This window comes from Salmo salar, chromosome ssa06, assembly GCF_905237065.1.
Source record: "Salmo salar chromosome ssa06, Ssal_v3.1, whole genome shotgun sequence".
Taxonomy (NCBI): domain Eukaryota; kingdom Metazoa; phylum Chordata; class Actinopteri; order Salmoniformes; family Salmonidae; genus Salmo; species Salmo salar.
In genome coordinates this window covers 12,786,958-12,891,032 of record NC_059447.1, presented here as the reverse complement: position 1 = coordinate 12,891,032, position 104,075 = coordinate 12,786,958, and the positions used below count along the sequence as shown (strand labels likewise).

At 43.0% G+C, this 104,075-nt stretch overlaps 2 protein-coding genes across 4 annotated transcripts; one reads left to right on the top strand and one right to left on the bottom strand.

The window, feature by feature from the left end:
• Positions 1–597: 597 nt before the first annotated feature.
• Positions 598–43,230, bottom strand: LOC106593064 (sodium-dependent neutral amino acid transporter B(0)AT2). 3 transcript variants are annotated; one of them, XR_006770148.1, is made up of 13 exons: positions 42,935–43,230; positions 37,363–37,603; positions 32,736–32,893; positions 29,372–29,498; positions 26,845–27,020; positions 23,260–23,370; positions 22,726–22,967; positions 20,532–20,712; positions 18,831–19,032; positions 17,862–18,021; positions 8,029–8,191; positions 2,469–6,303; positions 598–2,428 (listed from the first exon to the last, which is right to left on the bottom strand). XR_006770148.1 is itself a non-coding variant. In XM_045719786.1 (12 exons), exons 2-12 carry the CDS (start codon positions 37,601–37,603, stop codon positions 5,968–5,970), a joined length of 2,097 nt encoding a protein of 698 aa, XP_045575742.1. In that variant the 5' UTR covers positions 42,935–43,230; the 3' UTR covers positions 598–5,967. The 3 variants fall into 3 exon arrangements, 1 of the variants encoding a protein (XP_045575742.1); XR_006770149.1 differs by having other exon boundaries at positions 598–4,569; positions 4,664–6,303; XM_045719786.1 differs by having other exon boundaries at positions 598–6,303.
• Positions 43,231–51,409: 8,179 nt separating this feature from the next.
• On the top strand, positions 51,410–85,200 carry LOC106606273 (epidermal growth factor receptor kinase substrate 8-like protein 1). The gene is made up of 14 exons (XM_045719789.1): positions 51,410–51,593; positions 60,112–60,361; positions 60,763–60,895; positions 61,440–61,528; positions 62,683–62,757; positions 63,792–63,940; positions 66,195–66,339; positions 66,449–66,504; positions 69,150–69,258; positions 70,460–70,600; positions 72,081–72,213; positions 76,795–76,960; positions 77,519–77,651; positions 84,667–85,200. Exons 2-14 carry the CDS (start codon positions 60,173–60,175, stop codon positions 84,751–84,753), a joined length of 1,605 nt encoding a protein of 534 aa, XP_045575745.1. The 5' UTR covers positions 51,410–51,593; positions 60,112–60,172; the 3' UTR covers positions 84,754–85,200.
• Positions 85,201–104,075: the final 18,875 nt, after the last annotated feature.

Genomic DNA, 104,075 nt, shown 5'->3' with positions numbered 1-104,075 from the left:
GAACAAGAGTAGACCTACACTTCAGGAGAAAGGAGGTGTTATTGGGAAGGGTATTAGGAGCGGCCAGGGGTAGCCTGCCTAATTGGATCCTAGTCAGCAGCAGTTTAAGGGAAGTTCCACAGGTTTTCGGTTGGACCTTTTTAGCTTCAGCCTATCCACACCTTATGTAGCCTATCATTGTTTGGACTTTTAAATATATGATATTTCTGTTTTGCACAAATCGGAAAATTAAGTATGTATATTATATTCTACTCTCTTGTTCTATTCTAAAGCCGATTGCCTCTTTAAAATCCAATACACTGTAAAACTCCATCATAACCTCAGAGGCTGCTCATCCACTGGACCACTGCTTTAGAATAGAACACAGTAAAATATAATAGATATTTCTTCTACCTATCTCAATCCCCTTTATCTACCTATCTCAATCCCCTTTCTTAACATATCTCAAGGCCATGATCAGTTATGCAGATCCTTATTGGAAATGTGTTAGCGCTGGGATAGAACAAAAGCCTGCTCACCCAGTAGTTCCCCATCACCGGACTTGGAGAGCCCTGCCCTAGGAGGAACAGAAGCCAAAGACAAACACAGAACAGTAAATCACCTGTTCAAAAGTATACTTTATTTGGTATATACAGTACAATCCTCTCATTTGACAACAACACATACATACTTGAGGTAAGACATCTTTCAAAACAACTCATATATATATATATATATTCTGACAGACAGACAGACACACAGAAACACACGCTCAGTTTTACACTGACATTGATTCAGTCAGAGGCATACATACATACATAATCACAGTTCCTAGGGAGCTAACAAGGCCAAGGTGGTGTCCATGCAAACCCATCCTCAACATGGATCAAGCTAAGCTGAAATTGCAGCATAATAGCACAAGCTTCTTCACAATATACAGTAAAACACTGCATGCAAACCTCTTTGGCGTTGGTAAGATTGTGCTGTAATAAACTCACACACAAAAACAAACACAAAGCTGCCTTGATTGTCTGGGGTGTGGAGTCTATGCCAATGGGGCCTCTCACTGTCTCAACAGGGTAGTGTTTACTATGCAGCAAACAGAAGGAAACTGACTGAAACAGGGACGGATACCAGAACAATAACAAACAATTGTTTTTAGTTACAAAACGTTTTGCTACGCTGTGCCCTAATGACTACAACCCAGTCTTCCTGCAGTTCAACTATCTCAGGGTGTGTCCTTGACCCTCAGGCCTTAGTGAACCCTGGACTGTGTATCTGTCTTTCAGTCTCCCTCACTTTTTATCATCCATTCCCATAGAGCAGGGATGGGCAACTCCATTCCCCTGGAGCAGGGATGGGCAACTCCATTCCCCTGGAGCAGGGATGGGCAACTCCATTCCCCTGGAGCAGGGATGGGCAACTCCATTCCCCTGGAGCAGGGATGGGCAACTCCATTCCCCTGGAGCAGGGATGGGCAACTCCATTCCCCTGGAGCAGGGATGGGCAACTCCATTCCCCTGGAGCAGGGATGGGCAACTCCATTCCCCTGGAGCAGGGATGGGCAACTCTATCCCCTGGAGCAGGGATGGGCAACTCCATTCCCCTGGAGCAGGGATGGGTAACTCCATTCCCCTGGAGCATGAATGGGCAACTCCATTCCCCTGGAGCAGGGATGGGCAACTCTATTCCCCTGGAGCAGGGATGGGCAACTCTATTCCCCTGGAGCAGGGATGGGCAACTCCATTCACCTGGAGCAGTTATGGGCAACTCTATTCCCCTGGAGCAGGGATGGGCAACTCCATTCCCCTGGAGTAGGGATGGGAAACTCCAATCAATCAGGCCCTCGAGGACTGGAGTTGCCCATCCCTGACCTGGAGTGTGTTTGACTGCGGGACTGCAAGTGTACCAATCCTTCTAGTACAGTAATGTTTCCGGCCACACTTGACACCATAGGCGTCGCCTTGTTATACCATATTAACTACCAATGAAATAAGCTTTGTAATTACCATGTAATAACAGGATCGTAAACAAGTTTTGGAATTGTCACTACTTTTGGATGCCCTTTTTCAAATGAATTAGAATTTGTATTTTTTTCAAATACTAATTTCAAACACTATTTAAATGGAAAAGCAGTGGAAGAGGACTGTAATTGGGTACATGTCTGGTATTAAATCATTACATTTGTTAATTCATTACAGTTACCAATAAGGCCTAAGTCACGTTCTGTTGCCATGATGATGTTTGTACAATCATTGAGAAGTCTACGTCCCAGTTGTAACTGTGGAGGGTTCTGTTCTCTCTGCAGTCTCCATTGCAGCTACTAGCTTTGCTTTGATGGGCATAGCTGTGCAGAGCACTCAGAAATCCCAGTTTATATCTAATGACATGAATGGGCAGAGCTGGGTGGTAAACTCACCAGGCAGGATCAATGAGTTAGCCAGTTGACCTGGGTAAACTCAACACTGAGAAATACAGTAACAGTTGACCTGGGTAAACTCAACACTGAGAAATACAGTAACAGTTGACCTGGGTAAACTCAACACTGAGAAATACAGTAACAGTTGATTGTCTTGATCAAGGGTGCATAAATTCAGGCCCTCGACATCCACAGTCCTGCTAGGTTAGTGTTTCTCCCTGGTACTTATGATCAACTAATGATTGGCTGACGTGTGCACACACCTAGTTTCCCAGCGACAAATCAATCTCTGGTTACAAGGCAAGGATGAAAAAAGAGTCATTTTCACACTACGGAGTCGATCCGAGCAGAGCTGAATTGGCCTGGAAAGGACAACGTGATAAGAAAAGTCCAGAACAGTATGGTTAGGATCAGAACGACAGCGTGACTAGGTTAAAGGAGTAGAACCAGAACAGTATGGTTAGGATCAGAACGACAGCGTGACTAGGTTAAAGGAGTAGAACCAGAACAGTATGGTTAGGATCAGAACGACGGTGTGACTAGGTTAAAGGAGTAGAACCAGAACAGTATGGTTTGGATCAGAACGACAGTGTGACTAGGTTAAAGGAGTAGAACCAGAACAGTATGGTTAGGATCAGAACGACAGCGTGACTAGGTTAAAGGAGTAGAACCAGAACAGTATGGTTAGGATCAGAACGACGGCGTGACTAGGTTAAAGGAGTAGAACCAGAACAGTATGGTTAGGATCAGAACGACAGCGTGACTAGGTTAAAGGAGTAGAACCAGAACAGTATGGTTAGGATCAGAACGGCGGTGTGACTAGGTTAAAGGAGTAGAACCAGAACAGTATGGTTAGGATCAGAACGACGGCGTGACTAGGTTAAAGGAGTAGAACCAGAACAGTATGGTTAGGATCAGAACGACGGCGTGACTAGGTTAAAGGAGTAGAACCAGAACAGTATGGTTAGGATCAGAACGACAGCGTGACTAGGTTAAAGGAGTAGAACCAGAACAGTATGGTTAGGATCAGAACGACAGCGTGACTAGGTTAAAGGAGTAGAACCAGAACAGTATGGTTAGGATCAGAACGACGGCGTGACTAGGTTAAAGGAGTAGAACCAGAACAGTATGGTTAGGATCAGAACGACGGCGTGACTAGGTTAAAGGAGTAGAACCAGAACAGTATGGTTAGGATCAGAACGACGGCGTGACTAGGTTAAAGGAGTAGAACCAGAACAGTATGGTTAGGATCAGAACGACAGTGTGACTAGGTTAAAGGAGTAGAACCAGAACAGTATGGTTAGGATCAGAACGACGGCGTGACTAGGTTAAAGGAGTAGAACCAGAACAGTATGGTTAGGATCAGAACGACAGCGTGACTAGGTTAAAGGAGTAGAACCAGAACAGTATGGTTAGGATCAGAACGACAGTGTGACTAGGTTAAAGGAGTAGAACCAGAACAGTATGGTTAGGATCAGAACGACAGCGTGACTAGGTTAAAGGAGTAGAACCAGAACAGTATGGTTAGGATCAGAACGACGGTGTGACTAGGTTAAAGGAGTAGTCTGCTTTGAGGACTGAGACTTTGCACCATGATCTCTAGAGCATAAGGGAGGTAGTTGCAGCTCATTGAAAGTAAGAGTCAAAAATGCAATTCCTGTTTCAAGTAAGTGTTTCTTATGAACTGGATATACACTATGTCCAAAATATATTATTAGACACTTAGCTCACTGGTTCTGCCCGGTGACCTGCCCCCTGATGGAGCCTCCCTAGCTCACTGGTTCTGCCTGGTGACCTGCCCCCTGATGGAGCCTCCCTAGCTCACTGGTTCTGCCTGGTGACCTGCCCCCTGATGGAGCCTCCCTAGCTCACTGGTTCTGCCTGGTGACCTGCCCCCTGATGGAGCCTCCCTAGCTCACTGGTTCTGCCTGGTGACCTGCCCCCTGATGGAGCCTCCCTAGCTCACTGGTTCTGCCTGGTGACCTGCCCCCTGATGGAGCCTCCCTAGCTCACTGGTTCTGCCCGGTGACCTGCCCCCTGATGGAGCCTCCCTAGCTCACTGGTTCTGCCTGGTGACCTGCCCCCTGATGGAGCCTCCCTAGCTCACTGGTTCTGCCCGGTGACCTGCCCCCTGATGGGGCCTCTCTAGCTCACTGGTTCTGCCTGGTGACCTGCCCCCTGATGGAGCCTCCCTAGCTCACTGGTTCTGCCCGGTGACCTGCCCCCTGATGGGGCCTCTCTAGCTCACTGGTTCTGCCTGGTGACCTGCTCACTGATGGGGCCTCTGACAGACAGACAGACACGTTGGGTCAGAGGCAACAATCAGCATCAGGAGATGATGTGAATGTTAAGTTCCCTTTCAGCCAGTTCACTACTATTAACACTACTAACACACAGCTATGGGGATTGTGCTGTTTCTCACTACCATCACATACTACTTAGTAAAACCTCAGACACAAGGCATGTTATTTTCTAAACATCCTTTAGAAGTTACTTTGGCAGGATCTTTGTTTATGGGCGGTCACTGGTCATACCGAGTACCACTGCACAACTTCCCCAATCTTTGCCCCAAATTCAGCTCCTTACTTTCCTGAACTAAGTTTAGCACCCTAATAAAAAAACTGCATATCAGAATATATCAAATATATATTTTGTGGCTCTCTGGATCAGAGCCTCTACTTGTCTTACAAGAGTATTACTATGCAATATACAAGCTGGACTTTAAAGTCCTTCGCTTCCCTCAATACTCCTCACCTTCATAAGTGTCTTTGGAGCAGAATCAAGTCAAACTACAAGAAACCCAAGAATACAAGTCATACATATCATTTACCTGTGAGCAGCTAGTTGAAACTCTCATCACAGTTCAAGGAATAGGATCCTGGGTGTGTTAATACAGCACTTGAACCATAAGGCACTTCTTACAGTACTTAGCAGTACAATGATAGGTTACTTATAATTGGCCACTTACGATAGATTTTTTAAATAGTCAATTTAACTAGGCAAGTCAGTTAAGAACACATTCTTATTTACAATGACGGCCTAGGAACAGTGGGTTAACTGCCTTGTTCAGGGGCAGAACGACAGATTTTTACCTTGTCAGCTCGGGGATTCAATCCAGCAACCTTTCAGTTACTGGCCCAACACTCTAACCACTATGATAGGTCAATTATGATGTCACTTATGATAGGTGACTTACGATAGGTGACTTATGATAGGTCCCTTATGATAGGTCAATTATGATAAGTCACTTATGATAGGTCACTTATGATAGGTCAATTTTGATAAGTCACTTACGACAGGTCACTTATGATAGGTGACTTATGATAGGTGACTGATAGGTGTGCGTTGGCACTAAGGATACAGGTTATTCCATTGTGCTAAGGGTAGGTTTCTTTGGTAATATGGATGAACGGTCATATACATAGTAATACATTATTAATATTCATTATCAATTAAAAGTCTGGGGACTTTTTCAGTCAAGAGATGCTCTCTCTCTCACTCTCTCCAATGTGAGGCACTTTCCCACTGCCACTCTCCTCTCTTCGTCCCTCGATTCTCAAACCCCTCTCTCACATCGTATCCTCTTCCTCCTCCTCCACGTCTTCCTGTTGTGGGAGGAGTCTGTAGTGGTCGAGGCCCAGTGGTAGGAAGCTAGCCCTGGGTCGGCCATCATCCTCCACCGAAGGGGTATGCTGGGAGTTGGAGTCCAGGGCGTCGCTGGAGTTGCACTTGGTGTACCTCTCTCGGTCTATCTCCTGGCCCGCAAGCTCCCCCTCGGGGCCCATGCCACGGTTCTTCAGCCAGGAGTGGAAGTAGCCAACAGGGACAGGCAGGGTGGCAGCCAGGATCAGCATGGCCAACATAGCAAGGGCCCAGCCTGGGTACTCCAGAGTTGTCTCCGATGCCTGGAGAGGAAGACATACATTCTAAGGGTTCCAAAAGGGTTCTTCGGCTGTCCCCATAGGAGAACCCTTTCTGGTTCCAGATAGAACCCTTTTTGGTTCTAGGTAGAACTCTTTAAGGTTCCATGTAGAACCCTCTGTGTTAAGGGTTCTACATGGAACTCAAAAGGGTTCTTCTAGAGGCAAAAGAAACGCACACCTATTTTGGTGCTGGCCAAACAATTTATTTGAACAATTTTTAATAATATAAATTTGAACAATTTATAATAATTAATAACCTAATAACCAACATTTCGACAGACAAGCTGTCTTCATCAGGGTATAATGACAAACACTGCAGGGTGACATGATCTTTTTCAAGGACAGTCTCGCAAAAAGAAGCATTCTTGTGTTCTAACTACCCGCTATTCAAAGTGCTCTGAACAAATGAAGGGAATCGTTCACAAACATTGGCACATTCTAAGATCCGATGACAGTATCGGTAATGTGTTTTCGGACCTTCCCTTGGTCATATTCTCGCGGGGCAGAAACCTCAGAGATCAATTGGTAAACTCTGATTTACCACCCCAAGATATCCCTGCACAACGTCTATTTGCGCCCCTACTGGATGGAAAGTACAAATGTAATGGCACTTATAAATGTAGATCAAACAGGGAAACAGATCCCAACTTAAGGTGTTATCACGCGCTCCACTAAGGCAGTTATTTATCTTAGAACTTGTCCTTGTGGTAAAAATGTGGGTAAAACAAAGCGTGAATTAAAAGTATGAATCTCGGAGCATCGCAGCACCATTAGGTTCAAAAACTCGACTTACCCAGTTACAGACCATTTTTTGGAAGCAAGCCACTCGATTTCGTCCCTACGTTATATTGGCATCGAAAATGTCACCCTCCCTAGGAGAGGGGGTGACCTCGACAATTTATTGTTAAAACGATAGGCTTTAATTTAAAGACCCTTGCTCCTTTCGGTCTCAATGTAGACTTTGATCTGAAGCCATTCTTGTGATTATTGTGATTTTGCTGTTGTAAATGTTTGTATGCTTATGTAGCCAGATTGCATCTATGATCATATGCTATCCATTCATGTTTTTGGTATGTTATTTTTATATCTGAGAATTAACCAATGATATCAGGCCACACCCGGCTATGATTACAGACACCTGTGTGTGTCCTTTAACACTATATAAACTAGTCACCCTGCAGTGCTTGTCATTATACCCTGATGAAGACAGCTTGTCTGTCAAAACGTTGGTTATTAGGTTATTCAATTATTGCTTCTGAGCTCCTACAGTGTGCGGCACTCAAAAGGGTTCTACCTGGAACCAAAAAGGGTTTTTCAAAGGGTTCTCCAATGGGACAGTCAAATAACCCTTTTAGGCTCTAGATAGCACCTTGTATAGGGGGATGAGAGCAAAAGAGAGAGAGAAAAGAAAGAGAGAATAGAAAGAAAGAAAGAAAGAAAGAAAGAAAGAAAGAAAGAAAGAAAGAAAGAAAGAAAGAAAGAAAGAAAGAAAGAAAGAAAGAAAGAAAGAAAGAAAGAAAGAAAGAAAGAAAGAAAGAAAGAAAGGAGGTATAAGAAGAGAGTGAAAAAAGAAGAGTGTAATCAAGCAATTGAGAGAATAATGTACTTCAAGGAAGTTAGGAAGGTCAAAAGGAAGGAAGGAAAGGAAGCCCTTTCCCTTTAGCCAGCCAGGAACAGGGACCAGGGCCATTGTATGGGGTATCTCACCGTGGTGTGGTTCCAGGCTGTGTAGGTCGGTCGTTTGAAGACCATTCGCAGTAGACTTGCCGCCAGCAGGCCCACCATAGCAAACAGACACACGTACTTCCACAGGTACTTATACAGCACCGGGGGGCGCCATTTCAGCATGATCTCAATGTCATCCAAGAAGCTAGGGAGGAGAGGAGATGCTAGATGTGTCCTCATCACAGATGCTGAATCTCAAACCAACCCCTATAGCCTCTAGCCCGCTAGACTCTTGTGGAGATGTTAGAGGATTAGATAGCTGTCCACAATATGGCAACAATTCCACCCAGCCTATCAGAGGCTTGATTGTATTTCAGATATCTCTGAACCTGATTTAGCTTTGAGACATTTTGCAGATGTCTTCAATACTATTGTGGATATTCATGTTCCCTTCGGAAAATGAAGGGTTAAAGGTAAATCGAATGCCTGGTACACTCCGGAAGTTGCAGAAGTCATTCATAAAACAGTTGATGCTTGGGTCGAGGCCAGGAACACATGATTAGGCCTGGACTGGGAAGTTTTTAAGCAACTGAGGAATCATTGTCTAAGACAAATCAAAAAGGCTAAATCTGATCACTATGTAAGTTGTCCTCGATAGGGCTGAGCTCTGATGCCTGTTCATGGTTTCGTGATTATCTTAGTGACAGAACTCAGGCCATCATAATTGCTGGGGTTAAGTCTGAATATCTTGAAGTACTTAAAGGTGTACCACAGGGGTTGATTTTGGGACATGTTCTCTTCACTAGTTATATAAACACCATTGGTCAATCTGTAAAAATAAAATGTAAACTTCATCTATATGTGGATGATAAGAATTTGTTCTTAACGGACTTGCCTAGTTAAATAAAGGTTAACAAAAATGTTTTATTCTTTTTAATTATGTATGCTAATGCCCCAACTGTTAATCTATCAGTGTTAAAACTACAGTCAGATTTTATAGCTATGCAGGAATACCTTGCTAATTTAAAACTTGTGCTTAATATGGGCAAAACTAAATACATCTTGTTTCCAAACTCTCGTATGAATGTTTCAGATGAACTACATGTTCACTCATTAGATCGAACGTGCTGGCCAATATGAAGGAAAAGCAGCCAACAAGTGCTCAGCATATGTGGGAACTCCTTTCAGACTGTTGGAAAAGCATTCCTCATGAAGCTGGTTGAGAGAATGCCAAGAGTGTGCAAAGCTGTCATCAAGGCAAAGGGTGGCTACTTTGAAGAATCTCAAATATGAAATATATTTTGATTTGTTTAACCTGTTAGGGCTAGGGGGCAGTATTTGCACGGCTGGATAAAAAAATGTACCCGATTTAATCTGGTTACTAATCCTACCCAGTAACTAGAATATGCATATACTTATTATATATGGATAGAAAACACCCTAAAGTTTCTAAAACTGTTTGAATGGTGTCTGTGAGTATAACAGAACTCATTTGGCAGGCAAAACCCTGAGACAGATTCTGACAGGAAGTGGATACCTGATGTGTTGTATTACCTTTAAACCTATGCCATTGAAAAACACAGGGGCTGAGGAATATTTTGGCACTTCCTATTGCTTCCACTAGATGTCACCAGCCTTTACAAAGTGTTTTGAGTCTTCTGGAGGGAGATCTGACCGAACAAGAGCCATGGAACGATGATGGCCCATTAGACACCTGGCGCGCGAGTTCATGTTGGGTACCCTCGTTCCAATACGTTATAAAAGAGAATGCACTCGTCCACCTTGAATATTATTCATGTTCTGGTTAAAAAAGGCCCTAATGATTTATGCTATACAACGTTTGACATGTTTGAACGAACGTAAATATATTTTTTCCCCTCGTTCATGAAGTGAAGTCCGGCGGGCTTAGATCATGTGCTAACAAGACGGAGATTTTTGGACATAAATGATGAGCTTTTTTGAACAAAACTACATTCGTTATGGACCTGTGATACCTGGAAGTGACATCTGATGAAGAGAATCAAAGGTAATGGATTATTTACATAGTATTTTCGATTTTAGATCTCCCCAACATGGCGGCTAGTCTGTATCGCAACGCGTATTTTTCTGGGCGCAGTGCTCAGATTATTGCAAAGTGTGATTTCCCAGTAAGGTTATTTTTAAATCTGGCAAGTTGATTGCGTTCAAGAGATGTAAATCTATAATTCTTTAAATGACAATATAATATTTTACGAATGTTTTCTAATTTTAATTATTTAATTTGTGGTGCTGACTTGAATGCCGGTTATTGGAGGGAAACGATTTCCTGAACATCAACGCCACAGTAAAACGCTGTTTTTGGATATAAATATGAACTTGATAGAACTAAAAATGCATGCATTGTCTAACATAATGTCCTAGGAGTGTCATCTGTTGGAGATTGTAAAAGGTTAGTGCATCATTTTAGCTGATTTTATGGTTTTGGTGACGCCTGTCTTTGAATTGGCACAACATTACACACAACTCTTGTAAATGTACTGTCCTAACATACTCTAAATTTATGCTTTCGCCGTAAAACCTTTTTGAAATCGTAAAACGTGGTTAGATTAAGGAGATGTTTATCTTTCAAAGGGTGTAAAATAGTTGTATGTTTGAAAAATTTGAATTTTGACATTTATTTGGATTCAAATTTGCCGCTCTTGAAATGCACCTGCTGTTGATGGAGTGCACCACGGGTGGGACGCTTGCGTCCCACCTAGCCCATAGAGGTTAACTCTTTTTTGGTTACTACATGATTCCATATGTGTTATTTCATAATTTTGATGTCGTCACTATTATTCTACAATGTAGAAAATAGTAAAATAAAGAAAAAACCTTGAATGAGTAGGTATGTCCCAACTTTGACTGGTACTGTATATATATATATATATACACTGCTCAAAAAAATAAAGGGAACACTTAAACAACACAATGTAACTCCAAGTCAATCACACTTCTGTGAAATCAAACTGTCCACTTAGGAAGCAACACTGATTGACAATACATTTCACATGCTGTTGTGCAAATGGAATAGACAACAGGTGGAAATTATAGGCAATTAGCAAGACACCCCCAATAAAGGAGTGGTTCTGCAGGTGGGGAACACAGACCACTTCTCAGTTCCTATGCTTCCTGGCTGATGTTTTGGTCACTTTTGAATGCTGGCGGTGCTTTCACTCTAGTGGTAGCATGAGACGGAGTCTACAACCCACACAAGTGGCATAGGTAGTGCAGCTCATCCAGGATGGCACATCAATGCGAGCTGTGGCAAGAAGGTTTGCTGTGTCTGTCAGCGTAGTGTCTAGAGCATGGAGGCGCTACCAGGAGACAGGCCAGTACATCAGGAGACGTGGAGGAGGCCGTAGGAGGGCAACAACCCAGCAGCAGGACCGCTACCTCCGCCTTTGTGCAAGGAGGAGCAGGAGAAGCACTGCCAGAGCCCTGCAAAATGACCTCCAGCAGGCCACAAATGTGCATGTGTCTGCTCAATTGGTCAGAAACAGACTCCATGAAGGTGGTATGAGGGCCCAACGTCCACAGGTGGGGGTTGTGCTTACAGCCCAACACCGTGCAGGACGTTTGGCATTTGCCAGAGAACACCAAGATTGGCAAATTCGCCACTGGTGCCCTGTGCTCTTCACAGATGAAAACAGGTTCACACTGAGCACATGTGACAGACGTGACAGAGTCTGGAGACGCCGTGGAGAACGTTCTGCTGCCTGCAACATCCTCCAGCATGACCGGTTTGGCGGTGGGTCAGTCATGGTGTGGGGTGGCATTTCTTTGGGGGGCCGCACAGCCCTCCATGTGCTCGCCAGAGGTAGCCTGACTGCCATTAGGTACCGAGATGAGATCCTCAGACCCCTTGTGAGACCATATGCTGGTGCGGTTGGCCCTGGGTTACTCCTAATGCAAGACAATGCTAGACCTCATGTGGCTGGAGTGTGTCAGCAGTACTTGCAAGAGGAAGGCATTGATGCTATGGACTGGCCCGCCCGTTCCCCAGACCTGAATCCAATTGAGCACATCTGGGACATCATGTCTCGCTCCATCCACCAACGCCACGTTGCACCACAGACTGTCCAGGAGTTGGCGGATGCTTTAGTCCAGGTCTGGGAGGAGATCCCTCAGGAGACCATCCGCCACCTCATCAGGAGCATGCCCAGGCATTGTAGGGAGGTCATACAGGCACGTGGAGGCCATACACACTACTGAGCCTCATTTTGACTTGTTTTAAGGACATTACATCAAAGTTGGATCAGCCTGTAGTGTGGTTTTCCACTTTAATTTTGAGTGTTATTCCCAATCCAGACCTCCATGGGTTGATAAATTGGATTTACATTGATTATTTTTGTGTGATTTTGTTGTCAGCACATTCAACTATGTAAAGAAAAATGTATTTAATAAGATTATTTCTTTCATTCAGATCTAGGATGTGTTGTTTAAGTGTTCCCTTTATTATTTTGAGCAGTATATATTACGATGTTGTATTATGTTGGGCACATTTGTAAAAGAGACATAGGTCTCAATATGTCTTCCCTACTAAAAGAAAGTTTCAATAGAAAAATAAATACAAAAGGTTGAAAATCTACAGGTTAGGACAAGAGAATTCTAACATCCCATAAGTCGTTGCATAAAAGCAGAAATATCTAAACAATGGGACTAGCAATGCGAGAGAAAATGAAAGGAAGTGGATGTTAGCATTGCAGAAAGTTTCAGCTAACTACTCAGCAAGTACATAACCGTTTTTCTCTCATTCTATTCATTTAAATGTGTTTAAAATGGCAGCCACTACAGCCACTTTATTACTTAATGTCTTGACCGCTGGTCACATTTACAATACTAATCCTGTAGAATCAGCAATGGAATTATTACATTGTCCTAACCTGTGTATTTTTGACCTACATCAGAGGTCAGGCTAAAGCTACCACCTATCCAATCCTCTCAGATCTACACAAGTGCCTAGGGCCCAGGGCTATGGGGTTGATATGGGATTGGAAAGGTAGAGTGGAAGTAAAGTTAAGACAGTCCCCCTTTCGACAACAAAGTCGTTATAACATAGTGTGTTAAACTTTATACCATAATCACATTGGAAAACATGACAATTCAATGTGTAATTGCACAAACTACCACTAGGGGTCAGAGTTGTAAGTACTATGTAACAATCTGTTCCTACACTGTACAACACCATACATACACAGAAATCATTTCCATCTTATGGTATGAAAGTCCCGCCTACTTTCTGGATCATGTCCCAATCCGTTTTTGAATGGCCTTCAAGATTATATTATCAAATTCATCAAAACGCAGTCATTTAAAATGTATGTAATCTAATATTTGTATGATGGGTTAATTTACATCTACCCAGTGCCATCCATGAAGGTTTTCAATTACAAAAAAGAAAACGCAATCAAAAACCTTCATGAAAGGCAACAGTTAGAAGTAAATTAAACCATGAATAGAAATATCATTTTACATACACTAAGTATACCAAACATTAGGAACACTTTCCTGTTGAGTTTACACCCCCTTTTGCCCTCAGAACAGCCTCATTTCATTGGGGCATGGAGTCTACAAGGTGTCAAAAACATTCCACAGGAATGCTGGCCAATGTTGACTCCAATGCTTCCTACAGTTGTGTCAAGTTGGCTGGATGTCCTTTGGGTGGTAGACCATTCTTTATACATCTGGGAAACTGTTGAGCTTGAAAAAACCCAGCAGCGTTTCAGTTCTTGACACACTCAAACCGGTGTCTATTACATCTATTGCCATACCCCGTTCAAAGGCACTTACAGTAAATATTTTATCTTGCCCAGTCACCCTCTGAATGGAACACATACACAATTCAGGTCTCAATTGTATCAAGGCTTAAACAGCCTTTTGTAACCTGTCTCCTCCTCTACACTGATTGAAGTGGATTTAACAACATTTTAGTCATTTAGCAGACACTCTTATCCAGAGCGCCTTACAGTAGTGAATGCATACATTTCCTACATTTTTTTATTTTTCCCCCCCGTACTGGTCCCCCATGGGAATCAAACCCACAACCCTGGCGTTGCAAACACCATGCTCTACCAACTGACATGTAGTCAGAGACGTGTAGTCGAGACGTGTAGTCCACTTGTCATTCCAATCTCCTTTGCATTAGCGTAGCCTCTTCTGTAGCCTGTCAACTATGTGTCTGTCTATCCCTGTTCTCTCCCCTCTGCACAGGCCATATAAACGCTTCACACCGCGTGGCCGCTGCCACTCTAACCTGGTGGTCCCAGCGCGCACGACCCACGTGGAGTTCCAGGTCTCCGGCAGCCTCTGGAACTGCCGGTCTGCGGCCAACAAGGCAGAGTTCATCTCAGCCTATGCTACCCTCCAGTCGCTCGACTTCTTGGCGCTGACGGAAACATGGATTACCACAGATAACACTGCTACTCCTACTGCTCTCTCCTCGTCTGCCCACGTTTCTCGCACACCCCGAGAGCTTTTGGTCAGCGGGGTGGTGGCACTGGGATCCTCATCTCTCCCAAGTGGACATTCTCTCTTTCTCCCCTGACCCATCTGTCTATCGCCTCCTTTGAATTCCATGCTGTCACAGTTACCAGCCCTTTCAAGCTTAACATCCTTATCATTTATCGCCCTCCAGGTTCCCTTGGAGAGTTCATCAATGAGCTTGACGCCTTGATAAGTTCCTTTCCTGAGAATGGCTCACCTCTCACAGTTCTGGGTGACTTTAACCTCCCCACGTCTACCTTTGACTCATTCCTCTCTGCCTCCTTCTTTCCACTCCTCTCCTCTTTTGACCTCACCCTCTCACCTTCCCCCCCTACTCACAAGGCAGGCAATACGCTTGACCTCATCTTTACTAGATGCTGTTCTTCCACTAATCTCATTGCAACTCCCCTCCAAGTCTCCGACCACTACCTTGTATCCTTTTCCCTCTCGCTCTCATCCAACACTTCTCACTCTGCCCCTACTCGGATGGTATTGCGCCGTCCCAACCTTCGCTCTCTCTTTCCCGCTACTCTCTCCTCTTCCATCCTATCATCTCTTCCCTCTGCTCAAACCTTCTCCAACCTATCTCCTGATTCTGCCTCCTCAACCCTCCTCTCCTCCCTTTCTGCATCCTTTGACTCTCTATGTCCCCTATCCTCCAGGCCGGCTCGGTCCTCCCCTCCTGCTCCGTGGCTCGACGACTCATTGCGAGCTCACAGAACAGGGCTCCGGGCAGCCGAGCGGAAATGGAGGAAAACTCGCCTCCCTGCGGACCTGGCATCCTTTCACTCCCTCCTCTCTACATTTTCCTCTTCTGTCTCTGCTGCTAAAGCCACTTTCTACCACTCTAAATTCCAAGCATCTGCCTCTTACCCTAGGAAGCTCTTTGCCACCTTCTCCTCCCTCCTGAATCCTCCTCCCCCCCCCCTCTCTGCGGATGACTTCGTCAACCATTTTGAAAAGAAGGTTGACGACATCCGATCCTCGTTGGCTAAGTCAAACGACACCGCTGGTCCTGCTCACACTGCCCTACCCTGTGCTTTGACCTCTTTCTCCCCTCTCTCTCCAGATGAAATCTCGCGTCTTGTGACGGCCGGCCGCCCAACAACCTGCCCGCTTGACCCTATCCCCTCCTCTCTTCTCCAGACCATTTCCGGAGACCTTCTCCCTTACCTCACTTCGCTCATCAACTCATCCTTGACCGCTGGCTACGTCCCTTCCGTCTTCAAGAGAGCAAGAGTTGCACCCCTTCTGAAAAAACCTACACTCGATCCCTCCGATGTCAACAACTACAGACTAGTATCCCTTCTTTCTTTTCTCTCCAAAACTCTTGAACGTGCCGTCCTTGGCCAGCTCTCCTGCTATCTCTCTCAGAATGACCTTCTTGATCCAAATCAGTCAGGTTTCAAGACTGGTCATTCAACTGAGACTGCTCTTCTCTGTATCACGGAGGCTCTCCGCACTGCTAAAGCTAACTCTCGCTCCTCTGCTCTCATCCTTCTAGACCTATCTGCTGCCTTTGATACTGTGAACCATCAGATCCTCCTCTCCACCCTCTCCGAGTTGGGCATCTCCGGCGTGGCCCACGCTTGGATTGCGTCCTACCTGACAGGTCGCTCCTACCAGGTGGCGTGGCGAGAATCTGTCTCCGCACCACGTGCTCTCACCACTGGTGTCCCCCAGGGCTCTGTTCTAGGCCCTCTCCTATTCTCGCTATACACCAAGTCACTTGGCTCTGTCATATCCTCACATGGTCTCTCCTATCATTGCTATGCAGACGACACACAATTAATCTTCTCCTTTCCCCCTTCTGATAACCAGGTGGCGAATCGCATCTCTGCATGTCTGGCAGACATATCAGTGTGGATAACGGATCACCACCTCAAGCTGAACTTCGGCAAGACGGAGCTGCTCTTCCTCCCGGGGAAGGACTGCCCGTTCCATGATCTCGACATCACGGTTGACAACTCCCTTGTGTCCTCCTCCCAGAGTGCTAAGAACCTTGGCGTGACCCTGGACAACACCCTGTCGTTCTCCACTAACATCAAGGCGGTGACCCGATCCTGTAGGTTCATGCTCTACAACATTCGCAGAGTACGACCCTGCCTCACACAGGAAGCGCCGCAGGTCCTAATCCAGGCACTTGTCATCTCCCGTCTGGATTACTGCAACTCGCTGTTGGCTGGGCTCCCTGCCTGTGCCATTAAACCCCTACAACTCATCCAGAATGCCGCAGCCCGTCTGGTGTTCAACCTTCCCAAGTTCTCTCACGTCACCCCGCTCCTCCGCTCTCTCCACTGGCTTCCAGTTGAAGCTCGCATCCGCTACAAGACCATGGTGCTTGCCTACGGAGCTGTGAGGGGAACGGCACCTCCGTACCTTCAGGCTCTGATCAGGCCCTACACCCAAACAAGGGCACTGCGTTCATCCACCTCTGGCCTGCTCGCCTCCCTACCTCTGAGGAAGCACAGTTCCCGCTCAGCCCAGTCAAAACTGTTCGCTGCTCTGGCACCCCAATGGTGGAACAAGCTCCCTCACGACGCCAGGACAGCGGAGTCAATCACCACCTTCCGGAGACACCTGAAACCCCACCTCTTTAAGGAATACCTAGGATAGGATAAAGTAATCCTTCTAACCCCCCCCTAAAAGATTTAGATGCACTATTGTAAAGTGGTTGTTCCACTGGATATCATAAGGTGAATGCACCAATTTGTAAGTCGCTCTGGATAAGAGCGTCTGCTAAATAACTTAAATGTAATTGTAACTGAGCCACACGGGAACAAGTGACATCAATAAGGGATTATAGCTTTCACCTGGATTCACCTGGTCAGTCTGTCATGTAAAGAGCAGGTATTGTTGTTTTGCACACTCAGTGTATATCTTAAATGGCTGCATTTTGATGAATTTGATTTTATAATCTTGAAGCCCAATTCAAAAACAGTGTGGGACATGATCCAGGAAGTAGGCAGGATCATACAGTATTACGGAGGGACATCGCAAATATTTGTTGTAATTATTGTTGTTGTTGTAATTAATTCAATGTGACATAGAAAAGAAAACATGAATAAATTATTCATAGAAAGGAGTACTGTACATCACTGGTATTATACTAATACATTGGTATTATACGAATACATTGGTATTATACGAATACATTGGTATTATACATTGGTATTATACTAATACACTGGTATTATACTAATACATTGGTATTATACGAATACATTGGTATTATACTAATACATTGGTATTATAGGAATACATTGGTATTGTACTAATACATTGGTATTATACTAATACATTGGTATTATACTAATACACTGGTATTATACTAATACATTGGTATTGGTAAACACATTTGGAGGTCTTACCGGTCAGCTCCGTACACCCAGGCCACAGCGAATGTCTCAAAGACCACCACGATGATCAGGGGCAAGGTGGCAGAGTAGTCATCGAACATCGTCACAAAGTAGTTCCCCGAGCGCTGGGTAAACAAAAGTCCGATCACAAAGCCCAGAGCACAGCTGCACACTGAACCATAATGACAAAGAACACAGCTATTTAGTGACTCACTGAACCATAATGACAAAGAACACAGCTATTTAGTGACACACTGAATCATAATGACAAAGAACACGGCTATTTAGTGACACACTGAATCATAATGACAAAGAACACAGCTATTTAGTGACTCACTGAACCATAATGACAAAGAACACAGCTATTTAGTGACTCACTGAACCATAATGACAAAGAACACAGCTATTTAGTGACTCACTGAACCATAATGACAAAGAATACAGCTATTTAGTGACTCACTGAATCATAATGACAAAGAACACAGCTATTTAGTGACACAATGAACCATAATGACAAAGAACACAGCTATTTAGTGACACACTGAACCATAATGACAAAGAACACAGCTATTTAGTGACACACTGAATCATAATGACAAAGAACACAGCTATTTAGTGACACACTGAACCATAATGACAAAGAACACAGCTATTTAGTGACTCACTGAACCATAATGACAAAGAACACAGCTATTTAGTGACTCACTGAATCATAATGACAAAGAACACAGCTATTTAGTGACTCACTGAACCATAATGACAAAGAACACAGCTATTTAGTGACGCACTGAACCATAATGACAGAAAACACAGCTATTTAGTGTCGCACAGACTAAATGTTTCAAAGACAGACAAAGAGCACAACTACAAACTAAAACACCAAAAATTCTAACAAGTACATTGAGTGTGTGTGCGCACGTGTGTGTACGCGGGTGCATTTGTGTATTGGTGCATTGGTGTGTGAGAATATGTGTGTATTACCAGTGAGCATGGTCCGGTGGCGTCCCAGCAGGCTGAAGTTGTCCATGAGGGGGGTGAGGATCCCCTGCATGGTGCCGAACATGGTGCTCATGCCCAGGTTGAGCAGCATGAGGAAGAAGAGCGTGGACCAGAAGGGGCTGGCAGGGAACTGGGCCATGGCCTCTGTGAAGGCAATGAACGCCAGGCCCGTCCCTTCCACACCCTGGGGGTTAGAGAGAGAGGGACAAGAGGGACAAACACTTTATTTTATGTGGAGTATGTTGATATTTGTAACCTGTATTCTATGTGGAGTATGTTGATATTTGTAACCTGTATTCTATGTGGAGCATGTTGATATTTGTAACCTGTATTCTATGTGGAATATGATGATATTTGTAACCTGTATTCTATGTGGAATATGTTGATATTTGTAACCTGTATTCTATGAGGAATATGTTGATATTTGTAACCTGTATTCTATGTGGAATATGATGATATTTGTAACCTGTATTCTATGTGGAATATGTTGATATTTGTAACCTGTATTCCATGTGGAATATGTTGATATTTGTAAACTGTATTCTATGTGGAATATGTTGATATTTGTAACCTGTATTCTATGTGGAATATGATGATATTTGTAACCTGTATTCTATGTGGAATATGATGATATTTGTAACCTGTATTCCATGTGGAATATGTTGATATTTGTAACCTGTATTCCATGTGGAATATGTTGATATTTGTAAACTGTATTCTATGTGGAATATGTTGATATTTGTAACCTGTATTCTATGTGGAATATGTTGATATTTGTAACCTGTATTCTATGTGGAATATGTTGATATTTGTAAACTGTATTCTATATGGAGTATGTTGATATTTGCAACCTGCCTTTCTCAATAAAGTATTGAAATTAAGAGGGTTTGAGCGAGATATGGGTTAGAGAGGGGTTAGATATGGGTTAGAGAATTTGCTAGAGATGGGTTAGAGAGGGGTTAGAGATGGGTTAGATATGGGTTAGAGAATTTGTTAGAGATGGGTTTGAAAATGGGTTATAGAGGGGTTAGATATGGGTTATAGAGGGGTTTGATATGGGTTAGAGAGGGGTTAGAGACGGGTTAGAGAGGGGTTAGAGAGGGGGTTAAAAATGGAATAGAGAAAGGGAGGGAGGGACGGAGGGAGGGAGGGGAGAACATGGGAGGGAGGGAGAATGGGGGAACGAGGGAACAAACAAAGGAGAGAACGAGGGAGGGAGAGAACGTGGGAGAGAGAACGCGGGAGGGAGGGAGGGAGAGAACGAGGGAGGGAACACGGGATGGGGGATAGCGAACAAGGGAGGGGGGGACGAGGGAGGGAGGGAGAGAAATTGGGAGAGCTGGAGGGAGGGGGGATGAGGGAGAGAACGAGGGAGGGAGAGAACAAGGGAGGGAGGGAGGGAGGGAGAGAATGAGGGAAGGGGCAAGGTGTTAACAGGAGGTTGTAAGGGGTGAAGAAAGAGAGGGAATACAAGGCAGGGGAAACAGTTAGAGGGAGGTAAAGACAGCTCCTTATAAATAACTTTGTGCCTACATTACAAAGGACTCCTTTCTCCATTATTTATGAAGATAGGATTTGAACCACAAACCCCCTAAAACCTAATCTAACCCTCACCTTGCTCATCTCCTCATCCAGGTCACAGTCTGTGACCACAAACCCCCTAAAACCTAATCTAACCCTCACCTTGCTCATCTCCTCATCCAGGTCACAGTCGGTGATGTTTGTTCCCACCTGGGAGCCGTAGTGATGGTACCACTCTCTGTAGTCAGGTATGGTGACGGAGGCAGGATCAGACATGTTGAACCACGGCCACCAGTGATGGTTGCTTCCATGTGTGGCCATGTCGTTTAACAGGCCCACATTTCTGAAGGGTGGGAGGTGACGTAGCCTGAGCTTAGAATTATAAGGTTCCTTCTGTAAAAAGTTGATTCTGAGATAATTGGCTTTAAAGTTACCAACCCTTATTGTTTTGAATTGTGTGAGCAATTTCTATCTCATATCCTTATTTACTTAACAACATGAATTGGGGTATTTAGAGTACTATATAGGTAGAGAACATTGAACAGAACAAGAAAATGTCCAGAACTCAATTTGGGCAAAATTGCAGATAGAACATGATAATTCCAAGCTCTCCATATCGCAATTCCCTTCAGGTACACCGCTAATACTTTATTTGAAGGTATGCTTACACTCTTAGAAAAAAAAGGTTCCAAAAAGGTTATTCAGATGGACCCATAGGAGAACCTTTTTGGTTCCAGGTAGAACCCCTTTTTTGGTCCCAGGTAGAACCCTTTTTGGTTCCATGTAGAACCTTCTGTAAAAACTGGAACCAAAAGGGTTCTACCTGCAACCAAAAATACTTCTTCAAAGGGTTCTCCTATGTGGACAGTTGAAGAAGAACCCTTTAAGGTTCTAAATAGCACCTTTCTTTCTAAGAGTGTACATATAGACATGTCTTGGATATGTTTCCATAATATTGACATGCTTTATAAAGGGATAGTTCATCCGAAATAACAAAATTACATTTTGCTTTCATTAACCTGTAAGCAGTCTATGGACAACGCAAGACAGCAATCCATGCTTTGGTTTAGTTTAACTGGCCAATGGTCTCCAAATGGCATTTTTATTAGCATTTTTCACACTTTATATCCAAATCCTGTTAAAGTAACTTCATTGAGCTACACCAGCGTTTCCCAACATCGTTCCTCCAACAGTACACATTTTTTGAAGTTTAATTATATATTTTTTTTGTCCGGGGCTAAAACAAAAATGTGTGTTGTTTGGGGTACTGGAGGACTGGAGTTGGGAAACACAATCAATTGTCGACAGTTTAGATGATCTGGACACGAAGCGTGAAAAATGTTAATACAGGAGACATAGACTTGCATTGGTTTTGTGGCACAAATGCTAAAAAGTTAGCATTTGGAGACAGTGACCAGGCAAACAAAACCAAAGCATGAATAGCTGTCTTACCCCATCCATAGACTGCTTACAGATGAACCTTCTACTGCAGTGGGCTAAATCAGGGTCATACAAAATGTTTGTATGTAGTCTTAAACAAATTTACTTTGAAACCAAAGTATACACGTCACACACATGGTTATGGGCTTTAACAAGAAGACACCTGTACCATGTCAGATATAGAGTTGAAATGTATTCAGTTTTGAGTTTGCGTCCCAATATTACACTTTATATACATTACAGAAGACAGAAATATAACAAAACCGTTGACATAGAAACACCAGATTTTCTGCAGGTTTAAAAAAATCATGTTTATAAATTATGAAATTATGAAAAATATAAATAACAGTCCACCCATGAGGCCACTTGGTCATTTGACTGCAGGAAAGTCTATGGAAAGCGATGGGATTTTGTAAATTGGGTGAACTATCCCTTTAAAGGAAAGGAGATTCAACACTATTGAGACACAAGCAAACACATTTTAAAAAAGAGGGCCTTATTTCACTGAAGGGAGTTATCCCTTTAAACTGGGCTGAAACCTTCCCCAGCACGAGTCAAGGAGTGTAACATCAACAGAACCATGAGATGTGCAGCAGACATTACACATACCTTCTCAGTTCCATGGTCTACAAACAGTCTCTCTCTCTCTCTTTCTTTCACTGTCTCTATCTCTCAATTCAATTCAATTCAATTTGCTTTATTGGCATGACGTAACAATATACATATTGCCAAAGCTTATTTTGGATATTTACAATATAAAAAATAAAAATGAGAATCAAAATTGTCAACGGACAACAGTAACAACAATCTCTCTAACGCTTTCTCTCTCTCTCTCTCTTTCACTGTCTCTCTCTCTCTCTCTCTCTCACTCACTCACAAACACACACCCACAATCCCCCCTTGACTCCATACTTACTGGGTGATGCAGTTCAGGACAATGTTCTTGGCCCTGAAGCCCAGCACTACGAACACCACCAGTGATGCGAGCACTGAGGTCATGAAGTTGATGCAGGAGACCATGAGAGCATCACGGTGACAGTTGTTGTGGATGGGGTTGTAGGAAGAGTAGGCAATCACAGAGCCGTAGCCCAGGCCCAGGGCAAAGAACACCTGTGTGGCTGCCTGCCGCCACACCTGCACCTCAGCCCAAATGTCTATCTGAGACAGAGAGAGAGAGACAGAGAGACACAGAGAGAGAGAGAGAGAGAGAGAGAGAGAGACAAAAGAGAGAGAGAGAGAGATAGAGCGTGACAGCATAAGACTAAATTCTATTCTATTTATATTCTGTCAATTCAGGAAGTGAATAGAAATTCCGGTCCTCTCTGGTCCTCTTCTCCAGAGTGCTTAATTCTTGTTTTTAAGCATCTTTGTACATCTTTGAGATTCTACTTGTAATTAAAAGCGCAAAATCAATTAAATATATTATTATTATTGTTATTATTGTACTTACTTTAGGGTAGAACATGTAGGCGATTCCCTCCATGGCTCCATCCAGCATCAAGCCTCTGATGAGGAAAATGAACAGCACAGCATAGGGGAAGACTGAGGAGAAATACATCACCTATGGAGAAGAGAATTACAATTCGAATTAGGAATCATCAGTCCTTTTAATGTAGATTGTAAAATATGTCTATGGATTTGGGAGAGGTTGTATTTCTCCAGCCCCATTCCTAAGCTGTATACCAGGACAGGTGGTGGGGTTGCCGTTTTGTTGTTTTTCCCAATTCCAGAATGTATCTTTAACTTTACCTATAGGTAGATATAGGGCTGGGTTCATGGACACTGTCACGGCTGTTGTCGGTGAATGAGGACCAAAACGCAGCAGGTACGTGAATGCTCATCTTGATTTTTAATTAATCTCAAAAATGAACATACAAAATAACAAAACACGAAAAACGAACACTCGACAAATAAACAGTCTGGTAAGGCACAAGGCTATACACAGAATAATCACCCACAAATAACACATACAAACACACCCTAATATATGGGACTCTCAATCAAAGGCAGATAGACAACACCTGCCTTCAACTGAGAGTCCCAACCCCAATCAACCAAACATAGAAACACACACACTAGACTAACCATAGAATTAACTAAACATAAACCAAAACCCGGAAATACTAAATCAAACACCCTTTACACAAACACAACACCCCGAACCACATAAAACAAATACCCTCTGCCACGTCCTGACCAAACTACAAAAACAATTAACCTTATACTGGCCAGGACGTGACAGTACCCCCCCCTTAAAGGTGCTACCCCAGAAGCACCTTAAAAAATAACCCCAAGCAACACCAAAAAAAAAATCCCCTTTTCTAAAGGGAGGGAAGGGAGGGTGGCTGCCGTCAACGACGGCACTGTGCTACACCCCCCCTCCCCAACCCACCTATTTCTGGAGGTGGCTCTGGTTCCGGCCGTTCCAGGCTGTCGGGCCACTCTGGCATCGCCGAGGGGCAGTCGGGCCAGTCTGGCATCGCCGGGGGGCAGTCGGGGCAGTCTGGCATCGCCGGGGGGCAGTCGGGGCAGTCTGGCAATTCGGGACAGTCTGGGCAGTCTGGCAATTCGGGACAGTCTGGGCAGTCTGGCAATTCGGGACAGTCTGGGCAGTCTGGCAATTCGGGACAGTCTGGGCAGTCTGGCAATTCGGGACAGTCTGGGCAGTCTGGCAATTCGGGACAGTCTGGGCAGTCTGGCCACTCGGGACAGTTCAGGGCAGTCTGGCCACTCCGGCAGTTCAGGGCAGTCTGGCCACTCCGGCAGTTCAGGGCAGTCTGGCCACTCCGGCAGTTCAGGGCAGTCTGGCCACTCCGGCAGTTCAGGGCAGTCTGGCCACTCCGGCAGTTCAGGGCAGTCTGGCCACTCCGGCAGTTCAGGGCAGTCTGGCCACTCCGGCAGTTCAGGGCAGTCTGGCCACTCCGGCAGTTCAGCGCAGTCTGGCCACTCCGGCAGTTCAGCGCAGTCTGGCCACTCCGGCAGTTCAGCGCAGTCTGGCCACTCCGGCAGTTCAGCGCAGTCTGGCCACTCCGGCAGTTCAGCGCAGTCTGGCCACTCCGGCAGTTCAGCGCAGTCTGACCTCTGACGACTGTTGACTGGCGGGCAGCTCTGACGATGACTGTTGACTGGCGGGCAGCTCTGACGATGACTGTTGACTGGCGGGCAGCTCTGACGATGACTGTTGACTGGCGGGCAGCTCTGACGATGACTGTTGACTGGCGGGCAGCTCTGACGATGACTGTTGACTGGCGGGCAGCTCTGACGATGACTGTTGACTGGCGGGCAGCTCTGACGATGACTGTTGACTGGCGGGCAGCTCTGACGATGACTGTTGACTGGCGGGCAGCTCTGACGATGACTGTTGACTGGCGGGCAGCTCTGATGATGACTGTTGACTGGCGGGCAGCTCTGATGAAGACTGTTGACTGGCGAGGCTGGGTTGACGCACTTGTAGCCTGGTGCGTGGTGCTGGTACTGGGCTTACCAGATTATGTACACACACCTCCAGGCTAGTGCGGGGAACGGGAACAGGACGAGTCGGAAAGGGTTGACGCACTTCCGGGTCCGCACGAGAGACAGGAGCTGGAAACCCAGGGCTATGGAGGCGCACAGTCGGTCTCGATCTTACCTCCTGCACAACCCGTCTTGGCTGGATGGAACTAGTAGCCCTGTACGAGCGGGGTGCCCGTACAGGGCAGACTGGGCTGTGCAGGGGCCTGATGGTAGCCGTGCGTAGAGCGGGAGTTGGGTAGCCTGGTCCTCGGAGGCGTACCGGCGACCAGATGCGCTGCGCAGGCATCCTCCTACCAGGCTGGATGCCCGCTCTAGCACGGCACCTGCGAGGGGCTGGAATAACGCGCACCGGACTGTGCGTGCGTATGGGTGAGATAGTGCGCTCCTCAGCGAAACATAGCGCTCTCCACCCCATACGCTCCTCCATATAACCACGGGTAGCTGGCTTCCGGCTCTTCTTACGCCTAGCCAAACTACCCGTGTGCCCCCCCAAAAAATTCTCTTGGGGGTGCCTCTCGTGCTTCTCCTTCAGCGCGTACTTGGCCTCGTACCACCGCCTCTCCGCCTTGGCTGCCTCAATTTCCCACTGCGGGCGTCGATAATCCCCAGCCTGGTGCCAAGGTCCGGCCCCGTCCAGAACTTCCTCCCAGGTCCATTTCTCCCTCCAGTCCAACTCGAATTCCCTCTGCTCCTTCTTCTGCTGCTTGGTCCTTGAGTGGTGGGTGATTCTGTCACGGCTGTTGTCGGTGAATGAGGACCAAAACGCAGCAGGTACGTGAATGCTCATCTTGATTTTTAATTAATCTCAAAAATGAACGTACAAAATAACAAAACACGAAAAACGAACACTCGACAAATAAACAGTCTGGTAAGGCACAAGGCTATACACAGAATAATCACCCACAAATAACACATACAAACACACCCTAATATATGGGACTCTCAATCAAAGGCAGATAGACAACACCTGCCTTCAACTGAGAGTCCCAATCCCAATCAACCAAACATAGAAACACACACACTAGACTAACCATAGAATTAACTAAACATAAACCAAAACCCGGAAATACTAAATCAAACACCCTTTACACAAACACAACACCCCGAACCACATAAAACAAATACCCTCTGCCACGTCCTGACCAAACTACAAAAACAATTAACCTTATACTGGCCAGGACGTGACAGACACAGACTAAGTACCATAATATATTGGATTAAATCAATATTTATCAAAAGACATTCTACATTCTCTTTTAAAAACTATACATGAAAAAAAACATTTAACAAGACAAGGTCAACGAAGGAGGACATTAACATTGAACAATTTAAAAGTAACATTTGCCAAAAACAGAATTCAGACGCTTTCTTTCACAGCTAGCGTGTTAACTACTAGCCTACCATAATCATGGTTAGTGGTTGCCGGGGGCGACACTACTGAGGGTCAAGGCAGGTGGTGACCAGTTATACTGTTTGTAACATGCTATATGTTGTAAAAAAGATGAACTGAGAGTGTCCTTACCTTGGCAGAGGACTTGATGCCATTGATCATGGCTAGACAGACGATGGCCCAGGCAGCCAGCAGACAGCCCGTCATGATGGGGTTAAACTCACCAGACTCATCGATGGAGTCTGTGATGTCTAGAGCCTTCCGGAACCAGAAGTATGAGGTTGGGGAGCTACCTGAGCATTCCTTTACTGACAGACAGAGAGAGAGAGAAAGACAGAGAGGAGGGAGGAAGTGAGAGATAGAGAGAGAGGGGGAGTGAAAGAGAGTGAGTGAGAGGGAGAGCGATTTATAGTTTACATACACAAACCCTGCTCTTGTAGAATACATGTTTAGATGTGTAATGTGTCCATTACACATCTAAACACAAATAAGGAGAAGCATGATATTAACCGCACACGCACACACGACACACCACACACACAGTCTTGTACAACTAACCTTGTGGGGACAAAATACTATACTACACACTAGAGGTCGACCGATTATGATTTTTTTCACCGCCGATACCGATACCGATTATTGGAGGGCCCGAAAGGCCGATACCGATTAATCGGCCGATTTTTTGATTTATTTATTTGTAATAATGACAATTACAACAATACTGAATGAACACTTATTTTAACTTAATAGAATACATCAATAAAATCAATTTAGCCTCAAATAAATAATGAAACATGTTCAATTTGGTTTAAATAATGCAAAAACAAAGTGTTGGAGAAGAAAGTAAAAGTGCAATATGTGCCACGTAAGAAAGCTAACGTTTAAGTGCCTTGCTCAGAACATGAGAACATATGAAAGCTGGTGGTTCCTTTTAACATGAGTCTTCAATATTCCCAGGTAAGAAGTTTTAGGTTGTTGTTATTATAGGAATTATAGGACTATTTCTCTCTATATGATTTGTATTTCATATACCTTTGACTATTGGATGTTCTTATTGGCACTTTGGTATTGCCAGTGTAACAGTATAACTTCCGTCCCTCTCCTCGCTCCTACCTGGGCTCGAACCAGGAACACATTGACAACAGCCACCCTCGAAGCAGCGTTACCTATGCAGACCAAGTCTCAGAGCGAGTGACGTTTGAAACGCTATTAGCGCGCACCCCGCTAACTAGCTAGCCATTTCACATCAGTTACACCAGCCTAATCTTGGGAGTTGATAGGCTTGAAGTCATAAACAGCGCAATGTTTGAATCATTGCGAAGAGCTGCTGGCAAAACGCACAAAAGTGCTGTTTGAATGAATGCTTACGAGCCTGCTGGTGCCTACCACCGCTCATTCAGACTGCTCTATCAAATCATAGACTTAATTATAATATAATAAACACACAGAAATACGAGTCTTAGGTCATTAATATGGTCGAATCTGGAAACTATCATCTCAAAAACAAAAGTTTTTTCTTTCAGTGAAATACGGAACCGTTCCGTATTTTATCTAACGGGCGGCATCCCGAAGTCTAAATATTCCTGTTACATTGCACAACCTTCAATGTTATGTCATAATTACGTAAAATTCTGGCAAATTAGTTCACAACGAGCCAGGCGGTCCAAACTGTTGCATATACCCTGACTCTGCGTGCAATGAACGCAAAATGACACAATTTCACCTAGTTAATATTGCCTGCTAACCTGGATTTCTTTTAGCTAAATATGCAGGTTGAAAAATATATACTTCTGTGTAATGATTTTAAGAAAGGCATTGATGTTTATGGTTAGGTACAGTCGTGCAACGATTGTGCTTTTTTCGCAAATGTGCTTTTGTTAAATCATCCCCCATTTGGCGAAGTTGGCAGTCTTTGTTAGGAATAAATAGTCTTCACACTGCATATACCGTGACTCTGTTGCAAGAGGTGACACATTTTCCCTAGTTAAAAGAAATTCATGTTAGCAGGCAATATTAACTAAATATGCAGGTTTAAAAATATATACTTGTGTATTGATTTTAAGAAAGACATTGATGTTTATGGTTAGGTACACGTTGGAGCAACGACTGTCCTTTTTTCGCGAATGCGCACCGCATCAATTATATGCAACGCAGGACAGGCTAGATAAACTAGTAATATCATCAACCATGTGTAGTTAACTAGTGATTATGATTGATTGATTGATTGTTTTTTATAAGATAAGTTTAATGCTAGATAGCAACCTACCATGGCTTCTTACTGCATTCGCGTAACAGGCAGGCTCCTCGTGCAGTGCAATGTAAAGCAGGTGGTTAGAGCGTTGGACTAGTTAACCGTAAGGTTGCAAGATTGAATCCCCGAGCTGACAAGGTAAAAATCTGTCGTTCTGCCCCTGAACAAGGCAGTTAACCCACCGTTCCTAGGCCGTCATTGAAAATAAGAATGTGTTCTTAACTGACTTGCCTAGTTAAATAAAGGTGTAAAAATAAAAAAATGATTTTTTTTTTTTCTCGTCAAATCGGTGTCCAAAAATACCGATTACCGATTGTTATGAAAACGTGAAATTGGCCCTAATTAATCGGCCATTCCGATTAATCGGTTGACCTCTACTACTACTACACACACACAGCTAGTGAATACCAGTGTTATTGGTGGTCATGTTGATGGGACACTGCTCCCAGGGTAGAGGATACTGGAAGGAGTTTCCCATGTAGAAGAGACTCCATGCGATGATGACATTATAGTAGAGAGCCACAAAGAAACACACCTGAGGAAGGAAGACAAGGGTTAATGCAGTATTTAACATGCTAGCTGCACCTGTAGACTTCCAGTCATTGCAAATCAAATCAAACTTTATTTGTCACATGCGCCAAACACAACAAGTACCGTGAAATGCTTACTTACAAGCCCTTAACCAACAGCGCAGTTCAAGAAGAGTTAAGAAAATATTTACCAAATAAACTAAAGTAAAAAATAATAAAAAGTAACACAATAAAATAACAATAATGAGGCTATATACAGGGGGTACCGGTACCGAGTCAGTGTGCGGGGGTACAGGTTAGTTGAGGTAATTTATACATGTAGGTAGGTGTGAAGTGACTATGCATATAATAAAACTGCAAGTAGTAGCATTTAGCAGCGCTAACACTAGTTAACAATGGCTCGCAAAACTAAATTAAACTTCCTTCAAACTGCATGCAGGGATATCAAATCACAAAGTTCTCTGACTCTGGGTAAGTAATTGCTAAAATATCACACTATCCCTTTAAATATTGTTATAGCAGCTCCCTGACACCAGCACTGACAGAATGAGTATGAATAGGGTGTCAGTGTTAAGCAATAGGGTGACCCTGGGCCAATTGTGCACCGCCCCATGGGTATCCCGGTCGCGGCCGGCTGTGACAGAGCCTGTACTCGAACCCAGAATCTCTAGTGGCACAGCTAGCACTGTGATGCTGTGCCTTAGAGCACTGCGCCACTCAGGAGGCCCTAGGGTGTCAGTGTTAACCAATAGGGTGTCAGTGCATAAGTCATACCAACACAGAGGAGAGAGGAGTGTGCAACTACTTCTCACACATTACAAAGAGATCGTTCCCCTAACCACACACACACACAGACAGACACACACACACACACACACAAACCTCTAGCCTTCTCGAGCCACACAGGTGTACGAGTCAGTTTGTTTTGTACCTCTGTTTACCAGACATGAGGTGACTAAAAAGTTAATTCAGACATACGTTGATAATGGAGTGATCTCTCACTCTAACTATGCTGTTTATATGACCTCCTGCATGGTTAAACCAAGTTGACTGATTCTGACTGCTAGACTACACCAGTCTACTTCTGCAAGCTGTTCTGCTGTTCTTCTTTGCCTCAGGGCTTAAGGTCAGGTTCCAAAGACGTCCATAGTCATTGGTGCAGGACCTGTTAACAACACTAGGAGCCATATTCACACTGTTGACTGATATTATGCATATTTATGCATATTCAAATATGCATTCTACATGCATGGAGCTGTTTTTAAATTACCTGGAACTCTAGTCACCAGGTTTATTGTGTCAGGTCCTGGTCTATTTTTTTTCCTTCACCACAGATCTATAGCCTCAACATTAGGCCTGAACCGTCACCCTAGTGACAATGTTTGGCTCCCAAAACATTTTTGTCAGGCCAGAGTACAGCCTATGCTCCAGTGTTTCTAATTCCTGAGAACGTTCCTTTTGAAAACATTCTAGGAAGAGTCTAGCAACATTGTGACAAATCAAGGGGCATGGAAGGAGGTTCCTTGTATGTTGAATAATGACACGAAGTCAAAATGTTCCTTCAGCCATCGTCCGAATGTTTCTCATGACAAGCAGAAGAAATAAATAACATTTTCTTGCACCGCAACCAAACACCAGAATGGTAACCTGATGAAAGCAGTCCCAACCAAACACCAGAATGGTAACCAGATGAAAGTAGTCCCAACCAAACACCAGAATGGTAACCAGATGAAAGTAGTCCCAACCAAACACCAGAATGGTAACCAGATGAAAGCAGTCCCAACCAAACACCAGAATGGTAACCAGATGAAAGTAGTCCCAACCAAACACCAGAATGGTAACCAGATGAAAGTAGTCCCAACCAAACACCAGAATGGTAACCAGATGAAAGTAGTCCCAACCAAACACAAGGATGGTAACCAGATGAAAGTAGTCCCAACCAAACACCAGAATGGTAACCAGATGAAAGCAGTCCCAACCAAACACCAGAATGGTAACCAGATGAAAGCTGTCCCAACCAAACACCAGAATGGTAACCAGATGAAAGTAGTCCCAACCAAACACCAGAATGGTAACCAGATGAAAGTAGTCCCAACCAAACACCAGAATGGTAACCAGATGAAAGCTGTCCCAACCAAACACCAGAATGTTAACCAGATGAAAGCAGTCCCAACCAAACACCAGAATGGTAACCAGATGAAAGTAGTCCCAACCAAACACCAGAATGGTAACCAGATGAAAGTAGTCCCAACCAAACACCAGAATGGTAACCAGATGAAAGCAGTCCCAACCAAACACCAGAATGGTAACCAGATGAAAGTAGTCCCAACCAAACACCAGAATGGTAACCAGATGAAAGTAGTCCCAACCAAACACCAGAATGGTAACCAGATGAAAGTAGTCCCCACCAAACACCAGAATGGTAACCAGATGAAAGTAGTCCCAACCAAACACCAGAATGGTAACCAGATGAAAGTAGTCCCAACCAAACACCAGAATGGTAACCAGATGAAAGTAGTCCCAACCAAACACCAGAATGGTAACCAGATGAAAGTAGTCCCAACCAAACACCAGAATGGTAACCAGATGAAAGTAGTCCCAACCAAACACCAGAATGGTAACCAGATGAAAGCAGTCCCAACCAAACACAAGGATGGTAACCAGATGAAAGTAGTCCCAACCAAACACCAGAATGGTAACCAGATGAAAGTAGTCCCAACCAAACACCAGAATGGTAACCAGATGAAAGTAGTCCCAACCAAACACCAGAATGGTAATCAGATGAAAGAAGTCTCTGTGTGTGGTGGGAATGTGTATTGTTAGTTAGTTGACAAACTGTGCATCCCAAATGGCACCCTATTTACCTATAAAGTGCAGCACTACTTTTGACCAGGACCTATTGGGGCTCTGCTTCTCTGCTCAAAAGTAGCGCACTATAGATCTGCTATCTTAATTTAATCACTCTGTTGTTGCAGATAATTTTCCTGCACAGCAGGAAATGCTCCTTTTTGTGAATTCAATGTTTAAAAAAGCTTCTAATGTTTGTAATTTCCACTTGAACATTTCAGACCTGATTTTCCCTACATAAATGTCCATGAATTAAAATCCACATAATAATTGACATTTCCTGTTGCAGCAGGATTATTTTCCTGCTGTGAGAAGCAGGCTCAAATTAAGGTACGGCATCTGTACATACAGTATGAAATAGGGTGCCATTTGGGACCAACCCCTGCTGTGCTCACCATGCAGCTGGAGTAGCCGATACCGGCCAGCTTGGGGGAGATGTGCTTCCACACACCGATGCTGCCCTGACGGATACACTGGCCCGCAGCCAGCTCCATGAAGAACAGGGGAACCCCCACCACCACCAACAGCATGACATAGAGCACCATGAACGCACCTGCCAGGAGAGGAGGCAGAGAGTTAAACTGTTAAATCTGCAGTTCACTGTTTCAGTAAACAGCTGAGGGATGGGGTTGGAGAAATGTAACCACTCTCAGATTCAAAGACAGAGCTATGATGCAAGGACTGACAATCCATAAGATAAAAAAGATATAGTTTTAACCATGTGTTAAGGCCATACAGTGTTTGTTTACAATTGCATTTTTTACAAACAAATGAGCAAAACAGGCTTATTTCTTGGGTTTTGGAATTAGACAGTTGAACTAAGCTCATGAGGCATTTATAAGTTATATTATTCAAGATTCAATGGCTATATATCATGAATTGAAAAGTCCCAAAATGTATGTAGCAATCACAGATTGACCCTTTAAGATACAAAGTTATGCCTCACATGGAGAGATTTTGTAAATTGAATGCAGATGGAGCTAGAAAGAGAATAAATGGGTTTAGAGAGAGAGAGATTTTGAAAAGATATTTAATGTTTTTAATTTAACCTTTATTTAACTAGGCAAGTCAGTTACCCCGGTCAAACCCTCCCCTAACCCCTGACGACACTGGGACAATTGTGCGCCGCCCTACGGGACTCTTGATCACTGCCGTTTGTGATACAGCCAGGATCGAACCCGGTCTGTAGTAACGCCTCTAGCACTGTGATGCAGTGCCTTAGCCCGTTGCGCCACTCAAGAGAAAGAGAGTGAATGGGGTTAGAGAGAGAACAGATGGAAAAACAAGAGTGAAGGAGTCAGGGGAGGGAGAGATACAACAATGGAATAAAGTAGAGAGGGAAAAAAAAGAGAGAGCGAGAGAGAGGGGGGGGGCGAGTTAGAGAGAAAGAAACCTACCTCTTCAAAAAGTATCTTGACTAGTCCCACAGCATAAAGTCTGAAAGTTATGGTTCTAGTTCCACAGCATAAAGTCTGAAAATGATGGTTCTAGTTCCACAGCATAAAGTGTGAACATGATCGTTCTAATCCCACACGATAATGTCTGAAAGTGATGGTTCTAATCCCACAGCATAATGTCTGAAAGTGATGGTTCTAATCCCCCAGGATAAAGTCTGAAAATGATGGTTCTAGTCCCACAGCATAAAGACTGAAAATGATGGTTCTAGTCCCACAGCATAAAGTCTGAACGTGATGGTTCTAGTCCCACAGCATAAAGTCTGAAAGTGATGGTTCTAATCCTACAACATAAAGTCTGAAAGTGGTGCTTCTAGTCCCACAGCAACAAGTCTGAAAGTTATGGTTCTAGTCCAACAGCATAAAGTCTGAAAGTGATGGTTCTAGTCCCACAGCAACAAGTCTGAAAGTTATGGTTCTAGTCCAACAGCATAAAGTCTGAAAGTGATGGTTCTAGTCCCACAGCATAAAGTCTGAAAGTGATGGTTCTAATTCCACAGCATAAAGTCTGAAAGTGATAGTTCTAATTCCACAGCATAAAGTCTGAAAGTGATAGTTCTAATTCCACAGGATAAAGTCTGAAAGTGATGGTTCTAGTTCCACTGCATAAAGAATGAAAGTGATGGTTCTAGTCCCACAGAATAAAGTCTGAAAGTGATAGTTCTAATTCCACAGGATAAAGTCTGAAAGTGATGGTGTCACATGTGTCGTAGTGGAGAGAAGACCAAGGCGCAGCGGGAATGTGGATGCTCATCTTTTAATTACTTTAGAATAAAGCATACACGGGAAAAAACAAGAAACACGACAGTACAACAGTCTTGCAGGCTATACTAAACGCAGTGCAAAAACAACTACCCACAAAATACAAAGACAAACACACCCTACTATATAGGACTCCCAATCAAAGGCAACTCAACACACCTGCCTTCAATTGGGAGTCCAACCCCAATTAACTATACATAGAACCACAGACATAGACCAGTGACAAACCCCATACACATACATCAACTCCCCTCTGCCACGTCCTGACCAAACTATAATAACCAAATATCCTCTATACTGGTCAGGACGTGACAGATGGTTCTAGTTCCACTGCATAAAGTCTGAAAGTGATAGTTCTAGTCCCACATAATAAGGACTGAAAGTGCTGGTTGTAATAATAATTAGTGATAATAGTTCAGGTAAAACACGTGTTGATTAATTTCTTGTGTATTGTGTATCTAGTGGTTAGAGTGTTGGGCTAGTAACCGAAAGGTTGCTGGATCGAATCCCTGAGCTGAAAAGGTAAAAAGCTGTTGTTCTGCCCCTGAACAAGGCAGTTTTTTTTGTATTTTATTAGGATCCCCATTAGCTGTTGCAAAAACAGTAGCTACTCTTCCTGGGGTCCACATAAAACATGAAACATAATACAGAATGACATAATACAGAACATCAATAGACAAGAACAGCTCAAGGACAGAACTACATACCATTTTTTTAAAGGCACACGTAGCCTACATATCAATGCATAAACACAAACTATCTAGGTCAAATAGGGGAGAGGCGTTGTGCCGCGAGGTGTTGTGCCATGAGGTGTTGTGCCATGAGGAGTTGCTTTATCTGTTTTTCTTAAACAAGGTTTGATGTTTATTTGATAAATATAAGATGGAAGTTCCATGCAATAAGGGCTCTGTATAATACTGTACGTTTTCTTGAATTTGGGAACTGTGAAAAGACCCCTGGTGGCATGTCTGGTGGGATAAGTGTGTGTGTCAGAGCTGTGTGTAAGTTGACTATGCAAACAATTTGGGATTTTCAACACATGAATGTTTCTTATAAAAAGAAGAAGTGATGCATTCAGTCTCTCCTCAACTCTTAACCAAGAGAGACTGGCATGCATAGTATTTATATCAGCCCTCTGATTACAATTAAGAGCAAAATGTCCCGCTCTGTTCTGGGCCAGCTGCAGCTTAACTAGGTATTTCCTTGCAGCACTGGACCACACGAATGGACAATAATCAAGATTAGACAAAACTAGAGCCTGCAGAACTTGCTTTTGGAGTGTGGTGTCAAAAAAGCAAAGCATCTCTTTATTACGGCTAGACCTCTCCCCATCTTTACAACCATTGAATCTATATGTTTTGACCATGACAGTTTACAATCTAAGGTAATGGCAAGTAATTTAGTCTCCTCAACTTGTTCAACAGCCACACCATTCATTACCAGATTCAGCTGAGGTCTAGCACTTAAGGAATGATTTGTACCAAATACAACTCTCTTAGTTTTAGAGATGTTCATGACCAGACCAAACAGACTGCAACTCTTTGTTAAGGATTTCAGTGACTTCATTAGTTGTGGTTGCTGATGCGTATACGGTTGAATAATCAGCATACATGGACACACATGCTTTGTTTAATGCCAATGGCAGGTCATTGGTAAAAATAAAAAAACGGTACACCACACTTTACATGTTTGACATTAGAGAAGCTTCCATTAAAGAAAACCCTTTGAGTTCTATTAGATAGGTAGCTCTGAATCCACGATATGGCTTTGGTTGAAAAGCCATAGCACATAAGTTTTTTCAACAACAGGTTATGGTCAATAATATCAAAGGCTGCACTGAAATCTACAGCTCCCACAATATTCTTATTAACAATTTCTTTCAACCAATCATCAGTCATTTGTGTCAGTGCAGTACATATTGAGTGCCCTTCTCTATAAGCATGCTGAAAGTCTGTTGTTAATTTGTTTACAGAGAAATAGCTTTTATTTGGTCAAACACCATTGTTTCCAACAGTTTGCTGAGAGCCGGCAGCAAGCTTATAGGTATGCTGTTAGAACCAGTAAAGGCCGCTATACCTTCCAGGGAAAGACTTACCTCTAGGCTCAAATTAAAAATATGACAGATAGAAGTGGCTATAGAGTCAGCTACCATCCTCAGTAGCTTTCCATCTAAGTTGTCAATGCCAGGATGTTTGTCATTATTGACCGATAACAATAATTTTTCCACCTCTCCCACACTAACTTGACAAAATTCAAACTAAGTTAACCAACTGTTCCCCGGGCACCGAAGACGTGGATGTCACATTTCAGTTGAATGCATTCAGTTCTACAACTGACTAGGTATCCACCCCTTTCCTCCTTTATTTGTGTATTTTTGTCAAATAATTCAGGAATAGCTGCTAAAAGTGTTCTTTGGCTGTCTACATAGAAGAACCCTATGAAGAATCCTTTTTGGTTCGAGGTAGAACTTTTAGATTTCATGTATAACCTTTTAGGTTTCATGTATAACTTTTAGGTTTCATGTAGAACTTTTAGGTTTCATGTAGAACCTTTTAGGTTTCATGTAGAACATTTTAGGTTTCATGTAGAACCTTTTAGGTTTCATGTAGAACCTTTTAGGTTTCATGTAGAACCCTTTCCACAGAGGCTTCTACATGGAACCTAAAAGGGTTATCCTATGGGGACAGCCAAAGAACCCTTTTTTTCTAAGAGTGCATGTAAAGTTGCCTTATGGAATTTGAAATAAACCATTCTCTCTCTCTCCCTCTCTGCCCATGTCCTATAGGGCCCACAGAGTCAGACTCACCTCCTCCGTTCTGATGGCAGAGGTAGGGGAACCTCCAAACGTTCCCCAAGCCCACGCTGAAGCCCACCTGAGCCAGTACATACTGCAGCTTGCTGTCCCATGCCGGGCGGTCGTCTACATTTTCAGACGACACCACGCCCCCGGAGGTCCCCTGCACTCCCAAGTCCAGGAGCTCCGCCTCCGACCGACTCTCTCCCATCCTAGTGTCCTCCTCATCGCTAGTCAATGGAGGCTTCTCCATCTAGACAAAGGAAACGAAGAACAAGTGTCCCAATAGAGATAGGTGTGTGAGTGTGCGTGTGAATGTCTGAGTGTGTTTGTGTTTGTACCACATTGGTTTATTTTCACATTTTACATTTGAGCCATTTAACAGACACTTATCCAGAGCGACATACATGTATCTTATGTTAGCTGTTAGGGACAACCACATATCACAGTTGTATTAAGTAGATCTTCCCTCAATAAAGAATCTATGAGCAAAGTCAGTGGTAGTAAGACAAGACTAGTGCAGGTGTTAGAGCAGGAAAGGCAAGGGGGCCTCTTCACAGGCCTGCTAGATATGTCTCACATTATATACAATAAACAGTCAATAGACAATAAACATGGGGCTTAATGCACAAGATCTGATAGTGAGTGGGTGTCAATAGACTATAAACATGGGGCTTAATGTACAGGTTCTGATAGTGAGTGGGTGTCAATAGAGTATAAACATGGGGCTTAATGTACAGGTTCTGATAGTGAGTGGGTGTCAATAGACTATAAACATGGGGCTTAATGTACAGGTTCTGATAGTGAGTGGGTGTCAATAGACTATAAACATGGGGCTTAATGTACAGGTTCTGATAGTGAGTGGGTGTCAATAGACAATAAACAGGGGGCTTAATGTACAGGTTCTGATAGTGAGTGGGTGTCAATAGACTATAAACATGGGGCTTAATGTACAGGTTCTGATAGTGAGTGGGTGTCAATAGACTATAAACATGGGGCTTAATGTTACAATATCAAATAGAAACTGTTACAGTATCAAATAGAAGCTGTTACAATATCAAATAGAAGCTGTTAGAGTATCAAATAGAAGCTGTTACAATATCAAATAGAAGCTGTTACAATATCAAATAGAAGCTGTTACAATATCAAATAGAAGCTGTTTCAATATCAAATAGAAGCTGTTACAGTATCAAATAGAAGCTGCTACTGTATCAAATATAAGCTGTTACAGTATCAAATAGAAGCTGTTAGAGTATCAAATAGAAGCTGTTAGAGTATCAAATAGGAGCTGTTACAATATCAAATAGAAGCTGTTAGAGTATCAAATAGAAGCTGTTACAATATCAAATAGAAGCTGTGGTCTCCCTCTGTTACCATGAGCAGCAGATATATCAACCATGATCTCTCTACCACTGCTCTGTGTTCTGGTGATAAAACCAACTGAACCCACCCTGGAGTCTCCACACCGGGGAACCACATTTACACCACTAGTCTCCTGTCCAGCAGATGTACTTGTACATCAAGCTGCCTCATGCTACAGAAACAGGAGATAGGCTCCTATGAGGCGTTGACCGCAGAGGCCAAGGCTCGTGCAAGGCTATTTACTATAGTGACCTCTTTGGCACAGGGGCACGGCTAGTACAGTGAGGGAAAAAAGTATTTGATCCCCCCTGCTGATTTTGTACGTTTGCCCACTGACAAAGAAATGATCAGTCTATAATTTTAATGGTAGGTTTATTTGAACAGTGAGAGACAGAATAACAACAAAAATATCCAGAAAAACGCATGTCAAAAATGTTATAAATTCATTTGCATTTTAATGAGGGAAATAAGTTTTTGACCCCCTCTCAATCAGAAAGATTTCTGGCTCCCAGGTGTCTTTTATACAGGTAACGAGCTGAGATTAGGAGCACACTCTTAAAGGGAGTGCTCCTAATCTCAGCTTGTTACCTGTATAAAAGACACCTGTCCACAGAAGCAATCAATCAATCAGATTCCAAACTCTCCACCATGGCCAAGACCAAAGAGCTCTCCAAGGATGTCAGGGACAAGATTGTAGACCTACACAAGGCTGGAATGGGCTACAAGACCATCGCCAGGGGATCAAATACTTTTTCCCCTCACTGTATCAGCTGTAAGAGTGGAGAAGAACCTAGCTGCAGCCAGATAGAACAGGTAGTTTCTCTCTCTCACGCACGCACGCACGCACGCACGCACGCACGCACGCACGCACGCACGCACGCACACACACACACACACACACACACACACACACACACACACACAGTACAACCAAACACACACACATCACATACAACAGTGGAGGCCGGTGGGAGGAGCAGTAGGAGGACAGGCTCATTGTAATGGCTGGAATGGAATTAATGGAACAGAGTCAAACATGTGGTTTCCATTGGGTAAATCTTTTCTGACAAGTGTGACTCGAGGGTTACATTGGTTTACACCGGGGGGAGGGGTTCCATTGGTTTACACCGGGGGGAGGGGTTCCATTGGTTTACACCGGGGGGAGGGGTTCCATTGGTTTACACCGGGGGAAGGGGTTCCATTGGTTTACACCGGGGGAGGGGTTCCATTGGTTTACACCGGGGGGAGGGGGTTACATTGGTTTACACTGGGGGAGGGGGTTCCATTGGTTTACAGCAGGGGGAGGGGTATAGTAATGGATCCACACTACTATTGGCAGGAGTTACCACAGAGTCATCCTACTATGGGAATAGGGAAGCTTTTGGAGCACCTTACTAGATCTGCTCTGAGCCGATTGGTTTACAATAGCCAATACACTCTGGTTAAACTATTAGATTGACTATTCGGCACATTTATATTTTAGTAATTTAGATTTACAGTTTGTGCATTAATCTAGGTACATTCAGCTGGGTGCATTCAGCTGGGTACATTCAGCTGGGTACATTCAGCTGGGTACATTCAGCTGGGTGCATTCAGCTGGGTACATTCAGCTGGGTGCATTCAGCTGGGTGCATTCAGCTGGGTGCATTCAGCTGGGTACATTCAGCTGGGTACATTCAGCGGGGTACATTCAGCTAGGTACATTCAGCTGGGTACATTCAGCTGGGTACATTCAGCTGGGTGCATTCAGCTGGGTACATTCAGCTGGGTGCATTCAGCTGGGTGCATTCAGCTGGGTGCATTCAGCTGGGTACATTCAGCTGGGTGCATTCAGCTAGGTACATTAATCTAGGTACATTCAGCTGGGTACATTCAGCTGGGTACATTCAGCTGGGTACATTCAGCCGGGTACATTCAGCCGGGTACATTCAGCCGGGTACATTCAGCCGGGTACATTCAGCCGGGTACATTCAGCTGGGTACATTCAGCTAGGTACATTAATCTAGGTACATTCAGCTGGGTACATTCAGCTGGGTACATTCAGATGGGTACATTCAGCTGGGTACATTCAGCTGGGTACATTCAGCTAGGTACTGTGGCAGACCAGGGGGTTTGGTCAAGACGTTTACCCATATCAGACACTGACAGAGAAGGATTAGCTCAGGTTTCAAGGGTGTTTATTTAAATAATAGATCAAAAAGAAAAGGATAGGTCTCCCTATGAGACCCTCTCTGGGATGCCGTCTTCTGGGATTCTGGGTCTGGCTGTATCCTGTCGGGCACAAAACTGAACTCCCTCTTGTTACCTCTGCAACCGTCAACAATAACACGGGAGTCCCCCCCCCACGAGTCTGTTTAGTTGTTGTTGTCATCGTTGTTGTTGCTGCTGTTTTTTGAGGGTCCATTTTGTTGTTGAGACTCAAATGTTGATGTTTCTCATTTCACTTTAGGTATTGAAGGAGTAGTCCTAAACAGGTTAGACTTTAGTACTCAAATCCAAACAGCTTTGTCATTCACTCTTTCAACACATCGCCCCTGTTGAATCCTCTAGTTCTCTGTCTTTCTTCTCTCGCTCTCTCCCTCTCTCTAAATTTAGCTCACCTCTAATTCTACCTCTTCACCCCTAACCCTCTGCCCCCCATAGTGGTTAAGTGTCCAGAGTTGTTTTGAGCTACTGGTCAGTGAAACAGTGTCTGTGAAGGGAGAACATGGAGTCCAGGGTCATTTCGGCTATTAAAAAAAAAATATATATATATATATATATATATATATATATATATATATTATTTAACCTTTATTTAACTAGGCTACTGGTCAGTGAAACACTATCAGTGAGAGAGAACATGGTGTCCCAGAGAGCCACACACACCCAAAGTGTTATGTTAAATAAATACACACCCAACACTTGATTTGTAAAAAAAAAAAAACTGTGTGTAAACAACGAGGCTCAGACTGGGTCATAATAACCCCCACACACCCGGTCAACAGCTCTATGCAGTTGTATGAATGTATTTGTAAGTGAGAGAAATCTGAATAAAATAAATAATATTACATATCGTTTTGTTTGGCAATAGACCAGAGCCCTATGGGCCAAACAAACACTACAGGTAAATTGTAATGGAGATGATATGCTAACGAAACTCACCAGTGTATCATAATCCTGTGGATTTATTGGAACTGTATAACGTGTTATAATAAGAACGGAAACTTTTCTAGCACATAGTTGTTTACCTTCTAGTTCAATATGCAAAGTGCATCGCAGCAAGATCAATCCACAGAGTGAATGCCTGTGATCTACAGACAATGGCACTGTGAAAACCCTTCACTGGTTTACATACTATTTATTATGTGGCAGTAAGTAACGTATTGCCAAACACAACAGAACCCTTGTACATGTATAGATTTGGCAAGACACTTGACACAGACACACAGACAGACACCGACCAAGATGTGTGTACGATTTTCTGTTGATTTTCTGTTATTTCCCAGTCCATTTTCTTTTCAGAGCATGGAAATGTCTCTTTTTACTTCCAACCCAAACGAAAAACGAAGGGTTTCTTTCTAGCCTTAATAAACTACTTTCCAAAATGAGTTTGTGTACTGGCTCTTCAAGTCACCTTGGGAACAGCATTGTTTGGAGTAAACTCTGATCTTTGTCGGATTAATAAAAGGTTGCTAGCCTACTTATTTCTCTGAGGTCCTATAGTCCTACACTTTCGCTACACAGAAAACAGTATATAGGTTGAGACAAACTGACAACAATGCAAAAATGTACATTTAAACAATCCTTCATCCATATTATTTGAAATGAAATGGTCCTGAACTCCTCATACAGAATGTCATAACAATGTAATAAACGTTGCATGTCATGATCCCTACATAAATAGCCCATATATATAGCGTGTTTACATATGGGCTTGAAATTGAAACCAACTGAAGTAATAGTACACTTTTTTCAAGTGAGAAAATAACCCACACGCAATCGGCGTAATACATAAAACGAAAAACAATTAGGCTATTTACTGAACATTTAAAATATGTAAACGAGTAGACAAAGATCGCTATGTAGGCATGATGCCATTACGGTTAGAAAGCAAGAAAGAGGGGGGTTCTGTGTAAAAGAAAATACGCTTTTAAAACCTTGTCTCGCATGCAAACAGCGCATGAGTGCAACAACCTAACAAGGGATACAATAACGTACTCAATGGTAATATTGAACATACCACGGTGTGCCCTCTACGTCGCGCTGTGCACTTGGGGGAGTAGTCTCTGACGTCCGACAACTTCTCACAGCCAGCCTTGGTCCGTTACCCCAGCAGAACGAGAACCTTGTCTTGTCTATAAATTACGTCTGGTTTGACGCAAATAATAACGAAGGGTTCTCTGGAGCGCTCAACTTGATCATTGGTATTCGGAATCCTATACAAAACTTCACAGGCGCCACGTTGTTGCAGTGTAAGAAGCATGATCTGTCGATCTTGCCAAGATATCAAGAAGACCAACTCCCTTCGTCTTTTGATTGGCTCTGGTCACCCTTCACAGTCCCACCCTTCACAGTCCCTATAATATTACAAAATACACACAGGGCCGACATCAGTGGTTCGCTTGAGATTGGTTTCTTTAGTTAGCTGCATGTTGACCGAAGTGTTTGAATTACATGCCACAAATTCGCAACAAATTGAATTAGGTATAAAGTAATTTCCATGTCAAGTGTCCTTTTTAGGAACTTTAGGAGATACAACCGTTGTAGCCTAGTGCATGACTGTAAACAATCAATTCAGCTTTAAAAGATAAGCACTCTATTTTTTATTCTTTCGAAAATATCTTATTCATTAGGCAGCGTCAACGTGACAGTGTCGACGTGACAGCGTTAATCTCACATTGTTACTGTGTCTTTAGGTATTTAAGACCCTTCCTACTTTACAAACTTAATATTTGACATATTCTTAGTATTAAATTAAGTCTTCACAAATAGCACTATTGAATGTTGAATGACATTCCAATAGTTTAAATGGACTGGTCAGTTCATATGTAATAACTTTATCCACAGGGGGGAGCTCTAGGTTATCACATGGGATATCATGAGCTCATCCTGAACACACACACACACACACACACACACACACACACACACACACACACACACACACACACACACGCACACACACAGGTGTCCGGAGTGTGTTTTGACTTTTTTTTATTAGTCAAGCTAACTACAGAGCGCTTTACACCTGCCCAAAGGGTGTGGACACTGGACACATACACACTCATAACATAGGTACACTGTGATGACCATATTATTAATGACTTGCATCCCATTAGGATGAGATAGGATAGGATATTACCCCCCCAGTGTGAAAAACCCGGCAGCGTTGCAGTTCTTGACACAAACCGGTGCGCCTGGCAGCTACAACCGTACCCTGTTCAAAGGCACTTAAATATTTTGTCCACCCTCTGAATGGCACACATACACAATCCACATCTCAATGGTCTCAAGGCTTAAAAATCATTATTTAACGTGTCTCCTCGCCTTCATCTACACTGATTGAAGTGGATTTAACAAGTGACATCAATAAGGGATCATAGCTTTCACCTGAATTCACCGAGTCAGTTTATGTCATGGAAAGAGCAGGTGTTCATAATCAAATCAAATCAAATTTATTTATATAGCCCTTCTTACATCAGCTGATATCTCAAAGTGCTGTACAGATACCCAGCCTAAAACCCCAAACAGCAAGCAATGCAGGTGTAGAAGCACGGTGGCTAGGAAAAACTCCCTAGAAAGGCCAAAACCTAGGAAGAAACCTAGAGAGGAACCAGGCTATGAGGGGTGGCCAGTCCTTTTCTGGCTGTGCCGGGTGGAGATTATAACAGCACATGGCCTCGATGTTCAAATATTCATAAATGACCAGCATGGTAAAATAATAATAATCATAGTAGTTGTCGAGGGTGCAACAAGTCAGTAACACAAGAGTAAGTGTCAGTTGGCTTTTTCATAGCCGATCTTTGAGAGTATCTCTACCGCTCCTGCTGTCTCTAGAGAGTTGAAAACAGCAGGTCTGTGACAGTTAGCACGTCCGGTGAATAGGTCAGGGTTCCAGCAGGTCCGGGACAGCAGGTCTGGGACAGGTAGCACGTCCGGTGAACAGGTCAGGGTTTCATAGCTGCAGGCAGAACAGTTGGAACTGGAGCAGCAGCACGGCCAGGTGAACTGGGGACAGCAAGGAGTCATCAAGCCAGGTAGTCCTGAGGCATGGTCCTAGGGCTCAGGTCCTCCGAGAGAGAGAAAGAAAGAAAGAGAAAGAGAGAATTAGAGAGAGCATATTTAAATTCACACAGGACACCGGAAAAGACAAGAGAAATACTCCAGATGTGACAGACTGACCCTAGCCCCCCGACACATAAACTACTGCAGCATAAATACTGGAGGCTGAGACAGGAGGGGTCAGGAGACACTGTGGCCCCAACCGATGAAACCCCCGGACAGGGCCAAACAGGTAGGATATAACCCCACCCACTTTGCCAAAGCACAGCCTCCACACCACTGGAGGGATATCTCCAACCACCAACATACCATCCCGGGACAAGGCCGAGTATAGCCCACAAAGATCTCCGCCACAGCACAGACCAAGGGGGGGCGCCAACCCAGACAGGAAGACCACGTCCGTGACTCAACCCACTCAAGTGACACACCCCTCCCAGGGACGGCATGGAAGAACACCAGTAAGCCAGTGACTCAGCCCCCGTAATAGGGGTAGAGGCAGAGAATCCCAGTGGAAAGAGGGGAAACCGGCCAGGCAGAGACAGCAAGGGCGGTTCATTGCTCCAGCCTTTCCGTTCACCTTCACACCCCTGGGCCAGACTACACTTAAGCATAGGACCTACTGAAGAGATGTGTCTTCAGTAAAGACTTAAAGGTTGGGACTGAGTCTACGTCTCTCACATGGGTAGGCAGACTATTCCATAAAAATGGAGCTCTATAGGAGAAAGCCCTGCCTCCAACTGTTTGCTTAGAAATTCTAGGAACAATTAGGAGGCCCGCGTCTTGTGACCGTAGCGTACGTGTAGGTATGAACGGCAGGACCAAATCGGAAAGATAGGTAGGAGCAAGCCCATGTAATGCTTTGTAGGTTAGCAGTAAAACCTTGAAATCAGCCCTTGCCTTAACAGGAAGCCAGTGTAGGGAGGCTAGCACTGGAGTAATATGATCAAATTTTTTGGTTGTAGTCAGGATTCTAGCACTGGTACACTCAGTGCATTTTATTGTCCCGAGGGAGAATTTGTCTTGGACAATTAAAAATGACTGCTACTTCCACATAGAATACATAAATAGATAGAATTAAATCTTACAGCACACAATAACATCATCATCCATCCTCCTCTCTACCCACACAATAACATCATCATCCATCCTCCTCTCTACCCACATAATAACATCATCTTCCACCCTCCTCTCCACCCACACAATAACATCATCATCCATCCTCCTCTCTACCCACACAATAACATCATCATCCATCCTCCTCTCCACCCACACAATAACATCACCATCCATCCTCCTCTCTACCCACACAATAACATCACCATCCATCCTCCTCTCTACCCACACAATAACATCACCATCCATCCTCCTCTCTACCCACATAATAACATCACCATCCATCCTCCTCTCTACCCACATAATAACATCACCATCCATCGTCCTCTCTACCCACACAATAACATCATCATCCATCCTCCTCTCCACCCACACAATAACATCACCATCCATCCTCCTCTCTACCCACACAATAACATCACCATCCATCCTCCTCTCTACCCACACAATAACATCACCATCCATCCTCCTCTCTACCCACACAATAACATCACCATCCATCCTCCTCTCTACCCACATAATAACATCACCATCCATCCTCCTCTCTACCCACACAATAACATCACCATCCATCCTCCTCTCTACCCACACAATAACATCACCATCCATCCTCCTCTCTACCCACACAATAACATCACCATCCATCCTCCTCTCTACCCACATAATAACATCACCATCCATCCTCCTCTCTACCCACATAATAACATCACCATCCATCCTCCTCTCTACCCACACAATAACATCACCATCCATCCTCCTCTCTACCCACACAATAACATCATCATCCATCCTCCTCTCTACCCACACAATAACATCATCATCCATCCTCCTCTCTACCCACACAATAACATAACCATCCATCCTCCTCTCTACCCACACAATAACATCACCATCCATCCTCCTCTCTACCCACACAATAACATCATCTTCCATCCTCCTCTCTACCCACATAATAACATCATCATCCACCCTCCTCTCCACCCACACAATAACATCATCATCCATCCTCCTCTCTACCCACACAATAACATCATCTTCCATCCTCCTCTCTACCCACACAATAAGTGAATTAGTTCATGCCAAGGTAAGACTGTGACTTGGTAGCAACATGACTGGCTAAGCTCCAGTTCCACTGTTGTCATCCTTAAGTACCATTAGGCTCTCTTACCAAAGCCATATGGTATTTTATACAACAAGGCTCCCTTACCAAAACCATATGGTCTGGGCACCACTAGGCTCCCTTACCAAAACCATATGGTCTGGGCACCACTAGGCTCCCTTACCAAAACCATATGGTCTGGTTACCACTAGGCTCCCTTACCAAAACCATATGGTCTAGTTACAACTAGGCTCCCTTACCAAAACCATATGGTCTGGGCACCACTAGGCTCCCTTACCAAAACCATCTCCCCATTAGATCCTGCCAAGGAAGCAGCTACTCTTCCTGGGGTTTATTATGGATCCCCATTACTTCCTGCCAAGGCAGCAGCTATTCTTCCTGGGGTTTATTATGGATCCCCATTAGTTCCTGCCAAGGCAGCAGCTACTCTTCCTGGGGTTTATTATGGATCCCCAGTAGTTCCTGCCAAGGCAGCAGCTACTCTTCCTGGGGTTTATTATGGATCCCCATTAGTTCCTGCCAAGGCAGCAGCTACTCTTCCTGGGGTTTATTATGGATCCCCAGTAGTTCCTGCCAAGGCAGCAGCTACTCTTCCTGGGGTTTATTATGGATCCCCATTAGTTCCTGCCAAGGCAGCAGCTACTCTTCCTGGGGTTTATTATGGATCCCCATTAGTTCCTGCCAAGGCAACAGCATCTCTTCCTTGGGTCCAGCAACAGTAAGGCAGTTTAATACAATTTAAAATATTACATGACATTACATTTCATAAGACTTTTCACAACTTATTGTGTTCCCTCAGGCCACTACTCTACTATCACATATCTACAATACAAAATGAATGTGTACAGTACGTGTGTGTAGAGTGTGTCTTGTCATGTGTCTGTGTAAGCGTGTGTCTGTACCTTTGTGTGTGTCTTTTCACAGTCCCCGCTGTTCCATAAGGTGTATTTGTATCTGTGTTTTAAATCTGATTCTACTACTTGCATCAGTTCCATGTAGTCATGTCTCTATGCCTTACAACTTGAGGACCTTAGCTGCTGTATCATATATTATCACAATACTACTGTATATACACTGTGTGCACAATTATTAGGCAAGTTGTATGTTTGAGGATTAATTTTATTATTGAACAACTACAGCGCTCTCGGTCAATCCAAAATGTTAACAAACCTATTTAAGAAAGTAAAAGTGAGGTTTTGGCTTTCTTTGGAGAATATCTATGTGTGCACAATTATTGGGCAACTATTAGTGTGCAGAATTATTATGCAACTAAATGAAAAATGAAAAGTTCCCCATCTCACTTGTTTATTTTCATCTGTTAAAGTGAGAATAATAAACAAACAACTCAAAATGTATAAATAAACATTTCTGACATTTCAAAAAAAGATCTGTGACCAATATAGCCACCCTTCTTTTCAATAACAGTCATAAGCCTTCCATCCATGGAGTCTGTCAGTTTCTTGATCTGTTGACCATCAACGTTTTTGTGCAGCAGCAACCACAGCCTCCCAGACACTGGTCAGAGAGGTGTACTGTTTTCCTTCACCGTAAATCCTCCGTTTAAGAAGGGACCACAAGTTCTCAATAGGGTTTAGGTCAGGTGAGGAAGGGGGCCATGTCATTATTCTTTCATCTTTAAGGCCTTTACTGGCTAGCCACACAGTGGAGTACTTCGATGCATGCGATGGAGCATTTTCCTGCATAAAAATCATCGTCTTCTTGAAAGATGCAGACTTTTTCCTGTACCACTGCTTGAAGAAAGTGTCTTCTAAAAACTGGCAGTAGGTTTGGGAGTTGAGTTTGAGTCCATCTTCAACCCGAAAAGGTCCAACTAGCTCATCTTTAATAATACCACCCCATACCAGTACCCCACCTCCACCTTGCTGGCGTCTGAGTCGAAGTGGAGCTTCGTGCCCGTTACTGATCCAGCCACGGGCCCATCCATCTGGTCCGTCAAGAGTCACTCTCATCTCATCAGTCCATAAAACCTTTGAAAAATCTGTCTTCAGATATTTCTTGGCCCAGTTGACGTTTCAACTTATGTGTCTTGTTCAGTGGTGGTCGGGTTTCAGCCTTCCTTACCTTGGCCATGTCCCTGAGCACTGAACACCTTGTACTTCTGGGCACTCCAGGTAGGTTGCAGTTCTGGAATATGACAGCACTGGAGGATAATGGGTTCCTGGTAGCTTCACGTTTGATTCTTCTCAAATCTTTGGCAGTTAATTTGCGTGTTTTTTTTCTCATCACGGTTCTTGCGACCCGGTTGACAATTTGCAAACAAAACGTTTGATGGTTCTGTGATCACACCCCAATATCTTAGCAATTTCAAGAGTGCTGCATTCCTCTGAAATACTTTTTACAATTGTTGACTTTGGCCCATTTTGCCTGAGGAAAAGAAGCTGCCTAATAATTATACACACCTTGATATAGGGTGTTGATCTCCTTAGGCCACACCCTCCCTCATTACACAAATACACATCACCTGATATGCTTAAATCCAATAAGCATTCCAGTTTATACAGCTTGGAGTTGGGAAATATGCATAATAATGATGATATGGTCAAAATACTGACTTGCCTAATAATTGTGCACACAGTGTAGTTACTGTACTTGTTGTAACTAATTCATGGAGACACACGTAACACGAATGCCTACACCGCTGAAGTAACACCATTCTTCTGATACTATGCACCGTGTGACGTCTATGTGTGTGTGTGTGTGTGTGTGTGTGTGTGTGGGTGTGGGTGTGACGTGTGACGTGTGTGTGTGTCATCCATAACCGGTTAGAGAGAGAGTGTGAGGCATTGTGGCAGACAGGTCAATGAAGAGAGACTGAAGCTATGTGACATTATGACCCTGGACAAACCAGCTCCACCAGAATACAAACACCATGACAGAATGATAGAGAGGGAGGGAGAGAGAGAGAGAGAGAGAGAGAGAGAGAGAGAGAGAGAGAGAGAGAGAGAGAGAGAGAGAGAGAGAGAGAGAGAGAGAGAGAGAGAGAGAGAGAGAGAGAGAGAGAGAGAGAGAGAGAGAGAGAGAGAGAGAGAGAGAGAGAGAGAGAGAGAGAGTAAGAGAGAGAGTGCAAGAGAGGGGAGGTGGAGAGAGATGAGAAGAAAAGCAGACTGTGAACCAAACACAGCCACACAGCTACACAGCCACACAGCCACACCACATGGATCCTATAGTATCTCACTGGAAGTTACAAGTCAGTTATGAATGGAGGAATGCCACAAAGCCACCAAACCAAGTCAGCACACAGACACAAGACCTATGACACACAGACAGTGTGGTTTATAGGCAGCATTATGTGGGTCATGTTTTGTAATGTGGAGTCCGAGGTTGACTTGAGGATTCTCCAGGTCCTGTCAGACCTACGAACACACAGGAGCCATATCTGACCTCAACGATATTACAGAGGAGGGATTGGAAATGTTTTAAAACGGACCAGCTTCAAAAGTTGGTGTAGAGGATCAATCAGATAAACCTGGTGAGGTATTGGAGAGTCAACTTGCAGGTCCCAGGACATGAAGGCTACCTGCACCGCTGGCAGCAGGCTCAAATGATCGCAGCCCTGGGGCCTCCATCGACCCATTGCTTCCAGACCTTCAGGATGTGTGTGTCTGGGCTGGGTTGTGAGCATAAAGATGTTTATGTTCTCTGTAAGTTAACGGACAATAAAATACATCTCATCTTATTATCATGTATTAAAGGTGCATACGCACAAGAAAAGACTCCAAACCTTGCGTGCTCCAGTTTTCCTTTTCCTGCATAGGTGGATATTTATTACATTTGAACTAGACAGGAAAGTATCTCCACAGACACCTCAGGCCATGTCCATACGTACACACAACCTCTAGTATTTGAAGAATTGTACTGCAAGGCAATATCATTTTTTGAAAATGTAGGTGTTTGGTGACACGCTTAGGCATTCAATGATAACAACGGTGATAAGAACAAGAAAACATATTAAAACAGATGTATTTGCCATTGGAGATTGCATAGCAGGGTTTATTTACATTTCTGAGATTCAGATCAGATCAGCCCTTAGCACAGGCAACAACTAAGAGAACTGGGTCACAGAGAAAGTGTGTGTGAGTGTGTCTGTGTGTCTGTGTGTGTGTGTGTGTGTGTGTGTGTGTGTGTGTGTGTGTGTGTGTGTGTGTGTGTGTGTGTGTGTGTGTGTGTGTGTGTGAGTGTGAGAGAGAGAGAGAGAGAGAAACCAAGTGAGATTTGTGGAGAGAGGAAGGCTAGACTTGTTTTTCTCGTTCTTGCATATCTCCAAAAGGAGGGACCGACTAGTGTAAACAGAGCAGGATGTGACAGTAGACAGACAAGGCTGTTGGACCGGGCTGGAGGAATACACGCAGACACACACCACAAGGTACTGACAATTTCTATATGGATTATACCCTGTATGTGTGTGTGTGTGTGTGTGTGTGTGTGTGTGTGTGTGTGTGTGTGTGTGTGTGTGTGTGTGTGTGTGTGTGTGTGTGTGTGTGTGTGTGTGTGTGTGTGTGTGTGTGTGTGTGAGAGACATTTATATAAATAGCCAGTATTAGAATGAGGTGATAATCTTTGAACTTCTCTGTTGCATCCTCTTTATCAATGTGAAGACCATCATGAATAGTTTAGTGTCAATGTGAAGACCATCATGAATAGTTTATTATCAATGTGAAGACCATCATGAATAGTTTAGTGTCAATGTGAAGACCATCATGAATAGTTTAGTGTCAATGTGAAGACCATCATGAATAGTTTATTATCAATGTGAAGACCGTCATGAATAGTTTAGTATCAATGTGAAGACCATCATGAATAGTTTAGTATCAATGTGAAGACCATCATGAATAGTTTAGTGTCAATGTGAAGACCATCATGAATAGTTTAGTGTCAATGTGAAGACCATCATGAATAGTTTAGTATCAATGTGAAGACCGTCATGAATAGTTTAGTATCAATGTGAAGACCATCATGAATAGTTTAGTATCAATGTGAAGACCATCATGAATAGTTTAGTGTGAGGTTAGACAGGACTTTCAGTCGTGTGTAGTTGTTGTGAATATAGAGAGGGAAAGAGAGAGAAAGAGAGACAGTGAGAGAGAGAGAGCGAGAGAGATGAGCAGAGTAAGGACCAGGGGTGTCAAACCCATTCCATGGAGGGCCTAGTGTCTGCTAGTTTTTGTTTTTTCCTTTCAATTAAGACCTAAACAACCAGGTTAGGGGAGTTCCTTACTCATCAGTTACCTTAATTCATCAACCAATTACAAGGGAGGAGCAAAAACACCTCCGTGGAATGAGTTTGACATGTGAGTTAAGGTCAATACATTGTTAAAAGGAGCAGGGTATCTTGACAGTGCCCTTTAGAGGTAGACTGTCTGATCAGAATTATAGAAACATATTGTGACACATGGTTTGCTTTAAAATACATTGTTTAAATCAACCTTATGGATTTCAATAGAAGAAGTCAATATCAGGAAAATAACTGCTATGTTCATAAAATTCTATGGATTTGGTCTATGATGTCATTGCACTGAATCTGTCAGTGACCGACACACACAGACACAGACACACACACACACACACACACACACACACACACACACACACACACACACACACACACAGGAATGCTAAACAGCATTCTCGTTGTCAGCTGAGGGAATGTGACAATGTGACGCACACCTCTGGCCTCTTCCAGTTTTTTGTTGTTGTATTTTTTTTACAATACAGGTAGTACAGGGATCTCCATCTTCCACCGTTTTCAGTTAATGAAACATGGTCTTCCATATGGACCACAATGAGTTAAATTAAGTGTATTACTGCTGGGCTGGAACGAACACACGTTCCCAGTAGCTCTTCAGGACTGGAGAGACACATATTTCATTTCACACAGCATGTTTGTATCAACTGATAATAGTGGCTCAGCGGTCTAAGGCACTGCATCTCAGTGCTAGCGGCGTCACTACAGACCCTGGTTCAATCCCGGGGAGTATCACAACCGGCCATGATCGGGAGTCCCATAGGGAGGCGCACAATTGGCAAAGCGTCGTCTGGGTCAGGGGAGGGTTTGGCCGTAATTATAAAATAAGAATTGTTTCTTAACTGACTTACCTAGTTAAATAAATAAAATCAAAAATATGAACACCTCACGGTATTTCAAAAGTCAGTTGGGGATTTATGTTGTCAAGGGTGTATGTACTGTATGTGGAAGAGTTTACAAGAGAAGAATGAGAAAAGTTAGATGAAAACCTATTCCCTTATGCCAAGAGAGAACCGCTACAATCTCATGTGCCATCTAATGCCGTTGTTCCCTTGAGCAAGGTACTTCAACCACAAGGCAGTTTTTGTTTTACTTTTGTGCTGATTGATGCACTTTGACCTGACTTTCTGCAATATGTTTGTAATGTCCAATGCGTTATGTCTCTGTTAAGTGTTGTGTTGTCATTAGACGACCGACTGTATCCTCTTAACTTTTCTACCTTTGTATTCTGACAGGGAAGTTACTGCTGCTCTCTGTTGGTGAGATCTGACGGGGCAGGTATAGGCTGAGGTGTCACTACAGTCCCTGGTTCGTATCCAGGCTGTATCACATTCGGCCGTGATTGGGAGTTCCATAGGGCGCGCACAATTGGCCCAGCGTCGTCTGGGTTTGGCCGTCATTGTAAATAAGAATTTATTCTTAACTGACTTGCCTAGTTAAAGGTTAAATAAATACAATAATTTAAAAAATACACTGCTGCCCTCTGTTGGTGAAATCTGACTGGGCAGTTACACTGCTGCCCCCTGTTGGTGAAATCTGACTGGGCAGTTACACTGCTTGTTACGCACGCCTCTAGAAAGAGGGAACGCAACACCCTGCTACAACTCAACTCTCTGTGGTGTGAAAGAGGTATGGGACTGTAGGTGCGAGTAAGGATGACAAAAGGCAGAGAATTACCATTTACAGGGAATTTATTCCGTCGCACGGTAATTTTGGGGAAAAGGGGTTGGACGGAACCAAAGCAAAGAAAGTAAATATCAAAGCCCCCTCTCCTACCTTACCTGCCTACCCACTACTTAACTAACTAGCACCACCTGGTGCACTAACCAAAATACAGGGGATGGTCCGCCCAGGTCTTTCCTAGTGTGCATAGACAGAGTATATACTACGGGTATATGTATGCCCGCGGGCCTCTTGCCTAAGCACTCCCTAGGTGCCTTCCCCTTCCCCCCTGGGAACAAATGAAACAGAATAACAAACGTAAGTAAACAATTCCAATAATCAAAACCACTTCATCCTATTGGCACACACATACCTCAGAAGCAGGGGCTACACAATACTTAACAAAAAACTCTGAGCAACAACCAACACAGAATTAACCCTCAGCCATCAGCCTCCTCTCTCAGCAGTCATCTCTCTTCTGAGCAACAGAACACTGGCTTATATAGCTGGAGAAGGAGTCTGTAATGGGATACAGCTGTATCCTGACGATGGGGGCGTGGTCAGTTCTCCAATTAGCAATGGGGGCCGACCAATCAGCTGCTTGGGGAAATTCAGGAAGCCATCCTGAAACACACAAATACAAATACACAAACCACAACACAGAAACTGGGGAACGTAACACTGCTGCCCCCTGTTGGTGAAATCCGACTGGGCAGTTACACTGCTGCCCCCTGTTGGTGAAATCTGACTGGCAGTTACACTGCTGCCCCTGTTGGTGAAATCTGACTGGCAGTTACACTGCTGCCCCCTGTTGGTGAAATCTGACTGGCAGTTACACTGCTGCCCCCTGTTGGTGAAATCTGACTGGGCAGTTACACTGCTGCCCCCTGTTGGTGAAATCTGACTGGCAGTTACACTGCTGCCACCTGTTGGTGAAATCTGAATGGCAGTTACACTGCTGCCCCCTGTTGGTGAAATCTGACTGGCAGTTACACTGCTGCCCCCTGTTGGTGTCTTCTGAACCACATGTTGGTAGTCTATGGTTGTACTGTAACTTCTGAACCACATGGTGGTTGTCTATGGTTGTACTGTACCTTCTGAACCACATGGTGGTAGTCTATGGTTGTACTGTCTTCTGAATCACATGGTGGTAGTCTATGGTTGTACTGTCTTCTGAACCACATGGTGGTAGTCTATGGTTGTACTGTACCTTCTGAATCACATGGTGGTTGTCGATGGTTGTACTGTCTTCTGAATCACATGGTGGTAGTCTATGGTTGTACTGTCTTCTGAACCACATGGTGGTAGTCTATGGTTGTACTGTACCTGCTGAATCACATGGTGGGAGTCTATGGTTGTACTGTACCTGCTGAATCACATGGTGGTAGTCTATGGTTGTACTGTACCTTCTGAATCACATGGTGGTAGTCTATGGTTGTACTGTACCTTCTGAACCACATGGTGGTAGTCTATGGTTGTACTGTCTTCTGAACCACATGGTGGTAGTCTATGGTTGTACTGTACCTTCTGAATCACATGGTGGTATTCTATGGTTGTACTGTACCTTATGAATCACATGGTGGTAGTCTATGGTTGTACTGTACCTTCTGAACCACATGGTGGTAGTCTATGGTTGTACTGTACCTTCTGAACCACATGGTGGTAGTCTATGGTTGTACTGTACCTTCTGAACCACATGGTGGTAGTCTATGGTTGTACTGTACCTTCTGAATCACATGGTGGTAGTCTATGGTTGTACTGTCTTCTGAATCACATGGTGGTAGTCTATGGTTGTACTGTACCTTCTGAATCACATGGTGGTAGTCTATGGTTGTACTGTCTTCTGAATCACATGGTGGTAGTCTATGGTTGTACTGTCTTCTGAATCACATGGTGGTAGTCTATGGTTGTACTGTACCTTCTGAACCACATGGTGGTAGTCTATGGTTGTACTGTACCTTCTGAATCACATGGTGGTAGTCTATGGTTGTACTGTAACTTCTGAACCACATGGTGGTAGTCTATGGTTGTACTGTACCTTCTGAACCACATGGTGGTAGTCTATGGTTGTACTGTCTTCTGAACCACATGGTGGTAGTCTATGGTTGTACTGTCTTCTGAACCACATGGTGGTAGTCTATGGTTGTACTGTCTTCTGAATCACATGGTGGTAGTCTATGGTTGTACTGTCTTCTGAATCACATGGTGGTAGTCTATGGTTGTACTGTACCTTCTGAATCACATGGTGGTAGTCTATGGTTGTACTGTACCTTCTGAACCACATGGTGGTAGTCTATGGTTGTACTGTACCTTCTGAACCACATGGTGGTAGTCTATGGTTGTACTGTACCTTCTGAATCACATGGTGGTAGTCTATGGTTGTACTGTACCTTCTGAACCACATGGTGGTAGTCTATGGTTGTACTGTCTTCTGAATCACATGGTGGTAGTCTATGGTTGTACTGTCTTCTGAACCACATGGTGGTAGTCTATGGTTGTACTGTCTTCTGAATCACATGGTGGTAGTCTATGGTTGTACTGTCTTCTGAACCACATGGTGGTAGTCTATGGTTGTACTGTACCTTCTGAACCACATGGTGGTAGTCTATGGTTGTACTGTACCTTCTGAACCACATGGTGGTAGTCTATGGTTGTACTGTACCTTCTGAATCACATGGTGGTAGTCTATGGTTGTACTGTACCTTCTGAACCACATGGTGGTAGTCTATGGTTGTACTGTACCTTCTGAATCACATGGTGGTAGTCTATGGTTGTACTGTACCTTCTGAACCACATGGTGGTAGTCTATGGTTGTACTGTACCTTCTGAATCACATGGTGGTAGTCTATGGTTGTACTGTAACTTCTGAATCACATGGTGGTAGTCTATGGTTGTACTGTCTTCTGAATCACATGGTGGTAGTCTATGGTTGTACTGTCTTCTGAATCACATGGTGGTAGTCTATGGTTGTACTGTCTTCTGAATCACATGGTGGTAGTCTATGGTTGTACTGTACCTTCTGAACCACATGGTGGTAGTCTATGGTTGTACTGTCTTCTGAATCACATGGTGGTAGTCTATGGTTGTACTGTCTTCTGAATCACATGGTGGTAGTCTATGGTTGTACTGTCTTCTGAATCACATGGTGGTAGTCTATGGTTGCACTGTCACTTCTGAATCACATGGTGGTAGTCTATGGTTGCACTGTCACTTCTGAATCACATGGTGGTAGTCTATGGTTGTACTGTCTTCTGAACCACATGGTGGTAGTCTATGTTTGTACTGTACCTTCTGAACCACATGGTGGTAGTCTATGGTTGTACTGTCTTCTGAATCACATGGTGGTAGTCTATGGTTGTACTGTCTTCTGAATCACATGGTGGTAGTCTATGGTTGCACTGTAACTTCTGAATCACATGGTGGTAGTCTATGGTTGTACTGTCTTCTGAACCACATGGTGGTAGTCTATGGTTGTACTGTACCTTCTGAACCACATGGTGGTAGTCTATGGTTGTACTGTACCTTCTGAACCACATGGTGGTAGTCTATGGTTGTACTGTCTTCTGAACCACATGGTGGTAGTCTATGGTTGTACTGTCTTCTGAATCACATGGTGGTAGTCTATGGTTGTACTGTCTTCTGAACCACATGGTGGTAGTCTATGGTTGTACTGTACCCTCTGAACCACATGTTGGTAGTCTATGGTTGTACTGTACCTTCTGAACCACATGGTGGTAGTCTATGGTTGTACTGTCTTCTGAATCACATGGTGGTAGTCTATGGTTGTACTGTCTTCTGAATCACATGGTGGTAGTCTATGGTTGTACTGTACCTTCTGAATCACATGGTGGTAGTCTATGGTTGTACTGTCTTCTGAACCACATGGTGGTAGTCTATGGTTGTACTGTACCTTCTGAACCACATGGTGGTAGTCTATGGTTGTACTGTACCTTCTGAATCACATGGTGGTAGTCTATGGTTGTACTGTACCTGCTGAATCACATGGTGGTAGTCTATGGTTGTACTGTCTTCTGAATCACATGGTGGTAGTCTATGGTTGTACTGTCTTCTGAATCACATGGTGGTAGTCTATGGTTGTACTGTAACTTCTGAACCACATGGTGGTAGTCTATGGTTGTACTGTCTTCTGAATCACATGGTGGTAGTCTATGGTTGTACCACATGGTGGTTGTCTATGTCAAAGCTTGCTAGTGAGAGCTTCCCTCTCCTGTTTGGTTATTGCACGGTCGCAGTGCTGACGTTTGCATAAAGTTGGGAATTTTTGGGAGGTTGCAAGTTCTAGTCACCGAAGGTTAATGTCAAATGTGCTACAACCTGCCTCGGATTGAATCTCTGTCCTAATCTAAGTCCTAGTCCCTACCTCTTGATTCAATCTCTGTCCTAATATAAATCCTAGTCCCTACCTCTTGATTGAATCTCTGTACTAATCTAAATCCTAGTCCTTACCTCTTGATTGAATCTCTGTTCTAATCTAAATCCTAGTCCCTACCTCTTGATTAAATCTCTGTCCTGATCTAAATCCTAGTCCCTACCTCGATTAAATATCTGTCCTGATCTAAATCCTAGTCCCTATCTCTTGATTGAATCTCTGTACTAATCTAAATCCTAGTCCCTACCTCTTGATTGAATCTCTGTTCTAATCTAAATCCTAGTCCCTACCTCTTGATTAAATCTCTGTCCTGATCTAAATCCTAGTCCCTACCTCTTGATTGAATCTCTGTACTAATCTAAATCCTAGTCCCTACCTCTTGATTCAATCTCTGTCCTGATCTAAATCCTAGTCCCTACCTCTTGATTAAATATCTGTCCTGATCTAAATCCTAGTCCCTACCTCTTGATTAAATCTCTGTCCTGATCTAAATCCTAGTCCCTACCTCTTGATTGAATCTCTGTACTAATCTAAATCCTAGTCCCTACCTCTTGATTCAATCTCTGTCATGATCTAAATCCTAGTCCCTACCTCCTGATTTAATCTCTGTCCTAATCTAAGTCCTAGTCCCTACCTCTTGATTAAATCTGTCTTAATCTAAATCCTAGTCCCTACCTCTTGATTAACTATATGTCCTAATCTAAATCCTAGTCCCTATTTCCTGATTTAATCTCTGTCCTAATCTCTGTCCTAGTCCCTACCTCTTGATTAAATCTGTCTTCATCTAAATCCTAGTCCCTACCTCTTGATTTAATCTCTGTCATGATCTAAATCCTAGTCCCTACCTGTTGAGCCATTACAGATCTGAAGGAAGTGGATCAGTGTAGATCAGGGATAGGTAACTGATGGGGCTGGGGCCACAAAAAAACTGAACTAATCATGAGGAACCACAGTTGCTCTTACAGTAGGTCTGCCAACATCGATATATTATATGTTTTTAGTTAATTTCCTGCAATTCTGCATATTTTGCCATGGGGAGTAGATAAAATGTTACAGTTTTAAAGCAAGTTTGCTGCATTTCTACACATTTTGCCATGGGGCAGAGAGAAACATTAACAGCTAATTTCTTGCAATTCTACACATTTTGCCATAGGGTGCAGGCAAATCTTTGCTGTTTTTAATATGATAACTGATGATCAATGGGCCCCACCCCGGTCGCTAATTCGACCATGCTGACTACAAGTTTAGATAGCTGGTCGCTAGACTAATTTAGTTATATGTAAAATTGCGCGACTAAGATCTCCTCGGCAAAAACGTCAAAATTAACAGATGACTATTTTGAGGAAGTGTATTCTGGCTACAGCGTCTCAAAATGGACAAACAGTACTATTGCTGCTTTTTTCTCGTTTTTCAAGTGAAAGTCTTTTAAGGAGGTATGCAAGCACACTCGGGCTAGCCGCCAGACGAACTGAAGCATGCTGACGTCTTAAGGAATATAACAAAAAGACTTCTTGATGGCATCACCATTACTCTCTCTCTCTCTCTCTCTCTCTCTCTCTCTCTCTCTCTCTCTCCTCTCTCCCTCAGATGTCTGGGACACCACCCCCAGTACGTCCTAGGAAGCCATCAGGTGTTAGAGTCATGCCCCATGATGGTCAACTTCCTTCCCATGGCTACGCAAAGGTGTTCAAAGTGTGTGTGTGTGTGTGTGTGTGTGTGTGTGTGTGCGTGCATGTGTGTGTTGTTTAAACTGACATCTATGTTATATCTCTCGTCAGTGAATGGGGCCAGTAGTGAGCCAAAACACACATCTCGAGGACATGCAGAGAGAGAGGTGGTATGTATCTGTATTTGTGTGTTCATACAGTATGTTTGCAAATGTGTGTGTGCATGTGTGTGAGTGTCTTTGTGTGTGTGTTTGTGTGTGCGTGTCTTTGTGTGTGCATGTGTGTGTGTCTTTGTGTGTGTGTGTGCATGTGTGTGTGTGTCTTTGTGTGTGTGTGCATGTGCGTGTGTCTTTGTGTGTGTGTGTGCATGTATGTGTGCACGCGCCTGTGTGCGTGCGTGTGTGCGTGTGTGTCTTTGTGTGTGTGTGCATTTGCGGGTGTGTGTGCGTGTGTGTGTCTGTGTGTCTTTGTGTGTGTTTGTGTGTGTGTGCATGGCTACTTGGAGAATATTCCTCTCACTAGACCACTGCATTGATGTGTCTGGTTTAGCTGGGATGTGTTCTTCCTTCAGGAGATCCTAAACCACTGTTTTGATGACGTGGAGCGCTTCATGGGCCGCCTGCAGCAGGCTGCTGAGGCTCAGAGCATCCTCAACCAGAGGAAAAGGAAGAGCAGAAAAAGCAAGAAGAAAGAGAAGAAGGATGGTGAGAGGGGGGAGAGAGAGAGAGTTATGAAAGGTGGTAAACAGCTATCGGACAGGGCTGGAGAAATGTAACCACTCTCAACTCTCAAAAATAGATGAGACCAAAAATGAGACCAAAATAATAGTTTTAACCATGTTTTTTTTGGCTATACAGTGTTTGTTTACAAACATTGGAGTAAATAAAACAAGTTTATATTTTGTGTTCTGATGGGGTATGGCTCATGAGGCCATACCCCATCAGGTTATATTCTTCAAGAATCAATGGGCACATATCATTAATTTTAAAGTAAAAAAATGCATGTAGCAATCTCAGGACCCAATCCAGTCACAGCACAAACAGGATGCTCTTCAATACAGTGTAGAGGTATACTTACTGTAGCATTGGCTAGTGGAACTGTAAAGTGGCACCTCAAGAAGCGATGAACCGGAGGAAGGGTCTAGTGAAATGAATAAAGTTGTGCATGTGTTCTGTGTACTATTCTTACATGTTATTTCATTGATGAATCCCCATCATAGTAGTTGATTGTTTTGTGTTTTGTGTGCAGATGATTTGCTGACCCTGAAAGCCTGCCCTCCACCTGAGGAGGAGTTTGTTGACATTTTTCAGAAAATCAAGTACTCCTTCTGTCTGCTGGTGAGCCCATGTAGTGGAATAACAGAGGCATTTGCTTCTATTGTCCCTCTCTGTCCCACGAAATCAATCTTTCGTATGTAAGGCTAATTTCTTTCTAATTTTCTCACCTCAGTATACTACCGGGGTCTGGTGTAGTGCTAACCTTCTCGACTCTGGACAACACATGTCCCCTTGGAGACGGGGTTCCAGCATCCTTACATATTTTCTGCCCTGTCTATCTCCCAATATGTTCCTACATCTGTCTACCATCTGTCTATCACCCAATCTGTTCCTACATCTGTCTGCCCTCTATCTCCCAATATGTTCCTACATCTGTCTACCATCTGTCTATCTCCCAATATGTTCCATGTCTACCATCTGTCTATCTCCCAATATGTTCCTACATCTGTCTACCATCTGTCTATCTCCCAATATGTTCCTACATCTGTCTACCATCTGTCTATCTCCCAATATGTTCCTACATCTGTCTGCCCTCTGTCTATCTCCCAATATGTTCCTACATCTGTCTGCCCTCTGCCCATCTCCCAATCTGTTCCTACATCTGTCTACCCTCTGTCTATCACCCAATCTGTTCCTACATCTGTCTGCCCGCTGCCCATCTCCCAATCTCTTCCTACATCTGTCTGCCATCTGTCTATCACCCAATCTGTTCCTACATCTGTCTACCCTCTGCCTATCTCCCAATATTGTCCTACATCTGTCTGCCCTCTGATTATCTGCCAATATTGTCCTACATCTGTCTGCCCTCTGTCTATCTCCCAATATGTTCCTACATCTGTCTGCCCTCTGATTATCTCCCAATATTGTCCTACATCCGTCTGCCCTCTGTCTATCTCCCAATATGTTCCTACATCTGTCTGCCCTCTGTCTATCTCCCAATATGTTCCTACATCTGTCTGCCCTCTGTCTATCTCCCAATATGTTCCTACATCTGTCCTATTATGTAATAAAAATACAGATTGGATCTCTGTTTTCCCTTTAAAAAAAGAAGCTCAGTACTTTCCTCCATTTTACTATCTGTAGCTCAGTTAGTAGAGCATTAGCAACGGCAGGCTTCCATTCCCGGGACCCCCCATACATCAACTCTATGCAGCGTGAATGTAAGTTGCTTTGGATAAATAGCATATATTATTATTATATTATTTTGCTTTCAGGACCGCCTGAAGTCGTCCATCACAGAGCCGTCTTCTGGGGAGCTGGTGCATCACGTCTTTATTCCCCTGGGCCTGGTATGTATTTACTAGCCTGGTTCCAGATATGGTCACTGGTCCCAGACCTGTCCACTGGGCCTGGTAGGTATTTACTAGACTGATCCAAGACCTGTCCACTGGGCCTGGTAGGTATTTACTAGACTGATCCCAGACCTGTCCACTGGGCCTGGTATGTATTTACTAGCCTGATCACAGACCTGTTCACTGGTCCCAGACCTGTCCACAAGGCCTGGCAGGTATTTACTAGCCTGGTCCCAGACCTGTCCACTGGTCTTGGTAGGTATTTACTGGCCTGATCCCAGATCTGTGTGTTCTGTAGTGGCCAACTCCATTGGTCGCTGACAATGCAGTACCAACAGACCTGGGACCAGGCTAGATGTTCACTCCTTATCAGCATAGCCACAGGATACCTAACCAGCAATGCTATCTGAATTAGGATACTGATACCAAAGATTTTTATAACTAACCCAAGATAGACCACAGCCTGTCATTTCCAATGGGAACCAATGAATCATAGTGGGCAGAACAAGCAAGGAGGTGGGCAGAGTCTAGCACAAGCTAGCAAGATCCTATTGGCTCATTCTAGCATGTATTTGCATATAATCATTATAGAACGCCATGTGCAATAACTCAATCCATTCTTGCACTCCTTCTAAACAACGCACATTTTAGAAACTTTGGCAAACAGTAAAGTCTACAAAACTTAGTCCACTCTGTTCGTAACAAATTATAGTTTTGGGAACAGAAAACTGTATTGAGATCAAATGTTTCAGCGATGAGATGATTAGCAGAATGTCGGCCAAAATCAATCTCGCTCCATCTTCTTCCACTGCCGGTCAATGAGCTTCCTCTCACTACCATATTTGGTAGTGAGTGGAAACGCCAATTGGATGCATCACATTCATCCGTTGAAATATCTGGTTCATTGTTCTATCTGTGGTGATACTGTATGATTATCTATCTGTCTGTCTGTCTATCTGTCTCTGTCTGTCACAGGTGGACATCAGTGTTAAGTCTGATATCGATCCATGTCTCTCTCTCTCTGGTTTCAGATGGTGAAGACTACTGGTGGGCCAGAGATGGGGGCGACTGTGGTCAGTCCAGCCCTGACCAGTGGTGCTGTGTCTCTACTGCAGAAACACCTGGCCGATGAAGAGAAGGAGCTTTGGACCTCCCTAGGGCCTAACTGGACCTTACACTGGTAATATTAATCATATATGCTATTTAGCAGACGCTTTTATCTAAACCGACTTACTGTCATTTATGCATACATCTTACATATGGGTGGTCCCGGGACTCAAACTCACTATACTGGTGTTACAAGCACAATGCGCTACCAACTGAACTATAGGTGAAACTGGTGTGTGTGTGTGTGCATGATTGTGTGTTTATGTGTGTGTGTGTGTGTGTGTGTGTGTGTGTGTGTGTGTGTGTGTGTGTGTGTGTGTGTGTGTGTGTGTGTGCATGACAGGGGCGAAAATCTGATATCAACTTTGGAGGGGACAATTACGTGACATTTTCTCAAGAGCAATTCCTGAGGGGGACACCAAAAGTAGTGCTGTAACACATAGCCTACATTGTAATATGGTAAATGTATATTGAGGAACCAAAGAAATAAGGTGTTTGCTGTACTCCTAACTACCGGTACCCAAAACTACACAACTAATCACAACAGCAATACCATTGCCTTTAACAAATCTTAGTTCAGTCACCAGTTTAAGTTGAGAGTGGGGGTATCCATGGCATTTTCCAATTATGTTCCTATTTTACAAGTCCAAAAAATTGAGAACCTTTCATAATGTTGCCAAACAAAGACTCAACAAACTTACCTGAGACTCCCTGTCTCTGCCAGTCTGTCCCTGCATATCTGTCCCCAACTCTGCTGTCTGTGTGCCATCTGTTGCCTGCTCTGCCTAATGACATCATTGTGAAACATTTCCATTAGAATTTCATTTCTTTCTTATGAACATTTTATCAACTAGTCTTTGAGATATTAGGCTACTAGGGTTCTTACTATGCGTTTTGGTGTATTGAAAAATACTCTGATGTCCGTCTTTTATTTTTCTGCCATTTTTCTACCTGGCTGGCTGGCTACACACACATACAGTGTGTAGGTTATTTACAGTAGGAGATGGGCTTCTATAATCTTCTATCATTCTATATGGGCTTCGATCTAAAAGGTAGCTAGCAAATGTGAAACGGATTAAAATGACAAGAGTTGACAGCTGTATGAGTTCACCATTTACACAACATATGCTGCAACCTTTTGTAATTTTAATAGTTTGTTTCATATTGGCTGGCTTCCAACAATAGCTGAATTTGCAAAGCTAGCGAGCACCAATTCAGTTTCAGTGGTGTTTGCTATAATCTTTGCTACCCGGGTTAAATAAAGGTGAAATAAAATAAATAAATAAAAGTTCCCTTGCGACAATTTAGCTTTTGCAACGAGACCATTAAATATATTTAAGACAATGGTAGAAGAGAGTGTAGTTCTGTTCAGTTTGGACTTCAGTTTATCGCTAACCTTATCACAGGGACTTTGAAGCACTAACTTACATCATCTGCATGCTGATCTTGGAATAAATTGACGATAGAAAAGATTCCATCTTTGACGACGCCACATAAATGGAATAGGTACTAGCTAGCTTAATAGTTCATATTTGCGTGCTAGCTCTGCATATTCAGCTAGTGTGTGTGTGCGATTGACTGGATTAACCTCACGTCAGTTACATGCATTGAGTGCCTTTCAGACAGTAGACACGACCCCTCTGTTACCTTGCCAACTAAGGAACTGGCAGTGGATCAAACCATTGAGGCAAAGGGTGGGGGGGTCGCAATCTTTTGAAACTTAAAAACGCGCTATTAAGTGTCTATAATCAGCACAATTGCTTTCATTGCGTATTATTAATATTATTTAAATTACATAGTTATGTTTCAGTGATATATTGGGGGGGACAAATCATATTTTCCCAGGATGGGGGGTCGTGTCCCCCCGTCCCCCCCGGGATTTCCGCCCCTGGTGCATGAGTGAGTGTGTGTATGTGTGTGTGTGTGTGTGTGTGTGTGTATTGCATATGATGTCTGTGCTTATTGATGTACAGATGCCGTACCTTAATTTGAGCCTGATTCACAAAGCAGGAAAATAATCCTGCAGCAACAGGAAATGTGTGTTGTTGTGTGGATTATAGTTAATAGACATTTTTTGCAGGGGTTGACACATTTTTCGTCAGTGCAAGTAAGACATTTAAAATGGAAAATACAAACTTTAGAAGCCTTTTTTAACCCTTGAATACACTACATGTTTGCATTTCCTGCTGAACAGGAAAATTCCTTCAACAACAGGATTATCAAATTAAGATAGGGCATCTGTATGATTGTGTGTAGTTCATATGCACATTGTCATCCATAGACAAAGCTCAAGACAAGTCCTGACCTTTGGCCTCTTTCTCTCCCAGCTCCCAGCTTGTTGAGTCTGTCCCTCCGTACTCACCTGTCTTTCTGGATGGATGGCAGCCTGAGGCCTTTGACCCAGAAGGTCAACTTTGGGAGGACCCAATCAAGTCACAGCACAAACAGGACGCTCTTCAATACAGTGTAGAGGTATGCTTACTTTAGCATTGTCTAGTGAAACTGTATGTCATCCTATTTAGATTGTAATTATTTAGATTTAATTATGTAATTATTGCTTCTTATTCCTTCCCTAATTTAGGACCCTCCTGATCAGGCTGAGGAAGGAGCCAGCTCAGTCCAGCACACTGACGAATCGTACGTTTCTGACATCCCCAATAACGGCTGTCATGTTTTTTGTTTACTGATTCACACAGTTCACGACAAACACAGTTTCACCACTGATTATGGCACCTTTCACCTTTCACCTTTCACTAAGTTTTATGATAGAGTGCTTGGATCCAATAACTTCCTGTGTCCATAAAACAGAGGGGTGTTTTTAAAAATGTTATTACTTTTCTATTATTTATATGTTTCATATATAATACATAACATTATTAATAATACATCATTAATGTAGTAAAACAGTAAGTCATTAAAACTAGTTTCCATTACTACCATGTTATTAACTCTTTATTCCACGCTGTAATGAACAGTCCTACTGTTTTTCAAAACACCATCAATATTACAAAGAAACAACATCTGTGTGTGAGAGATGACAGGTAACACAAACTGATCACACAGTTAGATGACAGGTAACACAAACTGATCACACAGTTAGATGACAGGTAACACAAACTGATCACACAGTTAGATGACAGGTAACACAAACTGATCACACAGTTAGATGACAGGTAACACAAACTGATCACACAGTTAGATGACAGGTAACACAAACTGATCACACAGTTAGATGACAGGTAACACAAACTGATCACACAGTTAGATGACAGGTAACACAAACTGATCACACAGTTAAATGACAGGTAACACAAACTGATCACACAGTTAGATGACAGGTAACACAAACTGATCACACAGTTAGATGACAGGTAACACAAACTGATCACACAGTTAGATGACAGGTAACACAAACTGATCACACAGTTAGATGACAGGTAACACAAACTGATCACACAGTTAGATGACAGGTAACACAAACTGATCACACAGTTAAATGACAGGTAACACAAACTGATCACACAGTTAAATGACAGGTAACACAAACTGATCACACAGTTAGATGACAGGTAACACAAACTGATCACACAGTTAAATGACAGGTAACACAAACTGATCACACAGTTAAATGACAGGTAACACAAACTGATCACACAGTTAGATGACAGGTAACACAAACTGATCACACAGTTAGATGACAGGTAACACAAACTGATCACACAGTTAGATGACAGGTAACACAAACTGATCACACAGTTAGATGACAGGTAACACAAACTGATCACACAGTTAGATGACAGGTAACACAAACTGATCACACAGTTAAATGACAGGTAACACAAACTGATCACACAGTTAAATGACAGGTAACACAAACTGATCACACAGTTAAATGACAGGTAACACAAACTGATCACACAGTTAGATGACAGGTAACACAAACTGATCACACAGTTAGATGACAGGTAACACAAACTGATCACACAGTTAGATGACAGGTAACACAAACTGATCACACAGTTAAATGACAGGTAACACAAACTGATCACACAGTTAGATGACAGGTAACACAAACTGATCACACAGTTAGATGACAGGTAACACAAACTGATCACACAGTTAGATGACAGGTAACACAAACTGATCACACAGTTAAATGACAGGTAACACAAACTGATCACACAGTTAGATGACAGGTAACACAAACTGATCACACAGTTAGATGACAGGTAACACAAACTGATCACACAGTTAGATGACAGGTAACACAAACTGATCACACAGTTAAATGACAGGTAACACAAACTGATCACACAGTTAGATGACAGGTAACACAAACTGATCACACAGTTAGATGACAGATAACACAAACTGATCACACAGTTAAATGACAGGTAACACAAACTGATCACACAGTTAGATGACAGGTAACACAAACTGATCACACAGTTAGATGACAGGTAACACAAACTGATCACACAGTTAGATGACAGGTAACACAAACTGATCACACAGTTAGATGACAGGTAACACAAACTGATCACACAGTTAGATGACAGGTAACACAAACTGATCACACAGTTAAATGACAGGTAACACAAACTGATCACACAGTTAAATGACAGGTAACACAAACTGATCACACAGTTAAATGACAGGTAACACAAACTGATCACACAGTTAAATGACAGGTAACACAAACTGATCACACATGTAAATGACAGGTAACACAAACTGATCACATAGTTAAATGACAGGTAACACAAACTGATCACACAGTTAAATGCCAGGTAACACAAACTGATCACATAGTTAAATGACAGGTAACACAAACTGATCACACAGTTAAATGGGAGTTTTGTTAATCTACACCCTTCTGTTCATGTGCACATTCCTCATTATGGATTTACCAATGTTGGAAACTCACTCCAGGCAAAGCTTAGACCAAGCCAATGCTTAAATCCATGATAGGGATTGGGCAAGTGCATGCTTTGTCAGAAGGGTGGCAAATTCATCTTTCCTCAATTCTCAATTAGGTCAGAGGGGAGGGACTGTCAACCTTCTAATCCAATACGGCTGAGAAGTTGGCAAGGAGATTGGATTTGAGGAATCAAGGAAATACAATTGAGATCGACCCTAGGACTGTCTGATACAACTGAGATTGACCCTAGGACTGTCTGATACAACAGATTGACCCTAGGACTGTCTGATACAACTGAGATTGACCCTAGGACTGTCTGATACAACTGAGATTGACCCTAGGACTGTCTGTTCTCCTCCAGAGATGGCAGTGAACTTCCACCTGAGGGCGAGAGGATGTTCAGCTGCAGCTACGGCTTTGTTGCCAGGAACAGCAGTGAACTCTCCGTGCTGCAGGGAGAAACTCTGGAGGTTTTTATTCTACGTGTGAACTGCATGCTAAATACTGTCTTAGTCCCAAACAAGACCCTACTCCCTATATAGTGCGCTTCCTTTGACCAGAGCCCATGTGTCACTTAACTATAATTTACAGAAGTTCACATGTATTGAATTATCCTGCTTACTTAAAAAGTTCTCACAAATTAATTCCATTCTGTGAGCTTTATTGTCTTGATTCAGTATATCTGGCATGGCCATGAACACATAGAGCTTTATTGTCTTGATTCAGTATATCTCACATGGCCATGAACACATAGAGCTCTATTGTCTTGATTCAGTATATCTCACATGGCCATGAACACATAGAGCTTTATTGTCTTGATTCAGTATATCTGACATGGCCATGAACACATAGAGCTTTATTGTCTTGATTCAGTATATCTAACATGGCCATGAACACATAGAGCTTTATTGTCTTGATTCAGTATATCTGACATGGCCATGAACACATAGAGCTTTATTGTCTTGATTCAGTATATCTGACATGGCCATGAACACATAGAGCTTTATTGTCTTGATTCAGTATATCTGACATGGCCATGAACACATAGAGCTTTATTGTCTTGATTCAGTATATCTCACATGGCCATGAACACATAGAGCATTATTGTCTTGATTCAGTATATCTGACATGGCCATGAACACATAGAGCTTTATTGTCTTGATTCAGTATATCTAACATGGCCATGAACACATAGAGCTTTATTGTCTTGATTCAGTATATCTGACATGGCCATGAACACATATAGCTTTATTGTCTTGATTCAGTATATCTGACATGGCCATGAACACATAGAGCTTTATTGTCTTGATTCAGTATATCTGACATGGCCAAGAACACATAGAGATGTATTGTCTTGATTCAGTATATCTGACATGGCCATGAACACATAGAGCTTTATTGTCTTGATTCAGTATATCTGACATGGCCATGAACACATAGAGCTTTATTGTCTTGATTCAGTATATCTCACATGGCCATGAACACACAGAGCTTTATTGTCTTGATTCAGTATATCTGACATGGCCAAGAACACATAGAGATGTATTGTCTTGATTCAGTATATCTCACATGGCCATGAACACATAGAGGGAACACATTATTTATAACAACAAGTGAATGACAATTCCGTATTATAAATACAAATCCTAATTCAAATCCTCTCTCTATTAGGTGATTGAGTCGTCAAAGCGTTGGTGGAAGTGTCGCAATGACTTTGACCAGATTGGGTTTGTTCCCTTCAACATTCTGGAGCCTCTGTCAGCCCTCAACAACAACCATAGGGATAGCCCAGTGGTACTCAGACAGTCCAAGGTAATGGACACACACACACACACACACACACACACACACACACACACACACACACACACACACACACACACACACACACACACACACACACACACACGGTTGACACCGTTTCCACACTAACGGTGCCTCTTTACAATGATGTGATACAACTGTGATACAAAGTCCCCACTTCTTGTAGCAAACAAGTATCATGAAATACACACTTTGTGACTTGTCAGATAAATATCAGCAAGCTAGCTAGTGGTCTGCTTGGTTAGCTAGGTAGTGGTCTGCGTGGTTAGCTAGCTAGTGGTCTGCTTGGTTAGCTAGCTAGTGGTCTGCTTGGTTAGCTAGCTAGTGGTCTGCGTGGTTAGCTAGTGTTAAGTTGCGTCAATTCGAATCTGGTATCAGAACAAAATAGTCAGCACATAGTAACTTCTGTTTTCTTTGTACTTTAATTAATGCAAACACTTGAATGGTAAATATGCGGCTCGTATATACGGGATCTCTGTAACACCACGCAGGGCAGACAGAGAACTGAGTTACACATCCTTTGCTTTTCATTAAATACTCTGACAGATAGTTCTCGCTCACTGCTGGCCTGTCAGAGGGAGGATGAGCGTGGTTTAAACTTACTCATCCTATCGTTGGCGTGCAGGTTGGTCCCAACCTCGAGACGCCTCCTGTTGCCGGCCGTAGTTATTATCTTTGGCAGTCGATTTGTCTTGTGACTGCACAATTCTCTAAAACCCCGACACCCCTCTGCATATACATTTCACCCATATCCTGCCCTTATCTTTTAACAAGCTCTTCCATATCCCTGATTTACAGCATCTGCATTCTTTCCATATGACTCACCATCCCATGAGCCCCTTCCTCTCACACAGCAGTATGCTCTTATCATATAGAGTATAAACTTTATATTATAGCATAGCTTCTTTGTTATATTATATAGGTAATGCAAACAAATAGTTGGTCAAACCCTAACACTAGCTAGTGGTCTGCTTGGTTAGTTAGCTATTGGTCTGCTTGGTTAACTAGCTAGTGGTCTGCGTGGTTAGCTAGCTAGTGGTTTGCTTGGTTAGCTAGCTAGTGGCCTGCGTGGTTAGCTAGCTAGTGGTCTGCTTGGTTAGCTAGCTAGTGGTCTGCTTGGTTAGCTAGCTAGTGGTCTGCTTGGTTAGCTAGCTAGTGGTCTGCTTGGTTAGCTAGCTAGTGGTCTGCGTGGTTAGCTAGCTAGCTGCTTGGCTAAACACAGAATGTCAGCACACTGTTTTCTGATTGGCTAAACTGTTTCGTCTTTAGCTAAGATTTGAGGTGTTGAATCTTGGAAATTACAGCAGACGACATGAGACGTTCTAAAACTACAACAGATCAAGCTAATTTCGTTTTTAAATGGCATAAAACCGTCTCGTCTCAGCTGTTGTATTTGAACTGGGCTTAATAGACACATACTCACCGACTCATCTGAGTTACCCTGTGTGTTCCTGTCTCTGTTTGACAGAAGGTGCCCTTCGCCCAGCCAAGGCACTTCTCCTACATCCCCTCCAGCAGAGAAGGGGCCAACCTCCCCGCCATACCCCGCCGTCCTCAAAGCATGTCCCCCTCCACCATGACAGGGGGCGACAGAGACAAAGGTAAGCCTGTGGATTGGTGGTCTATAGTGGTCAGTGTCACCACCCACCTCCAGGTACACATTCCTCCCTCTGACCGTTGACACACTTTCCTCCATGTATTTAAATAGTTTAGCCAATGAGGTTTCTGCATTATGATGCATTTAAATGAATCTACTACATTCTATGACAGCCATGTTAACTCTTCATTTACATGACACTACAACATTCTATACAGCCATGTTAGATCTTCATTTACATGACTCTACAACATTCTATACAGCCATGTTAGCTCTTCATTTACATGACACTACAACATTCTATACAGCCATGTTAGATCTTCATTTACATGACTCTACAACATTCTATACAGCCATGTTAGATCTTCATTTACATGACACTACAACATTCTATACAGCCATGTTAGATCTTCATTTACATGACACTACAACATTCTATACAGCCATGTTAGCCTTCATTTACATGACACTACAACATTCTATACAGCCATGTTAACTCTTCATTTACATGACTCTACAACATTCTATACAGCCATGTTAGATCTTCATTTACATGACACTACAACATTCTATACAGCCATGTTAGATCTTCATTTACATGACACTACAACATTCTATACAGCCATGTTAGATCTTCATTTACATGACACTACAACATTCTATACAGCCATGTTAGATCTTCATTTACATGACACTACAACATTCTATACAGCCATGTTAGCCTTCATTTACATGACACTACAACATTCTATACAGCCATGTTAGATCTTCATTTACATGACACTACAACATTCTATACAGCCATGTTAACTCTTCATTTACATGACACTACAACATTCTATACAGCCATGTTAGCCTTCATTTACATGACACTACAACATTCTATACAGCCATGTTAACTCTTCATTTACATGACACTACAACATTCTATACAGCCATGTTAGATCTTCATTTACATGACACTACAACATTCTATACAGCCATGTTAGATCTTCATTTACATGACTCTACAACATTCTATACAGCCATGTTAACTCTTCATTTACATGACACTACAACATTCTATACAGCCATGTTAGCTCTTCATTTACATGACACTACAACATTATATACAGCCATGTTAGATCTTCATTTACATGACACTACAACATTCTATACAGCCATGTTAGATCTTCATTTACATGACTCTACAACATTCTATACAGCCATGTTAGATCTTCATTTACATGACACTACAACATTCTATACAGCCATGTTAGCTCTTCATTTACATGACACTACAACATTCTATACAGCCATGTTAGATCTTCATTTACATGACACTACAACATTCTATGACAGCCATGTTAACTCTTCATTTACATGACACTACAACATTCTATACAGCCATGTTAACTCTTCATTTACATGACACTACAACATTCTATACAGCCATGTTAGATCTTCATTTACATGACACTACAACATTCTATGACAGCCATGTTAGATCTTCATTTACATGGCTCTACAACATTCTATGACAGCCATGTTAACTCTTCATTTACATGACACTACAACATTCTATACAGCCATGTTAACTCTTCATAGCTCACCAACCCAACTCAACATGCTATACATGACTAATAAGCTGCTGCGGTAGTGAGGAGGCTGTACAGTTTAACACTAACTCTGCATAGAATGTAACTGCTGTTACAAAGATATGACTGTCTTATACTTATAGACATAATGTAACTGCTATAACAAATATATGACTGTCTTATAGACATAATGTAACTGCTGTAACAAATATGACTGTCTTATAGACAATGTAACTACTATAATAGAGATATGTCTGTCTTATAGACATAATGTAACTGCTGTAACAAAGATATGACTGTCTTATAGACATAATGTAACTGCTGTAACAAATATATGACTGTCTCATACTTATAGACATAATGTAACTGCTATAACAAATATATGACTGTCTCATACTTATAGACATAATGTAACTGCTATAACAAATATATGACTGTCTCATACTTATAGACGTAATGTAACTGCTGTAACAAAGATATGACTGTCTTATAGACATAATATAACTGCTATAACAAATATATGACGGTCTTATACTTATAGACATAATGTAACTGCTATAACAAAGATGTGACTGTCTTATAGACATAATGTAACTGCTATAACAAATATATGACTGTCTCATACTTATAGACATAATGTAACTGCTATAACAAAGATGTGACTGTTTTATAGACATAATGTAACTGCTATAACAAATATATGACTGTCTCCTACTTATAGACATAATGTAACTGCTATAACAAAGATGTGACTGTCCTATAGACATAATGTAACTGAAATACTCAGAGTTCATGACACATAAAAGGGTATCTAGTTAGCCTGGCTAACTGTAGTCTATACTAACTGGCTACTTAGCTAGCAATGACGATTATCTCATAAACACTATAAAGGCACCACATGACTTTATCCCCTGACAGACAGCATGTCATAGACACCATGTACTGGTAATCCTCACTTGTTATATGCAGCACAAATACAGCTAAACATGGTGCAACCTGGAACTTGTCTTGATACTTCTAAGGAGAACTCACAAACTATCTGTTCTCTGTCTTCACCACAACTCACTATTGATGTGCAGTTGAATAACAAATAGTTATTTTTGAATGACCACTTTTACTGACTCGAGAGTCATGAGAATTTTTGTTGTGACTCGTTTATTTTAGTTGTTTGTTTGACCTGCTAGTACTGGTCACAATGAGTCCTACAGCAGGATTAATACCCGCTCCTCCGGGTCAGCAGCTCCAGAGATGTCCTCTGACCACCAACTGTCTGTCATCATGTCCTCAGGGAAATAAATCATGAGCATAGAGAAGAAAAATACATGTTTAGAACTGATCATTGATCGCATGGTGCAAAAATGAAGGCAAATAATGGTATGATGGGCCTACCTTAGTAGAACCAAAACATACACAGCCTCTGCTCAACAAACCCGAACTGGAGAATTTAGGGGCTGCAGTTCACAAACCACATTGTGCTTATCACCCTCACGGCAGTCAAGCAATGCATTCCGCCATGTGTCATTCTCAATCTAGTCCAAGAGTCGTTCACTATCTAGTCCAAGAGTCGTTCACAATCTAGTCTGGTTGCGGCCACAACTAAACCTTGTTTGAAATATATCAAGAATGTTTTTATTTGTATGTTAAGCAATCAATAAACGTAGATGTTTTAAACATTTGACATGTCTCAGTCACACAGCTCCAAAAAGCCCCTTGTGGTGAACAACATGTGAATGAGAGGCTTGTAGAATCATGACTCTTTTGAGTTTTCAGTTCATCGTTCCCCGGTAGGGGGTCATGCATGCTCTGGGCATTACTGACTCAAATGAACAAAATGAGTTGAAACATTTGTTCTTTTGACTGAACGAGTCAAAAAAAAGCCAAACTTTCCATCACTGCAACTCACTGGCTGGAGGCGGGACTTACAACTAACAGGTGGAGGAGAATGTCTCTGATTGGGTAGAAAGTTAGGGGTGATGAGCTGATGAGCTGTCAGACATTCTAAATAAAGGGACAAACTAGGGGTGTATAGAGAAATACTAAATCTGAATGTGTGGCTGTTTTAACAATCCTATTCCCTACATAGTGCACTACTCTTTTTTTACAATTCAATACCAGAATAGTGCACTATATAGGGAATAGGGTGCCATTTGGGATTCAGAATAGCACTACTCTTATCAGGCACTCTGTGTTTTCTGTTCATAGCACTGCAGACTGGCTGGCTACTTCTAAAGGTTTAGTGGTTGTGTTATACCTGCATGTTCTGTATGATGTTGCTAAGCCTCCTGATAATATCCAACCACTCTAGATCCCTCTGGATAAAATGGGTTAAATGACTACAATATAGTTAATGTAATGTCTAACCCCAAAGCTGTGGAGTCCAAGTCAATGTAGTCAATGTAATGTCTAACCCTAAAGCTGTGTAGTCCAAGTCAATGTAATGTCTAACCCTAAAGCTGTGTAGTCCAAGTCAATGTAGTCAATGTAATGTCTAACCCTAAAGCTGTGTAGTCCAAGTCAATGTAATGTCTAACCCTAAAGCTGTGTAGTCCAAGTCAATGTAATGTCTAACCCTAAAGCTGTGGAGTCCAAGTCAATGTAGTCAATGTAATATCTAACCCTAAAGCTGTGTAGTCCAAGTCAATGTAATGTCTAACCCTAAAGCTGTGTAGTCCAAGTCAATGTAATATCTAACCCTAAAGCTGTGTAGTCCAAGTCAATGTAGTCAATGTAATATCTAACCCTAAAGCTGTGTAGTCCAAGTCAATGTAGTCAATGTAATATCTAACCCTAAAGCTGTGTTGTCCCAGGCAATGTAGTCAATGTAATATATAACCCTAAAGCTGTGTAGTCCCAGTCAATTTGTCAATGTAATGTCTAACCCTAAAGCTGTGTAGTCCAAGTCAATGTAGTCTGTGTGTGTGTGGTGTGTGTGTGTGATAGAGTACATGCTTATAAGTGAGAACATGCTTGTAACACACATTAAATGTGTTTGTGACCCCTGTACACAGGCTTTATGGTGAACGATGAGCTCCTCCAGCGGCTGGCCAAAGGCAGGGCGGGCTCCATCCGTCCCCTAGTGATCCCCCGCACCACAGACACCTCGGCCCCCCTGGACTACCACTCCCCTCCTGCTGAGGTAGAGGGCTGGCTGAGAGGGAAGGGCTTCACTGAGCCGTGAGTGGGTGTAGTGGAGCTAGTTCAGTCAACTACAGTATACTTGATATACACCATACTTCTGTCACACGTTTATCCTTTCTAGCATTGCCATAATGAAGACCACCTAACCTTACTCTGCCCTATCTCTCTCTCTGTTCAGGACAGTAACACTTCGGACCACCTTACTGTCCCATATCTCTCTCTCCATTCAGGACAGTAACACTTCTGACCACCTTACTCTGCCCTATCTCTCTCTCCATTCAGGACAGTAACACTTCTGACCACCTTACTGTCCCATATCCCTCTCTCCATTCAGGACAGTAACACTTCTGACCACCTTACTGTCCCATATCTCTCTCTCCATTCAGGACAGTAACACTTCTGACCATCTTACTGTCCCATATCTCTCTCCATTCAGGACAGTAACATTTCTGACCACCTTACTGTCCCTTATCTCTCTCTCCATTCAGGACAGTAACACTTCTGACCACCTTACTGTCCCATATCTCTCTCTCTCCATTCAGGACAGTAACACTTCTGACCACCTTTCTGTCCCATATCTCTCTCTCCATTCAGGACAGCAACACTGTTGGGGAGACTCACTGGTTCTGAGCTCTTTGCCCTGAGTAAAGAGGACCTGCGTATGTTTTCACCAGAGGAGGGTGCCAGAGTGTACAGCCAGATGATGGTGCAGAAGGCTTTACTGGAGGTACAAGCAACCCTATTGACTGGCAACACCATTGACTGACAACCCCCTTGACTGGCAGCCCCATTGACTGGCAGCCTCATACACTGGCAGCCCCATTGACTGCCAACCCCATTCTCATCACAACTCTTATAGTGTTGTATCAAAACACATCACTTCCTCAGTAATCCTCTTATTTCTCCTTTCCCTCTGTCTTCCTTCTCTTCTGGTTGACACAACTCTCACATTATAGATCATTGGTTCCCATCCTTCTCTTCTGGTTGACACAACTCACATTATAGATAGATCTTTGGTTCCCATCCTTCTCTTCTGGTTGACACAACTCTCACATTATAGATAGATCCTTGGTTCCCATCCTTCTCTTCTGGTTGACACAACTCTCACATTATAGATAGATCCTTGGTTCCCATGCTTTTTTCTCTCTCCTCTCCTCTCCTCTTCCCTCCCTCCTTCTCTCCCATTCTCTCTCCTCTTCCCTCCTTCACTCCCTCTCTCCTCTTTCCTATTCAGCGTGACTGGGAGTCTCTGGGTGTAGATGAATTAATACTTCTAATGATGGACTGGTGTTAGATATGTAATACATGAATCTCATACAATATATTGTTGGATGGACAAGGTTGTTTAAAATGTCAAGTTATGTTAAAAGGACTGTACTTCCTGTTTTATTTAATGAAGGGAGTGAAGTGAGTCATTTTCCATTTTGGAATCTAACCAATATATTGTAGAACCTTAATCCAACACCTAGAGACTTCCTCAAGAGACATAAATCCAAGATGGCATAGCAGTGCAGACGTGGTTTGTTGTCCTCTCGTTTACTTTTTGTATTTTTCGTCCTTTTTGCATTTATTCCAATTTATTTTTCAACTCTTTTTCCATTTTTAAATGAAATATACCTTCCGGTAACCCGCCTCACTCAATGTGACATGGATCCGCTATTGTTTTTAGACCCTATAGCCAAAACTTTCATCAGAAGGTAGCCAGCTAATTAGCTAAGTTACTTAGTATTTAGTCATTGTTAGCCACTGCTAGCGGCCTTTACCATCTGCTCAGGCACTAGCTGTTTTTTTAGCCTGGATAATACTGTCGTGTCTTTGGCTATGCCGGATTAAGTGATATGACATGCTAACCTATAAAATCCTTTCTCTGTAATTAATATTACCTGATTAAGCTAATCATGTAAATGTAATTAACTAGAAAGTCGGGGCACCACGGAAGAACGTTTATAGAGCCGTTATCTTCCGAATAAACTCTTAAAATACTTAGTCATATTTTACATCGATAGCAGTCAATATTAACCCTTATCTTATTTTCAGTCTCATAATGAAAGTTGTAAATTCTTGGCTATCTTCACGAACCCTGGCTAACAAGTTGAATCAGCAATACAAAATTGGGTTTAATTATTTATTTACTAAATACCTAAACTAATCACACAGAATTACAAATACACCGAATACAAATGATGTCATACATGATGGCTGGTTACACAAAGGAAAGGGGGTTGGGCTTGAATGAAAGAGCGGAAAGATTTAGGAACAAAGAAACAGCAGCTATGCTATCGTAAATACATTATCTTATGCATTCTAAATTACCGCCCATTTGGAAAAGGAAAATGCAATAAATATTTACTCTGAGCTGCGCTTCGGTAGATTGGTCGTAGATGCTGGCCGGGTTGGCCAACAGATCTTCCTGTCCTCGGAAGAATGTCTCTGGTGGTAAATTGGATACGTGGTGGTATCTTCGTCCGTCTGTTAGACTGGATCCGTCGTCCGTCCTTTCCTAGCCCCCGTCTACAGCGGCCGCTGCTAACTCAACGGCTAGGAAGTATCACTTCTGTAGTGAATAAGCTCAAAGTTCATACCATTCGCCACCAAAGCTCACGCCGAGGTTGGCTTAGTTCTGTACTTGACGTGTGTCCTTCTAACGTAGAGGCTGCAGACCTCACGTACTGGAACATGTGGTTATCTTTTCGTCAAAGGCTTATACAGTGGGGCAAAAAAGTATTTAGTCAGCCACCAATTGTGCAAGTTCTCCCACTTAAAAAGATGAGAGAGGCCTGTAATTTTCATCATAGGTACACGTCAACTATGACAGACAAAATTAGAAAAAAAATTACAGAAAATCACATTGTAGGATTTTTATGGAATTTATTTGCAAATTATGGTGGAAAATAAGTATTTGGTCACCTACAAACAAGCAAGATTTCTGGCTCTCACAGACCTGTAACTTCTTCTTTAAGAGGCTCCTCTGTCCTCCACTCGTTACCTGTATTAATGGCACCTGTTTGAACTTGTTATCAGTATAAAAGACACCTGTCCACAACCTCAAACAGTCACACTCCAAACTCCACTATGGCCAAGACCAAAGAGCTGTCAAAGGACACCAGAAACAAAATTGTAGACCTGCACCAGGCTGGGAAGACTGAATCTGCAATAGGTAAGCAGCTTGGTTTGAAGAAATCAACTGTGGGAGCAATTATCAGGAAATGGAAGACATACAAGACCACTGATAATCTCCCTCGATCTGGGGCTCCACGCAAGATCTCACCCCGTGGGGTCAAAATGATCACAAGAACGGTGAGCAAAAATCCCAGAAGCACACAGGGGGACCTAGTGAATGACCTGCAGAAAGCTGGGACCAAAGTAACAAAGCCTACCATCAGTAACACACTACGCCGCCAGGGGCTCAAATCCTGCAGTGCCAGACGTGTCCCCCTGCTTAAGCCAGTACATGTCCAGGCCCGTCTGAAGTTTGCTAGAGAGCATTTGGGAGAATGTCATATGGTCAGATGAAACCAAAATATAACTTTTTGGTAAAAACTCAACTCGTCGTGTTTGGAAGACAAAGAATGCTGAGTTGCATCCAAAGAACACCATACCTACTGTGAAGCATGGGGGTGGAAACATCATGCTTTGGGGCTGTTTTTCTGCAAAGGGACCAGGACGACTGATCCGTGTAAAGGAAAGAATGAATGGGGCCATGTCTCGTGAAATTTTGAGTGAAAACCTCCTTCCATCAGCAAGGGCATTGAAGATGAAACGTGGCTGGGTCTTTCAGCATGACAATGATCCCAAACACACCACCCGGGCAACGAAAGAGTGGCTTCGTAAGAAGCATTTCAAGGTCCTGGAGTGGCCTAGCCAGTCTCCAGATCTCAACCCCATAGAAAATCTTTGGAGGGAGTTGAAAGTCAGTGTTGCCCAGCGACAGCCCCAAAACATCACTGCTCTAGAGGAGATCTGCATGGAGGAATGGGCCAAAATACCAGCAACAGTGTGTGAAAACCTTGTGAAGACTTACAGAAAATGTTTGACCTGTGTCATTGCCAACAAAGGGTTTGTAACAAAGTATTGAGATAAACTTTTGTTATTGACCAAATACTTATTTTCCACCATAATTTGCAAATAAATTCATAAAAAAATCCTACAATGTGATTTTCTGGATTTTTTTTCTTCTCATTTTGTCTGTCATAGTTGAAGTGTACCTATGATGAAAATTACAGGCCTCTCTCATCTTTTTAAGTGGGAGAACTTGCACAATTGGTGGCCGACTAAATACTTTTTTGCCCCACTGTATAGTGGAGAGGGGGAAGGATGTGTTTCATCGTTTATAACCCCTGTCTCTTCACAGGGGTGGGCCACTGATCAAGCAGGGCACTTTCCTTATGAAAACCCAATTCTCTCATTTGGAAGCTAAAATTACATTTAATGATCCTAACAAACAATTTCAATATCAAACATTTCAATTGCATAACAATTCCATGTGACTCTGATAACTAGAGAGTGTATACTTTCTCAGGTACAGTTTATGTCGTCCTGTCATCAGGCATAATGTCTCAGATGACAACCGAACTGACATCCATACTCATTACGTTCCCAAGCATATTTCCAACTGATTTTATTACCAAAATATGGTTCCTTTTCCCCATTTGTTTGATGTTCCCAGACTCTCTACATCTAACACAGGCTATTCAAGTCCTTCAGTAGGGTCAGAAAGAGAGGGGAAGGGAGAAAGGTATTTATGGGGGGGTCATAAACCTTACCCACAGTCCAACGTCATGACAATACCTACCAGCCTCGTACTGTTTTTCTCCACTACAATGCCAGATTCCTGCCGTAAACCCTGGACCATTGATCATCACAGCTAGCTAGCTGCCACTGAGTGACCCAGCCCCGAAGCTAGCCCTGAGCCAGGCGCATCTCCTGGCTAGCAAACGAAATTACCACAACTACAATACCTCTTTCGCCATCTGGCCCGGTCCTTTCATCGAAATGGCGCCCCGCCGTACCACCACGACTGGTCCTCAGACGTAATTCCATTAGCTGTGCCTTCAACCGGCCTTTGCTGGAAGATGGAGCAGACGCTTCTACTTACCCCGGACTGCTAACTTTAAACGCCGTGTCTCCCGCGTGCTAGCGTAGCAACGACTACCCCGCTGCTTCCCTGTTCCATCTATTGCTGTACACTGGACCCTATGATCACTTGACTACATAGCTGATGCCTGCTGGACTGTTCATTTATCACGGTACTCCACTTTGTTTACCTTTGTTTATCTGTCGGCCCTAGCCCCGAACTCAGGCCCTGTGTGTAGTTAACCGACCATCTCTGCCCAATCATCACCATTTTACCTGTTGTTGTTGTCTTTGCTGATTAGCTGTTATTGCCTTACCCGTTGTTGACTTAGCTAGCTCTCCCAATCAACACCTGTGATTGCTTTATGCCTCGCTTTATGTCTCGCTGAAATGTAAATATGCCTTGTATACTGTTGTTTAGGATAATTATCATTGTTTTAGTTTACTGCAGAGCCCCTAGTCCCACTGTACATGCCTTAGATACCTCCTTTGTCCCACTTCCCACACATGCGGTGACCTCACCCAGTATAACCAAAGGGGGGGACACTCTAGACCCGAACTGTTACAGACCTATATCCATCCTGCCCTGCCTTTCTAAAGTCTTTGAAAGTCAAGTTTATAAACAGATCACTGACCATTTCAAATCCTACGGTACCTTCTCCGCTGTGCAATCCAGATTCCGAGCTGGTCACGGGTGCACCTCAGCCACGCTCAAGGTACTAAATTATATCATAACCGCCATCGATAAAAGACAGTACTGTGCAGCTGTCTTCATCGACCTGGCCAAGGCTTTAGACTCTGTCAATCACCGTATTCTTTTCGGCAGACTCAATAGCCTTGGTTTTTCAAATGACTGCCTCGCCTGGTTCACCAACTACTTCGCAGACAGAGTTCAGTGTGTAAAATCGGAGGGCCTGTTGTCCGGACCTCTGGCAGTCTCTATGGGGGTGCCACAGGGTTCAATTCTCGGGCCGACTCTTTTCTCTGTATATATCAACGATGTCACTCTTGCTGTGGGTGATTTCCTGATCCACCTCTACGCAGACAACACCATTCTGCATACATCTGGCCCTTCTTTGGACACTGTGTTAACTAACCTCCAAACGAGCTTCAATGCCATACAACACTCCTTCTGTGGCCTCCAACTGCTCTTAAACGCTAGCAAAACCAAATGCATGCTTTTCAACCGTTCACTGCCCGCACCCGCCCGCCCGACTAGCATGACTACTCTGGACGGTTCTGACCTAGAATACGTGGACAACTACAAATACCTAGGTGTCTGGCTAGACTGTAAACTCTCCTTCCAGACTCATATCAAACATCTCCAATCCAAAATCAAATCTAGAATCGGCTTTCTATTTCGCAACAAAGCCTCCTTCACTCACGCCGCCAAACTTACCCTAGTAAAACTGACTATCCTACCGATCCTCGACTTTGGTGATGTCATCTACAAAATAGCTTCCAATACTCTACTCATCAAATTAGATTCAGTCTATCACAGTGCCATCCGTTTTGTTACCAAAGCGCCTTATACCACCCACCACTGCGACCTGTATGCTCTAGTCGGCTGGCCCTCGTTACATATTCGTCGCCAGACCCACTGGCTCCAGGTCATCTATAAGTCTATGCTAGGTAAAGCTCCGCCTTATCTCAGCTCACTGGTCACAATAACAACACCCACCCGTAGCACACGCTCCAGCAGGTATATATCACTGGTCATCCCCAAAGCCAACACCTCCTTTGGCCGCCTTTCCTTCCAGTTCTCTGCTGCCAGTGACTAGAACGAATTGCAAAAATCGCTGAAGCTGGAGACTTACATTTTCCTTACTAACTTTAAACATCAGCTATCTGAGCAGCTAACCGATCGCTGCAACTGTACATGGTCCATCTGTAAATAGCCCACCCAATCTACATCATCATCATCATCTGCTCATCTATCACTCCAGTGTTAGTCTGCTAAATTGTAATTACTTTGCTACTATGGCCTATTTATTGCCTTACCTCCTCATGACATTTGCACACACTGTATATAGACTTTCTTTTTTACTATTGTGTTATTGTCTGTAAGCTTGTTTATTCCATGTGTAACTCTGTGTTGTTGTTTCTGTCTCACTGCTTTGCTTTATCTTGGCCAGGTCGCAGTTGTAAATGAGAACTTGTTCTCAACTAGCTTACCTGGTTAAATAAAGGTGAAATAAAAAAATATTTTAAAAAAGAGGTTCAGACCTCTTGGTGTAATGGTTAGGGTGTTAGCTTGACAGTCACTGGACCAGGGTTTGAGTAACTACTAGCTCCCCAACGTTAGCAAAGTAACTACTACCTCCCTAACGTTGGCAAAGTAACTACTACCTCCCGAATGTTAGCAAAGTAACTACTACCTCCCTAACGTTTGCAAAGTAACTACTACCTCCCTAATGTTAGCAAAGTAACTACTAGCTCCCTAACGTTAGCAAAGTAACTACTAGCTCCTTAACATTAGCAAAGTAACTCTACTAGCAAAGTAACTCTACTAGCTCCCTAATGTTGGCAAAGTAACTACTAGCTCCCTAACGTTGGCAAAGTAACTACTAGCTCCTTAACGTTAGCAAAGTAACTCTACTTGCTCCTTAACCGACTGTATTTCTTCCATTCTTTCTCGGACTCTCTCTCTCTCTCTCCATTTCTATTAGGATGTCCGTAAATCCACAGAGCTGGAGACAATGATGGAGAAACAGAAGCAGAAAGCGGACTTCCAGCTGGAGAGCAGGAGGCTGTGACCAAGAACAAGCTATGCACATGTATAACACTGATACACAGATATCACTGGTTGATGGATGCCAACACAATAACATCACTGTCACTGATTAAGAGGACACACACACTCACTAACATTGTCTGTATGGATACTCTGATACAGAGATTTCACTTTCAAAGGGTAGTTCACCCAAACTATAAAATTACTTGGTTTTCATAAGGTGTCCGCATGCTTCCCAGCCCAAACAGTTCGGAAGAGTTTGTGCATATATTATGATGACATTTTGTGACGTTGTTGTTTGTTTTGGACTTTGGTGAGGGTTGTTTTGGCTGTTCATGCACAAATATTTTTTCTGGATGCAAGCCGATGTTTCGAGCCGAAGTCTACACCCCTTTGTCGGTGATTGGTCAACAGTAGGGATTTTTCAATAAAGTCTTTGTTGTCATTCAACGAGCGATGACTCACTTCATGCAAGAGTTTTCATTGAGAAATACAGCACCAAAAATCTTAGTTAGATGTAAAATTGCACGACTAAGGTCTATGAAAAAATGGCAAAATGAATGACAGATTTCTTGAGTTACAGTATCTTAGAATAATTCTGACTATTTTGAGGAAGTGTATACTGATTACGGCATCTCAAAATGGACAAACAGTACTGTTGCCAATTTTTTGGTTCAGTTCGGCTAGCCGAGTTCAGCCGAACTGAAGCCTGCTGACGCCTTTACCCTGTAAGCAGTTTTAGGAGAAGACCCAGAAGAAGGCAGTGTAGAAGTAACACAAGTTTATTACTATAACAGGGGGCAGGAAAAACGACAGGTCAAGGGCAGGCAGGGGTCAGTAATCCAGATCAGAGTCCCTAAGGTACAGAACAGCAGGCAGTCTCGGGGTCAGGGCAGGCAGAGGTCAATAATCCAGTGTGGTGTGACAAGGTACAGAACGGCAGGCTCAAGGTCAGGGCAGGCAGAAAGGTCGAAAAACCAGGAAAACTAGAAAACAGGAACTAGAACAAGACAGGAGCAAGGGGAAAACGCTGGTAAGTTTGACGAACAAAATGAACTGGCAACAGACAAACAGAGAACACAGGTATGAATACACTGGGGATAATGGGGAAGATGGGCGACACCTGGAGGGGGTGGAGACAAGCACAAAGACAGGTGGAACAGATCAGGGTGTGACACTTCTAGGATATATGTTAATGTTGCACATTTCCCCTGCTGCTGTTTGACCTGGTTAGGGTTAGACAGTATGACTTCTAGGTTATATGATAATGTTGCACATTTCCCCTGCTGTTGTTTGACCTGGTTACGGTTAGACAGGATGACTTCAAGGTTATATGTAAATGTTGCACATTTCCCCTGCTGCTGTTTGACCCTGTTAGGCTTAGACAAGATGACTTCTAGGTTATATGTTAATGTTGCACATTTCCCTTGCTGCTGTTTGACCTGGTTAGTGTTAGACAGTATGACTTCTAGGTTATATGTTAATGTTGCACATTTCCCCAAATTAGGAGGGAATAAGTAGGACACCCGGGAATCCTCCAAGTAGGATTTCTGGAAAACCTGGGAATTTGGGTAAAATTACCAGAATTCTGCAACCCTATTCGGCAGCAGGTAGCCTAGCGGTTAAGTGCATTGGGGCAGTAACTGAAAGATCGCTGGTTCAAATCCTGAGCTGGCAAGGTGGAAAAATATGACATTCTGCCCTTGAGTAAGGCAGTTAATCCCCCCAACAACTGCTCCCAGGGTACCGATGACAAGGATGTCGAATAAGGCAGCCCCCCGCACCTCTCCAATTCAAAGGGGATGGGTTACATGTGGAAGGCATGCTTCGGATCAACATGTTCAGTTGTACAATTGACTAGGTAGCCCCCTTTCCCTCATATAGTAACTTCCATCACGATATCCTTCCTCCTCACACAGAGACAGAACAACATGGTGGTGTTCATTAGGGTTAGACAGGATGAGTCCTAGGTTATATAGTAACTACCACCAGGACCTTCTTCCTCCTCACACAGAGTCATAACAACATGGTGGTGTCGTGTCTTTGGCTATACCGGATTAAGTGATATGACACGCGATTCTATAAAATCATTTCTCTGTAATTAATATCACCTGATTAAGCTAATCAGGCAAATAATTAACTAGAAAGTCAGGGCACCACGAAATAATGTATTTATAGAGCTGTTATCTTCCGAATAAACTCTTAAAGACCAAGTAACCTTTTACGTCAGCAGCAGTCAATATTTAATCCTGACTTTATTTAGTCTCATCTGAAAGTTATAAATTCTTGGTTATCTTCACGAACCCTGGCTAACAAGTTGAATCAGCAAAATTTGGTTTAATTATTTATTTACTAAATACATAACTAATCACACAGAATTACATATACACAGAATGAATCAAACATTGATGGACCTGGTGAATGGAGCCGATATAGCGGCTGGTTACACAAAGAAAAGGGGGGGGGGGGGGGGTTTGAGTGAAAGAGCGGGAAGACTGAGGAACAAAGGGAGAAGCTATGCTATCGTAAATACAGTATCTTATGCATTCTAAATTACCGGCCATTTGAAAAAGGAGAATGCAATAAATACTTACTCTGAGCTGTGCTTCGGTCGGTTAGTCGTAGATGGGAGGCCGTGTTGTCCTTTGAAAAGTGTCTGGTGGTAGAATGGATACTTGGTAGTATCATCGTCGTGTGGAAGATAGGTACTCTGTCCGTCCACTCCCAGCCCATGTCAACAGTTGCTGCGCTAACGCGACGGCTAGGAGGTATCTTTAATGAATAAGAGTTCAAAGTTCATACCAAGTTGCTATACTGGTATAGTCAAAATTCATCCTTTCGGCATGTTAACCGTCATCTGTTGTTTAGGATAATTATCATTGTTTTAGTTTACTGCGGAGCTCCTAGTCCCACTGTACATGCCTTAGATACCTCCTTTGTCCCACCTCCCACACATGCGGTGACCTCACCCAGTATAACCAGCGTGACCAGAGATGCAACCTCTCTTATCATCACTCAGTGCCTAAGCTTACCTCCACTGTACCCACACCCCACCATACCCCTGTCTGCACATTATGCCCTGAATCAATTCTACCACACCCAGAAATCGGCTCCTTTTATTCTCTGTCCCCAACGCACTAGACGACCAGTTTTGCTAGTCTTTAGCCGTACCCTCATCCTACACACCTCCCCTGTTCCTCGGGTGATATGGAGGCTAACCCAGGCCCTGCGTGTCCCCAGGCACTCTCATTTGTTGACTTCTGTAATCGAAAAAGCCTTGGTTTCATGCATGTTAACATCAGAAGCCTCCTCCCTGAGTTTGTTTCACTCACTGCTTTAGCACAATCCGCCAACCCTGATGTCCTTGCCGTGTCTGAATCCTGGCTTAGGAAGGCCACCAAAAATTGAGATTTCCATACCCAACTACAACATTTTCCGTCAAGATAGAACTGCCAAGGGGGGAGTAGTTGCAATCTACTGCAGAGATAGCTTGCAAAGTTCTGTCATACTTACCAGGTCTATGTCCAAACAGTTCGAGCTTCTAATTTAAAAAATTAAGTCTCTCACTGTTGCCGCATGTTATAGACTCCCCCCCCCCCCTCAGCTCCCAGCTGTGCCCTGGACACCATATGTGAATTGATTGCCCCCATCTATCTTCAGAGTTCGGTCTGTTAGGTGACCTAAACTGGGATATGCTTAACACCCCAGCAGTCCTACAATCTAAGCTAGATGCCCTCAATCTCACACAAATTATCAAGGAAACCACCAGGTACAACCCTAAATCCGTAAACATGGGCACCCTCATAGACATTATCCTGACCAACTTGCCCTCCAAATACACCTCTGCTGTTTTCAATCAGGATCTCAGCAATCACTGCCTCATTGCCTGCATCCGCTATGGGTCCGCGGTCAAACGACCACCCCTCATCACTGTCAAACGCTCCCTAAAACACTTCTGCAAGCAGGCCTTTCTAATCGACCTGGCCCAGGTATCCTGGAAGGATATTGACCTCATCCCGTCAGTCGAGGATGCCTGGTCGTTCTTTAAAAGTAATTTCCTCACCATCTTAAATAAGCATGCCCCTTTCAAAAAATATACAACTAAGAACAGATATAGCCCTTGGTTCACTCCAGACCTGACTGCCCTTGACCAGCACAAAAACATCCTGTGGCGGACTGCAACTGCATTGAATAGTAAGTCGCTCTGGATAAGAGCGTCTGCTAAATGACTTAAATGTAAATGTAAATGAATAGTCCCCGCGATATGCAACTGTTCAGAGAAGTCAGGAACCATAGCTCTAACTCTAAAAAGTTTTGGGACACTGTAAAGTCCATGGAGAACAAGAGCACCTCCTCCCAGCTGCCCACTGCACTGAGGCTAGGCGACACGGTCACCACCGTTAAATCCATGACAGTCAAAAATTTCAATAAGAATTTCTCTATGGCTGGCCATGCTTTCCTCCTGTCTACCCCAACCCCGGCCAACAGCTCCGCACCCCTCGCAGCTACTTGCCTGAGCCTCCCCAGCTTCTCCTTCACCCAAATCCAGATCGCAGATGTTCTGAAAGAGCTGCAAAACCTGTACCGTTACAAATCAGCTGGGCTAGACAATCTGGACCCTCTATTTGTAAAATTATCCGCCGCCATTGTTGCAACCCCTATTACCTGTTTAACCTCTCTTTCCTTTCGTCTGAGATCCCTAAAGATTGGAAAGCTGCCGTGGTCATCCCCCTCTTCAAAGGGGGTGACACTCTAGACCCGAACTGTTACAGACCTATATCCATCCTGCCCTGCCTTTCTAAAGTCTTTGAAAGCCAAGTTAATAAACAGATCACTGACCATTTCAAATCCTACCGTACCTTCTCCGCTGTGCAATCCGGTTTCCGAACTGGTCACGGGTGCACCTCAGCCACGCTCAAGGTACTAAACGATATCATAACCGCCATTGATTAAAGACATTACTGTGCAGCCGTCTTCACCTGGCCAAGGCTTTCGACTCTGTCAATCACCGTACTCTTATCGGCAGACTCAATAGCCTTGGATTTTCAAATGACTGCCTCGCCTGGTTCACCAACTACTTCGCAGACAGAGTTCAGTGTGTAAAATCGGAGGGCCTGTTGTCTGGACCTCTGGCAGTCTCTATGAGGGTACCACAGGGTTCAATTCTCGGGCCGACTATTTTCTCTGTATATATCAACGATGTCGCTCTTGCTGCGGGTGATTCCCTGATCCACCTCTATGCAGATGACACCATTCTGTATACATCTGGCCCTTCTTTGGACACTGTGTTAACTAACCTCCAAAACGAGCTTCAATGCCATACAACACTCCTTCTGTTGCCTCCAACTGCTCTTAAATGCTAGGAAAACCAAATGCATGCTTTTCAACCGTTCACTGCCCGCACCCGCCCGCCCGACTAGCATCGCTACTCTGGACGGTTCTGACCTAGAATACGTGGACAACTACAAATACCTAGGTGTCTGGTTAGACTGTAAACTCTCCTTCCAGACTCATAATAAGCATCTCCAATCCAAAATTAAATCTAGAATCGACTTCCTATTTCGCAACAAAGCATCCTTCACTCATGCTGCCAAACATACCCTCGTAAAACTGACTATCCTATCGATCCTTGACTTTGGCGATGTCATTTACAAAATAGCCTCCAACACTATACTCAGCAGATTGGATGCAGTCTATCACAGTGCCATCCGTTTTGTTACCAAAGCCCCATATACTAGCCAACACTGCGACCTGTATGCTCTCGTTGGCTGGCCCTCGCTTCATATTCGTTGCCAAACCCACTGGCTCCAGGTCATCTATAAGTCTTTGCTAGCTTAAGCCCCGCCTTATCTCAGTTCACTGGTCACCATAGCAGCACCCACCCGTAGCAAACGCTCCAGCAGGTATATTTCACTGATCACCCCCAAAGCCAATCCCTCCTTTGGTCGCCTTTTCTTCCAATTCTCTGCTGCCAATGACTGGAACGAATTGCAAAAATCACTGAAGCTGGAGACTGATATCTCCCTCACTAACTTTAAGCATCAGCTATCAGAGCAGCTTACAGATCATTGCACCTGTACATAGCCCATCTGTAAATAGCCCATCCAACTACCTCATCCCCATATTGTTATTTATTTTATTCATATATTTTTTTGCTACTTTGCACCCCATTATCTCTACTTGCACATTCATCTTCTGCACATCTATCACTCCACTGTTTATTTGCTAAATTGTAATTATTTTGCCACTATGGCCTATTAATTGCCTTACCTCCCTAATCTTACTTCATTTGCACACACTGTATACAGACTTTTCTATTGTGTTATTGACTGTACAGTTGTGGCCAAAAGTGTCGAGAATGACACAAATATTAATTTTCACAAAGTCTGCTGCCTCAGTTTGTATGATGGCAATTTGCATATACTCCAGAATGTTATGAAGAGTGATCAGATGAATTTAAATTAATTGCAACGTCCCTCTTTGCCATGCAAATGAACTGAATCCACCAAAAACATTTCCACTGCATTTCAGCCCTGCCACAAAAGCACCAGCTGACATCATGTCAGTGTTTCTCTCATTAACACAGGTGTGAGTGTTGACGAGGACAAGGCTGGAGATCACTCTGTCATGCTGATTGAGTTCGAATAACAGACTGGAAGCTTCAAAAGGAGGGTGGTGCTTGGAATCATTGTTATTCCTCTGTCAACCATGGTTTCTGCAAGAAAACACGCGTCGTCATCATTGCCTTGCACAAAAGGGCTTCACAGGCAAGGATATTGCAGCCAGTAAGTAATCAACCATTTATCGGATCATCAAGAACTTCAAGGAGAGCGGTTCAATTGTTGTGAAGAAGGCTTCAGGGTGCCCAAGAAAGTCCAGCAAGCGCCAGGACCGTCTCCTAAAGTTGATTCAGTTGCGGGATCGGGGCACCACCAGTACAAAGCTTGCTCAGGAATGGCAGCAGGCAGGTGTGAGTGCATCTGCACACACAGTGAGGCGAAGACTTTTGGAGGATGGCCTGGTGTCAAGAAGGGCAGCAAATAAGCCACTTCTCTCCAGGAAAACCATCAGGGACAGACTGATATTCTGCAAAAGGTACAGGGATTGAACTGCTGAGGACTGGGGTAAAGTCATTTTCTCTGAATCCTCTTTCCGATTGTTTGGGGCATCCGGAAAAAAGCTTGTCTGGAGAAGACAAGGTGAGCGCTACCATCAGTCCTGTGTCATGCCAACAGTAAAGCATCCTGAGACCATTCATGTGTGGGGTTGCTTCTCAGCCAAGGGAGTGGGCTCACTCACAATTTTGCCTAAGAACACAGCCATGAATAAAGAATGGCACCAACACATCCTCCGAGAGCAACTTCTCCCAGCCATCCAGGAACAGTTTGGTGATGAACAATGCCTTTTCCCGCATGATGGAGCACCTTGCCATAATTGACAGCATGCCAGGGCGGATTTGCAGAGGTCTTGAAAAAGAGGGGTCAACACTGCAAATATTGACTCTTTGCATCAACTTCATGTAATTGTCAATAAAAACCTTTGACACTTATGAAATGCTTGTAATTATACTTCAGTATTCCATAGTAGCATCTGACAAAAATATCTAAAGACACTGAAGCAGCAAACTTTGTGGAAATTAATATTTGTGTCATTCTCAAAACTTTTGGCCACAACTGAACGTTTGGTTATTCCATGTGTAACTCTGTGTTGTTGTTTGTGTCGCACTGCTTTGCTTTGTCTTTGCCAGGTCACAGTTGTAAATTAGAACTTGTTCTCAACTGGCTTACCTGGTTAAATAAAGGTTAAATAAAAATAAGAAATATAAACAAGGCACACCTTTAATGAAATGCATTCCAGGGCCCAGATTCTCAAAACACTTCATAAGCAAAAAAATAAGAATTTCATAAGATAGTTCCTAAGTGCAACATAGTTCCTCAACAATATCTTAAGATTTAATGATTTTCTTGCAGACTTCTCAAATATCTTCTTACAAATCTTCTTAAGATGTTCGTTGCTAGGCAACAGCTTAGGCAATGGCAATCATTTTAGCATATTTCCTACTGAGGTTACTGTTCTAAAACATGTTCTTGGGTTTATAATAATTAATACTGAAACTTCAGATGAAGTTTGTGAGTGAATTAAACATGTTCAATTGCTTTCATGAACTTTTCCTCTCACTGCCCTGAGTTTAAGAGAAGGTTTTAGCTATCTTGGAATTAAGAACATATCCAAAACTTTATTTTCAAATATCAAATTTCTTCCTAACATTTTTCTTAAAGAGAAACATCAGAAATAGCGCAAGAACATTTCCCCAAACCTTTTTGAGTAATAGCAACTTTGCTTAACTTTCTTCTTAAATCTATAGTTAAGGAAAAAATGGCATTTCTTCTTTAAGAAGGTTTGTGAATCCGGGCCCAGGTGACTACCTCATGAACCTGGTTGAGAGAATGCCAAAAGTGTGCAAAGCTGTCATCAAGGCAACGCCCTTACACAGCCTGGAGGTGTGTTTGGTGATTGTCCTTTTGAAAAACAAATGATAGTCCCACTAAGAGCAATCCAGATAGGATGGTGGATCGCTGCAGAATGCTGTGGTAGCCATGCTGGTTAAGTTTGCCTTAAATTCTACATAAATCACCGACAGTGTTAGCAGCAAAGCACCCCCACACCATCACACCTCCTCCTCCATGCTTCCCAGTGGAAACCACACATGCAGAGATCATCAGTTCACCTACTCTGCATCTCACAAAGACACAGTGGTTGGAACCAATAATCTCAAATTTGGACTCATTAGACCAAAGGACAGATTTCCACCATCTAATGTCCATTGCTCATGTTTCTTGGCCCAAGCAAGTCTCTTCTTCCTATTGGTGTCCTTCAGTAGTGGTTTCTTTGCAGCAAATCGACCATAAAAGCCTGATTCACGCAGTCTCCTCTGAACAGTTGATGTTGAGATGTGTCTGTTACTTGAACTCTGTGAAGCATTTATATGGGCTGCAATTTCTGAGGCTGGTAACTCTAATGAACTTATCCTCTGCAGCAGAGGTAACTCTGGGTCTTCCTTTCCTGTGGTGGTCCTCATGAGAGCCAGTTTCACCATAGCGGTTTTTGCAACTGCACATAAAGTTACTTTCAAAGTTCTTGACATTTTCCGAATTGACTGACCTTCATGTCTTAAACCTGTTAGGGCTAGGGGGCAGTATTGACACGGCTGGATAAAAAACATACCCGATTTAATCTGGTTACCACTCCTACCCAGGAACTAGAATATGCATATACTTATTACATATGGATAGAAAACACCCTAAAGTTTCTAAAACTGTTTGAATGGTGTCTGTGAGTATAACAGAACTCAAATGGCAGGTCAAAACCTGAGAGATTCCTTTACAGGAAGTGGCCTGTCTGACCATTTCTTGAACTTCTTTTCCATCTCTATCTTTTACTAAGGATCTCTGCTCTAACGTGACACTTCCTACATCGTCCATAGGCGCTCAGAGCCCGGGAAAAAACAGAATGTCGTCATCCCAGCCCCAGGCTGAAACACATTATCGCCTTTCTCAAGCGGCCGATCAAGGGACTCTGGGCTTAGGCGCGTGACCCGACCGCCCCCGCCTTTGTGATTTTTTCCTCTGTTTGCCGAAAAGGAGATTCCCTGTCGGAATATTATCGCTTTTCTACGAGAAAAATGGCATAAAAATTGATTTTAAACAGCGGTTGACATGCTTCGAAGTACGGTAATGGAATATTTAGATTTTTTTTTGTCACGAATTGCGCCATGCGCACGACCCTTCTTTACCATTTCGGATAGTGTCTGGAACGCATACGAACAAAACGCCGCTATTCGGATATAACGATGGATTATTTTGGACCAAACCAACATTTGTTATTGAAGTAGCAGTCCTGGGAGTGCATTCTGACGAAGACAACAAAAGGTAATCAAACTTTTATAATAGTAAATATGATTATGGTGAGTGCTAAACTTGCCGGGTGTCTAAATAGCTAGCCCGTGATGCCTGGGCTATGTACTTAGAATATTGCAAAATGTGCTTTCACCAAAAAGCTATTTTAAAATCGGACATATCGAGTGCATAGAGGAGGTCTGTATCTATAATTCTTAAAATAATTGTTATGCTTTTTGTGAACGTTTATCGTGACTAATTTAGTAAAATGTTAGCGAATTCCCCGGAAGTTTGCGGGGGGTATGCTAGTTCTGAATGTCACATGCTAATGTAAAAAGCTGGTTTTTGATATAAATATGAACTTGATTGAACAAAACATGCATGTATTGTATAACATAATGTCCTAGGGTTGTCATCTGATGAAGATCATCAAAGGTGAGTGCTGCATTTAGCTGTCTTCTGGGTTTTGGTGACATTATATGCTAGCTTGAAAAATGGGTGTCTGATTATTTCTGGCTTGGTACTCTGCTGACATAATCTAATGTTTTGCTTTCGTTGTAAAGCCTTTTTGAAATCGGACAGTGTGGTTAGATTAACGAGAGTCTTGTCTTTAAATAGCTGTAAAATTGTCATATGTTTGAGAAATTGAAGTAATAGGATTTTTAAGGTTTTGAAAATCGCGCCACAGGCTTCAAGTGGCTGTTACGTAGGTGGGACGAATTCGTCCCGCCTAGCCCATAGAGGTTAAAGTAATGGTGGACTGTCATTTGTCTTTGCTTATTTGAGCTGTTCTTGCCATAATATGGACTTGGTCTTTTACAAAATAGGGCAATCTTCTGTATACCACCCCTTCCTTGTCACAACACCACTGATTGGCTCAAACGCATTAAGAAGGAAAGAAATTCCACAAATTAACTTTTAACAAGGCACACCTGTTAAATGAAATGCATTCCAGGTGACTACTTCATGAAGCTGGTTGAGAGAATGTCAAGAGTATGCAAAGCTGTCTTCAAGGCAAAGGGTGGCTACTTTAAAGAAACTCAAATATAAAATATACTTTGATTTGTTTAAAACTTTTTTGGTTACAACATGATTCCATATGTATTATGTCATTGTTTTGATGTCGTCACTGTTATTCTACAATGTAGAAAATAGTAAAAAGTAAAGAAAAACCCTGGAATGAGTAGGTGTGTCCAAACTTTTGACTGGTACTCTATGTATGTATATATACAGTTGAAGTCGGAAGTTTACATACACTTAGGTTGGAGTCATTAAAACTAGTTTTCAAAAACTCCACCAATTTCTTGTTAACAAATTATAGTTTTTGCAAGTTGGTTAGGACATCTACTTTGTGCATGACACAAGTCATTTTTCCAATAATTGTTTACAGACAGATTATTTCAATGTTTCACAATTCCAGTGGGTCAGAAGTTAACATACACTAAGTTGACTGTGCCTTTAAACAGCTTGGAAAATTCCAGAAAATTATGTCATGGCTTTAGAAGCTTCTGATAGGCTAATTGACATCATTTGAGTCAATTGGAGGTGTACCTGTGGATGTATTTCAAGTCCTACCTACAAACTCAGTGCCTTTTTTGCTTGACATCATGGGAAAATCAAAAGTAATCAGCCAAGACCTCAACATTTTTTTTTAGACCTCCACAAGTCTGGTTCATCCTTGGGAGCAATTTCCAAACACCTGAAAGTACCATGTTCATCTGTACAAACAATAGTACGCAAGTATAAACACCATGGGAGCACGCAGCCATCATAACGCTCAGGAAGGAGACACGTTCTGTCTCCTAGAGATGAACGTACTTGGTGCAAAAAGTGCAAATCCTAGAACAACAGCAAACGACCTTGTGAAGATGCTGGAGGAAACAGGTACAAAATTATCTATATCCACAGTAAAACGAGTCCTATATCGACATAACCTGAAAGGCAGCTCAGCAAGGAAGAAGCCACTGCTTCAAAATCACCATAAAAAAAGCCAGATTACGGTTTACAACTGCACATGGGGACAAAGATCGTACTTTTTGGAGAAATGTCCTCTGGTCTGATGAAACAAAATTCCAACTGTTTGGCCGTAATGACCATTGTTATGTTTGGAGGAAAAAGGCGGATGCTTGGAAGCCGAAGAACACCATCCCAACCATGAAGCACGGGGGTGGCAGCATCATGTTGTGGGGGTGCTTTGCTGCAGGAGGGACTGGTGCACTTCACAAAATAGATGGCATCATGAGGATGGAAAATTATGTGGATATATTGAAGCAACATCTCAAGACATCAGTCAGGAAGTTAAAGCTTGGTCGCAAATGGGTCTTCCAAATATACAACGACCCCAAGCATACTTCCAAAGTTGTGGCAAATAGCTTAAGGACAAAAAAGTCAAGGTATTGGAGTGGCCAACACAAAGCTCTGACCTCAATCCCATAGAAAATTTGTGGGCAGAACTGAAAACGCGTGTATGAGCAAGGAGGCCTACAAACCTGATTCAGTTACACCAGCTCTGTCAGGAGGAATGGGCCAAAATTCACCCAACTTATTGTGGGAAGGTTGTGGAAGGCTACCCGAAATGTTTGACCCAAGTTTAACAATTTAAAGGCAATGCTACCAAATACTAATTGAGTGTATGTAAACTTCTAACCCACTGGGAATGTGATGAAAGAAATAAAAGCTGAAATAAATAATTCTCTCTACTATTATTCTGACATTTCACATTCTTCAAATAACGTGATCCTAACTGACCTTAGACAGGGAATATTTACTAGGATTAAATGTCAGGAATTGTGAAAAACTGAGTTTAAATGTATTTGGCTAAGATGTATGTAAACTTCCGACTTAACTGTATGTGTAAATATATATGATATATATATATATATATATATATATATATATATATATATATATATATATATATATAACATTAACCATGTGTGTTCTCTTGTTTTGTACTGTTCTGTAGTTTTGACCAAATGATTCGTATGACAAACAAAGTCATTTGCGTCTTGCAGGCCCAGGCATGGATCAAAGCTGGCGAGAGTATTTGTATCATTATTTCATCAACGAAAGCATAAAGATGTTGAAGAAGCTACATTTGCAATGGGATCCATCCCAGTTGGTGTTTTGTGGAACCATGCATTTTTTTCTGTGCGGCCCGTTGTCCAGCCCTTTGTCCACTGATCTCCACGTATGTATGCTCTGCAAAAACACATTCATGTTTTTAGTACACAATTATCGATTATATTACATAGTATGCACTGAATACAAAATACCTTTAGTTTTGGTGATCCTCTCAGCTCCGGTTCATTTTCAAGTCCTCTGGTGGTTACAGTCCTAACCCTGGAATGGGTAGCACCAAAATAAATAAATAAAAGACCTACAACACCTACAGTAGCCCTACAGTATATCAACAACAGAAAAATGAATCTCTACATGTAGGTCTCCTGATTTAACCTCTTACATCTAGACGTTCCGCTAGCGGAACACCTGCTCCAATATCCAATGATAGGCGTGGCGCGAATGACAAATTCCTCAAAAATACAAAAACTTCAATTTTTCAAACATATGACTATTTCACAGCATTTTAAAGACAAGACTCTCCTTTATCTAACCACACTGTCCGATTTCAAAAAGGCTTTACAGCGAAAGCAAAACATTACATTATGTCAGCAGAGTACCAAGCCAGAAATAATCAGACACCCATTTTTCAAGCTAGCATATAATGTCACAAAAACCCAGAAGACAGCTAAATGCAGCACTAACCTTTGATGATCTTCATCAGATGACACACCTAGGACATTATGTTATACAATACATGCACGTTTTGTTCAATCAAGTTCATATTTATATAAAAAACAGCTTTTTACATTAGCATGTGACGTTCAGAACTAGCATACCCCCGCAAACTTCCGGAGGAATTTGCTAACAATTTACTAAATTACTCACGATAAACGTTCACAAAAAGCATAACAATTATTTAAAGAATTATAGATACAGAACTCCTCTATGCACTCAATATGTCCGATTTTAAAATAGCTTTTTGGTGAAAGCACATTTTGCAATATTCTAAGTACATAGCCCGGCATCACAGGGCTAGCTATTTAGACACCCGGCAAGTTTAGCACTCACCAATATCAGATTTACTATTATAAAAGTTTGATTACCTTTTGTTGTCTTCGTCAGAATGCACTCCCAGGACTGCTACTTCAATAACAAATGTTGGTTTGGTCCAAAATAATCCATCGTTATATCCAAATTGCGGCGTTTTGTTCGTGCGTTCCAAACACTATCTGAAAGGGTAAATAATGTTCGTGCGCATGGCGCAATTCGTGACAAAAAAAATCTAAATATTCCATTACCGTACTTCGAAGCATGTCAACCGCTGTTTAAAATCAATTTTTATGCCATTTTTCTCGTAAAAAAGCGATAATATTCCGACCGGGAATGTCCATTTAGCTAAACAGAGGAAAGTAAACAAAGCTTTCGGTCGACGCGGGCACGAGCCTGAGTCTCACAGTACTGTAACCAGCCACTACCCAAACGCGCTACTTTTTTTCAGCCAGAGCCTGCAAAGCCACGATTCAGCTTTTTACCGCCTTCTGAGACCCTATGTCAGCCGTAGGAAGTGTCACGGGACAGCTAAGATCCTCACTCTTCAATAAACAGAGACAAGAAGAACGACACCTTGTCAGACAGGCCACTTCCTGCATGAAACCTTCTCAGTTTTTTGCCTGGCAAATGAGTTCTGTTATACTCACAGACACCATTCAAACAGTTTTAGAAACATTAGGGTGTTTTCTATCCATATGTAATAAGTATATGCATATTCTAGTTACTGGGTAGGAGTGGTAACCAGATTAAATCGGGTACGTTTTTTATCCAGCCGTGAAAATACTGCCCCCTAGCCATAACAGGTTAAATCGGATCTAATTTGTTTGGCATCAGCTGAAAAACATTCATCCATAACGATACAATTCTGAACCCTACCCTCATTCTTGGTAAAAGTCTATTGTCCTGCTAATAGCCCATAATGGGTGAATGGATGGCTTATTTTGTATTCTACTGTATTGATCAAATGTATTAATTAGTCATTTACCATTCTCATTCTCGGACAGGAAACGTTGTTTACAGAGTCCACGATCTCATTTTCAAGTCCTTGTTTAAAAAATGATATTTTTTGAGATTATTTCACTTTCAAATAACCGAAAGTGAGCGAATGTAATCTGAATAAAGGGCCATTCTTGAACATGGGGTGAGACATTCTTACTAATTTGTAAATAAAGCCAGTTTGGTATTTAGAATGATTTATTTCTGTTTTGAGGGAGAGAAACCAAAAGCCAACTGTGCCTATTTTTTGGACAAGGACATCCCAGCCGGCCAAACCCTCCCCTAACCCAGACAATTGTGTGTCGCCTCATGGGTCTCCTGGTCGCAGCCAGCATGGGTATCAAACCAGCATCTGAAGCAACACAGTTTGCACTGCAATGCAATATCTTAGACCGCTGTGCCACTCGGGAGGCCCCATCACATCAAAAAATACTACTTAAACAGAGACAATCAATGACATCAGCAAGAGATATGCTGGACCCTATGTCAGAGAGGTGTTTTTGGGACCACATATCTATTGTCGTGCTAATAGCCCTTGTGAAAAACAAGTGTTTGAAAACATCAACAATATTTGGAGATTATTTCGTTTTCAAATAACCAAAAGTTATTGGCTGTAATAGAGAATTTTAAACCTTTTTTGTAAGAAGATAGTATATGGGACTGATTTTAAGAAATGTAGCTTAATTCATTTGATTAATATTATGGCGTTTCTATTCCAAGAAAAACAAAAAACAAAACCCAAACCAACAGGGGGCAGCAGTGTATTTTTTATTATTATTGTTTTTATTTACCCTTTATTTAACTAGGCAAGTCAGTTAGGAATAAATTGTTATTTACAATGACGGCCTACCCCGGCCAAACCTGGACGACTCTAGGCCAATTGTGCGCCGCCCTATGGGACTCCCAATCACGGCCGGTTGTGATACAGCCAACCTAACTAAGAAATACATTTGACGATGCAATTCTCCCCCTACCCCCCTTCTTGGCAAGTGTCAGGTGCGTCGTAGAAAGTGGACCAAGGCGCAGCGGGTATCGTGCTCATCTTCTTTTATTTATAAAAGTGAACACTTAAAATAAATCGATGTAAACCAACAGTTCCGTAAGGACACATGGACTATACAAAAATCAACTACCCACAAACACAAGAGAAAAACCCCACTTAAATATGACCTCCAATTAGAAGCAACGACAACCAGCTGCTTCTAATTGGAGGTCGTTCCCAAAACTAACATAGAAATAGAAAAACTAGAAAACCCACATAGAAATAGAACATACACCAAAAACCCCGAAACACAAAACAAACACCCCCTGCCACGCCCTGACCAAACTACAATAACAAATAACCCCTTTTACTGGTCAGGACGTGACAGTACCCCCCCCCCCAAAGGTGCAGACCCCGGATGCACCTGAAACAAAAAACTAACAAAACAATAACCCCAAAATTAAAGGGAGGGTGGCTACCGTCACCGACGGCTACCGTGCTACACCCCCCCAATCCTCCAACTACGGAGGTGGCTCTGGCTCCGGCCTTAGTCCCCTTTCAAGCCTGTCCACCCCCGCTGAAGGCTCAGGGCTGTAGCCCACCTCTGAAGGCTCTGGGCTGAGGGGCGACTCTGGCCGCGCCGGACTGGCGGGCGACTCTGGCCGCGCCGGACTGGCTGTACCGGGTTATGGAGGCGCACTGGTGGCCTGATGCGTGGGACTGGCTTAGGAGGCGCCAGACTAGTGACACGCACCACAGGGCTAGTGCGAGGAGCAGGAACAGGATGTACTGGACTGGGCAAGCGCACTAAAGGCCTGATGCGTGGGGCTGGCTTTGGACGCGCCAGACTAGTGACACGCACCGCAGGGCTAGTGCGAGGAGCAGGAACAGGACGTACTGGACTGGGCAAGCACACTAAAGGCCTGGTGCGTGGGGCTGGCTTTGGAGGCGCCAGCCTAGTAACACTTACCTCAGGGCTAGTGCGAGGAGCAGGAACAGGGTAAACTGGACCCTGGAGACGCACTGGAGGTCTGGAGCATACAGCCTGCACAACCCTTCCTGGCTGAGTGCTTAACATAGCCTGGCCATACTGAGGAGCTTTTACCGATCGCACCGGCCTTTGAATGCCTCTGGGCAATACAGTACGCATTTCCGCATAGCTCGGTGCTTTCTTGATCCGTCGCTCCCCGTAATAAGCACGGGGAGTTGGCTCAGGTCTCCATCCTGACTCTGCCCAACACCCCGTGTGCCCCCCCCCATTTTTTGGGGGGATGCCTCTCGGTCTCCTCTAGCTCCCTTAGTTTGTCCTCCCAGAATCGTCGTTCATCCTCCCATGTCCATCCTTTCTATCTCTGCTCCAATCCCCGCTGCTTGGTCCTGGTTTGGTGGGTAGTTCTGTCATAAGCGTCGTAATGATCGGACCAAACTGCAGCAGGGATGTGAATCATCTTCTTGATTTATTAAAGAAATGAACACTGAACAAAAGAACGACAAAAAACAGTCCTGTAAGGTACATAGACTATACATGGAACAACTACCCACAAACACAAGAGAAAAAAAAACCCCACTTAAATATGGCCTCCAATTAGAAGCAACGACAACCAGCTGCTTCTAATTGGAGGTCATTCCCAAAACTAACATAGAAATACAAAAACTAGAAAACCCACATAGAAATAGAAAACATACACCAAAAACCCCGAAACACACAAAACAAACACCCCCTGCCACGCCCTGACCAAACTACACTAACAAATAACCCCTTTTACTGGTCAGGACGTGACAGCAAGAGTCTATTGTCCTGCTAATAGCCCATAATGGCGCTGTACAACATGACCGGTTGGGAGTAGGCTACAGTACTACAGTAAGAGCAAAAATAATCCTAACATTTCCACACCATAATTCTAACCAATACGCAAGCAGAGATTCAGTGAAAATAAAAATCTAATTGATTTATCAAGACCAGTCCCCATGCTTGTCTCAGAGCATTGCTGTCTTCACCTCTGAATGCTGTCTTTTTTCCAATCCACTTGCCTCTTCCGTTAACTTTTAAAGAGTATTTTCCAGTAAGCAACAATCTGTTTACCTTCATTAGCCTACTTTGTTCCAAAATTTCTGTCATTCAGTGATATTTATTCCCATAGTAATTCCTTATGGATCCATATGGAAAATGACATGCGCAAGAGACGGTGGTAATATTTTTCCTTTTAAAGACTATAATACAGGTCAGGATAACCAAAAAACGTATTTATTTTGATCCAAAGCCATGAATGAGTGAGTTACTCAGCTTTATGTAGGTGCCGAGGCTATATGACTGCGCCATCAACTTGATTATTTAGCAGACATCACTTGCTAATATTCAGTCAACACATATATCTTAAGAATATCATGGAATACAATTGAACATTTTCATTTTTCTTAGAATAAAAACCTTAGTGTAACAACAGTTTTAGTAAGTAATACTGACGAATAGAAACAAAAAAATATGTGTATTTTTCTTCCGGATGAAGGAATAGCAATTCTTACACTATTGTTCTAAATTCAACCACCTTCTTCATCCTCATCATTCAGTTAATTGAAATTCAATTTAGAAGTTGTGCACAATTATCAGTTTCTATTTGGTTTATGTCGTCCATTCATTGTCAGTTAGAGACACATTAGCGCCTTGGGACCCAAAAGCATAATCAGTGCTCTGACTCCCCCTGCAATGAGGCAGTGATGCAGGGTACCATACTAAACCACAAATTACCTCTAAATCCCGCAGCATAATCTCAAATCTTTAAATTGAGCAATGACTGTACATACTTGAGTTTCTCCAGTCTCCAGTGTGGATCCTCCAGTCCAGCAGAGAGCAGACTGACTCCTGAGTCTCCTGGGTGATAGGTACTCCAGCTCTCTCAGGTGTGAAGGGTTTGACCTCAGAGATGAGGCCAAAGAAACAAAGCCTTCCTCTTTGACTCCACGGAGCGACAACCTGCAGACTTTAACATGATTTAAAACTGCTCTTCTTTGGTGGTGAAAAGAAAGGATCAGCTTTTAAAAATTATTGAATTAAATAAAATGGTTTGATATTCTGTCAGTCAAGGTCAGATGGTGGGGTGTCAGATATACATTGAATTGTGTATTTTGGTCCTTTATAAACACATGTGGATCTTGTGAACAGTTATCACTTGTTGACCAACTACAGGAACACTGACCTCAGAGTCTCCAGTTTACAGTGGGGATTCCCCAGTCCAGCAGAGAGCAGCTTCACAACTGAATCATTCAGGTCGTTGTACTCAGATCCAGCTCTCTCAGGTATGAGGGGTTTGAACTGAGAACTGAGGCCAGCCCTTCACAGGATGTGTCTGAGTTCACAGT

What these genes read in the sequence shown, in the direction of transcription:
- LOC106593064 (XM_045719786.1), bottom strand. Translation starts at nt 37,603, where the DNA reads ATGGAGAAGCCTCCATTGACTAGCGATGAGGAGGACACTAGGATGGGA. An exon ending in GCATCAAGTCCTCTGCCAAG is followed by an intron (nt 23,371 to 26,844) that starts GTAAGGACACTC and finishes TCTTCTCCATAG; the next exon opens with GTGATGTATTTCTCCTCAGT. An exon ending in TGGATGAGGAGATGAGCAAG is followed by an intron (nt 19,033 to 20,531) that starts GTGAGGGTTAGA and finishes TCTAACCCCCAG; the next exon opens with GGTGTGGAAGGGACGGGCCT.
- LOC106606273 (XM_045719789.1), top strand. Translation starts at nt 60,173, where the DNA reads ATGATGGTCAACTTCCTTCCCATGGCTACGCAAAGGTGTTCAAAGTGT. An exon ending in GACATGCAGAGAGAGAGGTG is followed by an intron (nt 60,362 to 60,762) that starts GTATGTATCTGT and finishes TTCTTCCTTCAG; the next exon opens with GAGATCCTAAACCACTGTTT. An exon ending in CCTAACTGGACCTTACACTG is followed by an intron (nt 63,941 to 66,194) that starts GTAATATTAATC and finishes TTTCTCTCCCAG; the next exon opens with CTCCCAGCTTGTTGAGTCTG.